Genomic DNA, 128,241 nt, shown 5'->3' on the forward strand with positions numbered 1-128,241 from the left:
TTGAATTCAAGATGGCGGCCGACGTGGTCAGATCTCTTGGATCCGACAGTTGTTTGTTTGTTTTAAATCAGCGCCCCAAAATACAAAAATTCATACTCTCCGCCAGATGTGAGCATCTCGTCCAATTTTGTTATCTACCCCACTATGAAGATTTGTCGTAAACCACTTTTGACTGCTTTTTTGTACTAAGAGGTTTTATCAGAATGACTGAAAGGTAAGAAAAATGAAATAAGTATAAATCTCGCAATATTATAGATAGCAATGCTATTTATTAGCCCTTCTAGTATGTCTTTGTTGTCTTTATTAGTTGTCGGCCCAGTATAAGCTTTCATGCAACAACTAGCTGGTCATAAAGGTTTGTCGAAATTAGCATGAGGTGACAGAATATATAGATCGGAAAAAAAAAATTGGAAAGATTTTTTTTTTTCTTTTTTTGCAAGCGAATGGACAGGCTGCGAGACCACGACAACCTCTGCATCACCTTATCTAGTTTGCATATTAGGCCCTGTGGTACTGGTATAAATGGAATATCCGTGGGATATACTTTGGAATTCAATATATAAGTTATAACGTTTGCTTTCGTTGAACTTGTTCAGATGTTCAACGTAACTATATTGTTGTTCAAGTTTTCTCCTTTTGCATTGCCAACTTGAACATGGAGTGGAGTTCAGCGTTAGAATGACAATCTGAAGAGGAAGAAAGAGAAAACAGGAAAGGGGGATTAAATATGGGTATTATTGGTTAGATAGATGAATACGGGTGCAGAGAGGGGGTTGAAGGTGAGCTTTATATATAGGGCCTACCTGTGTCATTGCACGCAGCTTCTATCCCATAGAAGGAGATGAGTTGCAGGCCTAGGGAAAGCCACATCAACGCTCCAGCACGAGAGGTCCTCAAACTGTTCATCTTATGCGATCTTCTGTTAACGCTGATCTTTGTAACTCTGAGACGTATAGCTTTGGAGGGTAGTAGTGATGGAGAAAGCCTCCCTCAGCCAGGGCGGCAGTTCTTCAGACTGATCACCCTTGTTACCCGTCTCGCTACAGCAAGCATTCGCTGCTCTATACTCTCGCCTTGCAGCTTTTTGTGTTCGATTTCTGTCAAGGAGACAGGATCATTATACGAGCATGGCCAGACACAGGACTTTTCCCCCCTGCGGGGGTGGGGGTGGGATGCTCGATATTGGGGTGGGGGGGGGGGGAGGGTCACTGGGGATATCCCCATACCTTCCACACATCAAGAGAAATTTTGCCGTTTTACAATGAAATTCAACGATTATATTGGTGCATATGCACTTGTGGTCCAATATCTTGACAAAACCTTCAATAAAAAGTAAGAAAAATACATATATTCTGGGAAAAAATGAATAACATTATCGTGTTTGATATATCTATCACCTCTATTTCCGTCGGTGGGCTTTTACTGCATTCACTAAGTCTATGGAGGTGGATAGAACTCACCGGAAAAAAGACAAACTGAACAGCAGTGAATGGAGTGTAGATATATATTATATTATATATATATATATATATATATATATATATATATATATGCACTCAGCAAAAAAAAAAGAAGAAAGTAAGCACTTATTTAAGTTTATATTTCTCATAAAATATTTGTGTAAAATTTTATGAAAGGTGATTTAATCAGCTATCAACCTGGTAGGTCAATAAAAAGGGAAACTCTACACATGAATGAACACCATTGTTTTTCTCTTCCAAGATACAAAAGTAAAAATTGCAAAAATGAACAAGTCGTCATTCACTCGTAAGTGCTCTTCCATGTAACAATAAGAACAAAGACAATTTTAACACAATAAAAAACGTGAATTAAGTTGTAGAAATAAATCTATACTTATGATATCGCTGAAACCCGAAAGATCAAAAAAGCTAAAAAATAATGGAGGAAAATGGAGAATTTTTGTCAAATCCTAGTTCAGTTGAAATGAGAGAAGAAGCAATATTAACAAAAATGTTAGGAATTTGAATTTATTTTTTAGATTAGGAAAATTGTAAATAATGTTTATTTGTTGAATTTGTCTCATGAGTTCTTGAATTACTAAATCAAAAGAATTAAACAAAGATATTCTATTCATTTAATCATCTTTGTGCCCTTACTCCCTATCTGTCATGTGAAGTTTGAGTTGATGTAAAATTCTCGTTTCCCCCCTTTAGTATCCCACTTTGATTTTGTTTGAGGTTATAAGAGATAAAGAGAACGGGGAAACTTACTTTTGCTATTTCATTCATGTCTGTCATGGTGTTAAACTGGTCTTTTGTTATCATTTCATATCAGGGCATTTGCAAATGAAGGAGAATATGTCAATCTTTGCAATTTTTATTCTTGTGCCTTGGAAGACAAAAACGAATGTGTTCACTCATGCGTAAAGCTTCCCTTTATATTGACCTACAGATAGGATGATAGCCAATTAAGTTATCTTCAATATGGTATATCATAATATATCGATTTTCATCAAAATCTTCTATGAAAAATATGAACTAAAAAGTGTTTACTTTCTTTTTTGCTGATTGTGTATATTTAATGATATGTGTACGTGATGCTATGTAAGATATCAATGTATTTATTGAACACACACACACACACACACACACACTAGATTCTGTAATTTTCTCATTTACTGCTCAACTGATTATCTGAAAATTGAAATTGTTTAGTGCCCGCGTCTAAAGAGAAAGGGGACTTTGAAATTTTCAAGAAGGGGAAACTACCCCCACCTCCCACCCCACCCCCCCCCCCCTTCTTGCCACCACAGGAGGTGGAGATTCGAGTCCTAAACCTGTGATAACGTATCAGCCATCCATTTCGCCTCCTTCTCTTTCCCTATACGATAAGGTCAGTCGCGGCAATTGAATGGTATTCGTCCGAAAAGACAAGGGCATGGCCTTGGGACGTGGCACCGTGTCTTGAGGTTAATCAATCCGCTTTGCGCCCTCCCTGCATCGAATTCATTTGAAATTAGCCCACCACATGGAGAACTGAAGTCAAGTATTGAAGGGAGGAATGCATGTTTAAAGTTAACAAAATAATACTGATTTATAATCAACATAAAAATAACTACAAACGAATCATCAGTTATATTGGTAAAAGGTTCTGTGTGTGTGTGTGTGTGTGTGTGTGTGTGTGTGTGTGTGTGTGTGTTTTAATGATACAATGTGATAGATCTAAACAGTGTATTACAACATGGAATCAACGAGGCAGCGAAGCAAGGATGAAAGCTCTTGCGCTTATCCCCGATGAACCCACGATTAGTCGCGCTTTGGCGGCGCCACGACTGATGACATTATACTACTATATTTTCAGCCATTGTCATACATTGACCTCTTCGCGGATCACGGCTAGCTCTTTGCTTGATGGTCGATTTTTCTTCTTTTTTTCCTCTTTTTTTTTTTTGGCTTTTTTTTTTTCTCTCGCCGCGACCAAGAAAGTGAACTTTTATAGACTAAAAGGACGAGGTCAACAAAGCTCGTGAAGTAAATCTTTACCACTTCCGATTTAGGTGGAATAATGATAGTTTATAGGGTGAGAGGTCGGTGGGGATTGTACTCTATATAAGAGGCAGTTTCTCGAGCCGGCAGCCTTTTTTTTTTTATAAACAAATGATAAGCATACAATGAAGCCGCGCATGTATAGGTTTCATTCTGAATAACTAATAAAATATAATATGATCACCACGTACATGTTTGACATTTTTAAATTGCTGCACTGACAATAAATCGTTTTTTGGGGTAATAAATGAGCTTTGTAGAAAACTGACCTTCCGCATAGGTCATTTGATTTTGAGGACTTAATCAATATCTTATTTTGATTTGAAGAAAAAGCTACAGCAAAACAATAACAACATTATGATTATCTTCTACTCCTTCAATCATGCATCGTAAGTGTACCGTTCTTACAGTTAGTGGTATATAGGATAAACGTACATGTATTTCGTAGTCAATTCAATCAATTCAATTCAATTCAGTCATATTGTCCATACCAGGATATCTGTTTTGCTTACAAACCAATGCTTTCTACAATATAATATACAATACATTACATGAACAACATTCAAACGGCATGTCGAACATTATAGAAAAATACCATTTTTGTCAACATGAAAACGTAAAAACATTCATCATATTGGTATATCTCTCATATACATTATATGTAAACTGTGAATACAACAAATAATGCTAAACTGATACGGGGATTTATTTTCATGTCTCGAAGGTGTACAATAACAATACATGTTTTAAAATTTTGCAAATCATTTCATGACTGGATGGACCAAAGCAAAACGGAGTTAAGGTAAAGAAATGATCTTGTTCCGTTGGATTTCAATCTCCTCCCTCTCCTCAACATGGGGGCGCTGTGGCATAGTGGATGAGACGCTCGACTACCAATCGGAGGAGCCGTCCTGGCGAGCTCGATTCCCACCCGGTGCTTACGTCCTGGGAGAAGATGTTTTTACCTATACAATGCCCCTCTCGACCCAGGAGTATAAATGGGTACCTGACAACCCTATAGTAATAATAATGGCAGATCCCTCTGGTAGAACAGTGGCAACACTGAAGAGGCTAGCCTGGATAAATGGATGGAGTGGGAGAGTGTTATCGGCTACAATGGGTCGGGCCTTGTCTGTTTACAGCCTTGTTTTTACAACCTTTGTTTAAATCATCTCTGATTTTCTTCTTTTTTTTTTTCCTGCCTAGTGTGAACGAAAGTGAATGTACGGATGTCATTCGCCGGGATATAAGCTAAGAAGTTCATGAGTCAGAATTACTTTATGATTTAGAGTATTAATACCTTTAAAAGATTTTCAGGAGTGGTTGCGTTACTGAACGCTTCCAAATCAAGTGCGAAATAGATTTTGCGACACCACAACAAAAGGTATATAATAGTGAAGGTAAAAAAGGGTATACCGATCTCATGCACTGACACGGAGAATATTGTGCATGATTTCGAATCGAAACTGTCAAGGGCACTATTCGTGGTTGCCCCCGGATTCCGCGACCAATGGTACCTTCCGGGTGTTTCGACGGTGAATGCCGCTGCAGACACACACTTGCGTCATGAAGAGGACTCGGACCATGGTCCTACGTAAGTAGCTCCAAGTGGTAGGATTCCGCGACCAATGGTACCTTCCGGGTGTTTCGACGGTGAATGCCGCTGCAGACACACACTTGCGTCATGAAGAGGACTCGGACCATGGTCCTACGTAAGTAGCTCCAAGTGGTAGGATAAAGTCGTGACTATATAGACTCTCCCGAGATCTAACTTATGGGGCCAAATCTGGCTTTCCTGACGCCTCAATGTATATTTCAACGGTCCGTCCTTCTCAATGACCCTCATCTATGCTGCCAGCCGTAATCGTGCCGTGTTCACTGGAAGGGAATTGCTGCTCGACGGCCAGCAGTTTGGCCCGGCGTATCCTCTTGGCTGTCAGATGGTCATTGTGAGGCGTGTTGTTGTTAGCTTTGTGTATATTATCATCATTAGAATGCACTTCTTCAATGTAACTGATTGCGGTCCGCTCGCTTCGATAACCAGCACGGCGATCTAACTTGTAGTCGATGACGTCCAGGCGAAAAGGAGGGCGTTTACCATGTCTGTAAAAGATATATTTCGTAGACATAATAGTGTCAGAGTCATCATGGCACGGTGATATAAAGATTTCATGATTATTCTCCTAATAACAATGACAAAGTGTACAGGAAACAAGGACATTAGTTTCATTTATAGGGATTTAAGTATTGATTTTAGAAACCTATTTTGAATTCAAACAAAATAACTTTCAAGTACCGTCTGCTAAACGTATGTGGGTCCTTGTTTTGCAATGACTAGATAATTTTTTTTGGACTTACATATCATACATACAAAATGATGTGGTTACCTCTTGTACTTTTAAGCTGCATCCATTCGATACTAACAAACCATGCTTGAGAAACAGTAATTACCTTGAATAACGCTCCCCTTTCAAGCCCACTGGCGAAACGGTGAAAATGGGCTGGTCAGAAGCAGATACATCTCGGCCCAGCTCCGGGTCGACGAGGACAGGGCGGCGACGGTGAGTGCACCCATGGCACTCGTGGGTGCGTGGATCCCGTAGTGACAGTTTTCTTCGGTTGACGATGGTGTACACGCCGAGAATGAATATTCCTATGCTTTCGACGACCACCACCGACAGGGTGACGAAAAGGACGATGGCGATGTTCTTGGATTCGTTTAGGAAGCCGTAGTCGTTGTGGCTGCCGGACGTGGCTTGTCCTGAATAGCGTTGGATGGAAAAATTATAAATGTGTGTTGTTGTTGCTGTTTTTGTTTTTTTGTATCAAAATGAGACATAATCAAACTTTACTAAATTATTCGGGGGGGGGGGGAGCGTTTGTGCTCATTTTGTATGAACATGCAGGCGTGCAGAGAAAATGGTGCTCCACGTACACAGCATCGTGACAACAAGAAAAAGCCCCGTCCACGGAAGATTGATTTACAATTATGCCAAATATAAATTCTATTTTTGTTTCAGGTAAAACTCACCATTAACCATCATTATTCAATCCTATATTTCATATCATTATTGCACATTACACCATTTATCTATATTTCCAAGCCTATATCGAAACCTTTAAGGTCATGGGTTGTCTGCACTATCTCAAAAAGCGATTTGTTTGAAATGTTGAATTATTATTATCATCATTTATTTAAAGATGAATGAAAAAAAAAAACAACAATTGCCCGGTAATTATCGATTCTGGAATCCTCGGAAAAGTGCATCCTTGCTGCGACGAACACTGTTCTTTAAATGAAGCAACAATTAGAACTCTGGATTTTACCCTGAAAATGCTGGTGACCACCTAATTACAGACAGGGCCAGTCCTCTCTTTTGATTATAATGACTTTATTTAATTGATTGATTTTCTGAGAGACAATAAACGGGAGTGGTTCTTATAGGGATGGTACAGTTTCGGGTGAGATTGGTCTTCAGGTTTCCAACTTTTTTTGAAGATGATTTCTTTTTTAGATAAAGAAAAACTTCTTGTGAAATATGAAAGAGCATATAAATCTAAGAGGAATTCAAACTTAATGTGATGAAAATTCGTTCTGAAATGGCTGAGGTATCCAAAACAAAGTGATCCTATTAAAAGGTGGGACCCACTTTTTATTAGGATCGCTTTGTTTTACTTTGTTTTTGGATATCTCATCCATTTCAAAACCGATTTCCATTGAATAAACTTTGAATTCCTAAACTGCATGCATGCTCTTTAACATTTCATAAAGTTGTTTCTAAGTATCTCGCAAAAAGTTAAAAGCTGAATCCTCACCTCGACCAATACTATATCATCTCTCGACTTTAATATGTGGAGAAAAAAATGATTACGTACCTTCGGTTGGCGCGACGTTGTAAACGAGAACCAGCAGTGAAAGCAACCCGTAAGTCCGGGCGCTAAAACCTGATGGTAGAGACCTCCACATTGCGTTGTCTTGTATAGAGATGAGAACGTGAAGCAGAAGGGGACAGCGATGCTCAACCGTTGATGAGCCGAGCACTTAATGCGGAATGACTCAAAAGAATGCTCTCCTACATGTATTTCATACTAGCGGTATAATTTATATATACCGCGAGTAGTCAGCGTTTACACGTGACAAAGCACTCACGTGTTATATAGTCTCATTTACCTTGAAAAAATATCATGAAGAAAAGAAAATGTCTGCCTATGTTTTAATCCGTACCATGCATCGATTGTCTGCTAGTATAAAGACTTTGTTTTTAAGCATCGCGTGTATCACTTTCATTTATCTCAATTTTACGGTTCATGGAATTGGTTTCAAACTGATTGTTATTGTTTGGGGTATATAGCTACTTTTTTGTTGGTGGTGTTATTTCTTATTTTTGTCACCAGCAGTGCAGATGGCGGCGATTTCATGTTGGGATGGGGGGGGGGGGGCGAAAACACATGCAGAAGGTGAAATAATACCCTCACACAATGATTATAACGTTCGAAGATACTAGTATATAATGATCGTATATAGTATATAGTATATTGTTCATTGGCGATACGCAGGAACTTCTGTGGGGTTGGGGGTTGGGGTTGTGGTTGGGGGTGAGGGGTGAGGGAATGCAAGTGATACGTTCAATATTGGTAATGAGGGTGAGAAACGAGAGGATTGTGTGGGACGGGGTATCCCTCCTGCCACAAGGGAGTGAAATTCAACGATTCAGTGTGCATATCTTTTGTGGAAACTTTGGAAAATTTTCAGTCAAAAAGTAAGAAAAATATTCAGGGACAACTAATATTAATAGCGAAATAGCGGTATCTGACACATCTTTACCCGCGAGTGTAATCCACCCCTGATTATGTATTATGTAGGAATGGTTAATTCGGTGTATCTGTCACCGCTTGTTCACGTGTTCGTTTTTAAATAAGTTTATGGAGGTTGACCGAAGAAATGGGTGTTCCTCCGACATAAGGGGGCTTTATATTTTTAGGATTGAGATTCAACGATCTTGTGGGCACGTTCGGTGGAAAATTTTGGAAAATTTTCAAGCAGAAGAAAAAAAAAGATGCTCGTTGAACATGCAACTTTGCAGGTAAAAATCCACGAAAAATGCTGACAAACTATTGCTTTAAAAATCGAAACGGACAGGATTAGTGATATAGCGGTTATCTTTACATTCCGTAATTCATGGCTGATCACAAGAAATTATACAGATTCATACCAAAAAAAAAGTTATGGAAAGACCTGTATACATTAACCATGTATGCATGTCTACGGATACACAACCATATACCCCCATACATGCAGTTAATGATTCACCTTGATAAACTTGATCAAAATATATTTTGCAAATGTGACCCGAGCTTAATTGCTTGTTCTTATCTCCTATAAAGTCCTCGAAGAGAAATTATTTCCTACTCTTGACTGGATATACATACTATATTGAAATAATAAAAGTATTCATCGTTGATTCGAACTATCCTATAATCTCAAGGGGTGACCTTTATAGTCACTCAAAAAGAAAAATATAAAGAGAATTCAACATTTTCACTTTCCTAGCATAATGAAAGAGCATTTGGCTTACCTCTTTCAGATAGCAGGGGGAATAACGTCACCCTGTCGCAGTCCCCACCCTTATTAAGGATGAGGGAAGACCTTCAAACAAATGTGGTCATTGACCTGATGAGAACTTTTTTTCTCTTTTTCTTTTTCTTTTTTTTTTTCTTCTTCTTCTTGTCGTTAAGTCTGCCTCCTTCAATAAGCTGAAGATTAGTACCAAACTGTTTGTGTTTACCGTACTAAATTCACTTCCATTCGAGTGTTATTTACATGTTATACAGTTCACTTACATTTTTTGATTATTATATTATAACATAGCAAATATGAAGAACAAAGACTAGCCACTGTGGTAAATGTGGTAGATGTGGTAGATGCCCATATTAGCTTATATTTTGCTTTCACTCTTGTCTCGTGTGACATTGCAGTCTAATAGCATGCGTTGATGCCAACTCGTAATCATATTGGATCTCTACATGTCTATGTCTGGACAGCGAGTAAAAATGTAAACAAAACCACGCCCATCCCGACGAATTACTGCACCATGTACCGTATCTGCGCGCTGCGCTGTGCATGCATGCATGCTTTAAATAGCAACTGAACTGAGCTGGCTGCATGCGTAATATGCATAAAGGATAGCAAGTGCTCTTCAGAGCAGAAGCGCAGATCGCAGGCGAACACGACAAAGTCTTCCGCCTTGAAATAGTTATAATGATAAAAATGATGACCAGAATGTCATCGTCTGGAAGAAAGTGCATCTCTCCCGGGATTGTTTTTGTGCTGAGTATGCTCATCAGTGGTTCCGAAGGTAAATATTGTCAGAGGACCATACATGATTTGGCCGTGACGCCAGCGTGTGTAGTCCCACGTATATACATTTATGTTCCACCTTCCAACTATGTCCTTGTCAGTTTCTTTTACAGTACAGGCATGTTCTTTCACTTTACTTTTCTGGAACGATGATGTAAGTTAAGTTAAAGTCTGTTCTTCGATCAAAGTTGATTTTTTTTTCTCTGTGAAATAAGATGTGTGCATCGTTGTCGTTGATCCTGATCTGAGTTGCTGTCTTTCCAATAAGCCAGTTCGTATTAAAATTAAAATTAGAATCTATTGAGATAAATTTAGGTCTAGTCTAGAATCTAGTCTATTTGAATTGACATGTGCATGTAACTATAGATTACACAGCCCAGTCACTGTACCCGCACAGCGTCTGGTCGGGCTAATGACAGTGTACATGTTGTTACAAATGACCTTTCTATTTTCTCAGTTGATTAGGCACATCACTCTTATTCAAAACAAAGCAACATTGTGACAATGTGTAAAAATTACTGCCCGGGTACTGGTAAGTTTGCCCGGCATAACAATTTAAGGAATTCGTGTTAAACAAAAAATGATCTCGCATAGCGAGACCAGGGGGGCATTTCATGAAGCGTTTTGGTCGGATATTTCATCTGACAAAATGTTAAAAGCTCCTGAAATCCATGCATCTGATTGGCTGAGAGCAAATTTGTCCGACAAGTTGTCGGACAAAATGCTTCATGAAATGCCCCCCACAGGTGACCAGAATGGTCCGTCAAACAACCCTTGGGGGAAGTTAAGCATTCATTTCTTTGTTTTGTATTGAATGCATTAAAACATGTTTATTTTCGTATTGCCAAATACCAGGTTTCCAGTTAGTACTCAGGTGGATGTAAGGATTGCATGAATAATCATATGACAGATGCTTATCTCCGTGAATTTAAAAACCATCATGAATGCATTTTGGTACAAATGACCTTCTTCTGCTCATGCGCAAAGTAGAACTATGATTACTGAACTGGCTTATTGCACAAATGGCAATAAAGTTTGAATCTGAAGAATGCAGTAAATCTGAATTTGAATTACGAAACTTTAAAAGTACAGATAGTCTACTATGTACAGAAAGATTTACAATTCTCCTGTAGATCTAAACTGGTATATTTAGATTTAGGCCACTCTAGCTGTGACCAGCATGGCAGCCAGAACAAAAATACAGCATAAACTTTGTGACAAAGTTCTGTACAATCAGGGAGGTGGAAAGAGATCTTTCCACCTCCCTGGTACAATCAAGCACCTTGGGCAGGGTTAGTTGGCCACATAGGCACCATGTCTAGACCAGGGAGGTCTCTTTCCACCTCCCTGTCTAGACTCATCGTGAAACATGTTTAGGACCTAGACGAGGATCTCTAAAGTATATTAATAGGGCTTTCTATTGTGTGCAATTTAAGTGGCAGGAAGAGATGCCGGTTGCTGGAGACTGAGAAACTTGGAGGATTCTAATGCCATTATCCATGGCATAATCTGATGTATAATAACATCCCACAAGTAGACTCTACTCATTTAACCAAATTCCAAAAGGCATTCATAGAAAAAGCAGAAACCACAGTCTCTTCTTTGAAGACCATTCCACATGTGGACTACTCTTTTAACTTGTTGAGGAGGAGTCCCGAATATGCTCGAACAAATGTCTGTGGGAAATGCGTGTCGTAGCAAAATCAGCCTGTCCTCATGCAATGGGTCAAGAAAGAAATACTTCTTCGCATGTAACTTAACTATACACAGCCCTGTCGCTGTACACAAGTGTCGTGACAGGTAGCATATATTAATATACATGATAAAATCTAGATCCATATACATGTGTACTGACTGTAAACAGTCAAGGCGAGATGATTTGAAACTTGAAGTAAAGTTTCTGATATAAACAGCAAATAGAAGACAACTATAAAAATGTACTCAAAGGGAGTAAATTTTACTGTCTATAAGATCTAGAGATGGTGTCAAAAGTCATCATGACCAGTATCTTTTAAAATGTTTCTTCAACAACAACAACAGCAACAACAAAAGTTTTGAAAATATGTGGTTTACTCTGACATTTACATAGTGATATTTACAATCACTTGTACTATTCATTGACTCTAAGCAAAGGCTTGTACAGTATATGGCTGGTCATAAGGTATATGTTTGACCAGAAGCAACAATAAATTGAATTTTGATTGAAATGAGTTAATGTGATATTGTAAACCCAAAACCAAACTTTTGAGTTCTTTCATGAAAATACTAGCCATGATTTACTAGAAGATATATGCAAACCAATGTCGGCACCTACATGTATGACCTGTCCCACAAACTTTGCTTGTAGAAGGAACCATCAGGTTTTGAGGTGTATTAGTAGACAACAGAAGGTTGTATCTTTATGAAATTGTGTTGCTAATGTCTACAACTGTATCAGAAATGAATTCTGTCAGTTACGAATGCCAGAACCATTGTAAAGGCCATATGAGAATGCATTCTGGCAAAATGATTGAAAAAAGATGTCAGAAAAAAAGAAGAAGATATTTGAATATCCAACCTCCACAAATTCTGAATGTAATTCTGCATTTTTCTAACATTTGTACCTTTGTATTTGAGAATCCTGAAGATGAGATTCATGTACACATGCTTTCAAACTGCTGTGAAATATATGTAATGTATGTTTATCATTTCATATATGTTTCTGTTTCTTAGCTGCATCAGAAACCACTGCCATCATTGTGCTGAGCGTGGCCACGGCAATTCCTGCCCTTTTCCTGCTGACATGCTGCGGCACCCTGATCTTTGTCTGCCGCTATCGTAACAAGATACCCATCTTCAAGACGGCAGTGCGCCAGGCCAAGAAAGGTGGCAAGTCCTCGGCCGGGGCCCAGACACCTAAGAGTGCTCCACCACCACCACCCGGCTACCCCTACCAGCAAAGCCAACCGGGGATGCCTCCCCCTGCGGGTCAGCCCACAGCACCCACTCCGGGACAACCCTCCGCCCCTCCGGCAGAACAACCACCCGGCACTCATGGGATGGAAAACCCAGTAGACGTCGATGAAGTGGTGGTGCCGATTCAGAAAGACTGAGTGCATGTGCAATGGAAAGTGAGTGTGGCTTGAATAAAAACATTCTTGTAACCAGAAAGATAATGAAGTCTTTCACATCACAATTCTGTTTAGCTGCACACTCTATTCCAATGCAGTGTTTGCTTCCATTGGCTGAAATATTTATCCTTTGTTTTGCAGCACATCCACTTTGGTGAAGGCTGAATTTTGTGTCTTGGTTAAGAACAATACCTATGAGAGCTTTGTACCCAAGAGCTTGTGAGAATATGAAATATGATTACCTTTGTTTTTTCTTAACAGAAAGAAAAACTGACACATAGAGTGGACTCAAATATGGCAGGGTATTGTACACTCCCATCTAATTCAAAAAGTGATAATTTCACAAATTTCGCTTCTAACATCACAGAATTGCCATGGATAACACCTGTATCTCTAAACTTTTCAACTTAGTGAATTGCTATTTTTGGGAGCATGGTTTTTGAACGAAAGAGTTAAAATGAACATTTTGTACTCTATCAAGTACTTTATGTATGTGAAAAAAGCAAAGTCTCAGAGGTATGCAGTCCATCTATGTAATATGCATGTAATCATATTCTATCTCAGAATTTAAGATTTTATTTTCAGAAGATTAACATTTCATATACTCTTTCTTTCTAACCTTTTTGTAATTTGCCATTAAGGATCATCATAATCTCACCTGGTGTTTAATGTGGCATAGCAAGCAAATAATTCACAGAGAGAGACAAATTGAAAAAAACAACAAAAACTCACACCTCAACAAGCAAATAATTTGTCTTCTTCTTCTTCTTCAAAGTTTGTGCATCCCTCTTGCAGAGTATTGTCTATGTGAGATGATCATATTGCTTGGCTACAAGGTTCAGATGTAACGGTATTTAGTTGGCTTAAATGTAAGCATTCAGTAATCATTTCACCCCACCCGCTCCCACTCAAAAAAAAAAAAAAAATAATAATAATAATAATAATCTCAAATTCCTGATTAGTCCTGTACAATATTCATTTGAGTAATGACAAGTGTGTGATTACTCAATTTGTACATCATGCACTCTTCTGTGAGCTAGATATCTTTTGAGCATACCTACAGTAAGTCTTCAGACACTACTACATCTCTCTAACCTTGCAAGTGCACTTGCTCTGAGCCACAACATTATTTACCTTAAAGCTCTTTTTATGGGGGGGGGGGGGGAGGGGTTGGTAATTTCCACCAGTATCTTGACTGCAATGTGAGTTCGTGATAAACCTTCGTGATGATGTGGCAAGCCAACTGACGTGTTAAACTACTACAGCTCTCCACAAAGGATGCTAGGATACAATGGAGTTGTAGAGGATTATCTTATAGAAATCCATGGATCCCTTGAAAGCTCGATTTGAGGGATCCAGGATCACAGGAAGTCACAGGAAGGAATATGTGTGCCAATTTACAAATAGAGCAAAAGAAAGAACAGACACTATTTGGTTATGTTTTCCTAGTTGTTTGTTTGTTTGTTTGTTTGTTTCATTGCACTGTAAGAATGAAAGGAGAGGTGTGTAGTTTGAATCAGATTCTGTTGCATGAGTACAAGCGTGCTGCTGTTCTGAATGTGTTAAGTTCAGTTCACATGGTATGATGTTGCTGATAGTCTCAACATGCATGCAATCTAAATTCCACCACAAATTTGGACAGTTTAGACTTCAATTCAGGCTCATGTCCTATATATTGGTATGTCCTCACCATTGCGTTGTTCGGGGTACATTGTACACGACTTTGTATGTGTACGTGTACTTTGTAAGGACCGACATTAGCCCCCTCCCCGCCCCCTAAAGGAGGAAAATTGTCATGTCGCATTAACCTGCCTAATCATAAGAATATATCCCTGCTCCTAGGTGTTGATGATTTTAATTGATATGGATAATGCATGATCACTGCCTTCGCAATAGAATTTGCGGTGCAGAAAACCAGGAGGTGTTGCGGACAGAAGAGCTTTTTTTCCCAGCCTGAAATATTTGCTTCAAGGAGTTTGGCGAGACTCTTATCCCATCCATTTTTTTTTTCTTTAAAATGAAAATTTGTTTGGGCGATATCTATGCCTGTATTGCTGCATATATCACTCAATCAAAGCCATTCATGTATGCTCCATTAAACTCAAACAAACAAAGAAACAGACCCTACCTTACCTATTATTCAGTGACTCTGGTACATCATTTTTGCTTTCTTGCCTCAGCTTGGACCTGGTTGGACCACAACAAAAAATAAAAAAAAAAATAAAAAATAAAAAAATAAACAAAATAAACAAAAGTTGTAGGGTGCTCAGAAGATTCAAATATTGTGGTTAGCTTTTAAATTGTTTACCTTCTTGTGTGGTGTGGTGTGAAACAAGCAGAATTTAACCTGCATACGATGAAATGTTCAGTCATGCAAGGAAAGGCATTTGTATAATTATTCTGTCAATGAAATGTTAACATTATGACGGTAAAATGTGTTGTGTGATATGGATGAACTGAAATGCGAGCCATCTTTGCATACCACAGTGATTATAATCTTATCACTGTAGTGTTATTCCAAGGGGGATTATATTGGTGACTGTAAATCACGAAAAAAAAAAAAGAAGAGATTATCAGATTACCCTGATGAGGCATGTTGCCTTCTTTCATTTTATGTTAGTACGGGTGCTTTGTGATTTTCCAGTTAAAGTGAACCCCAGCAGTAGACCTCTATTTTATGTGACCCCAGATTTAACATGCATTATGTAATGATCCATCTTTCTGGTGAGGTACCTGGGAGAAATGTTATTTGTCTTGTTGGCAAGCAAATGGGAGCAGGGGAATGTGTGTCCATGGACACATCTGCGAGGTCATTTTGATGTTAACAGTTGATTTCAGTTGGCTGCCATGGTACTTTGTAAAAGATCTTTGAAGATTTGAATCACCATTGTCAATATTTGAACAATGATGCTACTTTAAGATGCCAAAACTAATAGTTTTTAATAGACATTGTAAAATGTGATCACTTACGTGAAATCCACATGAAATGCACACACATGCTATTTACTTATAGTAATATTTAAAGCTCTCAGAATTTTCCCAATTGATATCCCCTGCAAGACACGTCTCCATTGAGTTCTCATTTCAGAACTGAATTCCTGTGCACTAGCATCCTTCAACCACTGAAAAGAAAAACAAAACAAAGCAAAACAAAAAACAACAGAAATCAGTAAATTCTATCCTAGATTATTGAAACAGGGACATTTTCAAGGCAATGTTTACTGCAGTATCCGACTTAATGCCCTAATCCATTAGCACAGATGTGTGGTTTTGAAAGGGGACTATTAATTAGCACACCTTAATCCCATATTTCATGTCATTGGAGAGAGGCATCTAAAAAGTTGGCCTGTGTTCAATCGCCAACTATTAAAAATGCTCTAATTTCAGGAAAAGCACAGATGAGAGGGTTTTGCTTACTTTTCTTGCCAACTGTTTAATGTCAAATTGATATTTAGCAAGAATTCCTCACTAAACTGCTTTTTATGCAAAATGTAGGGCTACAGTGTAAACTGAGTACAGTACATGTATAATGCTTTCAGAGATATTACAAACTCTTTGTCTTTTGAATAGGGTATTAATTAGTCAAAGTACTGTAGTGTGTATGTGTGTGTGTGCAGGGCTCTACACTAGTGGTGGCTTGGGGCCACTAAAATTGATGTAGCTTTAATTACTACTACTACTACTACTTTAATAGTGTCAAGCCTAGGTGTATGCTTGTATTGTCTTCTGTTTTCATTTGCTGTTAGTTACGGATGTGACTTTATAGTACCTGGTACTGGTACTTTTATTTTGAACAAACTCTTCCTGTCCAGAAGACTTCTTTATACTGACTTTACACTGCATTTTGGACAACACACTTTTATTGACATGTTGAACACTTGAACTGCATGAAATCAGATATTTAGTGCCAAGGCATGTTCTCCCCTTTACAGACCTGGGCCCCCGTTGCAAGAAAGTTGCAATCAATTTCAAATAATTGCTAATTTTGAAACAACCATTCTGATTGGCTCAGGGTCTGCCATAGTATTAAGAAGACATGCATGCAACAATGATTTTGATTGGCCAGTGACAATCAGTTGCAAGTTGCGTTTAAACGCAAAGTTTCTAGCAACGGGGCCCTGGAGGGTGTTTCACAAAGAATTTTAAGTCGATCTTAAAAGTTAGGATCAAGTTGAAATCATGGTATGCTGTGTGTCTTCATTGGTGTTCCAACTTCTTAATGACAATGAAAATTTTTGAGACCTTTTCATGCAGTCATAAATGTACAAGATGAAAGAAGCGACAAAGGAATTTTTCTGAAAATTTTAATAAGAATTTGAAGTGGATTCTGAAAGGTTCATGAAACTTCACAGGGAAACTAGTAGCATACTATAATTTAAAAGTTGATTTAACTTTTGGTATCGACTTTTCAGTGAAACATCCCCTTGAATTGAAGTTTGCAGTCTTGAAGTTGTGTTAGCACGAATGTTGAACTGGTGTGTTAAGATAGACATGATGCTGCACATTTTTGATGGCTGCTGTGTTGTTTTTTTCAATGCACTATGGAAACTTTCCAGCTTTACTTGATTTGCTTTTTGAAAACGTGTGGTGTGGCGTGGTATAGTATACTTGGGAGTATTGAAGTGTAGTGTGGTGTACCTTTTTGTGGTGTGGTGTGGTGTGTATTTGTGTGTTGGGGTGTGGTGTGTTTGTGTGTTGTGGTGTGGTGTGGTGTGGTGTGGTGTGTGTTTTTGTGTGTTGTGATGTGATGTGGTGTGGTGTGGTGTGTGTTTGTGAGTGCTTCAGGACACTACACTTGTACATGTGTGTGTACGCACCATTTAACTTACTGACTTAAAGGGTGTGTACAGTTCTGGTCGAGGTGAAGATTTAGCTTTTAACGTTTTGTGAGATATTCAGAAACCACTCTATGAGATGTCAAAGAGCATGCAGTTCTAAGGGGTATCAAAAGTTTATTCGATGAAAATCGGTTTTGAAATGGCTGAGATATCCAAAGACAAGGTGAAACAAAGAGATACTAATAAAGTTGGGGCATGTCGCCTTTTATTATTAGCACTTTTTTGGATATCTCAGCCATTTGAAAACCAATTTTCATCAAATAAACGTTGAATCCTTCTTAAAATTACATGCTCTTTCATATTTCATAAGAGGCTTTTCATTATCTCACTTAGGAATGTTCAAAACATGAATCCCTACCTCAACCAGTACTGTACAGTCCCTTTAAAGGTAACATTTGAGCATGTTTCAAGGTACACAGTATCTGTTATTTTCAGAAAAAAAAAAACATACTGCAGTTGTACTCTACTGTCAGGGCAGTATTAAGTGTTTTGTGTAAAATGAAATTATGCATTTCACGTGTCAAATATAGTTATATGTACGGGTTGCGACACTATGTAGGCAAAATTAAGTTGATAAGAGCACACGTGTTCCTATCTTCTGTTCTGTTGTCAAGTTATCTATTATTTATCAAAATGTTGTATGAGTATGTGGTAGCCAAGAACATTTATCATTTGTAATATCTGTTAATCCAAGTTTTAAGTTTCTTGCATTTCTTCCTATATGTAAAGTGTTAAACATTATAGCAAAATGGAAAAAAAGAAGAAGAAAGTTTCAGGGCTTGTGTATGATTTTTTTTCTCACAGGGGAGTGGAAAGACTTTGAAACTTTGTTAGAAAAGAGAGCGATCCCCTCCAAAGATTTTAAAGTTTGCCTGCAACTACTGAGAAGTTTTACACATCAGTGATTGCAGTTGTATTTATACTTTGTATGGGGAGAAGATTCATATCAGGGGGGTTTCTTGTTGCCGGGAGTCATGTGTGCTACTCTACAAAGAAACTTTTTTTTTTTTTTTAATGTAAGCATGAAGCTTGCAACACTTCACTGCAGTTGCATAATACTTGTAACATACTAAAGTCAACATATACTGCAGATATTATCCTTTCAAGAGGCTTCATACTCACCTTGATGATGATTGATGAGAAAATAATGCGTTTTTAATATAAAGTACAGGGTGTATATAAAAATCTTGACCACATCATTTGTATTTTTCTTTCATGCGTAAAATTTTCAATCTGTAATTTAAAAAAAAAAATCAGTGTGGTACCTTTGACAAGTATGTGACAAAGCTTTGCAATCTATCAAAATGATTTAATACCATTGATTTTTTTTTTTTTTTTGACATACAGGTTCATAACCTCTTGCCTCATGGAAACTGAAAGGAAATTTAAACAAACTATCCTTCTTGTCAAGTGAACTCTGTGATGCCATTTTCATTATAAATGTTTTTAAAAAAATAATGTAATACTATTATCATTTTGTATGCAACTTTGTACTCTAATTTGATACTTTCTCATGATAAAAGATTAGGCTGATTCCAAAAAAAAAAAAAAAAAAAAAAGATTCATTGCATAAGAAATAAAGACAGAATTTATATGCATGTGTTTGTGTACAAATGTATTGTATGAATGTATATCTGGTATATATGTTAATGGCTGTTGGTTTTTTGTGTACCAAGAGCATGTAATAAAATCTTTTTATCATTTGATTATCTGATATTACATTGCACAATGTTTGCATTTCTTCTTATCTATATGTGTTCTTTACTTTCTTCCTTGTCTGGCTAAAACTGTCAATTCTGGGGATCAGAAAGCAAGCAGTATTTTGTATTTACACTGAAATAGGTCCCTTACCATGAAAGCAAGATCACTACATGAAACAGCATCAAAAAGGCGTACATGTACATTAATTTTGTATGTCATTTTATTACAAATTTCTGTGATATTCATAACAGGTGTACATTACTCGGACAAGCAGCAGAATTTACACACAACCATTCACGTGCCTACATGTATAAGCCTAGATGAATACATGAATTCTAAAAAGAGGGTAACAAGACCGTGTCTTTGGGTGCGTTAATGCTCCATTTGCAAAGGCAGAATCGGCTTTTTGAAATGCTGATCCAAAACGATGTTCATGGAGGTACCATTTATGCTCAATTATTTTTTAAGCTTGACAAAGAGACAATTTCACATACATGCACTATGCATTCTTGAAATCTATAAACCCCTATTGTCGCGAGCTGTTTAAGCATAAGGGATTTTGCATTTATGCTTCCCTATTTAACATGATAGAGAATCGCCAATCATAAATGCACCTTTTTGTGCATTTTGAATCTTCAGTATAAAATGGTGTTCATAACAGAGTGAGCGAGTACGCAACAGTGTTTTACTCTAATCATGTTTCGAAACACTAATTATGGCCAAAATAAGAATTGCATGAACGCACCCTTACCCTCTCCAAGCAGAAAAGGATTCTTCCGTCCATGACTAATACACTTGATCTCCATCTTCATAAGTACACCTCTCCATTTGCCTCGACAAAAGGTAAATTTCAGCTGATGCTACACATATTTTGAGAACATGAAGGCAGCTCCCATCCGGTCGTGGGCACAAAATCTCTTATGACACTCATTATGAAGTTTTGTCCATCCTTTATTTCTGAACCTTCATACAAAAACAATGTGTAGACTGTTGTTGGTGTCCCACACTTGTTGACTGATAGGTAGTGCAGACCTTCCGGTCACTGGTGAAAAGATTTTCAAATTCCTGCAGTTTTCCCCCAAATATTCATGAACTTTCTACCACCGAAGGTTCTTCCAGTATGCAACCAGGGGTCTAACCTTATCATTTTCACTACAGGCTTGGCATCTAACAAATGATCTTGATATTTTATTTATACAGTGTACACACATTTCTGTTCAAATCTGTAATAGAAGTAAACAAAAAGAAATTCGACATTTTGGGACGAATGACTGGGAATAACAAATAGGAACTACATGAGTTGTAAATGAAAAAATCTATGGGTTCTGACACAGTCAACCAACGTGCATTTCCAAACTGACTATATTTTGTGGCAAACACATCAATGTAGACCTATACTCTTGCTCAGAAGAGAATACATGTAGATGATGACATCACAATAGCCATTTGATCATTGGGAGACGTGGACCTAAATTCACAAAATTTAAATTCAGTCATCAATGTAAGCTGAGTTCATGGGCCAAAACAAGCCTTAAAGGGATGGTACAGTATTGGTGGGGATGAGAATTGGGCTTTTAACTTTTTGCGAGATACCAAAAAAACACTTATGATTTAGTACAGAGCATACCATTTTAAGAGGAATTCAAAGTTTATTTGATGAAAATCGGGTTTGGAATGACTGAAACATCCAAAAACAAAGTAAAACAAAACGATTGTAATAAAGTGTGGGTCCCACACCTTATTAGAATCGCTCTTTTTTGGGTATCTCAGCCATTTCAAAACCAATTTTCATCAAAATTTAATAAACGTTGAATTCCTCAAAGAATTACATGCTCTTTCATATTTCATAAGAGGTTTCTCATTATCTCACCAAAAAATGTTTAACATAGAAACCTGACATTAGGTCTCAACCAAACTATACGATCCCTTTACTAAAGGCATACCTTGCACATTGTGCATGGCAGCAAGCCTTCATTATTGCATGTCTGTTGTCATACATAATGTGTCACACGTATTTACCAGAATGCAATCGAACTATTTGCATGATCCACTGTTAAAACTACATTTGACTTGATTTGAGTAAATTTGAAATATCTCTGTGAAATCGCATTTTACTCTCTCTGGACCATCATGTTCATCAGCAGCAGAGTTGCCAATGGCAACAACAACAAAATATAACTGTGATATCACATTTTTGATGAGTGCAAAATACTGCACTTAATTGGGTCACAGGAAAACTTCTTTTGGCAATCTGTTACCCTGGTAACACGCACTAAAAGAGCAACTCTGACAAAGTCAAAGAATAGTAATCTAATTACATGAAGAGGATGAAAACCAAAGTCTGCTGAAGGGAACAAGAAATGTGTTCCTTCTGAGCCACATTGATATGCATGAAAGACTGTGTTCCTGTGGCAATAAACATTCTGCATCAATTCCCATCATGAAAACGCAGATCGGGTTGTTGATATTTTGCAAATGAGATGCACAGATTACAGGTTATCACTTGATCATGAGCCTTTCCCATGCACTGCAGGACCCAGCTCGCACATAAAACCTTCCGGTCACACATTTAACTGCAAAGGTCAACATGAAAATCTGCTATTACTATGACCTGTGGACCTCTCCATGATAAAGATGTGTTCCAATGATGCCAGGCCATGTCAAGTCAGAGAGTTTCACACACACTCAACATTCCATCGGAGGTTACTAGTAATTGTAAGCAACTTCAAAACACACTGACATTGACATGACCTGGTCTAGGAGACTTTTAAAATTAAGAGTAAAATCCAACCATTAATGATGTTATTTCCTTGAATGAATGGAAACAGAGAAACTTAAATGACAGCGAAATTCAAACTTTTAGGTCGAGAATTTAAGAGGATAATATCTAAATGTCAGTAAATCACCTAACACAGCATAGACTATACTGTACTGTGGTCTTCTTCAAATGCCAGTACCAGTCATGCTACAGTAAACTCTCCTGTATAAACCCTCCAGATCTGGGGAGCATTCATGTTTTGCTTTTTGTTTATTCCTCAACAGGATTATTTTCCGTAAACCTTAACCCAATTAATATGACTCCACTTCCACTAAAAAGATAGTCGTCGCGTCCCCATTCTAGGACTCACGATTAGAGGATGCGATTACATTGTATTGAAATGTTAGTCAATCATCTAAAACAGCATACACCATGCTATGGTCTTCAAAAAGCATTATCCAGTCATACCATAGTAAACTTTCCTGCATAAACCCTCATTTTCTGGGAGAGAGTGCTTTTGTTTTGTGTTGTGCTGTTTGCTCAACAGGATTACTTTGCACAGACCTTCACCTAGTTAATATGACTCCAAATGTCCTTTCACTAAAAATTAAAGTTGTTGTGTCCACATTCTACACTCCTGCTGCCCTCTATCTAGGGAGGAGGTCGGGGTCACTCAACATTGGGCCCATTCACATAGCAAACAATAGCCACGATTACTTGGGGCACGATTTGAATCGCTACACAAAAAACTTGACAAAAAAATGTGTGTGGACATACTAATTGTGATTATTAGTGAGATCCAAATCACTACGCATGCACCACTACAAGCGCAATGTTTTTGAAATAGTCATGCTTTGAACAGTTGCGATTATTTGTGGTGCAAAGTGTGTATGAATGCTTTGCAAAATCTCATCAGGTTTTATATCCCATATGTGTGGTGTACAGAACAGCTGGGTCAAAGTCGGGTCAAAGTCAGATCAAACTCCGAAACTCACCCATTGCGCAATTTGACCTCGCTCATACCAGAATGATTTGAGTCACAATTTTTCTTCATGAACTGGTGCCAAGGTTTAGATTGCAATTTGTTACTTGCCTGTGTACGTGTGAACAGCAGAGCACAAAAAAAAAGTGTGATTTGAATCGCAATTCCTATCACATTTTTTCAATGAGTCTGAATGGGCCAATTCTCAGTGTCATTCAATGCATCATTGCAGCAAGTAATACATACAGTTAATCAACAAACATACAAAGCAAAAAAAATAAATAAATATATAAAATAAAATGGAAATTATATGAGTAGTACATAACTTGTAATCTGTGCCATAAATAAATTAAAACATACTCCTCACTGATCAACTATAACAAAATTCATCAGAATATGGACAGTTCAAACATGGTTATCAGAATTAAGGGTGGCTGAAAAATTGCCTTTCATTTTCCATGGGGGCAATCATTCACATTCTAGATCTTCCTTTGACAAGGCTTCACTGTGTATCACCACTCCCAGCAGTACGTCACACATTGGCTTCATTGCGGCAACACTTTGGGAAATTTGCACTCACCCCAAATACTTTTATACATTAAACTTGACAAAAAAAACATTTTTTATTATTTAAATAATTCCCTCATCCTTCATCAGATAAGCACATGATACCTACTCTACATTAATTATCAGCATCAGACAAACATAATAGAAATTACATCAGCTATGTTTCATCTACATCTACAATGTATGAGTCCTCTTCTTTGATAGAAAATATACAGACTTTTCTCTTGCATTTCATGCATGGCATTTATACAGTACTTGTGTACAGAACATACGTGATACATACGTGATACATATAATACCAATTGATGCATCAAAAAATTACGAATAACATTGCCGAAGATCTAAAAGAATCAGGCATTTTACAAATGTACAAAAGACCACGTAAGTCACTGATTCCCTTTACATATTATATATTAAGAACAATTCTGTTTTTCTTTCATACAACATACACAGAAGACATACGGAGGGTAAGACAATAATATAACAAGAAACAAAAACAAGAGGACATATAGAGAGTATGACCTGCCCTTGACCCCTTGTTCCACCAAGAATACACTGTAATGTGGGGGGGGGGGGGGGGAGGGGGTTGAAAGCTGATTGACATTGAACAAAACAGGATCAGAATGGACAGTGTAACTTAATCCAGAGATACCAACTTCTTCACATAAAAAACAGATGGAATATCTTTCTTTTTTTTAAATCTGATTTCGGAGAGGAAAATCAAATTTTCATGAAATTTTGACACCTCCACTAGCCCATTGAACCTGGGCCTGTGAAATGGAAAAAAAAAACAAAAAACAAAAACAAACAAACAAAATATGCTTCCCTAGCAAGAATGGGCAAGTATGTTAAATGTTGCTAATTCATCGACACTGATAAGAAAATTGTAAAGCATCTGCAAATTTCCCACCCATTTAGGCTCGTTATTCAATGATTTTGTATGGGTTGCAGGAATTCCATCTTTCTGTATGACGATGCAATTTTCCGCAGTTTTCAGCGGTTTAAATTTCCTTCATTTTTATTTTCATTTGAAAGATGAAAAGTCATACTTTCAAGAGGCATTATCGCATTATCATACTTCACTGTTTATCATACTAAATACTGTGAAATCGTAATGGCTGGCATCTCTGTTCACCCCATTGTCTTGGACACTATCCATCTGGAATTCTTGGTCACGCTGCCACTTGTACACGTGATAGCCGCGGCCAACTAACCCATCCATTAGCATACCTGTCCACAGCTGCATTCACTGGTTGTACATTGAGTGTGCCCCAGATTTCCATGCACTTCCCTCTATTCATTCATTTATCATGAAGGTTTCTTGCTCTGTTGTCATGCATACCCCTAGCAAAGGCTAGCTGAATCATGCGAGACTGATTATGTAAAAAGGAGTAACCCAAAAAAGAAAATGAAAATAATAATCCTCCTCCATAACAAAAGAGGCAAAGACTGACTAAAAATATGCAGGAAGACTCCACAACCTTAACTCTTTATGTGCCACATTCGCATGTCCGACTCAGTCGACGGCGTGCCAACTTCGCATAGTCTGCTCAAACCCACAAACCCGCCCAAACCGATCGATAAATCGCCAAATGCCACAGTATAATGAAAGCTTTTCTTGAGCTTCCGTTCGTCTCACATATAGCTTCCATTTAATGTGGTGTTCCTTTATAGATTTGCATTTAAATTCTTAGTTTCTGTCACTGTTTGTGGGCAAAAGTCATGCCTTTACTGTAATGTAGCTACTGGTCATTTCAAAGAAAAACAATCATCAATTTGTCATTCGCGTTTTCATCAAAGCAAAGCTTGGTATTTTCTCTACAACTTCGCTCAGTACATGTCCAGCTGAACAGAAATCTGTAGAAGCTACAAGGATTTGAAAAACTGAATGTTTTCTCAAAGCATGGCTACTTTGGTGTCTCAGAATAATGTGGCACACAAGGGGTCCCTACCATGGCACATAAAGAGTTAAAGGGATGGTCTGTAGTTTTGATTGAGACTTGGCTTCAGGTTTCTAACTCTTTTTTGGAGAGATAATGAGAAACCTCCTATAAAATATGAAAGAGTGTGTAATTCCTAGGGAAATTCAATGTTTATTTGATGAAAGCTGCTTTTAAAATGGCTGAGATATCCACAAAAAAAAAAGTGATCCAGATATAAAATGGGACCCACCTTTATTAGCATCACTTTATTATACTTTGATTTTTTATATCTCTGCCATTTCAAAACCAATTTTCATCAAATACACTTTGAATTCCCCTCAGACTGGTATGCTCTGTAACATTTCATAAGTGAATTCTTAGGATCTTGCAAAAGGTTAAAAGCTCAATCCACATCTCCACCAACACTATACAATCCCTTTAGAAAATCATAAATGTAAATGCTTCACAGCAAAAGCTTGAAAATAATTTAATAGATAATGGCATAATACTAAACCTGTTTCTGAAAAAATGTTATTTTTATATCATATTTTAAGGATATTTTGTGGTGAGCCATCTGTGGCTAAGGCACTGTATACACCATTTATTTAGTGAGTCTAATTTTGTGCAAATCAGGACCTCCTGACAATATTTTGCGAGTGGTTAATTCACAATCTTAAAGGATAGTCATGAACAGAGAAATGTATGTGGGCAGGTTGCATTCATGTTGAGATGAGAGTTCATAATTTCACAAGCTGTTAAATTAAAGAATGGCATCTGACTTGCAAAATTTGCAAAATTAAAAAACCTCGCAAAATATATGGTGTATACAATAACGATTTCCCTCAATTTTTAACGTTTCCTTTCTATTTCAGAATGGGTCCAATGAAGCTGCAATACCTCTCACACACACAAAAGATGATTTGGTACCTAACAGCACAAAGTTCTAAAATCTGATTTACTAGTATCTGAAACATAAACTTTTGAGAATACTGTGAATTTTTGAGAAAGACCATTGAAAAACTGAAACATCCAACCACTAGAGAGTCAGGGAAAATAACACATTAGGTATTCAATTGGGAACATTTGGGAACATATAAAGTTACATTTTTCGTTGCTGATTCAATAAATTCTACTCTTTATTCTTTATTCCTCAGTACTTTACCAAACATGTTGTCATTAAGAAAGTCAGAGCTTTTAAGCAATCTCCAAACAAGTTCTCATTATAGATCAGAGTTAATATGTTTTAACTCTTTTAACTCCACATCTTTTTCTCCCATGATAATAACACTTTGGGCTACTAGTCTATTCCAAACACTTACAGCCTAATATAAAAACCAGACAACCATGGTAGTACAGATCTACACTATCGTTTGCATGAGATATGAGAGAGGGAATCAAAATTTTTTTTTCAGCTTCTCTCCAAATCAAAATGTCCAGTTGTTGCTCTCTTTTTTTTCCCTTTAATGAGACACTAAAATCCACTAATGACCTCAAAAACTAAACTGCTATTCAAGGAAGTAGTTTTTATTTGAGCATATCTTTAAAAATGTAGGGTGTTATGTTTACCGTTTCATTGTGTATTTTTAGCGCTTCAATGTGAAAAAGATTGCTTTGGAGTTTAAGTATAAGATAATACTGATTCTCCTGTCGCAGTCTTCAGATTGTAAACTGCTCATATTGCACAGCACTGCAGCACAGCAAAAAAATGTGACAGGGATACGGGAGTACGCGGACTGCAGGCTTTCCCAGGAGTTGAAATAAATACAGCAAAGGCAATGGAGACACCAATATGTTTGCTTCTACCCCCTCCCCCCCCCCCCTCCCCGGCCCACCCCATCCCTGGAAAACCCATATCCCTATTCTCCACCACTCATTTGGATATATGTGGATGTGGGTAGTAACGATTACAAGAAGGACCACAGTCATGTCACCTGCTCAAAAGGATTCCACTTATTTGACAGAAAGGGGATGGGAAAAAAAAAATAATGTAAAACTTAATTTGATGTTCGACATGAGCATGAACATTACAATACCAACGAGGACAACGACAATGAGGAACTACTTTCAACATCTTGTACGCACAAGCACTATTTCATGACATGACATAGTCTCACTGAACCAGGAGTGAGAGATAAAAATCCTGTCAGAGACAAAAAAACATGTGACCAATTTCAGCGATGCAAGGGGGGGGGGGTGGAGGCGACATCATCATGCTCCTCCTTCCCACCCCGCCCCCCTCCGAATTGCATCACATCACCTGGGGATAACAGTGACTATCAGAAGTAAAAAGATGATAGAGAACTGTTTCTGTGTGCAGTTTGGCGTACATGCATGTATGCATGCAAAGACAGCTGCCACTGTCATGAGCCTTCCAGATCCACGGTTTGCGCGTTGTTGTTGGGATTGCTGCTGCTGCCGGGCTCCGCCACCACCATGGACTCGTTGTTTCGCAGCCGCTGGACGATGGTGGTCCGGCACAGGGGACACTGCTCCAGCTGTAGGGCACAGTCTGGGCAGAATCCGCTGAGGGGAGGCACAAAAAAAAAAGGGGGGGTAGAAAATTCTTTTCATTCTACCCATATAATGTTTAGTTAAAAAAATGGCACATCCCTTGCCTTGGTTTTTGTTTACCAATAACAACGGATGTCTGAAATAAATGTCTATGAAAAGAAGGTTTCCACTTTTAATCCCACTTAATCTTTATCAAATCTCAATTGAATCAGTGCACAGTTTCTGCACAGATACACCTAAATGGCTTAATACAACTCGCATCATGGAATATTTTTCAGGTAATCAATGGAATGCCAATACTTACAGCTTTGCAAATTGTGGGTACATGCATGGTAACATTAAAGGGTAAAGGTGCCTACTGAACTGATAAGTCTCTTTCTTGTCTAGAGAAATACACATGCACTGTCTTCAAATCTATTTATGTGATGGCCCCTACTTGCCCAGCATCAATAAGCAAGCTCAAGGTTAGTGCATCACGTCTCAAATAAACCTTGCACCATAGACTTTCAACCAACATGGAAACGTCTTGTGATGAAACATTCATACATGTAAAATGCATGGAGAGTTTTTGTTAAACATTATTGATGAATCAATTTAACCTGTATGTTTCAACAAGTGTGAAGACATCACTTTATATTATAGATAGAACTTACCTGAGGATTCTTTCCCTTTTGAAGCCAATGGTAAATTCACAAAACATTCTCAAATGACCTTGTTTTGCACATGCGCAAAGCATTTCTGTAAACTGATTTATTACTGAGGACTGTAAGTGTGCATTTGAGTTTGACTGTAATGAACTAACTGGCAAAGGGAGAAAACTATGTATCACTCTGGAACAGAGAGGTAAGGTCAGAGAGAGTTGATATGTATTGTAAACACAGGAATATTTATAGTACTTAGTGCAGATATCCCACTTTAACCTATGAAAATATCTTTACAATTTTCTCTACACATTTTGAATGAGTTGAATTGTGCACTCCGTTTAATAGTGGTGCCTCCCTGGTATGAGCGTGTGTGTGTGTGTTTGCATGTGCTTATGGCCTAGTTAGTGGTAGTATCCATTTGAGCACATGTCTGGATAGACATATGCTAGTAGTTTATGTGCAAGCCGTACATTAGAATTGATCGGACAGCGCATCACTTTTCTTACAGGGAGTCTTCTTTTTTTTCTTTTTCTTTTTTGTAAATTGAAGTAAAACAAATGAGTAAAGCAATAACTGCCTAGTGCAAATTCAAGAACCTACGAATATGTTTTTGAGGTACTCTGCGCAAAAAATTAATCATGAGAAATTGCCAATGTTTACAGTATCGGTGGGTGACCCAGGAAGGGGAAAGGGGAGATGAAATCTTACCCATGTCCACATGGTCTGAAGATGACACTAGCCTCCTTGTCAAAGCACAGGCTACAGGCAGTATCACTGATGCTCATTTGGTGTATCAACTCCATCTTTTTATGTCTGCAAAGTAAAAAACAGAAAAATGGTCACATGAGCTCACTCTTACTGTCTCTGCATCAATTTCTTCTCCTCCTCCCACATTTAAGCCACAACTAAGCCAGCCTGATTCCTCCCTACCCCCCCCCCCCCACCATCCCTTTAAAGGAAACTCCAACCCAAAGAGAAATGTAGATTGAGTGAAAGCAGCAACGTTAGTAGAACACATCAGTGAAAGTTTGAAGAAAATTGGACAATCGATGCAAAAGTTATTAATTTTTTAAGTTTTGGTGTTGGAGCCGCTGGATAAGGAGACTACTGGAGGTTATGATGTCATGTGTGGACAATAATATACAGAAAATATGAAGAGAATTCCAATTTGTTCTAACACCAAAACTTTAAAAATTCATAACTTTTGCATCGATTGTCCGATTTTCCTCAAACTTTCACTGATGTGTTCTACTAATGTTGCTGTGCTTTCACTCAATCTACATTTCTCTTTGGGTTTGGGTTTCCTTTAAATTATGCCCGAGAAGGTAGCATGGTGAGACTGTCAAAGCAGAGAGAGGACTATGAGAACTTTAAATTTAGATGATTGGAGCCCAGAACACAGAACGGTCATTTGGATGTCTTGATTTGAAGTGTTGAATCAAGCTTCCTACAGGTGTATGTCTCCCCTTTGACTTTGCACAAAACAACCCCCTCCACCCCCGCCCCAGCTTGCTTTAGTACACACTGGACATCATTCAATATTTTTCATCACTTCCCTCTCTCACAAGAATTACTCCCTAACTTTAGGGGGAAAATAGGTCTCTTTACTGAAAGTGTCCAAGCATATCTATAATCCAATATGACGAAATACAATTTATATTTGATATTGCTCTAACATAAGATTCATAGCGCTTACTCAATTACAGACGTATACAATTTATAAACACAATTCAGAAAATTAAATGAAAACAATTTTGAGCCAGCTTCTGTCTATCATTTGGACATCCCACAGTAGGTTCAAGGTAGATTTTAAATGAATATGTTTTCTGAGATTTATCAAAGGAGTTTATGGATACACATTGTCTAATGATCAAGGGGAGATTATTCCACAGCTTTGATATAGCTACTGTGAAGGTCCTATCACCAGCTGGATTTTGAGATGCTGGGTAGCTGAGTGGAAGGTTGCAAGTCGTGGATAAAAAATTTCTACAATTTTTCAGCCTGGAGTAAAGAGAAGCACGGTCGATGATTGTCACGCTAACGGAATCTACAAACATATCTTCCATATCTCGGGCCATGGCAAGCCTAACACAATAAATCGTGCAAAACTCTGGACCATTACATCATGATTTGTAAGCAGGGTGAAAGTTTGGAGTCAGGGTCAGTGAAGGTTTGATCACTTTCCCTCAGTGTGACAGCTTGTGGCCCCTTGCAAGAATTGAGGTTGCTGATTGCATTCATTCATTCATTCATTCATTCATTCATTCATTCATTCATTCATTCATTCATACATTCATTCATTCATTCATTCATTCACTCACTCATTCACTCACTCACTCACTCATTCATCTATTCATTCATTCATTCATTCATTCATTCACTCACTCACTCATTCACTCACTCACTCACTCACTCACTCATTCATCTATTCATTCATTCATACATTCATTCACTCATTCATTCACTCACTCACTCACTCATTCATCCATTCATTCATTCATTCATTCATTTCGGTTTTTATTGTTATTCATCAAAAAGTCCGCAGACTAACAGTATGAGCTTACATAAAATTTGACAGAAATAAAATCAAAACATGAAATTCATGATAGTATTGCCAAAAAAGGGGGGGAGGGCAAAGCTAACACAAAATTATGACAGTCTAGCCAACGGGTGATTGAAGCACGAGCTACAAACCTTGGCAAAATCTTCTTTTCATCTGCAGAGAGTCTGGCGTACTCGTTGAAAGTCTTGAAGCGGCAGTCTGGGGGGTAGCGGAAGGGGGTCATACCAAAGTTGAACTCGCACTGTTGGAAGGACATGAAGCTCGCTGCAGCAAAGAACCCCGTCCTGGCAGATGGACAATGACATGGGAAGGAAGAATACAAACATAATCACAGCACCACTGACTATCATCACTGTAGATCTGCAATTATTTACTGTATATGCTATTTATATACAGTTCAACCTCAATTATCCGGCCTCTTGTTATCCGGAAATCTATATTATCTGGATGCGTTCACGCAGTGAAGGACTTTTTTTTCATCCAAAAATTGAGAAAAAACAGTGACTTTAACATCTTTTCATGGATCTATTTCACTAATTTCATAAGATGTGCATGATAGGTTTTTCAATATCTAATGAGGTCAAACATGTATGATTTTCACAAAAAGATATACTTTATTTTTGTGAAAAAGGGTCTACAATTTTGCGCAGGCTAGCATAGATTACACAACCGTTGCGGGGTACGCTACCTGCCTAGCTGCCAGTGCACTGGGACGGCAGCTTGGACGGCAGCTATATATATTAACATTGTGTCTCCCATATCCGGCCAATTCGCTTATCCGGATGAGCGCCGGTCCCGACATGGCCGGATAATCGAGGTCGAACTGTAATAAGCAAGTCTAACTTTTTGTAAATTGGGACGTTCCGACAATTTTGCGAGTGATTAAATTTGTGACCTTGGAGTACAATACTGACTGCGTACACGTCTAATTCCTGTCAGGATCAGAATTTTTTTTTTTTGGCGCATTTTTAAAATCGGGTACAGCAACCGACTTGTGAAATTCGAAAAAAATAAAAACCTCGCCAAATATATGTTAAGTATACAGTAGTAAGCTTGACAGATGTCATCATTGTGCAATAGCACAATGGAAGCTTTTTATGAATAGGCGATAAAAAGAGCAGAAAAAGGGACCTCTAGTGACAACTTCAGATCTTAAAGATCAGGACAAAGTAATAATTCCCCAACTCAAGCACTGTTATTGGTCATTATTATGTACACATGCACAGGACGTAGGATCTTGCTAGCCTTTCTGGTCTGCATCTCACCATCAGGTTTACAGTGCAAGCTTGGCTGGGAGGCTCCATTGGAAATTGAGCTTCATATGAAAACCTCAAAACATTCTAGCAGTGATTGGTATTTTAATTTGTGTAGAGACAGAACTGATTTTCATATGTGTGAACATTGATTCAGCACAAATCACACTTGGTCCTCTTTTCATAACAAACTTTGTTGTTCAAATTCATGAAATTCTTCCGTCGAGATATTTTTCATTGCAACTAATTGACAAATTGCCCTACATCGACGTAAATCAGTTGCAATGAAAAATCAATCAATCAATCAGTTGCAATCAGTCAATCAGTTGCAATGAAAAACATCTCGACGGAAGAATTTCATGAATTTGAATAACAAAGCAGTACCCGCTGCATGCTATAAGGATTAGAACCAACACTTGCTGTCGGGCGAAAGCTCGGTGGTCTAGTGGAGATGACGCCTGTCCGGTGATCAGGAGGTCGTAGGTTCGAATCCTGCTCGAGTATGTACGCCCATGATTTTTTTTTTATCATGGCTACTACTAAAACACTGATCAATTCAGTGCTTATTTACGTTGATGTAGGGCAATTTGTCAATCAGTAGCAATGAAAAACATCTCGACGGAAGAATTTCATAAATTTGAATAACAAAGCAGTACCCGCTGCATGCTATAAGGATTAGAACCAACACTTGCTGTCGGGCAAAAGCTCAGTGGTCTAGTGGAGATGACGCCTGTCCGGTGATCAGGTGGTCGTAGGTTCGAATCCTGCTCGAGTATGTACGCCCATGATATTTTTTATCATGGCTACTACTAAAACACTGATCAATTCAGTGCTTATTTACGTCGATGTAGGGCAATTTGTCAATCAGTTGCAATGAAACTTTGTTGTGAATGTAACTTGTAGTTCATGTTTAGCTGACAAACTTTTACAGAGACGAGGTACAGGAAGGTGAAAGACGAGAAAAAAATTATCATTGCACAGATCTCGATGTCTCGTTTTGATGTTCATCTGTTAATATTGATTTCCCTGTGATTAAGTCTGCAAAGCATACCTGACAGTTATCTTATGGTCAATATTTGGCTGCTAAAGTTTCATTGAGCCTTAGACCACATAACTATGATGATAGTTGGACTCCCAATTTTTTTTTTTCTCTCTCTATGAAATATTGTGTGGATCTGAAGACATGATTTTTATACTTTTACCTACTATTTGAAGGTGATAATTCGTCATGAATCAGAATTGGTCCCTTTTAATGCAAAAGTTTGTTGCTTTGAATTTACTTTAAAAAACACATATTGCTGAACAACTGCCCCTTGGCTGGGGCTGTGACGGTAACATATAATGCTAAAGTTTTCTACAGAAACTCACTGCGCAGATCTGAAGACCTCATTCTCCGGGGGAAGCGGGTGGCCGTTGAGAGAAAACACCATTCGCTTCTGATCCAGGTCTAGAAGGAAACCCACCACATCACCTACCACGTGCGATGGAAAAACAAGATCGGCAGTCAGAAAAGCAGCTGTGGATATTTGGACATGTTAGTCGCAGCAAGATTTAGGTGATGATTTGGGACTCTTGTGCCAGTATTCATTTATATATGGGCTTCACCTACAAAAAATCATGACAGCTGTAAAACATAGCAAAGACTTGAGCCAGTGCCCAACAACTCCACCAATAGCCTGTGTATTCTCCAGATGTCCTTTAGTAATTCATTACATACATCATAAACGAAAATAAGAAAATGAATAATAATATTTTCAACGGTCAAATAAACTTTTCTTCAAACAAACGGCTGTATCTAAATCTATGCATGTACGTTTGTATTTGTTTTGTTGCATAAAATGAATTGAATCAAATATATGAAATGAGATGAAATGAAATAGAATAAAACAAAAATTGGTGCTGAACATACATAACTGTAAAAACTAAACACTACACTGACATACATTTTGTACATACTGTGCATCAACTTTAATTGACCTTAATTATGAGAAGTTGAACTGCTTACAATCTAACTAAACTGAACTAAATTGAATGAATGTTAATTGAACTGATATAAGCTACCTGCTTTCCATGGGGGATGTCTATGAGGTCTGCTCTTTGCATTGTACCAGTAGAGTTGTCTGCAGCCGTCGTAAGAAAAGGAGAACTCGTCATCCCCGATGCCAAAACCCTCCTGTTGGCGCGACAACAATATGGGGTTACAATTTTACTTAATCTTTGTATGGGGTTACAATTTTACATAATCTTTATATGGGGTTACAATTTCACATAATCTTCATGTATAATGATTCTGCAATTTTGTACTACATCATAATACACAAAGGGTTTATCTGAGCAGACAGAAATCAATCTAAAAACTGTTTTGAAATATTAGTGGCTTGTTTAAGACTTATTCTATAATCAACATTTTTGGTCATGATCATATTATTCATAACGTTCCTTGTTTCATTTCTTTTTCCCTATCTTCATAAGATACCTCATGGGAAAAACAAAAGAAGAATAACAAGGTTTAGGCAACATGTGGAACTGCTTATTTTTCATTTATTCTTGCTCTTTTACAAATTAGAAAGTATAATGTTTCATTTTAATCTATTACATTTGAGTGTTTGAAGTACTTGTAACTTCTCTATGCCTTTAGACTTCTTTTCAAATATCAAAATTCCTTACTCTATTTCTGCAGTAAGATCACTTTGTAAGTCATTTTATCATTTTCTCAGATTTATCTATACAAATAACCATACTCTCATTCTCTTAAATTCTTTTGGTTATAAAGGGATAATTGTCAGAGTGTATATTCATTTTCCCAGCAAGAAGAACGGTTAAATGCTTCGAAACATATCACATTCCAAGGGTTTCATACATTGTGCTGTCATTTGATGCTGAACTGCCATGCATAAACTTACATGATTGAGGAATTTGCTGTTCTTTGTTGCCCATCCAATCTGCATGACGCCGTTGGTGATGACCCGCACTTCGTAGAACCAAACACCGTTATCCACACAGAAAGTACATCGGACACTCTCAAACGATGAGGCATCGCTTCTTGCCTGGAATGACCAAAGAACCACAGATAAACTTAATCTCACCGATGCATCTATGAACACGCTTCAAGAAAATCCACTCAATACTTGACAGGTACTTTCACATACTGTATAAGCTCTCATTTTCGCGAGGGTTTAATTTTCGTGAATTTCACGAATCACAGTAGGTCCACAAATTTAACAATACACGAAAATATTACCATGTGCTAAGGTGACAGCACATGTACAATAAGCCTCAGTGTCAATTCATGAAAACAACATCTTATGAAAATGTCTGTGACCTCCCCATTAGTGAAAAAATCAGTACACGAAAATAACAGCTTTTGCAGTAGATGATTAATGCCTATGGAGGCAACATCACAAAGTACCGAGGGGGTCGCAAATGCTCATGAGAGGTTGCACAAGAGATCAATTATTATTCAAAAAGTACAATTCACACCCTGCCATGAAGAAACTCTGTCACCTTGTCTACGAAATCAACATATTCATAATGATACTGGTTTTAGCAGCAATCAGAGGGAAAGAAATCTCTTGCAGCATCCTGATTTCTTGCTATATTCCACCTGGGATAGTTTCTTTTACAGTTTGTAACTGCCCAACTAGGAATGACTTGCTATTAAATCAGTTACATCATATGACAGTTAAAACATGCAATGACCATCTCTTTGACTGCTACCACCACCTACTGATGACCCATAATTTGACCCCATCCACAAAGGAAGTGCATACATGTGCAGCTCAGCAGCACCAGACTGCACTATGCATCATCAGTCCACAAATGAAAATATCTACAGTAAACATGGAACAAGTTTAAGGATCACAATGCTTTGTCCAAGATTCTTACAAGACAGGAATATACAAACCATGATTACTAAAAGTATGTTAAACATGTCTTAACTGGAATGAATTGGCATCAAGATTATCACATTATCATATCAGCTAAAATTTGGCCATTGTGACAGCAGTGTGTTACTGTACATCTTAACACTAGATGGCACTACACAATGCAGTAACTCAGGGTAGGACAGTACCCTGGGTTGAGGCTTGTTGAACTAATCACAAAAACCCCCTTCAATCTTCTGCATTTTCCATATTTCCTTCATCTTATTTCCTATCATTACCACATCCTTGTTGCACCATTGCCAGTCAAGTCATTCTCTATATTTGTTAACATGTCCCTCCATTTATCTACCGGTACAGTTTACTGCTTCCTCTAAAGCTCCTGCATGTGATCTTCGCTATCATTTTCCACACATACACATTTGTACATGGCTGCACTGCTGACCTCCCTAATGGCTCTTTTATCTTCGCCATGCAGTTCTCAGAGCCATTAACATTCGGCCCATAAAACTATCACAACCGTTTCTCTTTTCTTGTGCAGTGTTCTTAGGACATGAAGGACATTAAAGTCCACCCAAAGTCCATCCATAAATTGTCTATTCTGCCTGTAAGAATTGGTTGGGGGGGGGGACGGGAGGGGATGAATATCACATCAAATTTGATCCTTGTTCATCTAGCTTTGACACACTGGTCTAACCAGGTAGATCAATGCACTGACTGCAGTGCTTAACTACAATCTGCTAGTCTCACCTCCATGCCGTTGGGCGATATTTTTAGGTACTCGCTGACGTCATTGTCGTTGAGCATGGCATTACAGCCATCCAGGTTGATGGCCTCATAGGTCAAAGGTCTCCCAGGCAGAAAGACTATGCAGGAACAGAGAAATACACAAAAACAAAGAATGAAATAATAACATACGAAACATATGCAATCGCCAAAGAAGTCATATGGGAAAGACAGGAGAGGTACAGACATTCACATCCAGATATGGGTCTCATCTGTAATTTGATAAATGCAGTGGTCGTGAGCTAAACTGTTGTGGTTTTTCTTTGATAGGGATGACTGCCAGTAAAACCTTTTCTGAATAGCACTGAAAGTCAATGAAATTTTTGTTTTGAAATCTTCAGCTCTTTTGCTTTTCTTAACAAGTTATAGGTTGAATTCCCCACTAAAATGGAAGACAAAACCCTATTCTTAGAATTAGGCAGTACTGTACACACCATATATCTTATGAGGTATTCTTTTTGCAAATTTCACGAGTTGGGTGCTATCACAAATTTAACAGCATGTGAAATTATTATCTCTTGATCAAAACATGAATGTGATGTGCAGGCGTACTCATTTTGTTTATTAGGCCAAAAAAAAAAAAATTGTTGCATTGGCGTAACATGAGATTTTCAAATAGGGTCGGTCGGGCGGATTTTTTTTTTTTTTTTTTTTTTGCTACCTGCATTTTACGTGTAAAACTCGTGCTCAGCTCAGTAAACAGTTACAACTGCTGCGCCGAATGTGCTGTGTTCATCTATTCTACAAATCATTTGAGGCCGATATTACTGGAATTATACCCCTTCACAGAATTTAAAGATGTTGAAATCCCTATCCTGGAATGTTTTCACTTCATATTTTACTATTTTGATGCAAATTGACCCATATGTACGATCTTTTCATCGCACACGGCGATCTCTATTACAGTCCCACATATACAGATTCGTGTAAGTTCTCCACACAAGAAACCTATGGCAAAACTGTGCACAATACATCGCAGTCTGAATGCTACGTATACACTGAATAAATCTTGTTAGAGTACGTGTCCGTGTTGGAAACAGATGACGTACTGATCAAGGAAGGCTTATGCGAGGCGCTAGATCTCTCCCTCGTACATCCGATATCCCCAGAGCCGTTTCCACTTGCGGGTTTGTGCGATCGCGATCGCAATCAACAAGATATTTGATATCGATAGCAAAAAAAAAATAATAAAAAAAACATGGGGTCGGCAGAATTTTTAGGGTCGGGCGGGTTACGCCAATGCAACAATTTTTTTTTTTTGGCCTTACTGTACTCTATGGTAACAAATTCCACCATTAACAAAATTGTTTCAGAGGTCACGATTTACGAAAAATCAAGCTTGTGAAATATATGGCATATGCAGTATATGGTGACTACTGTAATCAAAGACCAACCAACTTGAGGTGGCTACTAATATGTAGGATTAAATGTTTTGGCATCTTGGAGGACATTTAAAAGACTGGAGAGTCTCTGACCATCAGGGTTTACTTACAGAGATTGTCCAGGCACCAGCGGGCACAGAATCCCACCTGCCTGAGATCAAGGTCTTTACCATCCGCCCACTGCACCAGGGGCACCAACTTCTCAGCGATACCAGCTTTCTTTATCGTCAGCTTGTTCTCACCTGTGGGACAGGGAGAGAGAGACGAAATCAAGTTAAATGTTTACGATTTTGCTTCTTTGAGATAATACTGTCAAATGCATAACCTTTGTAGTTCACATAAAACCATGCACTGTAGAATTCCACCCATTCAAAACAAACGTAAAGACTTGGTGACTGAGCATTCATACATGCTACACCAATGTTCTAGAATAATCTCCCATATAAGATCAGGGTCCCATTGCATCAAACTATGGTATATAACTTTATACTAAATGGAAACTTTGCAATCAATGGTGACCATCAGTGATTTCTTGGCTTTGATTTACTGTGAAATAGTGTTGCTATGGTAGTTATCACTGATTGCAGAGTTAATTGTAATTAATTGCAATGTTACAATAGTTTTATGCAACAGGGTTCTGATTAAGAACATACACAATCAGTTTAAGTTTTAAAGACACTATAGAATAATGCCATCTCTTTAGGCAAGTTGTCATGTAGTATCTTTCATGCTGACAATACGTAATGCGATTCACTGTTGAACATACCTATAGCTTTGTATAATACACTGATTTACTTATCATTTTGAACATTAATGTTATCATTGATATTATTTTTCTTTGAGGACTTGATCATCATCATCATCACCATCATCAATACAAACTAGCTCATTGCCTAGCTTGTTTTCATGTGAAAGGGGATGAATCTGGAGTGATGTAGGCATTACTGATTATCAACAATCATGGAACAGCAGTGAGAGGTGAAAAACAGTATAGAGGAGAAGAGGGCTGGTGCTATGTGAGATTAAAAAATCGCAACGACAAATCTATATAAACAAATACAATCCCCAATCCCCTCCCCCCCCCCTCCCCCGAAAAAAAAAGAGGCCCAACAAACAAACAAAACAAACAGACAATACAGCAGAAGTGGGACTGGTGGCCCAAAGACTTACTCGTTTGGGAAAATTTTTCCAGGGCTATGAGCACATACAGTGTGATTTGAGGATGAACATCACTTGTCTGCAAAAGAAAACAAAACATACAAACATTTGATCAAAAGCATGTATGCAGTTAGCAATCCACAATAAGTGCTCACAGCATATCATTTGTAATGGTTACATAATTCCTTGAGCCACATTCTCTTCACTCCTCTGTCCCCTTACGGTCCTTATGGTTGCTGAATTGAGAGGCTTTTCAAAACATCCGCTGTACAGCTGCTGTCCAGGTTCAGGTTTAGCCAGTACCTCGTGCCATAAATGGGGAATGGAACCCAAATATACACATGGACTGAACGAATGAAGCAATATCTAATTGTAGAACACATCAGCAAAGTTTGAAGAATATCAGACAATAAGCTTCTGTGCAGTCAACACTGGATGAGAAAACGACTGCAGTTCATGATGTCACATGTATACAACCATATACTTACACAGAAATAATAAAAAAAAGTACCACAAAATTCTATTTTTCATGAAAAGTACACATTACCTCGACTTGTCACTGACACGCCGAAGGTAATATTATTTCTCCTCTTTTCAGAAGAGGTAAGTCCAGTGCTCTTCCATTATTTGAAAAAAGTGAAAATATGTTAAATTTTCTATAAATATTTCCTATATACCATTGTCCATACGTGATGACACAAAATGTTGTAGTTTTCTCATCCAATGATGGATGCACCACAACTTTAACAATTCATAACTTCTCAACGGATTGTCCCAATTTCCTTATACTTTCCTTATGTTTTCTGCTAATATTGGTGCATTCCCTCAATTCACATAATATTTTGAATTGATTCTCCTTTAATCAGTGTGACACTTACTAGGGTAATAACATTAACGTTCAGTGTGAAGAGGTCTTGAAAGCGTGCTTTAGCCACTATTAAAAATACCTACAGGCTCTCTCATGCTAGATTCTACTCTCCCTTTCTATCTTGCCCTCCTTCTCTTTCTTTCTTTCTCTCTCTCCGACAGACACACACACATGCAAAAACACACTCCCTTTCATCTGCCACACATATACAATATGCACAAACCTTTTACATTTCTCTCTCTCTCTCTCTCTCTCCCTCTCTCTCTCTCTCTCTGTCACATGAGTACATATGGCACAAAAGTAGTACATAATACTGTAAAAGTGGGTATTTTCATGTGAGTAATTTTTCACGCTCCGCTGGGTAAGATGAAATCCGCATATTTTTAATTTTGTAAAATCAAGGCATTATCTACTGGAGTGTACTGTGTGGCACGTAAAAAAATTTGTGTGCTTATATTTTTGTGCTAGTTGCGCTAGATGTGCGGAAATGTCCACTTTTACAGTACACACTCTTAACATCTTTCTCCTGAACTTTCTCTCTCCATATGATCCACAACACCACTGCTAATCATTATGCCATTGGCTTCAAGCTACGCCATTCAGTGCATCCTATGGCATGAATTCACATGCATTACCGCTTTGAAAAGGGCGAGCTTCCTTTACAAGTCTTTTATTATTAGATAAAATAAAGTTTAAAAAAATGAAACCCCCATGAATATATGCCAAGCAGTGTAGTTCATTTTTGTGCAGCATACCAAGTAGTACCGGTGAATGCCCACATCTTACAATACTCTGCATTTTTGCAAAATTTCCAGCATGGCTTGAAACTGCTCATGTAATGTAATAATCTCTAATAAAACAAGCTCTTTCTGCAAATTAATAAAGGTTAATTAATTGCATTTGGTGATCAGGATGTCTGCAAACTATACACTAATAAATTTGTTTTCAACTGGAACCGAATTTCATGCGTCACTCAAAGAAATGATGATACAACATGGCATAAATGTATGCCACATGCATGTACAAATACCACAGCAGACTGAAAAATGCAGACAGAATTAAATTTGACTTCACTTTAACCAATTAAGTCCTAGGGTATATTTGCTCCAGATATTATCTCCATGTCCTCATGAATTTGACAGCTCTGAATTTAACATCAAATACACCTGTATCTTAATATTTTAGAGACAAAGATTGCAATAAATTGGTCAAATCCATTCAATTTGTGAAAAAACAAAAGAAAAAACAATAAAACTCTGCCAAGCCGAGACAGACATGCACATTTTTTCTAATTAAATATGTTGTCAATTTAAGCACTATCTATAAATATAGCGATTTGGATACTTCTGATTACTCTGCAATTGAAATGAATATAGATTCACTAAAACAAAAGAGCTCAAATAAAAGGAAAGTTTTCATTTCTGCCTCAATAAGTACTTATCGATGAATGATAAGACTTATTATAAAATACTACAGAGAACCAAACAAGAGAAGTGTGGTTTCTTGCAATGAAGGTCATGACTGGCATAATTGGTTTCATCTCATTGTTGACTGGTTGAGACGTGGGTTAATCAAACTTGAGGATTTAGTCATTTCATTCATTTCATCTTGGTTTTGGTTTTCATTTCACACTTTTACATAGCTCTTGTTTAAAAGGGTACTGCTGACATGTGACTTGCTTCCTTTTGCTTGCATTCCATCACACATATGACATTTTCAAGTCATAATACCGCTAATGTCTTTCAAGCAGAATCTGTGGACAACTTTCTTTGTGGATATTTGAAAGACATTCACTACGATAACATCACTAACTATTCAAGGAATTTGTTTGTTTGGGTTTTTTTGTACTACATGTGACATTTTCACTTTCATCTCAGATTTGCTGATTCCTGGCAATGCTACCTTACACACACACACACACACACACACACACACACAAAAAGGTCATTAAAGGACAAGTCCACCTTCATATACCTAAGGATGGAGAGAATACAGCAATATTAGTAGAACACATCAGTGAAAATTTGAGGAAAATCGGACAATCCGTTCAAAAGTTATGAATTTTTGAAGTATCTGCGCAGTCACTGCTGGATGAGAAGACTACTACAGTGCATGATGTCACATGCGTACAACGATATAAGGAAAATAAAAAGAGAAGTTCACAAAACTTTACTTTTTGAATAAAGTGCACATTTCTTCGACTTGTCACTGAGGTATATTAAGGGTAATATTATTCCCCCTGCCTTCTGAAAGAGAGAAGTTGAGTGTTCATTCGTCATGCGAGAAAAAATGGAAATATGTTGAATTTTCTTTATTCTTTCTTTATATCGTCGTACTCATGTGACATCACAAGCCATAGTAGCCTTCTCATCCAGTCTTGACTGAGCAGAAACTTCAAAAATTCGTAACTTTTAAACGGATTGTCCGATTTTCCTCAAACTCTTGCTGAAGTGTTCTAATATTGCTGCATTCACTAAACCCACGTCTATGAAGGTGAACTTGTCCTTTAACAGTCTGTCTTCTTTTTACAGCATATTACATACTCATCCTAGTCATTTTAAAAATGTACACTCCAACTCTCTGACAATCCACACATCCATATCTTATTATAGACTGAAAACCCACACATTTTTTCAGCATGCCTCTAGTATAGTAACCACCATGTACATAATATGCATGGCAGTATTAATTGAGTGATGGAGGGCAGCCTATCGTTTTCGCTGCACACAGAGTATGTGGTCGTGATTACATTACTAATCATACGAATGAGGGCTCATCCTCTAGCTTTTACTTCAGCGCTCTCCCAAGGATGCGGTAGCTTTTTGTCGAATCTATTGTCAGTAGTGGTCCTAAATTTGTTGTCTGTCCTTTCAACACAGGGAGTCCTTGTGCATCGTACATTGTAAATTATTTATTTCATTCTCCTTCATTTCTTCACGCAAAATGCTTTGTCGTATCTTAGCAACATTCTGCCATGATTCAAATACCATGTTTCAGTGTTGTTCCTCCTTGAACCAGACAAAAACATTGAATAGACAAAAAACAACAACATACAAATGAACAAATGAAATGAACAAATGCAAAACAAAACTGAAAATGCATAGAAGGCCACTGCATTGTGTCCAAGAATAGAAGCCTGATAGATATGCTAAACAGAAAGTACATTCCCGACCACAATATGATCCTCGAAATTTCGTAGAAAGAGCATCACTTCAACAATCTATGCATTGCTGACACAAAGCTAGTTTGTAGTCTCTATTTGCACAACACACAAATTATGGACATCACCATCTACTTTATTTATTAAATCACATAGTACAACCCTATTTCAAATTTTGACTTGTAATAAGTTTGTGTAACAAACAGGTATGCAACAGATTGAAAATCTTTAAGATAAAATATTGTTATGTTGATATTTTACTACCATTACCCTGTGAAAATTTAGCAAATTTCAGCTTAAGGGTTTCTCAACATTGAAAGACCAGTGCCTGATGAGAAAATTCCAGTGAAATAGAAATGAAACAATTTGAATGGCTAGTAGACTGAGACACTCAGAGGAAACTACAAAAATATTTTTTTTAAAAAGGCAAGGAAAGAAACATACCAGGAAAAACAAGGTGACACACTCAAAATCATCAACATGACATATACTCACTCCATTAACTTTATACGAAAGTTATGTTGTCATATCCCTGACTTAACTGAAAGAGAAGCTTATTTCAAAATATGAAATTTGGGATGGACAAAATTTCTATAGATTTCATTCTTTGAGATTAATGATATACCGAGGGCATGGCAAAGATCAGTAACAAAAAACAAAACAAAACAAAAAAAAACTGTTTTTAACTAACCCTGACAAAAAATAGGGCCTATAACATGGCATTATTTATATTGAGGGAGAAAGATTTGCGGTGACGCCATGTGTATGTAGTCCTTAACCGGATCGTTGTTTGGCAGAAGAGCCTAGAAAGAGGAGAAATGAAGAGGGAAGCGACATATGGGGGTTGTGAGGAGGGCAAAAAGTGAGGAGTGGGGGACAGTAATGGGCTGGAAGTTGAAGTTGCACTAGTGGAGACGGTAGAGAAAGGAACAGAGAGAGTGGTAAGGAAGAATAGTGTGAGAATCAAGTAAGATGTTCAGACATCGTTAGAAGGGGAAAGATGAAATAGAAGGGAAGAGGAAGAGGAAGGAGTTGAATGTTGGAGAATCATGGAGATAGGGGAGAGCAGTGAAGATTCATGAAACCAAGAGAAGAACGAAGTCGGCGAAACAGTGTGGCTATGGAATGCGGAATCAATGGAGAAAGAACGAATAATCCCTCGAAGGAAGGGTAAGTAGAGGAGAAATGAGAATATGTTGAGAGAAGGGAGAGAGAGAGAGAGGGGGGGGGGGACAAAGAAAAGAAGACGAAAACAATCTCTTTCAATCTGGTCTCTAGCGATCTCCCTGTTTCACCTATGTAGACTTTGCCGCATTCGCATGGGATCATTGCAATCACACAAAGACAAGCACCCCAAACACAAACAACCAGGTGTCTACCGTATCCCATGCGAATGCGGCAAAGTCTACATAGGTGAAACAGGGAGATCGCTAGAGACCAGATTGAAAGAGCACAAAACATGCTACAGACGTTTGGAATGGGAAAAGTCAGCCATCGTGAAACACGCTCAACAGTCGGAACATCACATCAAGTGGGAAGACAGCAAACTCATCACATCCATCAAAAACTGGAACACACGACGCATCAGAGAAGCCATAGAAATTCACACACATGACACTGTTAACACAGGATACTGGACTCCACATCAACAACATCTGGCTTCCTCTCATCAACAGACAATCAAACAGCAACAATGACAACAACAACACACTCTCTCCACAGCACATTCCCCCCTCTACTTCTTCCTCTCATATCTCTTCCCCTACTTCTTCACAACAGCGCCCACGACGTCAACCGCGCCTCCCACTCACGACCACACCTATCGCTGGTTCCAGAAGACGCCCTCACAGACACAAGTCTTCCACACCACCGGCGTCCACCCCATCTACTAACCCGGACTCCAATCTCCGACCACGACCTTCTAACAGCCAAGTTAGCCCTCCCAGATGTACTCCGCCATCAACACACTACGAGAACAATAGAACGCATCAACGACCGCAACACTCCACCAACAGCTGACGCTCAGCCCGCCTGCGAGCCCGCCTCAACCGACCACTTCCATCTAGGTCCGCATTCTCCATATATAACCTGCCTCTTCTCCGATCACGCCTGCCCGAAACGTCAAGTTCCTCGGTTCTCCTAGTTATTCTTATAACTAGACATCCTGCTCTACTTTCACTACCACCTTTACTCAGTGTTTCATTTCTCTTTCCTCTCTCTCTTACACTTTTGTCTGTTTCTACGCTACTTATCTATCTTTTCTTTTCTGTTCTGTTTTCTTCTTTCTTCCTCTTCTTTTAATTTCTTCCTTCCATACAACCCAACGGCCCTTTTCAGGACCACTTATATTAATTTACACATCTCTTTACAGCTTATTTCTCTTGTCTTCTCTCCTCAGGTCTACATTTTAACCTTATTTTAATTTCTCATTTTTGCAATTCTCCCACAGGAACCTTTTCAGGATTTAACTGTCATCAATTTTCTTCTCCATTTTATATTTTTTCTCCTCCGCAGCATTTATTTCTAGGATCCACACTAGCTCCCTCTAATTTACGTCTTGAATTTCAATTTGTTCTTTTTTTTCTTCTTCTTTTCTTTGTCCCCCCCCCCCTCTCTCTCCCTTCTCTCAACATATTCTCATTTCTCCTCTACTTACCCTTCCTTCGAGGGATTATTCGTTCTTTCTCCAGTGATTCCGCATTCCACAGCCACACTGTTCGCCGACTTCGTTCTCTTGGTTTCATGAATCTTCACTTCTCTCCCCTATCTCCATGATTCTACAACATTCAACTCCTTCCTCTTCCTCTTCCTCTTCCCTTCTATTTCATCTTTCCCCTTCTAACGATGTCTGAACATCTTACTTGATTCTCACACTATTCTTCCTTACCACTCTCTCTGTTCCTTTCTCTACCATCTCCACTAGTGCAACTTCAACTTCCAGCCCATTACTGCCCCCCACTCCTCACTTTTTGCCCTCCTCACAACCCCCATATGTCGCTTCCCTCTTCATTTCTCCTCTTTCTAGGCTCTTCTGCCAAACAACGATCCGGTTAAGGACTACATACACATGGTGTCACCGCAAATCTTTCTCCCTCATTTACTTCACCATGCAAACCTTCAAACAACACATTATTTATATTTTTCACTTAAAATATAAGAAAGCAACAAGCTCTCATGGAAGTCTGAAAAAGAAAGAGAATTCAGTAACTTTTTACAAAAGTCTACTGAACCATAAACATTCTAACCCCAGCTCCCTGCCAACAGGAAATGGATAGCTTGATTGTCCAGTCACACATGGCCCTAATTGCGACACCTACTACATTGCTATTTATAGCTGGCTGTGTAACCAGCCCTGCTAGCAGTGCAGATGTATTTGATTGGAAGATACTGAAAGAGGAACCCCTGTCGTCTCCACCTTCCTTTAAAGGTACTTGTAGCAGTATTGTTTACAAGTTCTCCTCTTCTTCCTCTTTATACATAGATCTGTTCAGTTTGGGCACTGTATTTTGTGTTAAATACAGACATGGGGGGGGGGGGGGCTGCAATAGATACTGACATTAGAATGCTCCAGACTTGTTGCATGATAACCATAGGCATCATCATCTTTTCTTCTTATTTTTGACGCCCCTCAATTATGGCCAACATAAGTTTACAGTGAGGATGACAGTGGGTACGGAAATTCATAACGTGTACCAAATTCTGGATGATACTGCTCCCTTGTCTAACAAAAATAATTGTAAAACAATGTTCAAAGTGATACTTTTCGGATATGTTCACTTTAAAATCAAATGCATGGCATAGTGGAAGTTACATTGTTATATTGCTATTAGTGGATTCAATCATTGTGGTCAAGGTATTTACTTCCATTTTTTTTTTAAATAATCATTGCATCATTTTCTTTGAAGCCAGTGGAAAGAATGTACATACATATATACGTGGTAAAAAATATCTCCTGGTATTCCATGGTCTGCACAGTTAATTGCACTGTGGTATGATACTAATCAATGACTAGAGTATATCACCCTATAATAAAACCGCATTACAGCCAGGCTGGAGTGATTACAGACTAGTGGTTAAAATAGCTTTCCTATGATGAATCACAAGCCCGTCTTTCATTTTGTCAATCCTCTATCAATCTACCACCATTCAGCAACTTTTAAAAGGGCATATCATTCTATTTTAACAAGCCTCTAGCTTTCACTGAATTGTACCTGCTGCACATTGTAAACACTTGATAATGTATTTCAAAATGATTATTAATTAAAAAATCAATCTTGCTTTTCTATAATAAGTTCCACAAGTTTTCCATTCTGTCCACCTTTTCTCTTTCTATCCAGTTATTCATTCATTCATCCATCTATCAATTTCTCTATCATGAATCTATCCATTTTTAGCTTTTCTATATTGTGTCATACACCAGTCCTTCACTCTGTCCATCTTTATTCATTCATCTATCTTCCTTTTTATCTCTTCTCAAACTCCTTTATCACCCTTGTACAGTTTCTGATGTCTTAAAACCCAGAATGTCACTTTAAAGAATTCCAGGAATTCATTCATGTACACGTAAGTAGACTTTCATTACGGGACAACTCTAGACAGTATTTTGCAGGGATGCGTCGCAGGTACAACAGTTCCTGTCTGCTGGGTTCGGTACAATGTGCACTAACAAGTAAGGTCATCATTGTTTTAACAAGGCATGAATAAGCATAAAACACAGCGTTAACAGAACAACGAAAACGCAATATAACTGCAAAAGGCATGTTAGTTTTACCTCTTAAAACAGAACAAAAAATTTTGCATCAGATGTCCTTGCAAAATAGAAACATTTTTTTTTTTGAGATTTATCTTTCTGAAGGAGGAAAGTCCAGTAGATTTATGACAAAATGTAGCCATTACATTCAATATCCTAAATACCCATCTATGTGTACCATCCTCAATATCTATCTACTGGGACTCATCAAGAATTTGCATACAATTGCTTTAAATTGCTTGGTAGCACAGTATAAAACATAGTCAAATGCAGCTCTAAGCCCCGCCTACCCAGTCCAGCCCACGCCAGCCCATTCAATACGTATGCTGCTATTCACATTCAATCCCTGTTACAAGTTTATTCAACAAAATTTGCTCTTTTACAGTGATGTCAAAACTTGTCTTTGGTGACTGCATGCAGATGAATTGGCATAATCATATATAGTCTGAGCTTATTATAAGTGAATAAGGTGATGTACACATATAGGACCATGTACTGCCTTTTGTGTAGAACATGGACCTCAATTATGACCCCTCAATTAAGGCACTTGATTAATCCGGCCAAAGGTCATACTCTCAGGCTATTGCGATTAATGGTAACGGTAATACCAACTGTGTACGTAGATGAGCCTACGTTTGGCATGATCACATGATTCTACAACACATTGTATGAATATATTATCCATTACATTCCTTCATGACTTCACAGCTACACTCATATGGTTTTACATTTCAGTGTACCTCACAATGGCCCATAAGCCACATGACTCTTGAGTTTAAAATAAGGTGAGGCAGAAATACCGCAGACGACATTACCCGACACCAATTATGTTGAAGCTACATGTAGTGGCTGGTTAGGAACTATAATGGGATGGTCAAAGAACTTCAGACATATCATTCTTTAATATCTTAGAGCACTTTAATGATACATCACAGAGTACTTACTAATTTTGGATAAGTGAGAATTTAGTCAGGGGGAAGAAAAGTAATATCAGACTATCATATCTAGTATAGCTGCTGAGAAGAAAATAAATTTGTATGCAAAAACCAATTCCTGTTCAATAATACACTAAAGGGTTTGATCAACAACAACAACGATAACAACAACAACAACAACAACAACAACAACAACAACAACAGACCTGCAGCTGACATACAGAAACCTACTGTATTACAGAGGCAGATCCAGAGCCACATCCCCTCTTCATTTTTTGTTAAAACAAAAGAAATAAAAAGAAAAAATGGGGAGGGGGTGCATGCCCCCCCCCCCCCTTTAATTTTGTAAAAGCGCCTCCCCTTTACGGAATTCCTGGATCTGCCCCAGTACTACACTTTCAGAGGTTGCAACAGGGACTCACCAAGATATTGAACAAGTAGTCGATGATTTCCGGCACCAGGAGGGAGACACTCTTGGGACCGGCCAGCTTCTCAGCGATGCAGCCAAGCACGGCGGCTATGTTTCGATGCCTCGGCGGCCGCAGCCTCGCCTCCTGCGCAAGCTGGCCGGATATGTTGAGGGCGCTATACAATCGCTGGACAGTTTCCTTTAAAATAATCATAATAATAATAAGAAAAGATGCTATAGAATTTAGTAGCTTTGGAGATGTGCACACCGGAATGGCAAGGTCCGGGGGAAGGGGGTGGGGGTTGGGGTGGTAGAAAAATTATGTAGGAATAGCAGTAGAAGAAAGTCAAAAGGATGGGTTGAGTAGTGGTCCCACTTGATTTAAAACAAGTGATAACAGCAGCTTTAGTGTCAGTAAACTCAGTATCAGTACTAACAGTTCTGCATTTTTAACACTCAACATTTGTCAGGAATGGGGGGGGGGGGAGGAGGTGGGAGGGGGAGAAGGAAAATATCAATGGTGTATTCCCGTGACCTGTGAGAAGGACTAGAGAATAGAATCATTATTGTGAGAGTCTACCTCTTTGACATAATGCACAATCAGTTCTGTCTGGCTCCAAAACGACTTCATCAATATACGGGGCATGCACAAATACGAGTGGAGAAGGTATTCATACTTCTGTGTTGCAGAAAAATATTTCTAGAAGGAAGGGGACTGTTTATGCGTTACAATAAACCTCTACAAACTTCTTACCGGTAAAAAGAATTCCTGTATACAGAGTGATTTTAAGAGATCTGATACTTTCCAAACACAATATATGAGTTATTTTGAGAGATGAAGTAAATTCAGGGCACTAGATACAGAGAAAATTTGAGCTACATTTGACAAGCATCCGCAAGATCTTTCCTTGATCTTCTGCCATTTATATGCCGTTACCATGGCAACGCAGCTTCCGACACATCCGAAAAATATGTCTTCCACATCTTCCCACCAAGATCAAGGTGTGTGCCACATTTCATAAGCTTTGGTCAAAAAACTGAGGAAGTATTTAAATCCGCAAGATCTTTCCTTGATCTTCTGCCATTAATATGCCGTTACCATGGCAACGTACTTTCGGATACTGTCAAAAAATGCGTCTTGCACATCTACAACCAAAGGCACACATCTGTACCAAGTTTCATGGAAATTGGGCAAAAACTGAGGAAGTAGTTTGCAACACAAAATTTTCCATCATTTTGGCTCATAATATGTGAGCTGTTACCATGGCAACATACTTTTTGTCACTGTCAAGAAATGTGTCATGCTGACCTATATCCTAAGACAAACATTCAATATGAATTCCATGAGAATTGGAAGAACACTGATTAAGCAGTTTTGCCATGAAGCATTTTGCCCTGTATTTTACCAATAACATGCCGTTACCATGGCAATGCACTTTTTGCCACTGCGGAAATATGTCTTGCACATTAACATATTCAGATGAACATCTGTACCTAATTTCATAAAAATTGATCAAAAACTGTGGGAGGAGTTCGCGACGCAAGATTTGTACCGATTTTTGCCCATAATATGCCGTTACCATGGCAACATACTTTTGGGTACTGTCAAAAAATACGTCTTGCACATCTACAACCCAAGGCACACATCTGTGCCAAGTTTTATGGGAATCAGTTGAAAACTGAGGAAGTAGTTCGCGACGCAAGATTTGCAACGGACCGACCGCCCGACCGTCCGCTGATTCCTATATAACCCCTTCAAACTTCGTTTGGCGGAGGTATAATTAGACTCTCTAGATATATAGCATATCTTATATACAAAAAAAAAAATCAGAAATGGCATCACACATCTCCCTTTCACCCCATTTACTGTGTATGCCTTATATCTAGCGAGTTATGATTTTTCACGAATCAGGACTTCCTGACAATTTCGTGAGTGGTTGAATGCAGTTTCATAGAGTACAGTAATAAACACAGAAATGTACAAGTGCACGTAGCACTGATGTCAGCGTATGAGTCAATATTTCTGGTGCTGTTATATTTGCGACATGCAGCCACCTCAAAAAAATTAGCGCAAATAGTAAATGATAATGGATGGAAGGTCAGACGGACGGAAGAACGGATGGATACCCAAAAAACATAATGCCTCTGGTGACACTTCATGGCGGAGGCATAACAACCCTATTGCGTACATAGTAGTCAGGCATCTGTAAGGTGGCATTACGCATTACAGCATTACCTTCGCTCCCTGAGATCTCACGTCAAGCAGGGTCATGATATTACAGTGGTGGCTCTAAAGTACATATGTCACAATCAATTCCAGATTTGCCATGTGCTTTCAGAGATGGCTAGGACCCCGTTTACAGTGCGGGGCCGGGCTCGGCCGCGGCTCGGCCGCGGCCGAGCCCGACCTCAATTGCGCGGCCGAGCCTCGCAATTTTGTCCGTTTACACTGCTGGGCTCGGCCGCGCTTTCGATTCAAACCTTTCATTATTTGGTCGTAGTGGCGCTCTGCTTGTAAAACTAACGCAATTTGGTATTGTCTGGTTTTCAGACCCTTTGCCAACTGAATTCCGTGGCGATGAAGTCGCCGTTCGGGCAAAGGCCTTTGCCGAAGGAAAAAATCCTTTGCAGGACAAAACCACCTTAAACTATACTAGTTTTCGACGTTGAGGGGGTTAATATCCTGAACAGCGAAAGATACAGGCAGAGGGTTTGGAAGCCAGACTAAAACTGGCCGCGCAATTGGCCGCGCATTTGGCCCAGTTTGCGTTTACACCAAGAAAAGGCCGGGCTCGGCCGCGGCTCGGCCGCGGCCGAGACCACCTCCAGAGCGAGGCCAAATGCGAGGCCAATTTTGGCCTCGCATTTGGCCTTTTGCGCGTTTACACTGAAGCGGGGCTGGACTCGGCCGCGGCCGAGCCGCGGCCGAGCCTCGCACTGTAAACGGGGTCATAGTGTTGTTTTATTTTTCTGATTAATGCCCTGCGGCCAGCAGCTCTGAAGTACCACTGATAGCACTACAAACTGAATGGCATACTTCCTCTAGAGAGGACGTGTAGTACGAGCCAAGGCAATGAAAGAAATGTTTTCAAAGTATATCTACAACATGATGGTATTATGAGAAGATCACAAAAAATATTTCAGTATGAGGGTGAATATATGAAAATTATGATTCCCCAATCACCAAATATATAAAGCTTCATTGTTTCTACAGTTTCTATCTTCATAGTCCCACATGTGCACATTGTGTCCTTTATAAAGCCTTTCACTTCAATGAGGCAAGCACAAATTGCATTGGCTTTCAGAAGGAGCGCAGGATGGCATAACTGTGAATCTTGCATCACTGACAACAGGGATTCTTTTATCTTTACTCTTCTTAAAATGAAGAAGCTTTACCTCACATATTTAGTACCAGCTGTAAGGGTAGTCTTCATTTGCATATTACATAACAAGGAAACACAGGAGTGAGAGAAGAAGCAGGGAGGTGCCAGAGAAGGAGAGACAACTACTGCTCTCCTCTGAAGTCATGCGCGGCACCGCCGAGAAGTTATGCGTTCAACTACAGGTGTTACCCATGTGCTTTGACAAAAGAGAGCATCAATAATCGGGACTAGCGCTCTCACATCTACAAATACTTGCCCCTACTGCAATTCGCTCTCTCTGACAATGTGATGGCAACAATGAATTTGTGTACCTTGAATTGGAGCAGCGAATCAAAATGCAGTGTAAAACTGACAATTTTAACAGCAAATAGTTTAAAAGCACCCTGGAACACGCTTTAGCCGAGTACTTTATTTGAAAGATCAAAATATCCCAGATTAAAAGATAGAAAACTAACATGCGGAAATGTGCGCATTATAGAAAAATATTAGGTTTTTAAGAGAGCCTAATTTTCATTTCATTTCGATTTGCGCATTGCGAAGAAACTAGAAATACATGTTTATAATATTGAATTCTTTCCTAAACTATTCTAAATCAATTCGAGTATTTCATTTAAAATTTTACGGTGTAATAAAGCTTGTAATTCAACAAAAGGTGAAATGCGTCCTTCGTCTCTGCACTTCGTCTTGCAACTAGAGCGGTGCCGAGCATGACTTCAAAGCGTAGTGGAATGCTAGACATCCCATTGTAACGCCTTGAACCCAAACATGTGTTTGCATGAATTACGAAGAGTTGCCACTCCATCTCTGTAACACCTCCCTGGAAGGAGTGAGATAATACCTCGAAAGAGACCATAAAATGTACGTCTGTCCATGAGATCCCTGAAAGATTGATCACGCTGTATAATCATAACCAAATGACTCAAGGCAATTTTCAAGCAAATATGCACAACTGTTGTATCTTGTGACATTTTTATGCTGCTTGCTACCTAAAAGTAAACGAAGTAGACCAAGCCGAGCTCAAAGACGAGGGGTAGGTAGGGTGTTTTTCATTTCATGCAACATCCTCCCATTATCAAATGAAATAAATCATAGCTGGCATACAGCAGCAGAAGAGCTCATGTCAACCTTCATACTGAAATCGTATTCCCAAATTTACTGTCATTTTTCCAGGACATCAAAACTACAGTACTCACTAGATAATCGGGAACCGCTCAGCAGGAACCCCTCTTATATGCAACAAAATTCAATGTATAAATCTTTTTATGCCGTATTTTCACTGCTTTCAGAAGAACAAACTGCTTTATTGGGGCCATATTTTGGCTGAAACACTTCTATTATTTAAGCAGTGACAACAGTATCCAAAACCTCTCTTGTAAAGGAAAGCTTTAACAAGACAGCTTCAGAATATGATGAACTCACCATGGTAGGGAGGGGGCACTCATCGATCAAGAGAGTGATGACAGCCGGACCGAGGGGGTCATCCATGGGGATCACTCGTATCATCGCCTGGACAACTTCTGACCAGCCATTCTCTGCGAATCAGAATCAGGATGATAAGGGGGGGGGGGGGGTGGGAACAGTGTGATTAGTATAAAATGTCCATACATGTACATTGTAACTCATCATCCCATAGATCCATTTACTACTGTAAAAGCACAATTTTTGTACAAGTAATTTTTCATGCTCAATCGCGTAAGATGAACTTTGCGGGTGTTTAATTCTGCAAAATCAAAGGATAAAACAGTGTTGCATACACGAGAAAAGCATAATGTGACGTAATGATCAATCATGTAACTGGTACAAATGGTGCTTGCCAGCACATCCATTTAACAGCAACTGTGTTTATCAAAGCCTGGTATCTGACAATATTAACAGCAGAAGTACGTGTTGATGAGCCGACATTCTAGTCACCTACATGTAGTCTACTCAAGTTTATTATTTGTGTGAACGTGAAGTCCATAAATTGTTACGTCAGGCAAGCTTATGCATTACATGGTGTATGTATTGTACATGCTCTGATAAAGGAAAGAACAACACACATGAGCTCATTTCAAAACTGGCTTCTTAGCTTATTCTTTCTTCACTTTGACGTAATAATACCCAACCCTGTTTTTCTCAGGAGGTCCTCAGTGTAAGAGATCCTCACTTTCTTGGAAATGCTTGATACAAACAACCATCACAACCATAGCTAATGAGCTGTGAGAATACATGTGCATCTGTGCGGTAGTACCATCGTTACTGTATTATGATGAATTTCCATGCAAGAACAACAGTTAATCACCTATCTGGCTTTACACTTAATATTGCCACAGTACTAACACCAGAAGTCTAAGATCCAACTGGGTAATGGCACAGCATTCTCCAAATGAAGAGTTATATTGCAAAACAACTCAACTCCAGTCTTGTCAATTTGAAATATTTGAAAATGCACCAGAAAGGTAAGGAGTTACAAAATTTAATGTGCTGTATTAAACTGAACAGCGACATTGGTCACAAATGCAAGTAAGCCAAAGTGATGTCATAAAAATAATTTTCACCTGGTTTGCACTCAATAACATACATTTGTAATGAAATTTCTTTATAAGTTTTTCTGGTCAATTATTCTTCAAAAAATGAGCTTTTGCAATGCAACCAACAGGCCTGTCGGATCTGATGCAGACACTTTTAAAAATTCAAAGGTTTAATTTTATTCATCATTTTTCTTTAAAGTGGGTTAATGAAGATTTGCATCTAAGTTAACTGTTTTATATTGTATGCAGGTGAACTTCAACTACCACAGTTCTTTGGAAACACATGAAAAGTTGAAATTTCATAACTCTTACATTTTACATATATTGCAAGTTCAATTTTGAAGAAACGCATACTGTTAATTTGATTCAACTACAGTGTATGATTTGGTATCATGCTTTAAAGCTTTCCAATGCATTCAGTTACACAGATTGCTGACATATGCCTGAAAAACGAAATGTGTACACGCTACATTGTGTATATGACCACTCTACATGGTACATTCACTGTGCAAAAGTAAACATGTTGCAAATATTGTGGGATTATTTTTCATTGCTGACATGAATATATGGAGATATATGAATATATGGAGATAAACAATTGAGTATGACTCAACTACAGCTGGACTTGGAATATGACTTTTTGAATCTGACACTGGCAAGAAATGGTGCACTGTCCTCTAAACTTAATGTACAGGTATTCGTATTGCATGTATTGTGCATGCCTGTGTAGCACAACAGCCATGGAGGCATTATATCATCTGCTATTCATTTTCTATGACAGCGAAGGGTTAGTCTATAGCTCACAGAACTTGCAGTCACAAACATGATCAGACATGCTGGAATCCAGCATATATGGAGGTGGATGCATCAGTGTCACGTATTGACACAAACAGACAGAAGCTTTTGAGATTATACAACATGCAACGACAAAGAACAATGGGAATGTCTTATGACAAATACATTTTATACCACTTCACATTTTTACATCTATGATATATTAAGCCTTTAATCTATCATAGGACAATTTTATATGCTTACAGCCTTATAAACTGCATCTCCTTTTATTTGACACAGAATGGTGTGGCATCATGCATCCAGAAATAGACTTTAACATCATTACATGGACGTGCACAGAATATTGTCTCATTTTCTTTCACTGAAATAAACTTGATCAATTGTATTCATTTTTGCAGAAGTATGGCCTTGGCATTTTGATAACAAGCAGGATTCAAATATTATATTTATAGAGGACAATCATGAGGAAATACTCCTGCCATTCCATGTGTTCTCATTGAGTATGCAAATAAATTCAAAGATAATGCAAATTGAAATGAATGTTTTGCCCAGAGATTTATGAGTATAGAGGTCACTCATCACAACATTGAAATTTTCTGGAAATATACACATAAGAGTGCACTGACTATATTCTCCTCACTCACATTTTATCATAATTGTCATATTTTGTATCATTCACTCATTAATTCTATATATTTCGGTATTTAGAGAACAGCTGTCATCTTCAAAGATCTCTGGATAGCAAATGCCACATACATGTTTTGGGACATTTGCGTAAAATCAGTAAAATGCCATCCACGTTAAATTGCTTCCAACATTATAAACCTTTGGCCTCTAAACTTCACTACATAGTTTTTGCCCTCATGATTTCAAATAAAAAAAAAAAAATAATCAAATCGGTTCATCATGGCTGGTTCAATCATGTGACAAGTTCAATACATGGTTTGTTCTATCACAGCCATTGTGTTGTCAAGGAAGTAGTTGGGTACAAAGTATACAAATGTGTATATGGGCAACTAGAAACACAATGCTTGGAAGCATTACAGTACGAAAATGGACGGTAAAAAAGTTTGCATGATGTAGACTACAGAAACCCATTCTTTCTCTCAATTACCCCCCCAAAAAAATGATTCTGTGCAGCATTTTGTGAGGGTCTGGTTCTCCCAGTAGAGGAAGACACGTCTGCCCTGCCTTTCAGTCGCACGAGTTTCAGCACAGTCACAACTGAATCATTTCAAAGCATCGTGGGTGAAATGTAATCTTACGATATTCTATTGTTGTAATCTTTGCTGCGAGTCTGAGTCAGGGAATGGAAGTTTGACATGAAGCAAAAGAGGCAGACACAACTTGAAAGAAAACAACACAAAGCACACACAATGTCCTAATAGTCGATGACACAGTCAACAGTTCTCAAACAGAGAGACACTGTCCAATCATTGACAAAATCCAAAGGATGTACATGGCCACATTGAAAATTAGTCAAAGTATACTTCAATACACTTTTCTCCCCACAGAAGGAGTTGATGTGAGTGTTGTTTGTTTGTTTGTTTGTTTGTTTTGTTATCCATTACCATCACAGATTAATACAAGCCATATAAATGGATGTCATTGCTGGACAATGTACATGTATACATACATGTACACTGCACCAGATACTGTAGCTTGGTAACTTAAAAAATTTAAAAGCCTGAAAAAGCACAATCCTTCATTTATTTCACCCACACTAGTTTTCATTTTATCTATCTCATCAGGGTTTGAACTGTTGATCTACATAGATCCCTGAGTTTCAACAGACTTGGTACTGGCTCTTGTACATGCATGTAACACACAACTAAAGTATGAGAAATTCATACAGGCTTGTAGGAGCTTTACAGTCTCAAGTTTGCTTTCCAAAATCAATTCATATCCCTTTGTATTACAGTCTGTAGTTAGGTAGTGTTCAAAATGATGCTGGTTCCATGACATTTACTCCTGTGACAATTGCTCCCATGAAGTACGTATACTGCACACTAAGCCAAACATAAATTCTACTGACAAACATAACCCTAATCAGGGCTGCCAACTCTCACGCATTGAGCGTGAGACTCACGTATTTTGGTCCTTTCTCACGCTAAAACTTTATTTCATTTGCACGCATTTCTAATGATCTCACTCATTTTGACTCCCAAATTATAGCATTGGCCTCTGGGAGTCTTACTCTCAACTAGTTTCCAGTGTTGGCAGCCCTGCCTAATCCTAATCCTAATCCTCACATCAAACTAAACCTAAACCTAATCCTAATCCTCACATCAAACTAAACCTAAAACCCTATCTCAACCCTAACCCTAAGTCCTTGGAAAACATAAGACCGGAGCAATCGTCGCAGGAGCAAATGTCGTGTTAACAATGACATCACTGTGTCCTTTGGTGCAAGTCCCATTTGATTCTTCTGGGTGACCTGTTTTGCTGAGCACAAGTGCAGCTACACCATGCATTATATCATGAGCATCATCACACACTTGCCCGTAACCAAGTACCAACATTCATGCATCATGAAAAAGTAAGTGAGATGCTATTAGACATGGTCTACTCCACTACAGCAGCCTGTACAGCCTTTTATACCGCTGCTCATATAAAGGGGCCTGCCATCTTTGTTCCAAACGTTGCCAATTCATACATTCACCAGGGTCGCAAGAATATAAAGGTGGATCTACGCATTGGTTACAGGTGTACATGCCCCTGGCACAAATGAAAATGGAAATCATCTCCATCTGGCTGATGAGTCTAAAAATTGTGCAATACCACAGTATTTCCTATTGACCACTGTCCATTACAAAATGTCTTGTGTCACATACATACTTACAATGTAGTATACTGCTCAACAGTTTTCAAACTTGTTATCAAATAATGGGAGCAAGGTACAGATTTGGCCAAATCATGATTATAAGTTTAATATCTGCTGAGGTTAGGAGTAGAACCTAATGGTTTCTTCAGGCATTTTCACATTAAAAGTATCCTCCGCCGATGTCATAGTAGACCTATACTACAATAACTACTTATACACATACAGCTTTATGGAGCATGTGCTCTCATTGAAACACTAGGAACTAATTGTTCCGTTTCAAACTATATTGTATCATGTACTCACTTAAAACTCCCACATATAGTAGATAAATTATGCGTTGAAAACCTGGTGAATAAGGGCCATCTGTTCAACTCAGCCACTGGCCATCTTACCGTGTACACAGTAGGCCTATACATACTTCGTGGTGGTTTTTTTGTGAGTTGATCAATGTTTACAAATCTACCAACATTTTAAACGTGTCATAACATGAAGCAATGTGCACTGTCTCCTTGGTTGGAAATTGCTATCTTTACTACTTGAAAAGGAAAAACGCATATTTCTCATTCTGTAACTGGTTCTCAACCTTAAAGGGAACGCAAACCCAAAGAGCAATGTGGATTGAGTGAAAGCAGCAACATTTAGTAGAATACATCAGTGAAAGTTTGAGGAAAATCGGACAATCGATGCAAAAGTTATGAATTTTACAAGTTTTGGTGTTGGAACCGCTGGATGAGGAGACTACTAGAAGTTATGACGTATGAGTGGACAACAACATAAAGAAAATATAAAGAAAATTCCACAAAAATTCATTTTTCATGAAACTTACATATTCCATCAACTTGATACTGACATATACGTTAAGGGTAGCAATTATTTCCCCTGCTTTCTGAAAGCGGTTAGTCAAGTGCTCTTTCATAATGCTAGAAAAGTTAATTTTTGTTAAATTTTCTTATACTTTCTTTGTACTGTTGTCCACTCACACATCATAACTTCCAGTAGTCTCCTCATCCAGCGGTTCCCACACCAAAACTTTAACAATTTATAACTTTGGCATCGATTGTCCGATTTTCATCAAATTTTCACTGATGTGTTGTACTAATGTTGCTGCTTTCACTCTATCCACATTGCTCTTTGGCTTTACGTTCCCTTTGAGTTCAACTACCAGCAAATTTGTTTTACTGGTCATGATTTGTGAAATATCATCCCACATTATTCATTCGTCATTCATCTCTGAATCATCATTATTTCACCAAGTCTAACAGCCTCAGACTACTTGAATACATCTCATCTGTGAGTGTACTATATGTATTACATGTAACCTCATTTTCTTTAACTCAGCTTCTTAATCTTACTTTGAGGCTTCTATTTTTCCATGATCTCTTTACAAAGCCAACCAACTGCTGTCCATAATCAAAAAGGTAAACACTCGAAAACGACAAACAGATACTCTTGTACACATACATACACACGGTTCACAGCATTCACTCATTTCAGAGACGTGATAGGCAATACTAGTACATGCTGCTCACAGGCCTTTTGCATTCTATAGTATTAAAATGTATTAAAAACAAAACAAAATCTCCATACTGCACTCTACATGAGCTCACAGATAAAAATCATTGCTAAGCTACCTCCCATTGATCAATCACGCCTGACAAACCATGATCAATGCAGTCTGGTGTTTAGTTTTTTTTTATGTTTTTTTTTTTTGCCACATACTACCACATACTATCACATACTACAAGAACATATCTTCAGCTACTGTAAAAGTGGAAATTTTCACAGTGTTGAAATTTTCACGCATTTCGCGCAACCAGAAACTAGCGTGAAAATAAAAGCATGCAAATATTTTTGCTTGCCATATGTTCCTGTGCATGATGTCATGATTCTGCGGAATTAAAAACACGTGAAACTCTTCTCATCCGGCCAAGTGCGAAAAATTAGTCGCGCAAAAATATCCACTTTTACAGTAACTTGATCTTTAATCATGTATTTGACTGTGTACAGAAACTAGCACAAAAGCATACATTATACATGTAAAGTTCCGCAAAATATCATAATTATAGATCATTTAGCTGTTACCCAATGTAAACATTTGAATGACAGTAGAATTACAAAGACGTATGACTTTCAGACTACCGGTACTACAATGTAATGGCATAGATTATATATTCATATCATACACCCAAAGTACAGATATGCAGTTCTATTCAAAGCAATTCTCTGGGAGTAGTGTGTCGCGTAACGGAAACATTGATCTGAATAAAATATATTGCAGGCTCACTGGAAAGCATACCTTTATTCTGCCTAAGTAACTATTTTATCAGCTGTAACACACCTAGCATTTTGAACATTTGAAGTGATAAGCATTTCAGAATGCATATATACCTGATAGATTTCAGACTACAAAGCATAAACTGCTTCACTGTATGTGCCAGTTACACAAGCAAGAAAGTTTGTATTAAAGGGACATTCCAGACGATTTTCATAATTTCACATCATGTAGTACATAAATCGACAGCTCTGTGTATGGATTCGCAGAATTTATTGTGGTCCTTGAGCAGAGAAACCGATAAAATGAAAATCTTAAACAAATTACACTGAACAGTGTTGATGACATCACAGCCTCACATATTTCAGAAATGCAGCAGTGTAATTCCATTACAATACCGCTTGCTCAACAAGTTCACCTGTGAATGCATGCCGTCTTCTTTTGTTCTGCTTCCGTGAGCCCCAACTCAATGCATTCTTATGGTGAGGCTGCCATGTCATCATCCTTGTTCATTGCAATTTGTTACAAATTTTGAAAACATTCTCATTCCTCATCCCAATTATATACTATAAATTTTGAAACTCTGTACTCAGTTTAACTAATTTATAGTTGTTCAAATGTAAAAGTCTGATAATCATTCGGAGGTCCCCTTTAAAGGAAAATGTGACTCTACAATGCTGCAAAATGAGGGTCTCAAAAAAGAGGGTGCGACTCTTCAAGTACTTCCGTTCAGTAATCTATTCAGTCCTCTGTCCTCATTACACAATACATTTTATTCTTTCAACTGAAATAAAATAAAAAACAACAAACCAGCTTTACAAAATCATGATTCCTCAGGTACTGCATTTTATCCTGATACACGTGAAATGCTTTTTTACACATGACAGATGAAATATGAACTTCAATATTTTCACGTTTGTACTCGCCATTAACAGATTGCTTAATTCAATTCCTTTGCAGATGGCATTCCAGTAAATGTGGCATAAAACATGATCAATGAAATCCAACATGCTCAGAAAATAAACACATATGTTGTTAAAGACAAACAAGCACATCAATAAAAATAAGAATAAAAATAATAAAAATAATAATAATAATAGTAATAAGTTAATAAAATCTAATAATAAAAAAATGATTCAGAAAGTTATGACTTACCTGACTCTGCAATTTCATGTAATCTCAGCATGGCATATGGGGGTTCTTGTTCACTGTAACAAAAGGCAAAACAATAACCTCAGGTTGGCAGCTAATATGCTAAATGGTGGGATAAACTTTTCACATATTACTGCTCATAAATATCACGATCAAACGTCTACTAATCTACTAGGTCCAAGAAATAATAGTACTCTTAGATCAGTTCCAGAAGGTAGACAGTAGTCACAAAAATAAGACAATTTCTTTGAACATTAAAGTTGTATGAAACATAACTGGCACTTTTAAATCATATCTGATGAGAATTACTATTTTTTTTAAAACAACAATAATACCCCTTTAACATTGTTCTACAAGTAGTTTCCTATTTTTCTCTTAGAAAACATAAAATTAACAATAATGCAACACATAGCAATAATTCCCCACACATATTGACCATCTTAATTGCCAACAGCAACAGCTGACATTTGACAGAAGAAATAATGTTTTCTTTTCTTTAGACGGAAAAATCAATACACAATTTGCTTTACAGGGAAAGAAAGACACTCTCTCTGGCATTCCCCCTCCTGAAACTTTGGTTCCACTCATACTGGAAGAGAAAAGAAGTGCAAAGGAGTTTCAAGCAAAGAGTCTCAGAGGTAAGAATCATTTCTAGATGCACAATGGGAGAATATGAGCATCAGCCTTTCAGTGCTAAATGTGCTGTGCGTACAAGGACTCTACAACAAAATTTTACATTCGTTATTCTTCAGATTACAGCATATATTTGCCCAATGATGACATATGAAGCAGCCCCCATTCATCAAACCATCAGACGGCAAAGCATGAATGCTACAATTGTACATCCTTTAAAGGGGAAATCCAGTCCAAATATAAGTTAGTCTGATAAACAGTAAAATTTTGATTGAAATCGGGTGAAAAATAAGGAAATTATGACATTCTGAAGTTTTGCTAGTTTTTTCAGGAAACAGTTCTTGAATGGTCAATGAATACATGCAAATTATGGCATGTGAGCATGTCATACTCTCACAACTTGCCATATAGTTTTTACATACAATTTTGGAATTTCTTTCAAACGCATGCCCGAGGTTCAAATCCTTAACTGATCACTATTCTGAAGTTATTCAACCAGGAATAACATCATGTTTTAGACTTCCAGCATTTTTGTACACAATCAATGGAAAATTGAGAGGTTATGACATTGTCAGCTCACTCATTTGCATATCCATATCCACTGTACAAGAACTGTTTTGCAGAAATAAGCAAAACTTCAAAATTTCATAACTTCTTTATTTTTCATCCTATTTCAGTCAAGATTTTACTGTTGAATTCGTAAGATTTTACTCTTTTTTTTATTAGACTATCTTATTTTTGGACTGGATTTCCCTTTTAATAATTACATCACTCATAGAAGAATCCTTGCAAATGCAGTGCACTCATGATTAGAACACTCCCAAATAAGCTCCACTGCCCAGACAGAATGACTGTGCTCTCATTGACTCAGCCAAATTAGGCAGAAGAGTACTAGTACTCTTTTCTGTTTTCACAAAACTGTTGCTTCCACCCTGATTAGGTTGGCAAGGAGCTTAAAGGGGAAACCCAAGTACATGTATACATGATTGCAGATTGAGTCAATGAAGCCATATTAGTAGAATTGGTGAAAGTTTGAGGAAATCATACAACCCATTCAAAAGTCATGAAATATTAAAGTTTTGGTGCCACCATTGCCGGATGAGAAGATGAAAACATTTTGTGAAAAAAAAAATATAAATAAAATTCAACAATCAATGTTCACTTTTCTAACACACATAAAAAATAGAGCACTTAACTTCACTCTTTCAGAAAGCGGAGGGAATAACACCCTGAGTATGTGCAAGTAACAAGTCGAGGGAATGTGCATATTTCATGAAAATGAAATTTTGCGGAATTCTTTGTATCGTTTTCCATTTGTGATGTTACAAAACATTGTAGTCTTCACATAAAGTGATGGCAGCAACAAACCTTTATTCATACTTTTTGAACGGATTGCCTGATTTTCGTTTAACTTTCACTGATGTGTTCTCCAGCATACAATGCACGTGCATACACTTGATCTAAATGTATAATATATTTGGTTTCATTCCACTTTTAGGGGATGGATCTTGTCTGCTTTGTGTCATATTATCTCAAAGAAATGGTGATTTTAGTTCCATGCCAATACAATGAAAGTATCTCTTCAGTCACTTTGCCATGTCACGTCAATGATCTCAATTTTCAATGATTTTGTTCATGTGGAATGAAGCAAAATTTATGAACGCCATCACAGATTTACAGTCTATTCATTAAAAAGTTACATATATAATGCAAATAAAAGTCATTTTGGTTGAGTTTGTGATAAAGAAAAAACTAAAAAATAATGAAGAATTGTTTCAAAATTATCATTTGCTATCAACTTCCATGTTTGTTCAATGTTTGAGGCTATAATCTTACATATTTTATGATAAAAAGAAAGTCAAAGAAACTCACAGAAGTGCAGATTTGGGCATTAAGAATCATGTGAAAAAAACACACATAACGTAACAAAGGTTCTGCGTTTACAGTAGACTGTACTACCAAAGAACTTAATTCTGTTCGTAATCTGACAAAAATGTGACAAAGACTTGAAATTCATGACAATCCGGCAATCCATCTTCCCAGAACTAATCCGTCCCATAGGAATTGTGCAGCACTACATGATGTCACACAGACGAACACAACTCCTCTCTAAGTTAATCCATCCATAGGTGGGCACCACTGGGAACTTACTTATCCACGAGTGTTCTAATGACTTCCAACGTCCTTAGCATTAGTGCATCTACATGCTCAGACTCGTCCTCATCGCTGTTGTAGGAGGAGTCTGATGGGAAGGCCAGGGGGGCAGCGGCCATGTTTCGGACCACCTGCATGAACCGGGGCGTGCCCTCAGCCGTCATCTGGGCCCGGGCCTGCCTGTTGGAGTTGAGGGGCTGCACCGCCTGGGCGCTGTGATTGGTCGGGCTCTGCGGGGAGGCGTAACGTGCTGTCTCCGAGTAGCGCTCGCCACCATGGTCGAGGGTCCTGCGTCTGTGATCCTTGCTGATGCATGAGTTGCCCATGGTAATGCAGCGCCGTAGGAAGCCGACAATCGCAGGGCCGATCGGGGGCCACTGCCGCACGACTGTCTCTCGAAGCAGAAGGTAGGAGAGCCAGGCGGACACGATCATGAATGTAACACGGACAAGTTTGGCACAAGAACAATCAGGGGGTTCCACTTCTGGCAGCTCCCACTTCCTGTTCGATTCATGCCCTTTGTGTTGGTTGCCCTCACTGAAACAGAGATTTTCCACTGCTTGAAGTGATGCTGCAAATCTGGAAAGAAGAGAAAAAGACTACTTTAAAAGACATATGATGCCAATCATACTGCGGATCTCCTAACCAATACCACTTTTATCAGCAAATTTGCCAATCCGATTTTGTGATCCGATCATAGCTTAAGGTTTCGCCACTAACTATACATAACATGCAGAACAAATAGACAGGTTATGTATGACAGACTGCCTCGACTGTGGTGCTAATGTACTTTTGCATCCATGTACATAGATGTCGGACTCTACTGAACTAAATTAAAGAAAAAAAAATCGCAGGATATACTGATTAGCTTATTTCCAATCACTCATTTAAACTTAAAAGAAATCAGTCACACCAGTAAGCTTTGATATAATCGTTACACATGTAGATGTCAACTTTCATGTTTCACTCAGAACAACTTGCTCTTTACGAGCGATAGTGCCTGCACAATCTGAAACTGTTGTCAGCCATTTACTGATCTATGCGAAAAATCTTTTCAGGTACAATGTCGATAGCAACACTTTCCAACAGCCAATTTGATTACCTTCCAACGGCCAATTTGATTCAAATTCACGTGAGCGATTTGAAATAAGCTATTCAACGTTAGTATATCCTACACTTGACTGAAAGATCGGTCTGTATCTGGTCGTCGGGGAAATGTTCCGCGGAGACTGCATCTGGCTTCACGGATCCCCTCCTTATACAGACCGAAGTCAATGATGCTGGCTCTTGTGTGGATGCGCTGCCAGCGGTCGCGCACAGATCAAACGTTACGATAAACCAAATTTCAGACAGCTTTTTTACATTCAAACAAGTTTGACATGACATGACACATTATTCAGCAATATTTGGGATAAATTTCTCACATTGTGCAATCGAAATACTCACAGTAACTAGGTGTTAACGCAGAAATTTTATCCATATTTGCAACATCGCCGTTCGCTAGCAGTAAGTCACCATTTTGAATCTGTTACTAGTGTTAGCCAATCAAATGCGAGGTACGTGTTTAAATAAAAAAACACGTAGAAACTACCTTGCATGTGATTGGCTAATGGATTCATATATTGAAGAGCTGTTTAGTGTTATGACCATATTGACGGGCTGGTAGTTGCATCTTTAATCATGAAAATTCTACCAAAATGTTGGATATATGATATGATTAATCTGGTGAGTGCAATGAATACTTGAAATGTTGATTTTGCTATATACAAGTTCGAATTTGCCGATCACCCAATTCTCCATAGAGACAGTGGTTAAGAGCTTCCACACAGCGATGTATACTACCAACTTCGTCTGTCTACGGAGCTGAGCGGAGGAGAGCGATAATGTCAAAAAAATAAAACACTCCTCCGGACAGACGGATCTTTCTGTCTAATCCTACACTGGTGAATTTGGTGCCCTGAACTTGATGGACTGCACGATCGCACGACTGATGACTGTCAATAGTGTCACTATTTTGTTTAAGGTAGACATATTAAGCTATCTAGAGCCTAGCCCGACCAGACCCCGTGCGCTAAGCTAGCACGGGGTCTGACGGTGTGTGATACACATATCTACGGAACCCCTACACATATCTACTAAACCCCTCGAACACGGCCACACAACAACAAAACTATTGAAAATTTCTACATTCTTTTCACAAATTTTACGAATCACTCATGTGAATTGAGCTACTTGGACTATGAGCATGGTATTTCAGTCCATAGTGAGCCCTCACGCAACATACACTGAGCAAAAAGTCCAATCTTAACCCGGAATGCTGTGATCATCGCGGGGCCATTCAAAATAAACCTTTCCCAGCTTTGAACGATGCAAATTGCGCTGCTAGAGTTTGTACGCCCGCGAAGTCGACAGCGCCCTCTTTGCCCAGTGCTGCGCCGACATTTCGAATCATTTCTGCAATTTCTACAATTTCTGCGGCGTACAGGATTAAAAAAGGTGCAATTTTTGGTAAGTTATAAAATGAGTATATCAATATCAATAGCTGAAAACGGTAGCTAAATAGATTAAGTTTTCACCTTATGTAGTCTTAGTAACAAATATGGTGCAGTAAATTCAAAATCGCGTCGGCGCCCCGGAATACAGAGATTACGGAGTGTCCACACCGTACAGCCCTGTCGCGACTTACACTTGTGTACAGCGACAGGTCTGTGTATAGTTATCTAGAGCCATGATGATGAGAAGTATAGTCAGATTTCTACTAACGTTACTAGTCACGACATGTCATTACTTAGTCATGTTAGTGTAAAATGGTAGGGTCTCCTATGAGTATGAGGTACTGAGTACTAAATACCTACCCAAATATCTACCCAATTCTGCTTCCCAGCGTTAATCATCAGCAGAAAGACCGACCGGACACCGGTGTGTAACCTACTATTCTTAACTGTTACAAAGTGTCTAGTCGTGGTATGACTCTTGAGACTGAGTCTTGCACCATAGAGATTCTACTATCTATAGTGTTATACGTTAGGGTCTACGCAGTGCAGTCATCGGTCGCGGTCATGCATACACTCGCACTCGCACTTTGTCTTCGGCACGTTATTACAGTATGATTCTTACCTATCTTAGAATTACTGACGTAAATACGCCATCATTCTGCACAAAGAAGTATACACGAGATATTATGTGTCACCTGGTCTAGCTGTCTAGGCAATGTCGACCTCACATCTCCCCCAAATAAGTAGGAAGTAGATCGGCCCCATCGTCCACCCGAGATTGTCACCATCCCATTCGTATACGTACACACACATAGGTAACACATCACACACGAATGAACACGAACTGCAACTAGTCTACGGTGAAGGCCACTGAATTAGTAAATGTGGACATTACTACTTCTTGTGCTTGTCAAAATAAGCATATTTACATTAAAGAAAGTGTTATTTTATTGTTTAAGCATTATGTAAGGCTTTCTGTGAAATTTATAGGTTTCGGTAACTGATCATATTTTGTGATGATAATAATAATGGGCTTTGTTGCAATATTGTGTATAGACTGTACCTGGGAAGCAGACTAGCAGTACTCACCGACACCTACGTCAATCACCGATCTCAAAATGACGGGTGATTATTAGCATCAAAGCAACACTCACCACATAGTAATTTGCAGAGGATTTTTTTTTTTTTTAAATCTCAGACAGTGACAAAAAAAAAAAGTGAGAACTTACGGTGTTTATTGAAAATAATTATTCGTTTTTGTAATTGTCAGAATCTTCTTTCTTTATTCGTTTATCTTCTTTCAGTTTCCTAAGTCGATTTAAAATACCAGCATCTCAAAATGTCATTGACATGACCAATTCAAAGCAAAATTTTCCTCAATCATTTATCATGGCGATCAACTTCGACAATACATGACGTCATTCTGTGTTTGTTTGTTGGTTTGTTGTTTTTTTACAGATTGCATATGAATCAAATTATTGATCATGATACTTTTGTAGCCAAATGTAATTCTTAATCATAGGAGGTATTTTTTCTGAGACATTATACTTCAGGTCGAGAGTCACTCTCATCTTAACAGTTTTGCTCATAAGACTAATTACATGAGTACGTTTCAGACAATTCTGAACATTTCGGAAATCTGACATAGGGTGACTTCATGTTGTTTAAAATTAATTTTCTCATACTTTTTTTTTTCTCAACTCTAACCCAAATTTCAATACGTTGGAAGTGACACAATTACCTTTCCTTTACTACTGAGTAAACAGTATCACAACTTGACATTACGTCATCGTGGTGAAAACTTGATAAGTAGGCGGCATACGTGTATTAAACACTACGGGATGCATTTTTCCCAATAATGAATTTACATGACAATGTCACTGCATGAAGGTATATATTCCTTCCGTATTTTCTCAATTCCCTCTTAAGTCGCAAAATGTTGTAATTGATTCTTAAAGTTTGTTTGTGATGTTGTATTCCGATTTCCCTATATAATTGACATTTTTGTAGGCACATAAAATGTGATCAACCGATCATAATTATCATCTTATTCGATTAGGCCATCTGATTGTGCAAATAAGGGTCAAAGATTATATCTTAAATGCCATGATTTTGAAGGTGAATATGGCCTTTGATGACAACATCTATATAGAGTCATAATCTAATTTTGTTTACGTCAGATTTCCCCTTGGAAAATGCCATTTATATCGACCATGCAGATTAAACAGTGACTCACGCCTATTCTCTCGGTTGTGTGTATCAAGAAGTGATCGTCCAATAGTGCCTAAATAAAGTTTTGATGAGCATAACTTTACCTTACAAAGGCATGAAACAAATCGAGTCAATATAAGACAATAATAATTATGCAGAATGATGAGGTTGAAAGAAGATTACTTAAGATCAATAAACGTGAGGCTGACCTTAAAAACATCAAGCGAAATATACATTATTTTGTAGTTTGTCCTTTGGTCATGCAAAATGGGAGTCAAACTTGACATAAATGACGTAAGAGATGGTCCGGATCTCCTGGGTTTTTTTTTCCTGGTAACAGTATGCTTTTCTAAATGTATTGTTTTGATTTGTGCATTCTCCACTACCAACAAAAATGATTACCAGCTGATAATAGCGGACCAATATAGGATCCTGCGTGATATCATCACCCTCCTTACATGTCAGTGACAAATTCGACTGTAAAGTGTAGTGATTGACCTATCATCTGATTTGGCAAAATATGATTTATCATTCAGTTCAATTCAATTCAATTCAATTCAATTCAATTCAATCCAATTCAATTCAATTCAATTCAATTCATTCAAATCAATTTAATCCAATTCAACTCAATTTAATTGGATTTGTTTATAACAGTATATATACGATTCTTTATGGCATGATTACAATAACTTTCTTCATGTTGTTCAATGTGATCAACATTAATATATATGAGCTCTGGAGAATGAAATATTATTACTCCAGCCCACTCAAACACGCCCACCAACCCCGCACCCCCCCCCCCATGAAGGTTGAAAGCATTCCCTATCTCACAGGTGCAAACCCGAACGCGGGGTTCTTACAGGGTTTTGTTTTGTTTGTTTTTTTTCTGCCTTGAAGACCCCTCCCCCATCCCCCCCCCCCCAAAAAAAAAAAAAAAAAAATCCGGAACACCGCCCAAGGCCCCTCCCCGACTTTCCCCTCCTCCCTATAGCGTCTGCTCCTCTTTTTTCCTATCCTATACCAAACCTTCCTCTCCCAGCAGAATTGATACAAGGCTAATCAGCCCCTGTCCATGGCTACTGTATACGAAACTTTGGGGGAAATAACCGAATTCTACAGGTAATGACAAACTTGTCTTCGATTGCAAAAGGGATATTGTGTGCTGGGGAGGTTAACTCGATTGATTTTGTGTGTGTTTGTGTGTCTGTGTTGTTTTTTAAGTAAGTAAAACAACAAAAAAGTTCAGTAATTTGGTGTCAAGCTTCTTCTTCTTCTTCTTCTTCTTTGCGCTTGAGGACTCGTCGATAAACAGAACTTCATTTCCAATATAGTCAGGATATAGTGCGTATTTCGCTGTCTGAAAGATTTTCTATAATGGCTATTGATTTCGTTTCGTTTTCTTTCATATCCAACACATATTATGATTTTGAACACACATACTCGTACAGCAATGCAATGAAAAACAAGAACAGTGATACAATAAATTTGTAAATTTTACGACAAGTACAAAAAAAAATGGTTGGAAATGGAGGGGCTGCTAAAAGCAGAGCTTGTAGTCTGCAGTCCAGCTCTCTTAATAAAAGGTCTCTGATAGTTACAAAACAGATAAAACGAGGCAAAAAAGTAAAAGAAGACAGAGAAGACAAAGAAAGTACACACATACAGACACAGCAACAAATAGCTCTCTAATTGTAATTATGGGAAAGAGGAAAAGTAAGTAAGTGGAATAAATGACAGGAGGAAACTATCATATATACATAGTGGACAGAGAGAAAAAAAAAAAAGAAGGAAGAGGAAGATGATGGGTCAAAACCAGGACACATGAGGCAAGTAAGGGATATCAGCTCCCAAAATTAAGGAGTGTAAAGAGGAGCTCTATATAATATAGTAAACGATAAACGATTGTGGTTAAAATGGGACTTGAAATTAAGGCTTAAAAACAAAAATATAAGTCATTAAGAAATGTAACATTTTCTTCAATCTAAAGGTAAAGGTCTTCAGACTTAAAACTTCTTTTCTGTATATTACTATCAAGAGAATTCCAAAATTTCGAACCAGAAAAAGAGAATACAGATTTGGCAAAAAATAGTCCTGGTTAAAGGCAAATGAAATATTAATTAGATTGCCGATATAAATGAACAGATTTTAATGAATATTATTAGAGTCAAATACTGGCACCACGGACATGATATAAATAGCAGTGCTGTCGCAGCATCAGCAGTGAAGTAGGAAGTAGTGGCAGTGAAAAAAAAATAGTGCAGTGTATAATTTATGTAATATGAGCACAATGTAGTATCATAGGAATATAATTTATAGTATGAATACTTAAAATAGTACAATAGTAAAGTATACACAAGTGATATAATAAGCAGTAAGTTATTGTTCATTATTAATTAGCCATTAAATGCCTCATTATCAATTATCATTCACATCTCTCCTCCCTATCCGCAGTCTCGGACAATGTCGCGATGTTTTCAATTATTTTTGTTGATCATAGTAATATGTAATTAAGATGCACTTTGAAGAGATCTTCGATAATCACTTAACTCCGAAGGTAACAATCAGACAATGTACAGTAAAAGTTAATGTGCGTCATTGATCGAAGATGCCAAGCCTGTCCAAGATACGTGCCGCTGAGGGCGGCCTTTCACATTATACAGCAGCGCAGAGCCTTGACAAGGCTCTGCTATACAATAGCAGTTCCAATAGCCACACCAAGATAATCTCCTGTCATCATCTGCTGCCGCGATTCTGCGTAAACGTGTTTGTGTCTTTGTTGTTTTGTTTGTTTGTTTGTTTGTTTGTTTGTTTGTTTTTTTTTTGCTTTTGTTAAACTATCTTAACCGGAGAGCAGAATTCATGCAAGTTGATGCAAATGAATTCCTCTAATGTCTATAGTATAAACGCCCGTCACGGATACCGTATTTGCATTACGTTTCAGCTTCTGACATTGTGGGAGGAAGCTACTGCGTAAAAGAAAAATAAATTTCACAATCCAAGTTTTATTTTTTTCTAATTATTGCTATAACGATGATATCAATCGACCATAAAGATTTATGATGTTGATGAGGATGATGATAATCATCAAGGAGATTATCACACATCATCTTCACTATCTCCGTTGTTAAATGTTTATTATACATGCAGCGATCATCATTCGACATAAAACCTTGAAATAAGGGTCCCGCTCCTGCTGACACACCTTAATAACTGAAAGGTTGTGTAGCATAATTATCCCTGTACATAAATGCACATGGCCGCAGTCATGGTGTCTCTCGTTATTGTATATTTTTGTGTGCGTGTGTGTGTGTGTGTGTGTGAGTTTATGTGAGCGCGTATGCAGGGATATTTTAATTTTCATTTCATTTGATTTATTGTCCATATCATGAATATTTGTTTTGTCCATATATATATAATATATTACAAAATATACAATACAATATATACATAAACAGCATTTAAATGACATATAAGACATGAGAGATCATTTTGCCAACATTGATATAATATGTATGTATGTATATATATATATATATATATATATATATATATATATATATATATATATATACATATATACATATATATATATATATATATATATATATATATATATATATATATATATATTATGTGCATGTGTGGGTGTGCGTGCGTGCGTAAACAAACATTGGGGCACAGTCTACAAAAGACATAGTTTAAACCGTGGTCAAAGTCTTTAAATGCAATTCTATATCTACGCCGAAGTGATATGTTCATTAAAACCTGATAATCAATTATGACTAAATATCGCCCGGAGTTTCTTCCCGTCGAAGTAGGGAAGGTGTCAACCATTTACCATCCCACCCATCGGCCCACAGCCCCCCTCCCCCCCCCCCCCCACACACACACAAAAAGAAACGAAACAAAATAAGTCAAGACAAAACGGCCCCTGTACATCGATTATGTCCACATATTAACAAGTGATGATAGGCCTATAAAAATATGATTATATCCATGTGCTGCTATCGAGGAGTTGTGATCTAGAGCGTCTTGAAAACAGGCTACTGAGTGTCTTTTTAGTGCGTAAATACTTAATATTAAATGATACACGCCATTAAAACCAAAACCAAACAACAACTGTTTACAAATGTTTAGGAATAGATAATATTGACATTAACAATTGTTTTTTCTATTAAAGAAGGATGAAACCGGGTCACGCAAAAGTTGGATGGAATACCAGAAACCACACGATATCTTTAACTGAATGCCCTATAGGTATAAGATACAAATAACAATGCTTTTAGCTGAAATTAATTGCCAGGCAGTAAGAAACATAATCGAGACTCCTGAATTCATCCGAGTATAGGCTTCTACTCACACTAAAAACATTCGGGTGGTCTTCGTAAGGACACAGAAATTCCCTTTCTTGTTATTGTTGTTTCTTTTTTCTTTTTGTTATGGTCGTGCATCATATTCTGTAAATTTCCGCTGTGTAAGCATGACGAGAAAAGAAGTGTACTTTTGTCATCTATTATAATTACTATAATTACATGCGAGCTTATCAAAACTAACTGTCATGCACCAACAGAACACCCGTCAGCACCGACATAACAACTGTCATACACCGACAAAACATTCTTGGATCAGCACCGAATGACTGCTACTGTTCACGCCATGTTTGCCAACTCCAACTCTCATGTCCCGAATGGACACTTTTATTCCACCCCCCTGGTTTCACCAAGGCACATCACGGTTCTCCGTCACACCTCCCCCCAACAAGAGGAAAGTTATGAATGTAACTTTTCGACTATAAACACCTTCGTTGTAAGGCTTACTTCACTGTTCTTGCTTACTACACGTATTCAGCTTACACGACTATACAAACTCAAATAGTTTTGTGTTGTTTTCTTACAAACTCACCTGGCATACTATACACTTATAATTACTGATTTTGAGCCTATCAGAATCAGTTAACTCCGGCATCAATTGTCCACTTTTAGAACAATATATGAAAACTTGACAAGCCCCCATACAAAACATGTAAATACAATATCAATATGTTTACAGTAATACACATGTGAAACTGTTTTCAACGGGTGCACATACGGGTGCACATACGGGTGCACATAATCCGGAAAGATTACACCAGATGTAATCAATCATTTCTCCAGTAGTATCAACATTTTGACTGAGACTGTGCTTTCTGGTAGTCTCGACTGTAATTATATCCTCACATATTTGACCAATAAACTTACATAACTTCAGGCATGAATAGTATTTTGTTTTTGGTAACACATACACTTCATCTTTAATGTGAAAACCAAAAATACACTTTCTTCACGAAATTGTTCTGACTGTTGCAAAGATATGTCTGTTTTTCCAACACAGACTTTCACTGGAGTTTCACTGAATGTGGTAACACAGACACATTTCTGATTATAACAAAATCGTATTTAAACACGTCAACACATGTGTACATCTACTCAATGTACTTGCTAATACATCTTATACTTATGTCAACTCTGCGTCATACGTTAGCCAAAACAACAACAAAATTTTGAACTTCGGACATTTCTTTTTGTCCCTTCACACACATGTACTGGTCACGCGATAAGATGTTGTAATTATGTGCAAACTCTGGAAAATACCGAGATCATACTTGACACACAGATGTGACGCTGTCACTCTGTAACGAAATACATATACAGGTTATTAATTTACAAAAGTGACATTATAACATCTTGGCTTCTTTATGCCTCACTGTCACTCAACACTTTTCATTTATACAAAACAACACAAATTCTGTTGTTTTAACACAAATCGGTTGACATAATTATGACTCATAATTTGATCAACAGTTTTCCTGTGACTGGCCGGTTGTGTTTTGCTATACTGTTTTTGCATTTGCTAGTAACGTATCGGTATACATACAAATCTGAATCTTTTGATCTTTGGGATACATTGAATGAAATCAGAATATAAGTGTGCAACTGAAGCACAACTTTCACCGTAATCTTACACACCACAGATATTGTATCCTGGCGCTTCCTGTAATGTTGGGTTTTCAAAATACAACTGTATCATACAATGCTTGGCGTGTAACACATCATTAAATTTTTCAAGCGATGTCTCCTTATAAAGACAGAATATCGATGTGTGTACTAGTACTTTCTCATACTTCCTAGCATCACTCACATACTGTATACTGTTTTCGCTTAAAACAAACATGATTAACATAAATACAATTTTCTTCCTCACAGATCCTTGGGAAAGGAAGAAACTGAACGAAAATACATAAACACCTGTATACTTTGTCATATACAAAAAAATATCAACATCAGTTTCTTGTCTGTTTTTAGTCTTGTTTGAAATGTTCAGCTTGATGTAGGTTTCACTGTAGATTTGATATAATTATCGTTCGGCAACATTATCAGCGGGCACAGTTTCAAACTCGCGACAAAGCGTCTGCTAATTTGTTGTCCTTTCCTGCTATGTGCACAATTCTCAGTGGGTACGGTTGGAGAATCAAACTCCAACGGAAGAGACGCTGATTCTTGTGCTTGAAGCGTTCTAAGAATGTCAATGGGTTATGGTCAGTGTACACCACGATGTCTCTTCCACCGTCCAAATACGCTTCGAAATGTTGCACGGTTAGAACGACACTGAGGCATTCCTTCTCCACAGTTGAATACTTTTGCTGATGGCGATTCAGTTTTTTGGAGAGAAAACACACGGGTTTGCTGTGTCCGTTGTCGTCATCCTGAAGTAGCACGGCTCCTACTCCTCGGTCACTAGCATCCGTAGCTAGCTGGAAGCTCCTCTCGAAGTTTGGTGCGATGAGCACGGGATCATTCATGAGACGGCCTTCAGCTTCTGGAACGCATCCGGGCAGCTCGCCGACCACTGGAACGTTGTGCCCTTTTTCAACAGGTCCGTCAAGGGCACCACCAGGTGACTGAAGTTGGGAACGAATCTCCGGTAGAATCCGCACATTCCCAAGAAGCGCTGAAGCTCCCGTTTCGATGACGGCACTGGGAAGTCCACGATGGCTCGGACCTTAGCATCTCGTGGTGCGACGCTACCTCGGCCTACCTTGTGACCTAGGTAGGTCACACAAGCTTTCCCGAACTCGCATTTGGCCAGATTCACCACGAGTCCTGCATGTGACAACCTCTGGAACAGCTCTCGAAGATGAGCAACATGCTCCTCCCACGTATTGCTGAAAACCAACACATCGTCTATATAGACAACACAGTTATCATGACCAGCAATAACTCGATTCATCATCCGTTGAAAAGTTGCGGGGGAATTTTTCATCCCGAAGGGCATGACACGACACTGGTATAACCCGGAAGGCGTGACAAACGCCGAGATCTCTCTTGCATCCTTGTCTAATGGCACCTGCCAATACCCTTTCATCAAATCCAATTTGCTGACATACTCAGCACTTCCTACCCGATCAATACATTCCTCAATCAAAGGAAGCGGAAACGAATCAGTCTTGGTTATGGTATTGACCTTCCTGTAATCGATACAAAACCTGGACGTTCCGTCTGCCTTTGGGACTAGCACCACTGGGGAACTCCAGTTTGAGTTACTAGGCTCTATGATTCCATTTGCAAGCATGAAATCTATCTCCCTATCCACCTGTTCTCTCTTAGCAGGATGAATCCGATATGGATGCTGCTTAATGGGTGCATTTTCACCAACATCTACTGTATGAACAGTGTCTTTTGCACAGCCCAATTTATCACTGCAAACCTCCGGAAATTCCTGGAAGATGTCGACAACATCTTGCCTCTCCGAATCAGACAGATGACTGAGAAGTAACTCTGGATTTTCTAGTGCCTTTGAGTTCTCTACTCGCGGAATCATTCCCGACTTGAAACTCACACTCTGAGAATCTGGAGCATCAGATTCAAACTCTTCTGCACTTTTCTCAGCACTGTGTAGGACACTCTCACTCACAACTGCACCTACATCTTCTACACGTTCATGGTATTTCTTCAACATATTCACGTGACAAACTCTCTTGGTTTTTCTACGATCAGGCATGCTCACCACATAAGTCTCCTTCCCAAGCTTCCTCTCTACTACATAGGGACCACTGAATTTAGCCTTCAATGCATCTCCTGGCAATGGAAGTAGAACCAAGACTTTGTCTCCAACCTCAAACACACGACTCTTTGCCTTTCGGTCAAAGATTTCCTTCATTGTCTGTTGCGAAGACTTCAAGTGTTCTCTCGCCACTTCATTCGCTCTCACAAGACGCTCTCTGAACATGGAAATGTAGTCTAAGGCATTGGAATCCTTGTCTTCCTCATCAGACAACAGCTGCTCTTTCACAACTTTCAGGGGCCCTCTTGGCTCATGCCCAAACACCAACTCAAAGGGGGAGAATCCAGTGGATTCATTAGGCATTTCACGAGCAGCGAAGAGAAGAAAAGGGATCCCTTTATCCCAGTCCCTGGGATTATCCTGACAGTAGACCTTCAACATCGCCTTTAGCGTCTGATGGTACCTTTCTAAGGCCCCCTGTGATTGCGGGTGATATGCAGACGACTTGATCTGTTGAATACCAAGCTGGTACATCAACTCCTGAAAGACACGAGACATGAAATTGCTACCTTGATCCGACTGTATTTCTTTTGGTAGCCCATACCTAGTAAAGAAAGTCAACAAGGCATCCAGAACTGACTTAGCAGTTATGCTCCTCAACGGAAATGCTTCTGCGTATCTCGTGGAAACATCCATCACAGTCAATAAATACTGACATCCTGACTTGGACTTCGGCAATGGACCAACGCAATCTACCATCACACGGCTAAAGGGCTCCTCAAAAGCCGGAATAGGAATCAACGGCGCAGGTCTAATGGCATGTTGTGGTTTTCCTACCACTTGACATTTATGACACGTTCGACAAAATTCAGACACATCCTTTCTCAATCTTGGGCCAGAAGAAATGAGTTCTGATTCTACACAAAGTCTTCTTGACACCCATGTGTCCGGCCATTGGAATTTCATGTGCAAGACGTAGAATTTCCTTTCGATGCGGCGGAGGAACAACTATCTGGTCAACAACCGTCCAGTCCTCATCTGCGGGACGATCTGGTGGACGCCATTTCCTCATCAAAACACCAGACTTTACATAGAAACATTCTGGCACTCCCTTCGCCTCATCTACAGTCAATGCACCCTCTCTCAACTTCAACAACTCCTCATCCTCCATCTGTGCTTTGATTAAAGCCGGCTGGCTGAACACACCTTCTTCCCAACTTTGTTCTCTTTCACCTTCACTAGTCACCTTTCCAAAGAATGTGTCACCAAGAGAATTTCACTTTCAGACTCCTTTCTCTCACGCTCTGCTTCACTTGCTCGAAACCTTGTGATAGCACATGTTGGAAATACTTCTGGGAATTCATCGACAAGTTTTTCAGTTTCCTGCTCGTACACTGGGACTTCGGAAACAACCGGAAGGACACTCACTCGACCTCCTGCAAGATCATTACCAAGCAAAAAGGAAACTCCATCCATAGGGAGAAATGGAACAATTCCCACAATCACTTCCCCTGAAATCAGTCCACTATCCAAATTCACTCGGAAAAGAGGGACCGCCTGAGTTCCTCCATTGACATCATGTATCAGTACTTTCCTACCCGTGTTACAGTCTATGGGCATACCTTCACATCTCCTACCATCAGGGACTGTGTAGCTCCAGTATCACGAAGGATGACAACCGATACTCTAAATTCAGCAATGGTAACTGTACCCTTGGAGATGAAGTCCTTGTACTTTTCATCCACACCACTTGAACACCTATCTGTCATTTTTGAGACATTACTTTTCACAACATTTGGATGACGCTGTTCATCACTTGCACTTGACTTAACAAAACCATTGGTGGCTGTCTGGTTCGGTTTCTCTTTTGTTTCAGCATCTGAACTGTTCTGTGTACGTGTGTCTGCATGGACTAAACCATGTGTTGCTCTTTGCTTTTGTTTTTCTTTTGCTTCATTTTGTTCCAGCAATCGCTTACATTCGGACTTAATGTGACCTGTTTTCCCACAGAAAAAGCATTTCACTTCTTTGTATTGAGGCCGTGGCGATTTTGGTCGCTCTTTCTGTGATTCAGTCTTTACTTTATCCCTGCGTTCACTATAACTACTGTGCCACTTTTGAGTGTCAGGATTTCTCGACTGATCAAACTTCCTCTTTCCTTCAGGACTTTTTGTTTTCACTTTATGTGTCAACTCATACTGGTCAGCGGTGACTGCTGCACTCTTTACATCATGTAGGATCCCTACTCTTCGATCTTCCAAATATGTTCTCAAATCTGGAGGTGTCGATTTCTTGAACTCCTCCATCAACACTATCTCTCTCAAATTGTCGTAAGTGAGATCTACTTTCATTGATCGAACCCATCTATCAAACATGATTTCTTTTTCTCTCTGAAACTCTACGTAGGTCTGTCCCGAACCTCTCCTATATCCTCGAAACTTTTGCCTGTAAGCTTCTGGGACTAACTGATAGGCAAGAAGGACTGCTTCCTTAACTGTGTCATAGTTATTTGCCTCCTCATCCGAGAGAGCAGACACTACTGAATGTGCCTTGCCTGTGAGCTTTTGTTGTACTATCATAGACCAATATTTCTTCTCCCACTCCAAATTCCTGGCTATTCTCTCAAAGGAGAAAAAGAAAGAGTCTACATCCTCTTCATCAAAGCGGGGGATTGTGTTTGCCATTTTTGCAATATCGGGCGTCTTTGGTCTCGACATAGTAACATTAGGCCTATCCCCTGGGACGCTACTGGCCTGTGCCTGGGTCAACTCAATTTGACGTTTCATTAACTCTTGTTCGAGTCTCAGATTTTCTGCCTTCACTTTTTTCTCTTTCTAACTCCAATCTAGCCAGTTCTAGTTGTGTGGAATCAACCCTCATCTCACCAGGTCTAGTAATACATGTAGTAGTAGTACTTGGAGCCGTTTTTCTACCAGCACTCTCAATCTCATCTGTACTCTCACTCTGGTCTGTGTGTTCATTTTCTACACCACCCAGTTCAAGCTTCTTCACCAGAACTGCAAAGATTTCTTTCTTTCGACTACACTCTCTGATATCAGCATCTACATGAGTTGCAACTTCAATCAATTGGGCTTTCACTAACCCTCTCAATCTACCAAGAGTGACGTCTTTCACAAACTCTGCAGCATCGAACTTGGCTGCCATGATTATTCACATCTAGCTTTCCGACTAGATTTCAATACTACGTCGCTAACGCAACTTCCACAGTACACTCCACTGCGTACCGAACTACGAGAATAGTCTAAGCAATTCAGACCTGACAAACACTCGTATATCTCGAGGCCAATTTCCTCGTAAAGCCACATCTAACGATGCTAATCCAAATAACCAGAAAGTGACACACTAATCTGATAGAATGACATAAAGGAAACGATAATACGTACCCTTCCTTTCCAGCAATCAATGCTGCAAGTCAACCCTGGTATTCAGCTAGCGAGAAGACCAGTACAAGTGCGCAAAACATACTCATCGCATCGCTTCGCGAATCGCACTTCCATTCACAACCACTGCTAACGCAGCCCCATTACACAAACCGTGCAATGTCACGCAGTATACAATACCGCTACGAACGAACGACACGGTTACGTTCACTACCTGTGTACACATCTCACATGAGTGCGAACACTACACATACCTCCAACGGGCATCAATCATTACAACGATGTACCAAACACCGAAATAACTACCCAAAAGACAGCTTGTTTGTATGTTCATTTCCCGGACATGTTCCCCACATGTCATGCACCAACAGAACACCCGTCAGCACCGACATAACAACTGTCATACACCGACAAAACATTCTTGGATCAGCACCGAATGACTGCTACTGTTCACGCCATGTTTGCCAACTCCAACTCTCATGTCCCGAATGGACACTTTTATTCCACCCCACCCTGGTTTCACCAAGGCACATCACGGTTCTCCGTCACACTAACAAACAAACAAATACATGTGCTGCAAAAGCGTTTATTGTGATTGAATTGGATTCACACCATACAAGATCTAGGTCAGGCCAGGGAGGTTTCCTCTCACCTCCCTGGCCTGACCTATCATGTGGCACACCATACTGTAATTATTTTGTAAGAATTAGAAAAATAATGCAAAAAACAACAAATAAACAAGCAAATCAATCAGCCAGTTCATTTATTTGTATATAGCTGTTCTGCAATCACATCAAGGGGCTGTGAGCACGTCTAGCCCAATCAATCAGGGAACAACCAATGAACGGACAGGCTGGGTGCTATTATGGTCCTAGTGTTGAATATTCATTAGGTCAATGTGTACCCGTGTCTAGGAAACGACTGTATACTAGTACCCGGAAGTTTGGTTTTGTATTGTACGTTCAGTCACATGCATTCGACTGCTTTCTCTCAATCATTCTTCAGATTGTCTACGTACTGTGTAGCACACTAATTAGGAGCCTTTTTACGCTTCCCTGTGTGGGAATTTGACGACGCTAAATCTTGTAGAATATACCATTTTGACACTTTAAGAAGCTGACAAGGCAAACAGAAAATGGAGATGGAAAAGACCGCAGAATCAGTTGTTGAGACCGAGAGGAAACCTTTGAAAGAGTACCCAGGTTTGATGGACGACGGCCATCCACTGGCGTCTAAATCGGCGTTCAGCTACGTTCCTACAACCAGGAACGATCCTGCTGAAATGAACGCGTTTAACAGTAAAGTTGAGGTGAGCATCCTTCAGGTTTTTATGGTCCCCAGGTAGCCTACTTTTCACAATCACATGTTGCTTGTGTCGAAAATTTATACGAAATGCGTTTGTGATATCTATCAAAGAATGGTCTGACACATTTCCAGGACACTTTTAATAGAGTGCCCCCCAACTGCGACCAGCCTGAACTACGCAAAGCGTACAGTACTATAGTATAACTGTGTGAAGGAGCACGCCGGGGTTTTTAAGAGTGCCTTCATACAGTGTACTTTATCATGGCTATTAATTATGGGGGAAGGGGGGGGGGGGGGGGGGGGTTCTCTTCAAAATACAGTCATACATTGTATGATAGGGCTAACAATACTAATCATTCTCTACTTTTCTTTGTCACTCAGAACTCTGCTACTAAGATTTTTTGTAGTCATAAAGACTCAACAAGTAGGCCTAATACGGGTTTTCAGATATGACTGCATGTAGACTCGCAAGACATGTAAAATTTTACTCAGGCAACTAGATGAATAAATTCTACTGAATTGTGTATCTTGTTTGTGTGGTTTGTCTAATGAACCAAATTATGAACATTTTGAATCTCTTATGATTTGTGGACAGTGCAGATATGTGAGGAAAGGCTGGTTTGAGTGGTAGGATGGAATGATCACGGCTTCATTTCATATCATACCATACCCAGCAATAGCCAATAATGTGTTCGGTTGCCATAGCAGCAGGTTTTGACGGCACTTAAATCATTCAACTCCAAACACTACATATCACAACACGTGACTGTGACAAAATGTCATTATCGCAACTCAAAATTCAAGTCTGTCTGGTTGGCCCCTGCTTGTAGGGGTGTTGGACAGTATCAAAGAAGAAAAAGAAGAAACATTTCCTGTACGTGGAACAGACAGGGTTGAAATGGTAATGCAAAATCAGCAGTTGCAGACTCGCCCGTCTCTGAACATATTCCAAAATTGAAAGTCCGTGACCATGCAGTATGTGATGTCATTTCATGATTGTGTTACATGCAAGTTTATCATTTTAATATTTTGTTTCCATGGTTTCTTGTCATATTGTTTCTTTGCAGCCAAAGGCCCACTGCACGTATGACAGACTATTCAACAAGCCAGAGGGGTATAACATGAAGCTACATCGTTGCGACAGAGAGCATGCAAAGTCAAAAGGGCTCCATGTCAATGATGAGGTAATAAAAAGCAATATTTCAACCCCCCCCCCCAAATACCATTGTACATGCTTGAATATTACCACATGCATTTTTGCCATTTTGGGGTGTTTACACCTGCAGTAAGATCTCTGTATTACACGCATCATCATTCTGCCCAAAAGGCAGTATATCTTGTAGAATACCTATGGTACCTTGAAACAGGGATTTTTGTGTCCACCTTATAGACATTGAGCTGCTGCATAAGTCAGTTCACAGTTACAATCTGAGCATGTGCTGATGAATGTGTCATTACAGACCCTCTCTCGAAATTGACTCGTGACTGAAGTATTTGAAAAACTGGATAGTGGTAGATCTTCATGAAAATTGTTATGAATATTCATGTATGCACTAGTCACATATTGGAATGTACAGAACAGGTGAAATTTCAACCAAATCGACAAAAGCCAATCATGCAGCACTTCTATGTAAATTACCACATTCTGCTAGGTTGTTTTCAACTGCTTTTGTTGAAAGATTATTCCATGTTTTGAGAGTCCATGGTTCAAAGGTTGTTGCAGACTACTGTAATCTGGCTTTTCGCATTGTGAATTCAATTGTGACCTGTGAATTCATTAGTACTGCTAATGAATATAAGTTGATGTGTCCTATACATTCTTTCAGAGAAGCTTGAAAATCCAATGCATATTGCTTCATTCATCTTAATGATGATTGATTATTTATGCACATTCAGTCTAGAAGACAAGTAGTACACAATTTGCATGAACAACCTCTTTAGGTATAATGCAGCCACCCAACCACTGAACACGTACATGATTAATGTAAATGTTTTTCAATATTTTCTGACTTGGCAGGAGAGAGTAAAAGTCACCCCCACGCTGTCATCCACAGTCTATGGCCACAAGCTTGAAGATTTTGTTGATCCTCCTGGTCGAGCACATGTGCGGGTAGGCCACGTCAACTCGGAATTCTATCGACGGAATGGAATCAACGTATCAGGCGGTGGATACTAATATCATAATGTGACACTTGAGTATCACCTTTTGTGGGTTTATCAAACCAATTCGGACAATGTGGACAGGTACAGCAGAAAGTATCAGGCATGTTGTGCCATATGCCAGGAAGTGGAGGGCAACAGAAGCAACTTAGCGGCCAAATGGGACTCGAGGAAATCATATCTTCTGTGCTCATCATGTATGTCATTGGGACCTAAGTTCTTTGAAGATTCTATGAGCCTATGATGAACAATAACAGTGATGCATAATTTGATCTTACCGTAGTTTACAGTACGTCAAGCAGACATATTTAAATCTGTATCAGGGCATTTACCCCCCCCCCCCCCCCCATCTTATGGCATGGTTGATTTAATTCCAGGGTAATTGTACGTATGGACACTATGTGTGTAATTGCTTTGAAAAATATTTGTAGTTTTGCCATAAGATTGTGCCTATCTGTATACGCCATATATTTAGCAAGTCTATTTTTTTTTGTAAATCGAGACTTTGCAACAATTGCAAGAGTGGTTAAATTCGTGATTGTGGAGTACAGTATTGAATGAAGAAATGTATGGGTGCACCTCATATTGATGTCACTGTTAATAATTTTGTGTGTTTATAGATTTGTGAATGACACCTGACTCGTGAAATTTGTGAAGATAATAACCTCACAAAATATAATTATTGCATTTGATACAGTAATACTCGTCTACACTGTAAGGTTTCCCAAATGTGGATGAAATTACTTTCTTGGGGGCCCTATGACCTTGCTGAACTAAAAATACTGCGATAACTTTGTCAGCATACAGTACAGGAACAAGAAGGGAAAGGCTAAAACAAAGTTAGAATGTTATTAGGCTTGTGATGACAGTGTAAACCCTCCGTCATATTTTGCAAGACCTTGGGTATTCATGAATCAGTTAAATTCTTCACTATTATATATTTTAATTGTTTCTCCCATGTGATATTTCTCATCCCTCCCCAAATCTTGTGTATCACGAACTGTGAGTGGCCAATTATGCAAGTTAGGTTTTGACTTGTCTGACATAACCCGTAATCTTTTTAGCAAAATGTCCCACTCTTATATTGTCTATGCATATAATGTGACCGGGATGAGTCTTGGAACAAGCACAATGCAAGAAAGCTTGGCAACCAACCAACCCAGCTCGCTAACTCTTTCATAGAGTTGTGCATGGACACTACTTTTCTGGAAAAATGCTGCAAGTGTTGTGGAGGATCATTTGCATGGTTTAATTTCCCCAGCACATTCCTGGTAGAACAAGCTTACTGCACAATATTTTGCTAGTACATACACTGTATGTTAATTTTGACTCTTTGAAGACAACTTTGGTGAGCCATTTACATTGTAAGGCATTAAATTCAAGATTGAGAACCTGACTGACAGAATGAGAAATTGGTGTGATCCCATTTCAAAGAGCAATCAGCAGTTTTAATCCTAAGGGGACAATTTTTTGGCATGGTGTTCATTTTGTGAATACACTAGTCAACTTGCAAAATTGCTGAAAATAAAGCCATTACAATACAATCTATATGGCATATACCATATACGTAGATTAGTTAAGAGTGTGGAATAGAGATTTGTAATACAACTGTATTAGAACTGATGGGTCTGGTCTTGGAACCGTAAATATTTTAGGATCTGTAAAATGCATTTTGGCACAGGATTTTGTATTATAGTGATGTCAATAAATTGCTTGTGTATGTACATCTTTGTGTCACTGTCCCTTTTTTCACATAGTGATTTGTCTTTAATTTTGTTTTTAATTTGACTATAGTACTGTACGAGCTGAAATTTTCACGTACAGATATTTTCACGAATTGCTACTTGGAGGACATTTTCACGTGTTGTTAATTTCGTGGTTGCGAGGGTCTAACTGAATTTAGTTATTCGCGCGTTGTCATTTTTGCGTGTTGTTATTTTTGCGGTTCAAAAGCGATTCGCAAAATTCGCAAAAATAAAACCACCGCGAAAATTTCAGCTCATACAGTATGCCGAGATCTATTAAACATGTGATGCATCATCACGAATTCCATATGTCGGGGAAAATAATTCTTTGGTTTTCGGCAAATGTTTGCAAGATGCTAAGCTTTAAATTGAAATTTAATTCACCTGCTTCAATTAGAAAACTCTTAAAGGTTATATTGATGGAGTCCATTTTCCGCTTATTTTTTTTTTAGTGATCTCTGATTTATAAAAGGGCAATGTAATGATGCATCACTTATGTGTTTAATTTGCAGTGTGAAGGCTCAACATTCTGTTACCTGCATTACCCCCAAATATGTATGCATGTACATATATATATGTAAGTAGAGTATGAACTGCAATATGGCTGACAGTACTCAACTATATAGGAGCTCGCGTGTAGTACAATATAGTACAATGTATTGTACTATATTGTGCCCTACTCGCCCAAAACAAACCGGTGCAACCTGTGTCTATGGGAGAAATACCACATTATCACGGTCAAGAAACCAGCAATTCTGAACTCAAGTACAGAACTCATTTCAACATGTAAACATAAGAAAAAGTTTTCCCTTGCAGAGCTTGGTAAGACCCCCCCCCCCCCCCCCCCCGCCATAGACACCTGTAATCAAGGCTGAAAACTTGGCAAAATGAAATGTGCAAAAGCCACATCATTGGATGTACCAGCCCCAATTCATTCATTCACTCATGATATTATGTATATATATGCATATATATATAGTGAGTAGATTGTCCACGTGTTGGCGTGATAATAAGATCAAAAACAAAACTGGAACAAAGTTCATGTTGTATTCACCAACAGTTAATTTGAGCACACACATTTTCGAGCGATTCACTTTTTCTCAAGTGTTGATACTGAGAGAACAATAATAATTCTTAATTATTATTAAATAACAATTAAACATTATTTCTATTTCAATTTTATTAAATAACATTAATTAACAATAATTCTTAATTGAATTGTTATTGTTCTCTCAGTATCAACACTTGAGAAGGAGCAAATCGCTTGAAAACTTGTGTGCAGAAATAAACTGTTGGTAAATACAGCATGCACTTTGTTCGTTTTGTTTTTGTTCTTATGTATAATATATATATATATATATATATATATATATATATATATATATATATATATATATGTAGTACTGAGGGAAGAAGAGCTAGCAGACATGGCAGCAGACGTCCATTTGCTCTTCCTTTGTTACTTGTATACAATGCAGCACCCATCACATACTTGGCCAAGCAAACTTCATGCTATGCACACATCCATCTACAATATTATCAAGGCTCGACATTAGCAGTGGCCTGATCAGGCACTCAAGATTCTAATTGGATTGTTATGTTTCTGTTTATTTGGGCCACCAAAATTTAAAATTTAATGATTTCAGTGGCCCAAAGTGGCCATCAGAGAAGAAAGTTAGCGTCGAGCCCTGTATATATACACTCAACCAAAAAAGTAAGTTCCCCCCTAGCATTTTTGGATACATCTCAAATAGTATTTTACCGATTTTCATAATTCAAACAGGAATGGATAGGGAATTTTATTACTCATAACATGAATGTCATATCATTGCCACCAGATGTCATTATTGGTGTGAAAAAAAAATGCATTTTATGTCAAAATGCATGGGAAAAAAGTTGCTCTTAAGGTTATATGAAGCATATTGTGTACATTTCCTACGAAAGTTAGCAAATGACCCTTTTAAATTATGCAATTCTCAGGAATGTCTTAAGGTACAATGTGCTTCCCTATTAAACAGATGTTATGCATACTTTTTAAACAATAGGCCTTTTCAATATGAAAATGTTAGTCGAGGCCAATTTGGGTTGATCACGTTAATACCTATGCTTAAGGCCATTTTGCATCATGCCGTGTCTGCAAATTTTTGAAAGAGGGAGAGCTACAGCTTTCCTTGAAGCTGGGGTTCCGGTTAAGGAACAAGTTCAGAATCATGAGTGATTGTTTATTTGTGTAAAAGTCAATGCAAATCACTAAAGTGCAACTTTTTTTCCATGCATTTTGACATAAAATGCATTTTTTCACATCAATAATGATATCTGGTGGCAATGATATGACATTCATGTTATGAGTAATAAATTTCCCTATCCATTCCTGTTTGAATTATGAAAATCGGTAAAATACTTTTTGAGATATATCCAAAAATGCTAGGGGGGAACTTACTTTTTTGGTTGAGTGCATATATATATATATATATATATATATATATATATATATATATATATATATAAATGTGTGTGTGTGTGTGTGAATAAGGGTAATATAACATGTGAAATAGCTGCTTCAAAGGGCTCCTAGGATATCATGTCAAAGCAATTTAATATTCATCTATGATCACTATCTTCTAAATATTTGTCCAGTAAAAGCCCTTGCACTCACAATATTCCTTCCTTTTTAAGATATTCTCAATAGTTTAAAAGAAAAACATCATGACACAACAATCAATTCTGAAAAAAAAATAGAACAAAACCTAAATCTCTTCGTTTCTGCCTTTCATGCGACTTTACAGAAGACAATTACACGAAATGATGGACTAACAGACAATATTTTTTTCAACATTCATGCTGATTTCATTGTGGGTGGAATAGGTCCCAAGTACACTTGATGTATAGACAGATGCCTCTGAAGTCGAACAAAATTGAACACATAAGAGTAAGTATGTACAACTGTACATATATTCCTAGACCCTACTGAAGGATAATCAATGCACGGAACTATTTGAACAATCATAAAACTCATGAACAAGAAGATTATCTCACACTTCAATGATGCAAGAACAAATGCAAGTGTACTGAATGAAGAAGCGCAATAAACCTGAATTTTAAGAGCTGAACAAAGAAAATTTTCACTCTCACTCACATAATGTACTTGCTAGCTAATATCAGCGGTACAGTTACCTTCACACACCCATTTTTTTTTCTCAAACAGATTTTTGAGATTGAACTGTCAAATTTGTTTTCTGTTAAAACAATTTGGTGTTTTCTCCACTTTTGTAAGATTTCACCTGTCAATGACATCAGAATAGCATATCTATGCAAAGTTTAAGTTCAAATGACAAATGTGTTTAGTACACTGTAGTGAGAAGTAGCATTCATGGCAGTCCTCTTCTTTTCTTTGAATACCAGAGACCCCTTCCAGTCAAACTGACATAAAGCATTTGATCAAGGTTAAGTCATTGTGAATGTTGCGATGTCAACTTCAGATGAACTCTCAATCAAAGCAGAAACTATAAGTGAGACCCTCCCAGTCTTTTGGGAATAAGGGTTACAGTATGTACACATACAGTGTACGTCCTTTTGAAATATACGTGTACATACATGTACATCCTGTGGAGCATATACATACTGTATGAGTCCTTAGCTATAATACATGTCCTGAAGACAACAATCTATGCATACATTGCAAAGCTACATGTACATTATAGTGTCTTCAGTAGGGTGTTTAGGATTTGGAATGTTTCAGACTAAATTAGCCAGTAGTTTCTATACACTGAAATAGCAAATAGATCTCTTGCTGAGCTTCTCTTACAAATAATATCCTAAACTCCTATCTACGTGTATCTACCACTTCCTACATACATACGAAGCAAACATCATAGTTCTTCCACTGATGATATTCCTCATGTCACTGTACTAATGTATGTTCTTCTTTTAAAGAAAAAAAAAGTGTATGTAGAGCCATAACAATTCTTAAACGGCAAAAGACAGACCTATTCTTTTACCATCAAATGATCACATATACATGCATTATTTGAGTCTCCTTTTAAATGAATGACACATTGACATTTTTTCTCATAACATCAATCACATACATAAAGCATCAAGTCTTTAATATTCCTTGATGGAAGAATGCATTGCAATCACCGAACTGGGGTACATTATGAGTAACCATTTTGGGTTGTTGATACACAACTTAAGCATTTGAGTAGATTTGAGCAACAGCTGATAAAAATAAAAAGTGTTTACATGGCAGTCCAACGTTCATCATCTGGCAGAGTATTTTGCCAGGTTGACCATGGCACCACACTGAAAAGAAGGCCACAAATATGTTGCAAACAAGATACATTTCTGTGTGTGTGTGTGTGTGTGTGTGTGTGTGTTGCAACACTTCTCCTTATCAATATGACAATCTTACAACAAATCTACTGAACAAATGATATGTCTTTCTGTTCTGGGGATTTGCAATGACCACATTTAAACATATCCTGATGCCAAAATGTAGCTGAAGTGAAACGTCAGAAAAAGCCACTACAGCACTTCACTTGTCATTAATGCTCATATCAGCAATGGCATGAGCAACTCTTATTACTTTTGGTTAACTATGTTATTCTACAGTCCTACATATTCGTATCTCTGTTGGCATACTCGAGTGCAGTTGGTATTTGGCAAGTTGTAGTAATTCTGTTTCAAGTTGGCAAGTCTATACAGCTAAACATTACTGGACTGTCATGCAATCAACAATGTTGTGTAAATCCCTCATTCTAAAAATTGCACAAGGGTTTCCAGCAAAGTTTGTCATGCATGAACAAAACATTTTGTACGCAAGAGGCTGTTGAGTGATATTTCTACAAACAAAGCCTGTGGCCACTGTGATGCTATTTCTCGTGACAATGTCTCAGCATCCATACCAGTAAGGTAATGCCCATAAAAGTATAGTATTGTACAGAGCAATCAAACTAATGATGATCAACGGTTGCACATTAGATAAGTACATTCATTAATTAGTCGCAAATAATTGGTCTCCATATTTTTTAAAACAAATATCTGCTTTCCATGACACATTACGTTGGCATTCAAAAATTTTTTTTGGTAGTGGGTGAAACTGAGTAAAAAACAAAGGCATTGGTAAAAAAAAAAAATTGCAATCCCAATATATTCCTTTCCTGCCTCTTCCTTTTGCCTGTGCTGAAATGTATACTATATGCAGGTCCTCTGCAAGCAAGTACATTGTAGCAAGCATATTTGCATCGAAGTGGAATTGCTTGAGGTCTTCGCATTTCCGCAATATGACATTACAGCATATGTGCAACATAAAGGTACACTGTACCAAAAGGCTCTACAAGTCCTTTGTGAAGGTGCACTAACAAAGAGAAAAAAGAAAAGAAAAAAACCCACTATTTTTTGAGACACACTTTCTTCTTCACATGCTGTTCTATGTGCTCTGGAACATCCATAATGGTGATTGTTCGATAACTGCATTTGCGACACAGGAAGAATTCCAGCTGATATGGCTTCTGAGACCCCGAAGTGGTGCTGAGGCCCTTAGTGAAGTACTTCTCAATGATGTCGTTTTCAGTTACATAGAGTACACTCCCATCATCGTCAACATGAGGGCCGTTGCTCGTGCACTGCTCTGGGAGATTATGGCCTGGGCTTTCTGGGTGCAGTGGACTCCCGACGCTCTCCAAATCTGGCTTGCAAACCTCTTCCGTCGACTCCTCTCTCTGCTGGAGAGCAGCTTGTTTCACTAACGAGTCCAGTGGAGGAGGGTCACTTATGCTGATGCTATCCACAAAGGATACGCGCACTTCCTTGCCAATATGGCTCTGCAAGTGTTCTGTGAGATTAGCCCCACGGAGATCAGCTTTCCCGCACTTGGGGCACTTGTAACACTTGAGGCCAAAGCACTTGCCCTGTGGCAGGTCGGTTGTGTAGCTCATGAAGTAGGACTCCAAGTCATCAAAAAACATGTTGATTGTGTCCCCCTGGTGGTCCAGGAGCTTATCCATAGACTTAAGGGCAGAGGTATCAGAGCTGACTACACTATCAGGTACAGGCAAAGCATTCAGTTGTGCCGTCTTGTTGTCACAAGCATGCATCACTTCATTCTCAGAAGCTGCGTGCTCCTCTCCTACACTCGCGGGTACAGGCGAAGCATTCAGTTTTGCCGTCTCATTGTCACAATCATGCATCACTTCATTCTCAGTAGCTGTGCGCTCCTCTCCAGTTGCAATGTTCCCCTCGGAACAGTCTTTACCCTCTGGAATATCAAGGAGTTCCTCATCATCCAGTCCTGGTGCATTATCTTCCACACATTTGGGCTCAATACATTCATCACTCATGTCTACTCTGCTATGTGTTCCATCCCCGTCTGCATACGCTGAATTTGCATCATCAACACCAGCCGCAGGTTCCTCCTGTCCTTCTGGTAGATTCTCAAGTGTGTCCATGGCATCTGGAGGGGAACTATCTATTTCACAGGAATGCGGTCTGGAGGGGAGATGTTCTGTATCCATGGGGACTATCTCTTGATGGTTATTCCCTGCTGACTCCTCTGCAGTCTTGGCTGTTTCTCCCCCTTTGTGGATATTGATGGGAATCAAGATAAAAACAAAACAAAAATTCATTATTACACTTACTTACATTACTTAACCCTAACTAGGCCGGGCTATTCAGGTAGATGATAGAGCCGGGGGGGGGGGGCCTCCCAGGCCCCCCCCTCCGGATCTCGGCCGTCGACCGCGCGATCGCGACGAAAATTGGCACACGCATTGCCTATGATGTAATCTAAAGTACCATGAAGTTAATTTTTTCAAAAATTATCATTTACACTAAATTATGCTAATTTATGCATAATGATGCATGAAATCAGACAATTTGGTATAAATCACTAAATAAAGTTCAAAACAGGCACATTTTTTGTGTAAATATTCTTTTTAGTGTCCTTAGCAAATGTAAGAGAAAAAAATTGCGCAATCAGAAACAATTTCCTAAGTATTTTATTGTTTTTTGAATTTCTTATGTATTTCTTTGTTTTTTCGACTTTATGTTTTCCATTGTTTTTTCGATGAAATTTGTCCATGACATTGTTCCGAACAAGAAAATGCATTTTTAATTGATTTTAATCAATAAAACCCCAAAATAATCATGCTTTTATGAAGTTTGCCTGTAAACACAGTTTGCATTGAAATTGTACACAAATTCACGTTTTTGAGCAATTTTTGGTCTGACATGCACGTGCATATTTATGCGCAACTTCGGAACCGCGCACCCGGGCATCGCAAATTTGGTGTCAAAAGATGCGGGAGACCCGAAAGAAAAAAGTCATGAAACGTCGCGGCGATAGCTTCTCGCGATAGCGATACATCGCGCGAAACGTTGAGGGGGGGGGCCTCGGAGGCCCCCCCCCCCCGGCCTAGTTAGGGTTAAGAGTCATTTGGCAACTGTTGATCCACTTGTTAAGCTACTGTTTACCCTCATATTCATTTAAAACATATACAATAGATCCTATCATGATTTGCACACAAATAACATGGCTGCATGTCAAGATGATTGATATCTGTATAGCTATAAACAGTTTGGTTTGTTACTATAAACAAATTTTTGTACATTCTCCCTACAGGATCTAGATTCTATGTCAGTTATGAGCTATTAAATTTCAACTGACAGTACAAAATAAACATCAATATGACATCAAGTCTTAATGACTATTTTCCACAGAGTTTTAACTGAACTCTCTCCTGTTAATGTGACAACAGTCAAACCTGTCCACAGCGGCCATCCCAGGGAAATAAAAGAGTGGCCGTCACAGACAGGTGGCAGTTATAGACAGGTTTCCGACATTTTGTGTACATAGCCTACATGTATGCATTGTCATTATAAACATCTGTAAGTACTTACATGTATATATGAAAATGAATGTGTATTATATATGTATGCACATGTGTGTTTCATACACTGAACAATGCTTTTATTGGTCGAGTCATAGCACAGCACAGAAATTTTCACTAGTGCATTGCAACTACTGAATGCATCGGTGGCGATAAGTGTAGCCATAAATGACCGACATGGCTGCAATGCAGGAAACATGCTGAATCATCAGCTTGGCTGCGCCTCCGTGTTGTGTGGCTGCTATCAATGGACAGGTTAAAATTTACTCCTGGGGAAAAGATAGGTGGCTGCTGACTGCATTAGGCAGGTGGCCAAACAAAAACATGGATTTTCTCTCGGGGGGGGGGGGGGATTTTTCAGTGGCTGCATACAGTAGGTGGCCACTGTAGACAGGTTTGACTGTACTTGTTTACTTTTGTCTCTATCAACCCATGTAAGATTCTTTTCTGACCTTCTATTGTCTCTGACAGATGGTCTGCATCCTGAGCATGGCACTGCTGTGCCGCTGTCTCTGCATGGGTTGGGGCTGGCTCCTCCTGGTATTGACTTGGCAAACATCCAGTCTTACCATGTGCAGCATCCTCAAATGCTAGAGCATCTTGACTTTCCACTGGTGTAGACTCTGCATCTCTGTGGCTTGGAGCATCAGTGAGAACCTCATCTTTGGCTGGATCATTCTGTCCCTCCTTCCTTTCACTGCATGAAACAATAACACAGGCAAGATTGACTTGCAAATGGGCTGCTAACTGAATTATGATTTCTTTTACATTGCTGATATTGGAAGCAATGGCTGTTTGAAAGCATGTAACCATTGGATGGGAGGCTTAAAGTCCCCTCTGCAGGATGAGGTCATGATGACAAAAAGCCTTGCCAATGGAAAACTGCTGCCGCTGGGGGGCTCAAACAGCAGACCTCCCGATTAATATGCCATGGTCTCATCTGCTCTGCTTATAACATATCAATGCAAATCATCAAATCAAATTAAATACCTCAGGGTACAAGTACATTGTAAAAATTCAGCATACAATAAGGCATGCAGTCTCAGTTTTGATGCCTTTATATACTCATGTTTACAAATATATCAAAGGAAAAGAAAGATGCACTGGAAAGCACTAAGATAATGCACTTTCAAACATACTTGTTGCACAACCTTCAGCAAAATTTGGAGATATCATTTCAATGCCACATATTTGACACGATACACAGCAAATTATCTATTAACCAATAGAAACCAATTACGAAAAACTATCAGTAACCCAGCAACTTCATGTCACACTATCTAGGAGTCCATTATGGAAAATAGTATGAATTCTATTAAACTTACTTAAATCAACATTTCTATATTCAAAACATTTACAAGTACTAACATACATCTATGTATCATAGTAAAGAAAGATTTACTAACCTCACAGAAACGTTGCAGTCTTGTGCTTTGTTCTCTTCCTGTGGTGCAGCTTGAGAGAGATGAGCCCTGAGATGATTGACCATGGCTTGACGATTAGTGCCAGCGCAACCAAAGCTGCATCCACTGGCTAGACATTTGTAGAAATGACCTCTCAATCTCACTCTTCTACCCCCAAGTGCACAGAGTCTTGTTTTAGGGAAAGGCACACGACAAAACTTGTCCCCGATCTTTACTTTGTTGAAGTCTTGATGAGGTGACGCATCTTTGAAAAGCTTCAGGAATTCTTTCCTCGGAACTGCAGGAGATTTTGTTGAGGCATAGAAGACCATGGGTTTGTTTTTGCCCTTTACATGTTTGTCCTGTAAGTGACAGGCAAGAGCTCTCATGATATCAACTTTCCGATCCATTGTCATTGCTTCTTGGAAGTATTTGCAGTTCTTTATTCTGCACCGGAATATGCACAGTCCAAATCCTCTTCTTTTCACTCTTATTTGGTTGTCCTTCTTTGGTTTTCTAAGCCTGAAGAATTTGACAATCTCTGAAGATGAAAGTCCAAGCATTAACCGTTTCCTATGGTGGACTTTAGTTGCCGTGGAAGAAACATGTTCCTGTTCACACAGCATACTCACAGCTTCAGACTTACTCTGTTGAGGAGTGCCATGGCTATCTGAAGTCTTCCCAGGTTCATTTGTGAGCATTGACATAGCCTCAGTATCTATCCCTCCCCTACCAGAATCAGAAGAATTCTTTGTTCCACTGCTGGGATTGTCGCTAGCTATTTTCCCATGGCTTTGATCAGTGCCTTGACCTTCTTCTACAGCACCTGTGATTGTTTCAAGATTGTCACTATCACATGTAGTAGTTGGCAAAGTTGCAGCTTCATTAGAAGATTCATTTGACATCTGATTTGTATTCTCTCCATCTGCACCTTGTCCATAACTTACATCTACTCTATTCTCCTGGACTTCAAGTGTCAGTCTTCTCTTCTTGCTTGCTGTCACACCAGTGTCTTTCGGACTAGCATTATCATCATGGGGATCATGGGATACTCTCCTTTTCACAGCAAGAGCTCCTTTGTGGGAGTTGACACAAATGTTCCAGGATGGCACCTTCCTTCGGATAAGGGATCTCCATTTTGGCATTTCAATCTTTGTCGATTTCCTACCACTGATAGACTGCTGTGAGGAAGCTTTTCCTTCTGCTTCTAACTCTGTCAGAGTCCTGAGTGATCTCACATTGCAAATCTTGGGCATCCAGTCAAATGTCATCTCCCCCTTGTCTACCAGTGTTTCTTCTCCAGATTCTTGAGGCTCTTGAGTAGTTGCAATCTTCCATTTGGTCACAAGGCTGGGGAACTTCTCTCTTAGTTTGTCAATATCTGCTTGTGTCAAGACACTCTCAGCTTCCTCTACCATTGTCTGCTTCTCTCTATTGGCATGAGACGAACTGTCACTGGACTCCTCTTGCGTTGCAGTGAATTTCGCAGCTATGTTAGAGAGGACATTGGCAGGAAGTTTGAGAGGCTCTGAGCCAGCATCCAGTGCCTTTTTGATAGCTACCTTCAGTGTCTGTGAGGAATGTGTCTGTGAGCTGGGAACACTGATGACTTTGCACACCTTATGTCCCAACTTGTTGATAGCGACAATCCGTAACTTTCTGACTAAATTGTCATCTGCTGGAGAGTAAGCTGACATGGTCTTTGAAATGGATTGGTAATCTTCTTTGGAGATGAGCGTGAAAAAGATATGCTTGATCAGATGGGAACAGATTGTCTTCTTGTAGCACTTTGATCTGGCACAATTAGCCCACATGCATGTGTACACTTGTTGTACTTCTCCAAGGTGAAGATTGGCTTCTTGCGTGTCAGCTAGAGTGAAATGCGCTTGTACCTGGCTAAAAGTCAAGCGAAGGGGTCTTGGAATAGACTGCTTTGGCAACCGTGATCCACAGCTAGCGAGCATTTGCAAGGGCACCAATATCTGGAAATGGACTCGTATGTGTGCAAGCATAGCTCGGATAGTCCTATTCACCTCAGTTTCACAATTGCGCAACTGGCACATCATCTTTGTGCTCGAGCTCTTCTTGAAGTAGCAAAGAACCTGCTCTGGCTCCATGATCAGAGGCTCACATGTGAGTGTAGAGTCTACATCATTTCCATAATAATCAAGCAGATCTGATGAAGAGTCCTTTTGGGCTTGTTTGGCCTCTGGAGAAGTGGATATCACACTCTTTGATCCATTTGTCTGCATGTCATCAGCTTCATCAATGATTTGCAAGTAGTCAGATATGTCATCCTCAGTCAATGTAACAGGACTACCTGATTTTGATGGAACTCCCTGGTTTGCCATTTCCTGATCACAGACATTGTTTGGGCCATCAACAGTATTATCTACCAGATCATCTTCATCTGAACTGAGTTGGATGACATCCTCTGAAGATTTGTGAGTTGAGACAGCACAATTGTCAACATCAGCAAACCTACGTGAAGGTCGTCTCCAGTGTGAGCGTAACTGAGATCGTGTCTTCCCATTATTCCATCTTCGCGTACTTTCACCTTGTTTGCATCTAGACTTGTATTTTGCTTTCACTGGAATGCATGCTGTCAAGGTAGACTTGACTTTATTTGGAGACTGCAGAGTCTTAAAGCTATGCATCATAGTTCTGCCACCCCTAAGGCGATTACCAGCATTTGACATACTGCCTGCAGCACCATAGCCACTGCCACCACGTATTAGTGCTGTATTATCTTTGGGTCGTAAGGAACCATAATAGCATGTTGCACTTGATGAACTGGATCTGAGTGATGCAAGCCGCAAAGCTTTCCTGAGGCAATCATCATCATCATCACTGTCGCTCCTTGAGTGTCTATGCTTCTTCTTTTTCTTCTTTTTCTTCACAAGGTGAGATGATGTATGGGACTCGGTTGTCACATAGGTATACAGTGAACCTTCTTTGGCTGAAGTGGGTGCATTTTCCATTGTAAATGGAGGCACAATGTAGTCAACCCATTTCAGTGCCTTATCAGTGCATGGCTTGCACTTCTGTCCTTCAGACATGCCTTCTTCTTTTTCTGGAAGTATGATCAATTCTACTTTGGGTTGGATGTGCTTAGCGAGATGAAACTGCCTAACAACATGATCATGACTTGTTCTGATGATTCTAGACTGGCAAATTCTGCATGTCACATAGAAGTTGTTTTGCTCACATGGCTCATAGAAAGATTCAAGTACTGCAAGTGGTGCATAAATCTTTGTGGTCAAGGTTGTCGATGGTGCCAACTTGCTGCAATGTTTCATGTGGAGTGCCAACTGGAGGTGCTGTGGAAAACATGCGTTGCATCTTGCACATTCAAAAAACACTTCATCAGACAACTTGGCCAGGTCATTGGGAACAAGATTATTTCTTGCAGCGGCCGCAGCTACTACAATTTTGGACAGCTCTGCATCAACAGGCTTTTTGTTGTTCACAGCCAGATCTTTCTTCTTTGGTGGCTCTTCAAACACAGTCACCTTTTCTTGCACCACAACTGCAACTTTCTTTTCTTCCTTTGTCACACGACCTGGGAATGCTGCGGTGTCTAAGCATACTTCAAGGGCAAACAAACCATCCGTCTTGTGAGCATTTGGTGAGTAAACTTCTTGTGGTCTTGCAATCGTCACTGTAGGTGGAGGAGCTGCCTTTGATACTTGTAGTTTCACAGGAGATTCCTTTGGAGTATTTTCCAACTTGCGTGATCCCTTTCTGAAGTTTGAAGTTGCATTGCAAGGTGTATCTGGCAATTGAGGCACCTTCCTGGCAGTGCTACCCTTACTGGCAGTGCTACCCTTACTGTCTGTGCTACCCTTACTGGCTGTGCTACCCTTACTGGCTGTGCTCCCCTTTTCAGTGGATGTGGGAACAATTGTTGGGGCTAGTTTCACAGGTTTCTGAACAGAAGCCATTGAAACTACAGATGATGTTGTGCTTGGTTGAGTTGTTGCAGAAGTAGTCATTCGCAGAATTGGTCTTTGAAGTGTACCTTGGTTGCCCTGTTGGAAACCTGGACCGAGCAGTAACTGAGTGCTTTGAACCACGCCTGACGTGTTTGCGCATGATACAGGTCCTGGGGGAATTGTGAGCAACAGAGTTTGGCCCGGCTGCAGAGTTGATGATTGAAGAAGCACTGACTTTGGAATAGACAGTAATTGGCCTGAGTTTGACTGCACCAATACATTTCCACTAGATGGCACATTTGCAGGCATTGGAGCTGGATTTGGAACGTGAACAACTACTGAGGAAGGCTGCAGAAGCTGTGGTGAGACACCTGGGGTTGGGCATGTAGCTTGTGGTCTGACTGTTGTTTGTGTGGTCATTCCCTGTGGTGCAATGATAGGAGCTAAAACAGTTTTTGAGGCGGGTCTTAAAGGCATAACATTTGCACTTGGCATTGCAGGTGTTGTTACACTTGGCTGGATTGGAGTTGCTAGCGGTCTACCACCACTCAGTGGAATCAAGAATTTTGTTCCGTTTTTTTCAGCCATTTGATAAAGCTGACCATTAACATGCACAAGTTGCTTGGAACTCGATGTTGGAAGCTGGCGAGAACCTACAGGTGTTGGAGCAGCTGGTGGAGTGCTGTTAACGACTGGAACTGTACTTGAAGGAGTGGTTTGAGATTGTGGTGTACTTGCACTAGTGATTGAGTTTCCAGCACTTGTTTTGGGGACTGCAGAATACTTCTGACTAGCAATAACATCATGGCCTTGTTTACTTTGTAACTTAACCACCCTTGGTATAGGCAGGGGTCCTGTTTTCTCATGTGGCCTTGCATTGTTCTGCCTTGTGGATGTGCCATTAATGCTGCTCCCTCCTTTGTTTCTTTTAGATGTAGTGGTTGATTGCTTTTTTGACAAGGTTGGAGAGTAATCCTCATCATCTTCATTGTCATCAATTACACATAGATCATCACCATCATCATCATCATCATCTGAACTGGAATTGGTATATTCTGTATACTTTCGAGCAGCAACTTTCCTTGGTGTTCTACGCAGGACAAGACTTTGAGTATATTCTGGGGGTTTTCTGCCTTCCTGGGCATTTGAGATGTGCATTTCTTTGCCTTTTGATGTCTGATTACCAGCCACCTTAGCAGCCTTTGATTTTTCCATACACCCATCAGGTGCTTTCACATTCTCTCTATTTTTCTTCAGACTTAATTTCACAGTGTTGTCTTTTTCATCACTACCTGTAATGTCTATTACTTCTTCAGAAGGTTTAGACTGATTTGCTGGCACCGCAGTTGACACAGCTTTACTACTTTGTACTTTCTCTGTGTCATTACTACCTGCATTCTTGTCAGTGCTTTTCACCAGCAAAACTTTGTGAACACTTCGCAGATGTTTGTGTAAATCTGCCATGTCAAGTTTCATATTGCAGAAAAGGCAATCCACTGACTTCTGCTTAGAGACAATGATAAGTTTATGAGACTGCAGAAGGTGCTTGTTGAGCTCCGCTCTTGATGGACTGATGTGTCCACATCGCACACACTTATACATGCTTGTTAATGCTGGCTTTTTGTTTTGATCTTTTGGTGTTTGGGAAACAACAATGATATCATCATCCTCATCATCTTCTTTGGCAGTTTCTTTGGAAGGAGAGTGGTTTGTGTTCACAGATTTCCTTGATTCTTCCATAGCAGGTTCGTCTGTTGTATCTGGTTTCCGTTTTTCTTGGCCAGTCAACTGCTGATCTACTTCACACTTTCCTGAATCATCCTGTTTTTGGCCCTCTGTATCAGAGAGACTATCTTTTTTCTGTGGATCAGTCGGTTCATTTGGGATGATGGTGGCGGTATCCACTTCTCCATCTTTCAATGGCAATTCTTGAACTGCTGTATCTTTCTGCTGAGAATGGTTTTCTTGACAGGTGGACGCACTACAAGGCAGTTTGTCACCTTTTCCAACATTCATATTTTCTCCATGGGTGACATCATTGCTTTGAGGTTCCTGCAAGACTGAGTTTGCACTTGTATCATCAAGAATGCTCACCTTGTCATTCTCTTTTGACAGGTTTTCTACAGCCACATTTTCTGTTTGGGGTTTCGTTCTGCTTGCATCTGTACTACCAGAACTACGCATCCTGTCAGCATCTGCTGATACCTCATCGGTGACTCCACCCTCTGGTTGAGCCTGTTGTTCCATTTTTAGGTATCATGCAAATACCTGAAGTAGAGTCACCTCATGCGCTCATTTCCCTTTCAAGAAATCCTGACTGAAACATCACTTTTCCATAGTCCAGAGTACACCACAGAAACTGTTGAATTCATAGCTCCCACAGTCGCAGAACAATCATGGACACTTCACAGCCTGTTGTTTGATTATCCTTTCCTGTGCAGAGTCCATTCTCAAAGGAATCCAGAGATAGTGATCACGGTGAGTGCACTGCACAACAGCCAAGTGTCACCTGCAAGTAATTTGTAGTAAAGAGAAAAGGACACAAAATAAAGACCATACATGACATAGCAAAACAGAGCACAAACTTATGATCTGATGCTCACGGTAGGAAAAGCTCAGCCATGAATATATAATTTTTGCAGCGAAGTATTGGTATGAACTGAAAGCAAACACAAGCCTGTAATGGTTTTGACATGGTAATCTCTGTCATATACCAATACACATAAGACATCCTACGGGAGAAAATATGCTATAAATTTAAAGTACAGGTTTGTTCTTCATATACTTTGTACAGGATCAAACCAAAACCTGTGTCTTTTCTCTGAAGTGATAATTGATGTGATCAAATGTCATAACCCTGCATAATAATGATCAGAAACAGGGGTGAACAGTACACTTGAAATCAAAGAATATCTGCAGTTTCTGCATAGTCTGAAGGCAGTGCTCAGTTATTCTTCATCACAAACAAAACACATTTTATAAGCAGTCTATTAACTCTCCAATTGATGTACAGGTGTATGTATCAACTTAGGCTGGTTATTCACTGAATACTGTTCAATGATTATTGTAAAATAACAGCAGTTCCCACATCAAGTGATTGCTTGAGAGCACACAAATGAACCATAGCCATTCATTTGGCCTAAGATTTAATTTTACAGTCATTTAATAGGGCTGCCAACTCTCATGCAATTAGCGTGAGACTCCCGCAATAAAACAAATTTTAACTGTCTCACAGTGATGAAAGAAATATCATGGTGAATCTAAAGTAAAAAAAGAAAAAAAGTAAAAAAAGAAAAAAGAAAGAAGAAGAAGAAAAAAAAGAAACGTCTCCAAAGCCCCTGAAAATCTGAACATTCAATATGTCCAAGGCCAAACTTTCAAGATTTTCCCACAGGCACACTATTTCTCTATGGTATGCATACATGTGTTAAAATCTTTACTAAAGTATGCACCAGTGTGCATCATCTAAAATAAATACAAAATTGTCAAAGCTCCCTGACATGCAAAAGCGGGTGGTGGTGGTGGGCTGGGGAGAGACGCTCCCCTTCCACACCACCCCCCCCCCTCCACCTCAAGGCCATGATTGCTTTGATTCTTTGGGTTTGGTCACTCAATCACTCCCTCACAGTGCCTCACTCCAAACTCTCACTCAAGGATAGCAGTCCTGCATTTAACATGATTATAATGACTGGTCATCAGCACTTTAATGTAGCAATGCATGGTAAATGTACAGTAGAAGTACATGAAAGGGCAGTTTTATCACGTTGATGACTTGATGGTTGCCGCAGAATTTATTCAAATGTAAGGATCTGCTTAAACATGCTCTAAAACAAATATTGTAATTGTCATGTGGGTCAATCCACGTCAAATCAACCAATGCTGCTAACCCAACCCTCTTCAATTTTCTTTAAACTCGCACCAAATGTGTTCCCCCAAGTGTCTGACGGAAGGTTCTGAAATATTTTGCCCCAAGGTCAAACGGTTGTTAAGATACAGCCTCCCTTAGCAACCAATGTGTGGTCGAACAAGCGAGTTCAAATAAAATTTGCTATCTTTGATTGACTGCTGCAGCCAAATTAGATGAGTTACATTGCTCATTTTCTGTAAACTGGAAGAACTTTATGATCCTAACATGCACATAATATTGTGGCGCGGATATTACTATCCTTTTTTGTGCACAAGGTCACCGAAAATGGTTTTAAGTGTCAAAGCTAATGTTTTTGGGTGCATGTTTGGAAGCTGACAACTTCAAAATTCAATTAGCTTAGAACCCAATATTATGCACATTTAAAGACTCTCACTTGCTCAACAGATCTACCAAAAAGCGGCCAAAAAGTATGTGTCGTTTTCTCGTGGGGTGCCCTCACAGTTGAGGTAGCCTTCATGTGTAAAATGTGTAATTTTGTATGACCACTCTTCCCTCCAAGTTTGATTGAAATTGAAGTCCTCAGTAGAGAGTTATTCAAGTTTTTGTAGCGTTACGGACGGATGACGGATGGACGACGGACGGACGGATGGATGGACAGACACTGCAGGCGATCCCTTAATCTCCCCTCACCTCTGAAACGTAATCAAATTCTATATTTGATGTGAAATGGACTGAAATTTTTCTACAGCTCAAACAATACTCCATTTAGCATATAAACTGTACTTGAAAATGTTTTGGGGAAATGAATGCACAAGGAAAAACTAGAACTATCACTCAATGTGATTTATACCTCCCACCTAACGGTGAGGGAGTTAGCTCAACTAGCAACCATTTGATTACTTTGTAGGTCTATGCTTTCGACTGGAAAAAAAAAAATTACCATGGCAATGCATTTTTAAACATTGAATAAAGTATATTTTGTTCACTGATAGTCACATGTGCCATATATACATATCCCAAGTCAAGTGCTCAAAACCTGAGTAAGGTAAACTAATAAAGTAGAAATGTCCATTGTCGCGCAATGCGATTGTATTCCCCGGCACTAGAGAGGGCACACAAACCATCCACCAACAATATGACTTTTGACCAGGCCATAAAAGATGGAACACTCGGGACAGCACTTCAACTAGAAATGTCGCTTTGGCGACTGGTATGCCTCCGCCATAATGCATGATTTTCCCAATAGGTCTAGATAGTACATGTGGACAATGTGTGATTACATTTTCACAAAATTGGCAAAATATTGAAATGACAAGTTTGTCACAAATGTGTTGAATGTTCACCTTCCTTGACCTAGGTTTAATTGGATGAATAGGAGAGCATGTATCTAGGGATTTAAGGACTTTAACTTGACTTTGACCCATTCATACATTTAGGCATTGAGTAATTTTCAAGGTACAGGTGTGGAGAAAAAGTGCAATTTCTGAATTGAATAGTAAATTGTGACCATTTTCATCTGGCCCTTGACCCTAAAATTCATAAGATAATCACTTTCAGGTAGAACATGCATAATATGTACTAAGTTTCAAGATAACTTGAGCCACTTCGAGATATGGAGGAAAAAGTTAGTTCAGCACTTTCACTTGATCTTTGACCTTTTGACCTTTGAGGCAAAAAAAGAAGAAAAAAAAAACTTTCCAGAGAATTTCTATCAGGTTACACATGCATACACCAAGTGTAAAAAAATAATAACCCTGCTGGCATTGCATAAATATGAGGGAAATAGTAAAATTTTGAAGTGTTGCACTTGACCTTTGGCCCCTGACCTTTGACCCCATGAACCCTACATTCTCTAGATAATCACTTCCAGTCAGTACATATACTATGTTCCATGAAGATACCTTGAACAATTTTCCAAGGCACGGAGAAAAAAAAGAAGTTTTGATATTTTTACTTGACCTTTTGACCTTTGACCTTTGACCTCATAACCCAAACTTTCACCAGAGAATCTTAATGGGTAATACATGTATACACTAAGTTTCAAGAAAATATCTTCAGGCATTCAATAGATATGGCGAAAATAGTGAAATTTCATGTATTTGACCCTGACCTTTTGACCTTTGACCTTTGACCTCATGACGCAAACTTTCACCAGAGAATCTTAATTGGGTAATACATGTATACACTAAGTTTCAAGAAAATATCTTCAGGCATTCAATAGATATGGTGGAAATAGTGAAATTTTATGTATTTGACCTTGACCTTTTGACCTTTGACCTTGAGCATGTGCACCCAAAAGTTGATAGGCACAACTTCACCCCCTAATACACATACATGCCAAGTTTCATTAGGATACCTCAACAGGTTTTGATAGTTACCTTATCCACAAAATTCATTACGGACGGACGGAAGGACGGACGGACGGACAACCCGAAAACATAATGCCTCTGGCACCACTTCGTGGCGGAGGCATAAAAATCAAATAGCTTGTAGATTACATGTATATCATGTTAGAGCTTCGTACTGAATTTGAACAAAATCTGTCAAGAAATGCAGCCTACAGTATAGAGTGCACACAAACCATCCATCAACAATATGACCTTTGACCCTATAAAAGACAGAACACTGGGGGTGGCACATCCAAAATCTATAGGCCTGTAGATTACATCACAATAGACCTTTATACCAAATTTGAACAAAATCCATATGTAGCCTATACAGCGCGCACAAACCATCCATAAACAATATCACCTTTGACCCTACAAAAGACGAAAGATGAAGTTTGCACATCTTTGAACTATAGCGGTCACATGTGCCAAATTTTGAGCAAAATGCTCAAAGATTGAGAGAGTTAACTGAATCCACAGTATTTTTAAAAGATTTTCATTCAAAATATGCTGTTAAACTGTGGCAACGCATTATTCAACAATAACGAAAGATGAAGTTTGCACACTATCTACATACGACAGATGGACGACGGACAGATGCAGCAGGCAATCCTTTAGTCTCCCCGCACCTCCGGTGGGCTCGACAAAAATCATTTCACCACCCATGACACTATTTCTTTTCTTTTCTTTTTTACTGTGTCATCACATGAGCAATTTCTGCCATGGGAAACAAATCATGCCCAATTTCTTACAAAATGAAGGAACTTCGTATCTTTATATTGTTCAATCCATGTTCTCAAAATGTTTCTATCAAAAAAAAAAAAAAAAAAAAAAAAAAAACCTTTGCAGACATAGAGATACTTTTTGATGTTCAATTATCGAGACACAGTGTAATTCACAACAACTGACATTTCAAAAGCGGGTCCATCTAAATTGTGTACTTCATACACATCTTACCCAATATGAAAGTTTCAAAACTTTCACTTAGGAAACCACAAATTAATCAGAGTGATAGCACATAAATCAATTTGGCCAAAAGGTTCTGACTAGGACAATCTTCCACTTACTAATAATTCATGTACAGAATGATTAATTCTTTCAAAGCTGCCCTGAAAAGCAAGTTCTCTTTATCAGCTTACAGATTAAAGGACAAGTCCACCTACAGTACTATAAGAATTAGGAGAATGCAGCAGTATTAACAGAACATATCAGTGAAAGTTTGAGGAAAATTGGACAATCCATTCAAAAGTTATGAATATTTGAAGTTTCAGTGCCGCTATTGCTGGATGAGAAGACTACTACAGCTTGTGATGTCACATGAGTATAACCATATAAAGAAAATATAAAGAAAACTCAACATATTTTCACTTTTCTCGCACAGTAAAAGAGCACTTGAATTGCTGTTTTCAGAAGGCAGGGGGAATAATATTACCCTTAACATATATGTCAGAAGGGAGGTGAGGGAATGTGCACTTTTTTCACAAAATGAAGAAATTTTGTGGAATTCTCTTTATATTTTCCTTATATCGTTCTACACATGTGACATCATACGTGTACACTAAAGTAGTCTTCTCATCCAGCAGTGACTGTGATGAAACTTCAAAAATTCATAACTTTTGAACGCATTGTCTCATTTTAAAATCCTCAAACTCTCACTGATGTGTTCTACTAATATTGCTGCATTCTTTCAATCCCTACGTTGACTTGTCCTTTAAAGGCCACTTAGACAAAGGTTTTAAAGGACAAGTTCACCTTCATAAACATGTGGATTGAGTGAATTCAGCAATATTAGAACACATCAGTGAGAGTTGGGGGAAATCGGACAATCCCTTCAAGAGTTATGCATTTTTTGAAGTTTCTGCTCAGTCACGTGCTGGGTGAGAAAACTACTACAGCTTGTGATGTCACATATGTACAACGATATGAGGAAAGTATAAAGAAAATTCAACATATTTTCACTTTTTTCACATAATAATAGAGCATTTGACTTGCCTCTTTCAGAAGGCAGGGGGAATAATATCACCCTTAACATAATATCAGTAGCAAGTCGAAGGAACATAACTTTTTACAAAAAATACAATTTTGTGAAATTCGCTTGATATTTTCCTCATATCGTTGTGTGCATGAGACATTAAACACTGTAGTAGTCTTCTCATCCAGCAATGACTATGCAGAAACTTTAAAAATTTGTAACTTTTGAAAGGATTGTCTCAAACTTTCACTGATATAAATTCTACTGATACTGCTGCATTCTCTCAATCCTTTTGTAAATGTACTGTATAAGAAGGTGAACTTGTCCTTTATATTTAAGTATGAGAAAAGACTGCACCGTAACCCTGAAAGTGCAAACGTGTAATATTATTTACATGATTATCACAACATATCTCATTTTTACTGCAGTCCCCACACCCTTATACACTCTACAGAGAGGACAAAATTATCAGGGCTCAGCAGTATTTATTACTATTATTATTATTTTGTGTGTGTGTGTGTGTGTGTGTGTGGCCCATTCAGACCATTAAAGGACAAGTTCACCCTCATAAACATAATGATTGAGAGAATGCAGCAATATTAGTAGAACACATCAGTGAAAGTTTGAGGAAAATTGGATGATCAATGCAAAAGTTATGAATTTTTAAAATTTTTGTGTTGGAACCGCTGGATGAGGAGACTACTAAGGCTCGTGATGTCATATGAGTACAACAGTATAAAGAAAATGTAAAGAAAATTCAACATATTTTCACTTTTTTGGCATAATAAAAGAGCACTTGACTTGCCTCTTTCTAAAGGCAATGGGAATAATATTACCCATAACATATTGTCAGTAACGAATCAAGGGAATGTGTACTTTTTTCAAAAGATTAAATTTTGTGAAATTCTCTTTATATTTTCCTTATATTGTTGTACGCATGTGACATCATACACTGCCGTAGTCTTCTCATCCAGCGGTGACTGCACAAAAACTTCAAAAATTCATAACTTTTGAACGGATTGTCCGATTTTCCTCAAACTTTCAATGATGTGTTCTACTAATATTGCTACATTCTCTCAATCCTTATGTTAATGAAGGTGAACTTGTCCTTTAAAATCTTCAAATAAGATATTTTGGTGGCCTGAAAAAAAAAATTTAGGGCCTGAAATAAAAAGGAAATATGATTAGATGCCCAACTGCATCACCAAGAAGGAAATTTGGTTGCCCGACATCAACTTTTAGTGGCTGCAGGCCACCCGGCCACTGCTGAAAATGAGTCCTGTACATCTTAATATGGCTCTAAAATCAGTGTTAGAATATGAAAAGTTTACGGAAATTCCATCCTGATAACATGTTGCTTCGTATGCAAGAAAAAAAAAATCAGAATAGATCAGCACAAATTTGGAGGAAAAGAAGACACAAAAAAGTTTTTAAAAATTTGGGCCTAAGGCTATAGGTTCCTATAGGCCCTTTTTTAGAGAGTATAGGTCAAGTTGGCATCTCTGATACATAAGTGATGATTGAGCAGCTCTCTATTTGATTTAAACACTAAATACTACATTTTTAAAAACATCTAACAGACAATTAATAAAATTTTCATTTTTTCCAACAATAAAATACTGCTTGACTTAATATCTCTTTCAAAAAGTAGCTGGGAAACAATTATATATTACCCTTACTAGGCCTTAGCAATGTAGGGCCTACTGTATGTCAGTAACAAATCAGGGAATGTAGACTGCTCACCATTTAAAAAACAAAAATGTTGTGAAATTTTCTTTATATTTCTTTTCCTGAAACATTCTCTGATGCAATTGAAAAAAAAAAAAATCACTCATTTTGAGTTTGTTCCCTTTTATATCAAACCCAATGATGCAACATTTGTTTCTATCAAAGATAGGGTGGACATCAATGGTAAAAGGTGTTATGTTTATGGGAAAATATTCACCATGGCATATTAGTAGCCAAGGCCTACTACAGTATCTTTGGAAAAAAAAAAAAAAAATCCAGCTGCAAAAAATGTTAAAAATCAATTCATGCTCAAAATATTAAAATAAATATAATAACAAAAAAAAGTTTGCATGATCCAAATTATATACTCCCTTTCATGATAGGCATACATTGTTTTCAACAAATCAACTTTACTAGCAAGATTTTCTTAAAATACACAAATATGTATTTTGATAGTACAAGTAGGCAACCTACGAGTACAACTGTCTCGCGTCTTTTGATTTCAAACTTTTAAGTTTTGTGAAAATATTTCATTCATTTATCAAAGACATAGATCATTTAGGTCATGAATCAAATATGATTCCTTTAAATACTAAATATGAAATTTATATTGTCTTCCTCTTTTTTTTTTTCCTTCGTTGACTGTTGATCAGAGATGTTTGATTCAGTTACTAGTTACTGTCTCAGTTGTTGTTTAGGACTCGCAGCAGTGAACTTGGCTGAATTGCGCCCCCTCGGTTTCTTTCATGTTCACATCACAATAAACACTTGGGTAGGCGCCATGCATGCAGCGTTTGCAATAATGCAAAATGTACAACAGTACACAGTAGGCCTACATTGCTACATTGCATTGCAGGGTCTAGATAACCTGTTATGTCGAAGTGCCGTAACATACGCCTTGCTTGTGGTAGTGAGTGAAATAATAGATGATGCGGAATGATACAGAGGGGATGGAGTCAGGATTTTGTCATTTTATACCCGAGATCCTCTCGGATTAGAAGGAGCTTCATCCATGCAAACCGGGCAAGGCAAAGTCGTAAGACTGCTTTTATCGCTGATTGTGTGGTGCGATGGAGCCCGGCACCGCGCCACCCGCCGGGCCGGGTTCGAGCGATATGGGCGATGTATCCTTGCTCCCACGCATTCACACCATGGTCCATGTGTAGGCAAAAATTCCGTGATAGTGATATAGATCTAGACAACACACCCACTGCACTTATGATATCGCAGTCCGTACCATAAATGCACACAAAAACACGGCGACATTACGACCTGCCGCACAGTATAACAGTACGAGTGCGAGTGGCGTTGCCTAACATGCATGTTAGTCCATCCATAAATAACACAACGCCCGGGCCCGCCGCGCTGACTAGTATATGCACCGCGAAGCTCAACAGCAACCGGCGGCGCGGCGGGCATACACATACCGGGTGGCTCAGCTCGGCTCGGGACAGTACGAGTAGATGATGAAAAAAAAACTGAATTACATCTACATTGGAAAACCCCAGATACATATACACATGTAAATATGTCAAAGAAAAGCATACGATGTACTTACTTGTCTCACACATGCGCAAGTGGGGACACTTTGTACCACCACACACCCCACATCAGGCAATAACCAGCAAAGAGAGGTTTCAACGCAGACGACGCGACCAGGCGAGCTCCGACGCGAGATTACGGATTCAATCCTCACACTTGTACCAACCACTGAACCAGCACTAGCAGCAAAGCGAGCTCAGTAGCAGAAGACTTCACAGAAAATGTCACGATTTCTGCTCAACCACAGAGTACGTCGCCAATTAATGCAGAAACATAATATCAAATTAGAGGTGATTTATCCGCATTCAAAATTTGGCAATCACAAAATGGCGTTTTATGCACTCTGGGTAATATTCTATGCAAATTAGAATTACCCATGATTCCTAACCGCGCATGCGTTCTATTCTTTGCTTCGAGATGTGTTGTGTGCGTTGTGGTAGATGGAGTACTTGTATACGGACACACACGTAATCGCACGATCAGTGCATTTGCTATTTGCCATCACCAAACGCACAAACAGCAAAGCTAACCCAAGTGAGTCTGGTCTACACACACTCTCCTTCGCGCGCACAGAACGCATTACATACACACAAAAGGCATAGGTAACACCCTCGAACTGTTGGGATGAGTGCGCGTTCTGCGTGATACATGCACTACTTACCCATAGTCGTCGCCCGCTGTCTGTGGCTTTTGTATGTGTGTGTGTGTGTGTGTATGTGTGTGTTGATTGGAAACGCGTGTTTGTGTGCTGTTGGTGCTGTACAGTCTGTGGGAATTCAAAGTATTCATCGCTCGCGCGCGCACTTTTCTGTGGGTATGTAATCATGAACTTTGGATACTGTCATGTGATGTGCAGTATTGTAGTTCGTATGGAACTTTTTTTGTTGTAGGAGTGAGTAGAATGTGAAACGTGTAGGACTATTCCACGTATCCTACTGCGCGCATACGGAATTCGAATCTTGACGTCTGGTATGATTATATGGGCTGCCACGTCACGCCATGCGGAGCTAGAGAGGATGATGAAATATTACACTCGACTTCTATACTGAGGTATACATGGTAGACCTACGCAGAGCTGGATTCATTTCCATTTCTCTGTTAGTAACCATAACTTATTGCAAGCAGCAACAGAACTGCATGACCTGCGCGCTTTCTCCGTTCTCGCGCGCGAATATAAAATCACATCGACCGCTTAAAGTCCTCGGCTAACGAGAGCGAGCCAAAAGGAGGACGCCGCATAATGAAGCATTTGGTACGCTGTCGTATTTGACATCCAAGTCAAAATACGACAAATCCCAGGCGATTACGTGACGTGCTGTGACGTCACACAAGCCGACTTTCTACTAGTATCTATTTTGAACAACGCCCTTTAATATCTTCAAAATGATTTCTGCGACTCTGCTAAGTGAAGATCATACGAAAATTAGATCTAGGTCTGACTGCAAACCACCAATATATATACATATATATATATATATATGATATTCTATAATATATGTAAATATATATATATAATATATATTGTAATATATATTTTAGATATATATGTATATATATATATATGTATATGTATATATATATATATATATATATATATATATATATATTTGGCTGTGTTCCATTAGGAAAGAGGAGGTGCAGTAATCCCGCAAACAAACTAATCATCAATGTGGTCAGTTCATAAGAAAAAAAAAAAATAGGGTGCCTATGTAGTAGATTTCTGAACAGGCCTCATAATTATCTGTACGTAACATTGTTACGAGCAAGACGGCTATTCTGAAGTAATTCGTGCAATCAATAATTGAAAAACATACGATTTCATAATATGACGCATTGTCCCTAGATGTGAAAACGCACTTAATGTAATGTTTTGTACACACAAACTTTCTTTAACTTTTATTCTATTTTTCTTTCAAATATTTGGTCACATCAGACAGAAGTTTTCTTCTGAGGACAGGTGGAAAGGTATCTTATCGATATAAAGCCAGGTTTGAAGAAAAATTTCTATGACAAATTTCCTCTCGGCCAATCAGATGCAAGGATTTCAGTAGCTTGTCACATCTATGACAACTTGTCACTGATGACAAGTTTTATGAAACGGGCCCCAGGAGAGGTTTTTCCAATCATTATATTTCTTATGGTTCAATTGGTCAAGTGTCAATGCTCCCTCCTCCTCTTCGTTATTCCCAGGGCCGGCGGAGCGTTTTCAAAAGTGTGGAGGCCCACTTCCGGGTTTCATGAGCTAACAAGCAAAGAAAAAAAAAAAAAGAAAAAGGGCCTCAGCTCATCTCTCCCCTTCCACTTCGGGGATTCTTCACGTATACTTCCGGGTTAAAAAAAATGTGGGGGCTCAAAGTGATGACACCTTATGTATTCATTTGTATGTTAAAGTCGGCCCCCCACGGCCCCCACGGCTCCGCCGGCCATGATTTTAATCCTAAAATGAAAATATAGGTTAATCGTTGTATTCCGAAAGTTCGTCATCGACGCCAACAATGAACCTTCGGGATACGATCACAGCCCCTTGTCTCCCCCTTACTCCTCCCTACCTTCCCCACCCCCCCCCCCCACCAAAAAAGAAAGAAAGAAATAACATGGCAAGAATATCGTCACAGAAGTCCAGAACCCTGAAAGTCATTGAAAGTCGTGCGAATTGTGTTCTTTTATCTACAGCATAAAGAATGGAGGCAGTACAGATTCTGCCCCCCCCCCCCCCGCCAAATTAGTGCGACAGGTGCGGAATATAGGGTCTATACAGACACAACAACAATTTACTATTGAGAATAATCTTATGGGATCTCTGAGATATGTAGGTCCCAATTCGCTCCCTGCATATACCTTCGCTGATCTTAAAATACTAAAGAAGACCCTTAGGTCTGCTACTATAAACGACACTCACTATACATTTGCCACTATATCTACGCCCATTCCGGGTCACTTTTTTTTTTCTTTACATTCAGTATATAGGACATGAATCAACCACCAGTCAGCTCTTTTGATTTCACTTCATATTAAAGGGAAGGTAAACCCAAAGAGCAATGTGGATTGAGTGAAAGCAGCAACATTAATCAGTGAAAGTTTGAGAAAAATCGGACAATCGATGCAAAAGTTATGAATTTTTAAAGTTTTGGTGTTGGAACCGCTGGATAAGGAGACTACTAGAGGATATGACGTATGAGTGGACAACAATACAAAGAAAATATAAAGGATATTCAACAAAAATTCACTTTTCTAGAATTATGAAAGAGCAGTGGACCAACCGCTTTCAGAAAGCAGGGGGAATAATAATTGCTACCCTTAACATATGTCAATATCAAGTTGATGGAATTTGTAATTTTCATGAAAAATGGATTTTTGTAGTATTTTCTTTATATTTTCTTGATATTGTAGTCCACTCATACGTCATAACCTCTAGTAGTCTCCTCATCCAGCGGTTCCAACACCAAAACTTTAAGAATTCATAACTTTTGCATCGATTGTCCGATTTTCTTCAAACTTTCACTGATGTGTTTTACTTTTTTTTTTGTTGCTGCTTTCACTCAATCCACATTGTTCTTGGGGTTTATCTTCCCTTTAAACCTAATACTATTGGTGGAAATGCCATCTGTAATTAATTGAAGCTCCAATAAGGTTCTATTGGTTCATCTGTTTATTTTTTATACACTTAGGATTATAGATATAATGATTAATATTTGTTTTTCACCTTTTTCCTCTTGCAGACAGCAATTGAAATATGATAACGTCTTCAGTCAAATTACTGAATTCTTGCGTCGAGCGGATTTTATTGCAATTGACCAAGACTGAATTGCAATTCATCGGCGTAAGTATTCAGATTATAGCGTTGGACCAGAACCACCAATCTCCTGATTACTGCAGGCGTTTTCCACGGAAGTATATCGAGCCTTCCGTCCCACAGCAAAATGTTGGTTATTGTCTTCAAGCATCACAGTTGTTCACACCGCGCATAACACCGTAGCGGCAGAGTCTCTAGCATCTAGCAGCGGGTAAAGAACACAACGCCCTCTATAATAATTTGTCAAAATTTTGGAATTCGTCGATTCGTTCTTCGCTACTGATTTAATTGTCCTCCATCGACGCAAATCAATGCAGGCCTATTGCCCTTCATCGACGGTGTTTATATTTCGAAATAATCTGAGTACAAGAAATCAGAAAATCTATCATTTTGTTCAATTTTATGACCAACATCGATATTGTTGCACTTTTTTTTTGACTGAAAATTTTCCAGATGTCCTCCCCGAAAATTTCACCAGATCGTTGAATTTCCGATCTTTTATAAAATGCAAAAGCTCCTCGGGTGTTTGCTGGCAGTCTGAAATGATTTGGCTGTACGATTATGCAGAAATTATTTCTTCGGGGGGGGGGGGGCGTGTTTAATCTCGAGGAATAGGATTTGAAAATCAAATATCAAGACAATAGTTTGGTTATTCAACTTCAGGAGCGGATCCAGGAATTCCGAAAATGGGGGGGAGCGCCTTTACGAAGTTATCATCTTTTTTTAATTTTCTTTGTATTTTGTTTGTTTGTTATGTTTTAACAAAAATGAAAGGCCGGGGGGGGGGGGAGGGGGCACGCGAACGATGCGCTCCCTTGGATCCGCCACTGATCTTGAATGGCAAACCCAATAATAAGAAAGCCCCCTAAACCAAATTCTTTGATTGTTGCTTTTTTTTTTCATTTGGTGATCAAATTATCTGAAAATATTGTCCTCATGAATGTATACCGAGGAATGGATATGGCATCACACTTGATCTGACACTGTCAGGGATAATAAGCAAAGAACCGAATATCAAAATTGATTTCTCTGATTGGTATGATGCTATAATAGGTCGTTTATGTTAATTCAGGAAAAACGGATGACCCTAGAATAGTGCCTTATTTTGGAGGACTCCGATAATAGACTGATGATGATGTCCACGACAAAAAAGTTAAGTATCATGACGCTCCTGTGAAACAGTTTCGAATGCCTTGTGCTATGATTATTAATACGCCGTTGCAGAATAATCATGTCAAGAGTCGACGAAAAAGACCGACGATTACAACCGAGTTTTACAGGACCCACCCATATAGGCCCTATTGATGTCAAATAAGACGGTCAAGGTGCCGATCGAGGTGACACACTGTCTAGTCTCGCGATATTATGAGGTTGCGAATGATGTGTTCTCTCATAGTTTGCATAACTCAATTGAAATGAGGGAGATTATATGATAGTTTGCAAAATGTTATATTTTTCTTGAGAGGAGATATTATTGTACGTTTGCATTAACCCGCGGCCATCCGAAAGTGAGCATGTGGACATCGGGAACAAGTATCCACGTAATAAATTGGACAGGTTGTGCTCTGTGTGTGTGTGTGTGTGTGTGTGTGTGTGTGTGTGTGTGTGTGTGTGTGTGTGTATGTGTGTGTGTGTTTAAAACTTTAAACGCAGCACACTCCATGCACACGAACGCAGGATCCAGCCATCAGGTCAGTGTTGTCTGGTCCTGTTCCTTTTAAGACTGTAATGAACCCAACGCACATAATATGCACCGCGCACTTTTTGCTCTTAAAACCCCAAATATTCAACGAACAAAGAAAAGGAGAAAACAGAAGACCTGGCATGCATTACCCATGGTTCCGCCTCGAGAATTATGCAGTCGAAAAACGAGGCAGAGCATTTACAGTATACTTATCCCATCATCTCTTGTTATTACTTATAAGGTCATTAAAGTTGTCTCATGAATTTCAGTAATGTAACATGTAGATCGAGCACTGCAGGCTGAATATAAAAATGTACCTTCATAGTAATAAAGTCTATTCAAAACAATAGGGCGCCTAATGCCAATTCTGGAGTTAACTTAGGGGTTTCCTATTCATGGACACATACGAGGTCATATTGTTTTTTATGCAGAATATATTCCCATTATACAAAGAAAAAAAAAGTCCTTCAGCAAACTATTCCTTGAGGCGGCAACCTGTGAAATAATCGCCAATTCATACAAAACCGGCCAACATTAGCCTAGTTTCCTTTCGGTTTATAAAAAAGGTAATAAATTTAATTGCTACATTAGGCCTCTATCTGCACAGAGAACGACGAATTCAGCTTTACAGCAAAATCTGTCTACAGCGGCCACCAGGCATACGGGGGCGAGAAGAGAGTGGCCGTTTCAGAGAGATTCTCGCTATAGACAGGTTCTCAGACATCAGGTCGTACTTTGATTGTGGCATGTTCCCGTGTAGACCTACTAAGTACGAGTATTTGGTTCTATTACACGCCTGTAATGTATGGTCTACCCTAACGGGGGGGGGGGGGGGGGGGGGGCTATCATGAATGAGTCAAGTGCAGTGTATACAATGTGTACTATGTCAACTCATAAATCACGTATGAACATGAAAACGGTTATCATACCTATCATTAGGGCCTACAATGGTAGTAATGCGTATGCGTATGAAACCCGCATTTTATTATTTTTTTTAAATCTGTAGTAGCATTGTTGGGCGTGACCAATACAAAGCAGCTGTGTTCTCTTTAATGAGTATTGAAGAAAATAGAAAATACAGTTAATGTCACTCGAAAGAACAAACAAACACACGAGCGGATAACTACCACTCAGTCATCGAACAAAAGAAAAGAGATCGTGCGTGGAAAATGTTTCATTCGGAAAACTGTTATGCATTACCTTTGCAACATACATTGCAGGCCCGTATCCAGGGGGGGTGCGTCGGGTGCGTACGCACCCCCCCAAATTCTGAAAGGTCCAATTTTTCATAATAACGGTTTTTAGCAATTCTCAAGATAACAATCCAAATAAATATAAAGACACATTATTATGCTACGTAAATGTGGAAGAGTACGTTTAACAATGTTAAAAATAATTGTACGAAACCCTTTTGTTGTATGAACCATCGGATCGTCCCCATGCACACAAATACAAATGTTATGTATCAATTTGTGCGAGCTATTATTATATTGGCACTGCATGCCATGGCCTTGGCGCGTGTGACCGGTGTTTTTTTTTCCACTGGCCGCCCGAGTACGTGCGATTCGTGGATGACATTGAGGTTGACACTTGCATTTTTCACAGGAACAGAGGTAAGTGGATGAAAATCTAATAGCCTCAAGTTTACGTATAATGTTTTTATTATGATAAGAATTAAAGAAATTTCCTCGAAATTATAACTATAATCGAAAACCTGAGACATTTTATATCTATGTCTCACAAAGATATAGTACATGTATATAAGTACATGTTGGCATGATAATGCCTGGGGATAGATTATTATGTCAACTATTTTCCATTATGAATGCATGCTCCAATCAAATTGTGAAAAGGTGGTCATGAATTAGCATTTCTTACGAACGATCAGGAGAGACAAAATGAGTCGGATTGGATTACAATTCTCACTTACAGCTTTGTAGAAGTCTGAGTCAACAGTATCACACAGTACTTCAAGACGTATTATAGTACAAACGATTTCTTGAGCCTGCACCGTTTCAGGCTCTGTTCTGGATACAGCGGTAGAAACTCATTCTTTTCTTTCTTTTTTATTTTATCATTATTTACTAATCTCTTTTCTAACTTACAGGTAGCGGATTTCTTTGCAGGCCAAATTCGGAAATGTAGTGTTGATTATTACTTATACATTTTCTCATGTTGTGACAGTTCTATTGGTTCTCATTTTAAAGTGAGCCAAAACCCAAAAAAAATTTCACTTATAATTTCCAAAGAGTATTATGCAGGCACGCAAACTCATTTTAGTTGTATTTCATATAAATGTAATGGGTAAGAGGGTATGAGAGAGAATGGAAAGTGCTGAGCTATGAAGTAAAATGGTAAAGTAAAAAGTTTGTCAGATAGTATTACAAAAGAAACTCATTCTTTTTTGTTTGTTTATTTTATCATTATTTACTTATCTCTCTTCTAACTTAAAGGTAGTGGATCTCTTTGCAGCCAGTGGCGTATCTGGGGGGGGGGGGGGGCAAGGGGGGGGCAAGGGGGGCACGTGCCCCGGGCGCCACTCCTTGGGGGCGCAAAAAAAAAACGAAAAAAAAAAAACGAAGAAGAAGAAGAAAAAAAAACGAAGAAGAAGAAGAAAAAAAGAAAAGAAGAAGAAGAAGAAGAAAAAAAAAAAAACTCGCCCCGGAAGGGGGAGGGAGAATGGTAAGGGGGGGGGGGGGCAGAAAACCAAATCAAACAAGATAAAAACAAAACATGATGACGCGGACAAAACGACAATGTTTATTGTGTTCACACAAACATTCTATGTTCTGTGAGCTGAAATACAAAAATTTTCGGCTCGCTCGCTGCGCTCGCTCGCCAAAATTTGTATAAAAAAGAAGGTAAGAACAAAACGTGATGATGACAAAATGGCAGTGTCTATTGTGTTCACACATGTCATTTTATATTTAGCAGGCAAAATGTTTCACGGAGCAGCGGCTGCAATTTCATTCCTTCTGAAGCGATCGCCCATTGGATCAAAAGAGGGCGTCAACGGTTTCGAACATACGGGGGGGGGGGGGGCGCAAAAAACAATAACAAATCAAACAAGATAAGAACAAAACGTAATGATGACGCGGAAATATACAAATTTCTGCTCACTCGCTCGTACTAATTTAGAGTATTTTTTCAAGTCCTCAGTTTGTTGGTATAAATCGTTATCTATAAGGCTGTCACTATATTTTGATTAGAATTGTAAGATTTAATAAGCAAAAAATGACAAGAGTTTCATGATTTGTAAGCTGAAATACAAAAATTTTCTGCTCGCTCGCTGCGCTCGCTCGCCAAAATTTGTTTAAAAAAAGAGAAGAAGATAAGAACAAAACGTGACGATGACGCGGACAAAATGATAATGTCTATTGTGTTCACTCATGTCATTTTATATTTAGCAGGAAAAATGTTACACGGAGCAGCGACTGCAATTTCATTCGTTCTGAAGCGATCGCCGATTGGATCAAAAGAGAACGCCAACGGTTTCGAACATACGGGGAAGGGGGGCGCAAGAAAAAATAAAAAAAGATAAGAAAAAAACGTAATGATGACGCAGAAATATACAAATTTCGGCTCACTCGCTGGTACTAATTTAGAGTATTTTTTCAAGTCCTCAGTTTGTTGGTATAAATCGTTATCTATAAGGTCGTCACTATAATTGTGAGATTTAATAAGCAAGAAATGACAAGAATTCCATGTTTTGTAAGCTGAAATACAAAAATTTTCGGCTCGCTCGCTGCGCTCGCTCGCCAAAATTTATATAAAAAAATATAAGAACAATACGTGATGATGACGAGGACATTTACAAATTTCAGCACACTCGCGCGCACTAATTTAGAGTACTTTTTAAAGTCCTCAGTTCTTTTGGTATAAATCGATATCTATAAGGCTGTCACTATATCTTGTTTAGAATTGTAAGATTTGGTAAGCAAAAAATGACAAAAATTCCATGTTTTGTAAGCTGAAATACAAAAATTTTCGGCTCGCTCGCTGCGCTCGCTCGCCAAAATCTATCAAAATTCATTACATTTAAATCACCCTCAAAAAGATCCCTTTTAAGTGCTTGAAAAAGCATCATGCGGACTTGTTTAAAGTCCCTACCGGGATGGGGTAGGGGTTGAACACTTTTTTTCAGAAATTAGGGGCGCAATTTTCGTGCTTGCCCCGGGCGCCGTTTTCCCTAGATACGCCACTGTTTGCAGCCCAAATTCGAAAATGCCCAGAGACAGCTAGTAACCAAATAACCTACTATAATTTAATAGATAAGAAATAACCATTCCAGTATGTGTCTTAGTGTGCACAGTAAGACAGATCAAATCAAATAGGAAAACATCTGAGCACTAAGCCTGAGGTCTGAATTTGCACTCAACTTCTTCCAATGGCTAACGGATGTTTAATTTTTGAATTTCACTGACCTCCAAATTTCACAAAGAAAACCTTCTTAGCATGATGGTTAATATGACATTTGACTGATATTGGAGATGTTTGCGAATCGGATCTACTACCTTTAATATTATTAATCTAAAATGATTATTTGAAAGTTCGGAAATGCTGGAAATATCCTACCACAAGGAGGCAAAATATAAATGGTTCACATTTACAATTCATTTTGTTTTAAAAATTTTCTTATTTATTTTCGTTTTTGACAAACTCGCATACCAGGCTTCAGGCCTGCTAACGCGGGTATACAATAGAAAAAATAAAAGTTAAAACAACACCAGGGAAATCACTATTCTCAATTTTGCGGCGCGCTACGCGCGCAGAGTCTCGAACACAATTAAACTTTGCAACTTCCTGGCAAAATGAGTTTTTACTATTTCCTAGATGAAATACCGTAACGCGATTGCATGCAACAGACAAAAATACAAATTTCCTCGAGACTTTAAAACGTCATTAAAACAGTCAAAATTTACAATTTGCGGCGCGCTTCGCGCGCAAATTCTTATACAACTTTTGTAGTTCGGTCGTCCAAAGAATATATATATATATATATATATATATATATATATACAAATATATATATATATAATAGTGTGTGTGTGTGTGTGTGTGTGTGTGTGTGTCATCATTGGTATTGGTACCGAAGGTCCGTTTTTTTAGTGACCGCACCCCCCCTTGAAAAATCCTGGCTACGGGCCTGCATTGTAATAATATTCACGCCCCTGCGATATTACGCAACTGGAAAGTTTATATGCTCGCACCAGGCAGGGTGCACGTGCTGGCCGCGCCAGCGGGAAACACGCATGTTTACAATCGTCTCTACGTAAAAATGTACACACGCTACAATGTACTGGTATGCAACTCTCTGCACCTGCTGCTTGGTGCAAGAACGCCGCTCGCAGAAATCGTCTCACTTCCTGTTGTGTAAACTCCGCATGCATGCATGATGCATGATGATGCATGCTCCTCGCGCTGCACACATAAACCCTGGCCATGGCATCTGTTTTTAGGTCATAAATCGCAACTGCACAACGTTATAGGTTGATACCCGGGCTGGGCTGTTGTGTCGTGTCTAAGTTGAGTGCAACTGAGTCACAAAAAGCGACAAAGCCGTAACTTTTGCATCATACGTATACCGAGTAAGTTATGATACGTCTCGTGTGGTTATAGAATAACATGAATTAGAAATTAGCCGAACAAGTATACTCCTACTTCTCTCTGGACTCTGGCAATATTTCCTGGGGTTGTGGCTGAGTAGGGCCTATCAGTCACACTGCGGTGACCCAGCTCTGGCCCCGGTGTTCCTCCGCTCCGCCCGTCCGGCCTTCGTGTCCGGTTTCCCGAGTGAAGCAGGTCGCTCTCTCATCAATAGTCTGCATAGGCCTACGTCTGCCTTGCTCTCCGGCGACACGCCGAACCGATACTATAGGTCCCTATGTCGATTTGGTACCAACTACCATGGAGGTACTTCTAAATTAGGCGAGCCTATTACCTCCTTGGTTTAACTGGACCTGTTCCAGCACCTGTTTTTGACGTACCGCCAGAGTTTCCTAATTATGCTTTCTGGCATTCTAGATCTTGGCGTTTCAGCATCTAACTTGTTAGACCTCTAATGAATGCTCGGACTAGACACTATCGGTACCACACCAGCAACCCCAATCCGTACCGAGTTAAATTTACAGCGCCCCGTTGATTTTTATACAAGGTTTATACAGCATTATGCTAGCTAGGCATAGAGTCTAGATCTAATTTGTCTGTTTTTCTTTAGCATAATTCTAGCATATTAATTGCCACAGAAAGGTAATGTGGGCGTTTTGCGTAATTTTACTGTGGAACCTTTTTTTTTCCTTGTTAACGTTAGTTTGTCAGTTGATTTGTCGACAAAATTGACTGTCTGTAGAAAAAGTAGTGGAAAAAGTTCCACATGTACAGCCTGTAGCCTATCAGCACTCCTTCACACTGTTATACTGTTTGGGCTGGTCGCAACATAGAAACCCTAACCATGCTAACCCTAATCCTAAACTGAGTAAATTCTAACCCTAATCGTAAAGCCACCTAAATGTAAATTTAAATTCATGTTGCTTATGCATTAGGCCTATGCATAGTGGGGGAGGGGGTACATAGATGGAACTCTTGCTGAAGTTGTGAAGACCTGTTTTTGTTTTGTGCGTGTGTGTTTTGTTTTGTTTGGCTTTGTTGAGTACCACAGTTCAGTTTGGAGCATACGATTTGTTGTTTTGCTTGTCAGCTAAAAAATGGGAAGACTTTTTCTGTTTGTTTGTTTGTTTGTTGTTGCTTGTCAGCTGATTGGGCACCACAGTTTGTAATTGGACACCATAGTCCATATTGCGATTTGGCACCACAGTGTATTTTTATGTGATACCTACAGATCCTCTCTATATATTTTTGCTTGTCAGTTGTCAGCTGATTAGGCACCACAATTGGCTGATTGGTATGATGTGAAATAATTTCATTGAAATTTAGCATAACTTTAATGCCGCTTCAAGCACAATCCTTTTTTTTTTTTTCCGCTCGGCAACTTGTACGACCTATAATGATTCATGAAATTTCTCCACTAGTAAACAGGCGGTATGCGTTTGCAGCAGGCAAGTCTCGTGTTACGACTCCCTTGGGGCTGATTGAACTAGCTAGCTTGATCTCTTGTAACTACACTAGAAGACAAACTTAAGTTCTACTAGATGCCTGTATCTTTTTCTTTCTTCTACTGGTATGTTAGGAGAGTGTGTTGTATCACTGGACGCTTTTTTTTTTTTTTCGTGGCTCTGAATTCTGTACTCAGAGGATGAAATTTTGACCAAAAATAGCACCAGTTATTCACAAATTCCTGAAAATTACAAATTCTGCAAAATTATGAAAATTTTTCACCATATTTGGAAAATAGACTTCAAATATACCCCTCTCCAAAAAGTTGTCTTTTAGCGCTGTGTAAAATCCAGGGAATAATTTTCCTGGTATCGCATAGCAATTTGTGAGCATTTTGGTACGACTGCTATACAAAATGTAATTAGGTGATCCGAGTATCCTCTCGGATCACCTTCTGTTTTTGTACGGATTCTTTCTTCTTCTTCTTCTTTTTCTTCTTTCTCCCCAAAAGTTGTGCATCGATTAGCTCAGAAAGTCCTCTTCCTATCAATTTCAAACTTATACAGGGCTGCCAACTCTCACTCATTGAGAGTGAGACTCACTCATTTTGGTCCTTTCTCACTCTAAAACTTTATTTCATTTGCATGCATCTCTATTGATCTCACTCATTTTGACTCCTAAATTATAGCATTGGCTTATGGGAGTCTCACTCTCAACTAGTTTCCAATGTTGGCAGCCCTGCTTATACCATATATGTATCGTCTCCCAAAGACGGCAATCGAACTTAAATCAAAGTGATCAGTCGACCGTGACGTCACTATGACGTCATTATATGAAACACATTCTCAATCATATCTCATTAATGGAATGGAATTTTTCAATGAAATTTACGTCACATATATTTCAAGTCAAGCGCATTCTACTCATATTCTCAAAATTCATCTATACCTTAGAACGTGCGCGTACGCGCGCGTTGAAATATTTGTATGCTGAAATCGAGCTCAAATTTTTTTTGCATACGTTTCAGACCATTTGGAGCATTTTTTGAAAAATTGAAAAAAATTTACGGACGCGTACGCGCGCGCGCATATACGCACGCACAGCTCATATGCAATAGAAATTTCCCATTTTTTCACACGGATCGGATGCCTGAAATGTCAAGGAATGTTTCTACCAAGTTTCAAGTCAATCCGACTCAATATGACGTCATACGGGCCCGTCAAAGTTGAAATTCCGCGCGCGCGTCAATGGCGATATACAGTGCAACAATGCCAAAAAACTGCCAATTTTAAATCCGATTTTACTCGTCAGGATGGACGGTGACCCCCCATTTTGTTGACATATTCTGAAAGCTGATGAGTTGTACATATCATTTCATGGGTTGGCGATGCTGGAAAAATGATTAAAAGATATCAAATTTCTTAATAAAATAAAAAGAGTAAATTTTCAAAATGACGTCATCAAATTACAAGTTCACTCGATCGTATCTCACTTATCCTTTGCCAATTTTCACCTAGATTTCAGTATGTTGTAGCTTATTAAATGCTCTTTCATTAATATAATAACAACATTTTGATTAGATGACGGCATCACCTCGTAATATTGGATTGAAAGTAATCTTGTCAAATTTGGCCAGTTTACGTGTTATCTTAATGGGAGTGCAGTTTTTCTGGAAATGAAAATTGACATGACTATCTTTTTCGAGCACTAGCTCACCTATGCTTCGGTGAATTTCTCTAAGATTTTAATATGTTGTAGCTGAGACTTTGGGCTATTGTAAGTGTGCCCTTCATTTTTTAATGCGGTATCTGGATCACGTCCAAAACTTGGTTGAAATCAAAGCCTATCTTCGATATATTTTCATATTTCTTTCTTTTTCCAACTTTCTGTGCAATAACTCAAGAAAAACATACTCTATCACCACCATATTTTGCACATGTTTAGTTCATGTCACGTACATTATTTCATAAAATAACAACTACTTGATCAGACGCCATCTTGGGTATGTAAATTAGGGTCAAAGGTCATAAATGTTTCATCTAGTATCTTGGTGAATACATGTTCTATCTTCTCCATATTTTGCACACGTAAAGACCGCGTTACAAGGATCATTTCACAAAATAACCACTTTTTGCTCAGATGCCATCTTGTCTGTGCAGATCGGGGTCAAAGGTCATATGTACTTCTTTCTTTATCTTCGTTATGACGTGTTATCTCTATGGGAGGGAATTTTTCTAGATGTGAAAATTGACATGATTGTCTTTATCGAGCACTAGCTCACTTACCCTTCGGTGAATTTCTCCCAGATTTTAATGTGTTGTAGCTGAGACTTTGCGCTATCGTACGTGTGCCCTTTGTTTTTCATATGGTGTCGGGATCACGTCCAAAAACGTGGTTGAACTTAAAGGTTATCTTCGATGTATTTTCATATTTCTTTCTTTTTCCAATTTTCTTTGCAATAACTCAAAAAAAAATAGCCCCTATCAACCCCATATTTTGCACATGTTTAGTTAATGTTACGTACATTATTTCATAAAATAACAACTACTTGATCAGACACCATCTTGGGTATGTAAACTAGGGTCAAAGGTCATAAATGTTTCATCCTGTATCTTGGTGAATACATGTCTTATCTTTCCCATATTTTGCACTCGCAAAGACCATGCTACAAGAATCATTTCACAAAATAACTACTTTTTGCTCAGATGCCATCTTGGGGTGCAAAGTGGGGTCAAAGGTCAAATATACTTCATTCTGCATCTTTGATTTAGTAATAGTGTATACGGAATTCGGTACCCAAGATGGCAGGTCTGACTCCCTTTTCAAAATGAGAATGCAAACATCACACGACCAATGTCCCTAATCTCAGGTGAAAACTCGAATCATTGATTTAAAAAAAAATCGGATCACCTAATTTGTCAGTCTTGACAAATTCCGAGTCTAGTTTGCATAGCAGTTTCATTACCTAGACAAAAATTGCTAATCTATTTCGAGAAGGAAAATTATTCCCTGAAATCACATTATAATTTTTGATAAGTTTTTAGTAAATGGAAAAATCGATGTGTCTTGTATTTTTGTCCTTGCACCAGAATCACTATAGGCCTACATGTTCTTACCGAGCGGACGACAAACAAACAGACAAACAAAAAAAATCAGCCAATGAGGCTCAAATTTGATATTTTATGGTAAAATGTCCAACCTCGACGTTTCGAACAGTTCATGTGATATAATCTAGTGGTAAATAGACATCTTCTAAATATCTGAGGTGAAATGTAACTTTCTTAGCATTTTTATATTTCTATGTCGCGTATTTTGTGTTTTCGGTCCATACAATGCTCAGTGAGGCTAAAACTGATATGAACTCCTGTGTGTATTGAATGGCATTAGTACGCAAAAATGTGCACGTCCGAAATTACCATGCATTCCGGTGATATATATATACTTGTGCAGGCTAAAATCATAAGGGAGATTAACAAACGATGAACGATAAGACATAAGAAAAATGCTTACACTCTTGCCCCACCCCCCCCCCCCCCCCCCCCCCCCCCCCCCCCTCTGGTGGTCATGCATGTAGCTGTACGGCATGCATGTTTCACATTTCTTTTTTTTTGGGGGGGGGGGAAGTAGCATTTTTAGGTGCTCAAGTTCAGGAAAATATCCTGAAAATCATTGAAATAGGGGGTCATAAACTAGTAATTTTCCCCGAAATATTCTGAATTAGGAGCAAGTTTTCAAATTTTTGAAGAACAATCGTGACATAGAGTCCCAAATAGTGTTAATTTGCACCCCCTGAAAAATTCCAAAATAATATTATGTTTAGTGCAACTTCTTGGTGTTTGCCATGATTCTCCAAATACTAGTATGCCGT

General features: G+C 38.7%; 5 protein-coding genes across 5 annotated transcripts; 2 read left to right on the top strand and 3 right to left on the bottom strand.

The window, feature by feature from the left end:
• The first annotated feature begins 9,721 nt into the window (after positions 1–9,721).
• On the top strand, positions 9,722–14,112 carry LOC140233130 (uncharacterized). Its single transcript, XM_072313246.1, has 2 exons — positions 9,722–9,862; positions 12,577–14,112. The coding sequence occupies exons 1-2, from the start codon at positions 9,766–9,768 to the stop codon at positions 12,954–12,956; spliced, it is 477 nt and encodes a 158-aa protein (XP_072169347.1). The 5' UTR covers positions 9,722–9,765; the 3' UTR covers positions 12,957–14,112.
• A 13,898-nt stretch (positions 14,113–28,010) lies between these two features.
• On the bottom strand, positions 28,011–66,203 carry LOC140232937 (RING finger and SPRY domain-containing protein 1-like). Its single transcript, XM_072313045.1, has 13 exons — positions 65,763–66,203; positions 62,982–63,034; positions 54,845–54,957; positions 50,056–50,241; positions 39,933–39,999; positions 38,873–39,004; positions 37,345–37,460; positions 35,617–35,760; positions 34,775–34,886; positions 34,082–34,184; positions 31,592–31,744; positions 29,606–29,710; positions 28,011–28,265 (listed from the first exon to the last, which is right to left on the bottom strand). Exons 1-13 carry the CDS (start codon positions 66,197–66,199, stop codon positions 28,103–28,105), a joined length of 1,884 nt encoding a protein of 627 aa, XP_072169146.1. The 5' UTR covers positions 66,200–66,203; the 3' UTR covers positions 28,011–28,102.
• Positions 66,204–77,305: 11,102 nt separating this feature from the next.
• Positions 77,306–80,280, bottom strand: LOC140233298 (uncharacterized). The gene is made up of 3 exons (XM_072313408.1): positions 80,134–80,280; positions 77,994–79,051; positions 77,306–77,672 (listed from the first exon to the last, which is right to left on the bottom strand). Exons 1-3 carry the CDS (start codon positions 80,278–80,280, stop codon positions 77,306–77,308), a joined length of 1,572 nt encoding a protein of 523 aa, XP_072169509.1.
• Positions 80,281–82,906: 2,626 nt separating this feature from the next.
• LOC140232880 (cilia- and flagella-associated protein 90-like) lies at positions 82,907–87,095 on the top strand. The gene is made up of 3 exons (XM_072312994.1): positions 82,907–83,221; positions 84,285–84,401; positions 85,235–87,095. The coding sequence occupies exons 1-3, from the start codon at positions 83,048–83,050 to the stop codon at positions 85,391–85,393; spliced, it is 450 nt and encodes a 149-aa protein (XP_072169095.1). The 5' UTR covers positions 82,907–83,047; the 3' UTR covers positions 85,394–87,095.
• Positions 87,096–89,732: 2,637 nt separating this feature from the next.
• LOC140233189 (uncharacterized) lies at positions 89,733–102,839 on the bottom strand. Its single transcript, XM_072313302.1, has 3 exons — positions 96,415–102,839; positions 95,461–95,705; positions 89,733–93,696 (listed from the first exon to the last, which is right to left on the bottom strand). Exons 1-3 carry the CDS (start codon positions 102,591–102,593, stop codon positions 92,513–92,515), a joined length of 7,608 nt encoding a protein of 2,535 aa, XP_072169403.1. The 5' UTR covers positions 102,594–102,839; the 3' UTR covers positions 89,733–92,512.
• Positions 102,840–128,241: the final 25,402 nt, after the last annotated feature.

This window comes from Diadema setosum, chromosome 9 (assembly GCF_964275005.1).
Source record: "Diadema setosum chromosome 9, eeDiaSeto1, whole genome shotgun sequence".
Lineage (NCBI taxonomy): Eukaryota > Metazoa > Echinodermata > Echinoidea > Diadematoida > Diadematidae > Diadema > Diadema setosum.

Bases quoted from the DNA above. Each gene is read 5' to 3' on its own strand.
- LOC140233189 (XM_072313302.1), bottom strand. From the start codon at position 102,593: ATGGAACAACAGGCTCAACCAGAGGGTGGAGTCACCGATGAGGTATCA. The intron at 95,706-96,414 runs GTTAGTAAATCT...TGTTTCATGCAG, and splicing joins GACTGCAACGTTTCTGTGAG to TGAAAGGAAGGAGGGACAGA. The intron at 93,697-95,460 runs GTCAGAAAAGAA...ATATCCACAAAG, and splicing joins TCTGTCAGAGACAATAGAAG to GGGGAGAAACAGCCAAGACT.
- LOC140232880 (XM_072312994.1), top strand. From the start codon at position 83,048: ATGGAGATGGAAAAGACCGCAGAATCAGTTGTTGAGACCGAGAGGAAA. The intron at 83,222-84,284 runs GTGAGCATCCTT...GTTTCTTTGCAG, and splicing joins CGTTTAACAGTAAAGTTGAG to CCAAAGGCCCACTGCACGTA. The intron at 84,402-85,234 runs GTAATAAAAAGC...CTGACTTGGCAG, and splicing joins GGCTCCATGTCAATGATGAG to GAGAGAGTAAAAGTCACCCC.
- LOC140233130 (XM_072313246.1), top strand. From the start codon at position 9,766: ATGATAAAAATGATGACCAGAATGTCATCGTCTGGAAGAAAGTGCATC. The intron at 9,863-12,576 runs GTAAATATTGTC...TCTGTTTCTTAG, and splicing joins GCTCATCAGTGGTTCCGAAG to CTGCATCAGAAACCACTGCC.
- LOC140233298 (XM_072313408.1), bottom strand. From the start codon at position 80,280: ATGACAGATAGGTGTTCAAGTGGTGTGGATGAAAAGTACAAGGACTTC. The intron at 79,052-80,133 runs GTATGCCCATAG...CGTGTCTTTCAG, and splicing joins TGATGGTAGGAGATGTGAAG to GAGTTGATGTACCAGCTTGG. The intron at 77,673-77,993 runs GTTTTGTATCGA...GTTGGTTTTCAG, and splicing joins AAGGCAGACGGAACGTCCAG to CAATACGTGGGAGGAGCATG.
- LOC140232937 (XM_072313045.1), bottom strand. From the start codon at position 66,199: ATGATCGTGTCCGCCTGGCTCTCCTACCTTCTGCTTCGAGAGACAGTC. The intron at 63,035-65,762 runs GTAAGTTCCCAG...CTTTTGTTACAG, and splicing joins ATTAGAACACTCGTGGATAA to TGAACAAGAACCCCCATATG. The intron at 35,761-37,344 runs GTGAGACTAGCA...TGGTCATTCCAG, and splicing joins TATCGCCCAACGGCATGGAG to GCAAGAAGCGATGCCTCATC.